Below are 124,464 nucleotides of genomic sequence, written 5' to 3'. Positions count from 1 at the left end.
GAAGGAATGTTAGTTTTAAAATGAAATAACCAATGAAAAACAGATACATTTTCAAGCAGATGTTAGATAACAAATTGGCAGCACAGTTAGGTGCATTACTTTAGTTTAACAGGCACAAGAAGTGAATCAGAGGTCAATTAACTCTGCGCTGACCTTCCTTCAGAGTTATTGACTGACCCATCCAAGTTCCAAATTGTTATTTCATGGCCACATCAATGCTGTTCTCTATCGTTTTCTGAGTTAATTATCTGATTTTCTCTTTATTGCCATGTTACATAGAGTCTGATGCTAGTGTTTAAGAGATCTGTCAATAAACCTTAATCAGAGAAGATGCCATATTTAATTTGACTATATATATATATATATATATATATAATAAAAATGAGGCTTTGAAGGCATTAAATCACATAAAATTTTCATAACCCGAACATTTTTGTCCACTAGAATGATGTAAATATGTATTTTCAAAGATTTCTAAGGTGAAAGCTAAATAACAAACACTACAACCACATCCTCACATCCTCACAGCGTCGTTTTATTTTGTATCAAATGGACCATTTTCACATTTCTAGGTTTCTCAGAAGCAGAAGTCGTTGCCACATTAGCAAGAGAGAGAAAAAAAACTGTGCACAGAAACACTTACACAGCCACGTTAACTCATTTTATAATGTAATTTAATGCCAAGGTACGAAAACATAAACGTACAATAAAATTATTATATATATTTGCTAGAATTGCTAGATTTACATAATCACCATCTGCAAAAAGATTGATCATGACTATGTTGCATTCTAAACTCATATATACATGATTTGTATAAATACCCTTCAAAGTTTTTACTAGAAAAGCTTTGTTGCTCTGTGAGCAACATGCCTCGTGAAGTGGATGTTCACTGTGAGAACAAAACTGTCATTGTACTCCAGCACAGTGTGTCTTGTTGCACTGCGCTTCGTGTGTGTGTGTCTATGTGTGTTATTGTTCATCCTCTTGCGCTGTGACTCTCCTCTCTGCTCCCAGGCCAAAGCAGAAGTTCTCACATGGCCAAAGCCCTTAGTCACATGGCCTGGGCATGTGCCACATAGCACTAGCAGTCAAAGCGCAGCAACACTAAAGCTTCTCCCCTTTAACACAGATAAAGGACAGTTTAAAAAAAGAACAGCAGAGAGACGGAGACCCAAGGCCAAGAGCTGGAAGATTTTAATTGAAACCGAGAACTTTTAAAAAGGAGTGCAGGCGAATCGATGTGACAAACTGAGGAAGGTCAAAGGAGGAGAGAGAGAGAGAGAGAGAGGCAGAGCTGCTGAATTGTATGGTCATCTTCCCAGCTGTCCCTGAACATACACTGACATCGGCTTAGCTGTGAGCCACACATCAGGCAAGTCAGAAACCGAGGGAGGTAGAGGGAACACTGTGTGTGTGTACGTGTGTGTTTTGACAGTGTAACAGTGCAGGGACAAGAGGGAGGGGTCCTTTCCCAGCTGTTGCAGTGTTTGCACATGGTTTATGACACTGCAGTAAGCATAGATCGATCCCTCTCCTAACACTGCTCACTGTTCACCCGTCATGGGCCTAAAATGTAGCAAAGATCTGCTGGGGTCACATGGGAACTTTAGAAATTGGGTTGAGAAAAGAGCTTCTAAATGCAGTCAGGCTTCTGATTTACCACAAAGTCTTACTTTCCTCTACAAAGCACAGCTCATTTTTGCTGTTCATAGAGTTGCATTGTAAGGAATTTAATAAACAATGTTGATTGCTGAAATCACGCCTTTCACATCTTTCACCTTGAGGGCTACTGCATAATACAACGTGCTGTTCTCTGCAGCCTACATTTCAAACAGCAGCGTCAGTCATTCTGTGGCCATGGAGAGATATTAATTGCTTTATTTCAAAAACATTCATGCCGGCAAGCATTGAGATGCACAGCATTACAGTAGCAGATGAAGGAAGTGTAAATTAGTCATTTTTGTGGCACCTTAAGTGGTCTTTGTCAAAGCTAAAATTAAGGTCACAAGCCTTTATTTTTCAATCCTTGAACAGCATGTGAAATAATGCAAGCAACTAGTGCAGATGTGTCTGACGGAACAACATTGTGAGCTACAAGTGAAGATAGCTATCTTTTAATCCTCTGAGAAGCACTTGTCCTTCTGCAAGATGACCTTGCGCGCGGTATCTTGTGACAGACCCACAGACAGACTGATGAAAGAAAAGACCACAAATGGTTATTCAGGTCCCCGCTCTGCCTGGTTTCTGGGAAACAGAAAGTGAGTGATGTCAATGATGGATGCATTTTAAACACAGCTGATTCATTTGTGGCTGTTTACGGCTGCTTTGATTTGCATCTTTAAAAACACGGCATGAAAGGCTTGCATGCAAAAGCAATTATTATATTGTCAGACTAACTGCAATGCTGTTGCTTAATTTGTGGGAAACATATGCGATTTAAAATTTTTTGTATATTAACATATATGCAGGTGGTTAAATTTGGACAAAGCATGGAAAGCTTAATTTTATCTATTCCCATTTAGGTAGACAGATCAGATATGTCAGATCTCCTTCAGATGAATCATTAGTCAGTGTACAACAAACACTAGAGGAAAATGAATTGCTTAAAACAGATTCATCCAGTGAATGTCACGCATGTTTTTAATCCAGTGCTGCAGAGAAACTGATTGATTTTGATCTGGTCCAGGCATGAATAGTCAAGTGCTAAAACTCGATTACAGGCTGAAAATAGTAGCAGCTTACTTTAATGGGATTGCAGGCTGCAGTGAGCACTAGAACTGGCCTACTGAAGGCATCCCTGAGACTCCAAACCCATCATTAAAAAGATATAGATGTGTCTGGCCATATGTAAAAGCAGCATGCATACAGAATGAATGTGAAGAAAAACCAGGCAGGAATATGTGGACAATCATCAGATATTTCTCTAGAAAACTTGATTTTTTTTCATAACCTCATGCTCAGAAGCATGCATTTTCCAGTCCAAGAAAAGGCTGTACATATAAACATCTCATATTTCATTATTTGTTTAATACACATTTAAACATTACAAAGTTTTCAATTGTAGAATACACATGTGGGTTCATTAGGCACTCGCTATATTAGTTCTAAATACTATTTATTATTATATATATTTATTGTTTAGAGGAATCTGATCTAAAAACGTAGTGTAGACAGCAAATATTTAAACATCTCAAAACCGGTCGTATAAGGTAGTATTGACATTCTGGGCAGGTACAGTCAGTCACCCTTCTCTGTGTGACAGAAAGTAACTGGTTGAGAAAGAGGTGTGGTTCCGATTCTCTTGTCCAATCAAATGCCGCGTAGACGCGAACCTGGGCGGAGATTCTGCTATACAAGGGCGGGGTTAAAGACGGAAGTCCAACCGGATTGGTCGAACTAGTGCAACGCTCACAAACCATGGTCATTTGCAGCCTGTCCTTGCAACTTGGAAACGTAAGAAAACCTGTGTCATTCTCAGTGTAGATTCTGAAAATCTTTAGCAAGAACATCCAAAACGTGTCGCGCGTAAATTGTTATCCGACGATGATGCGTGCTCGTTTTGACTCGCTGTCTAGATTATAACACCGACTGCGATGCACGCTGTCATTAAAGAACCAGAACACGAACGCTTTGGTTTGCAGAGTGAGATCTGAAATAATCCAGCGTTGCATATGAAACAAATGTATCAGAAATTTACCGAGTAGCGTTCGGCATCACAGACGTAGGATTTAAAGGACGCGTAAATGTAAATTTGAGGAGTTTTATGGTAAACACTACCCCTATCGCACATGAAACGTCATCAACATTTTCCTGTATTTAAATGGTTGAAATAGAGGAGGTCATTGCTGAAATAAGGAAGAACGCCGGTAGGTCAGTTGCATTTTCTTTAAACATTTGCGATAATAATGCTTTGAAAAAACGTGCTTGAAAAACCTCCATCATCACCCGTGATGAATTATTAGATAAGGTGGCCTGTGTCATGAAGCTTTGTCGTGATATGTTAAAATACGACCTCGTTTTGCTTCGAAAGAAACATATTGTCGATGAAATCAGCGGTGCACAGCGTTTCTCGTTGCACCATATTTTCCTTTCAATCCCATTAAGATTTAGAGCAAAGTGCATGAATCCACGGTAGAACCGTTTTACGTGTGACTGGTGTAAGTGTACAAATGAATAGAGAATGCTATAAGAATGCATTATGGTATAATGGTTGTATGATTTTGATTCATTAGCTGTTTGGTGTTTTGAATATTTTATTTCTCTCTCTTTCTCTCTCTCACACACACAAGGGTATTCAAAGAAACTGAGGGAATTACAAACAATTGGAAGATTTACTTGATTAGGCTACATAAATGGGGGATTACGGCTTTCTGGTTAAAAACAACGCCGCAAACAAATCAGTTTTTCCAGTAAGAATTCACCCACAACTGCAGCATCCGGTTCCCCACCAGACAACACCTCCAAGCCCTCCATCTTTCATCAGCAACAACACTACTACCAATGGTGGGAGTGTTGGGTCTGCTTGGCTTTTCCCAACTGTGAAGACCCACTCTAACATGCAAGATGATATTTTGGAGTCCAAGGCTCCGCAACAAGAGAGTTATGAAGGACAAGACAAGCAGACGCTCTCTCCGCCAGGTCACCAGGAAGCACCAGGAATCATATCAGAGTTGGACAACACCATGCCAGACGAGAACCAGCTGGAGAAAGGGACCATGGAGAACGCTAATGGTAAAGAGCCTCTGCGGCTCGAATCTCCAGTGTTATCAGGGTTTGACTATCAGGAGACGTCTGGTATTGGTACTCTAGCACAGTCTAGTAGCTCGTCTTCGTCGTCCCTTACTGGCTTCAGCAGCTGGTCCACTGCTATACCACCCAACCCTTCCACCTTGATCGAAGAGGTTGGCTTTTTCAATCAGGCTGCTACTACTAACAATGCTCCTCCTCCGCTGCTATTTCAAAGTTTCTCTCATCACGCCAGTTCAGGGTTCGGAGGGAACTTCTCCCACCAGATAGGGCCTCAGCACCATCCATCTCATCCACAGTTCCAACACCCTCATAATCAGCCCCGCAGGTCCACGGCAAGCCCCCATCCACCTCCCTTCTCCCACCGCAATGCTGCTTTCAACCAGTTGCCCCATTTGGGGAACAACCTAAGCAAGCCTCCTTCCCCATGGGGGAGCTATCAGAGCCCCTCGTCCACCCCATCTTCTACTTCATGGAGCCCAGGTGGAGGATACGGAGGCTGGGGAAGCTCTCAGGGACGGGAGTATCGCCGAGGGCTGAACGGAGGGGTCAATCCCCTCAACTCGATCTCTCCTTTAAAGAAGTCTTTCCCAAATAACCAAACCCCAACGCAGAAGTATCCCCGCAACAACTCTGGCTTCAACACTAAACCCTGGATCGAGGATACCATAAACCGCAACGATAGCATCTTTCCTTTTCAGGTAACTAAAACTCCTAATTATTAGCTATTTATGATTTTAATAGAGGAGTGTGTTTGTTTGTTTGTTTAGAGGTAATACGGTTGCAAAGGTGTGTGCCGGTTTATTGGGGATGAGATGAAAACAAATCTGTTGCTTTTTTTCTTTCTCCATTTGCTGCCTTTGGCCTAACCTAATCTGATAGCGCTCATGTGGTGTGTTTGTTAGATAAATGTGATAGATCAAAGCTCAGATGAGTAATGCGGTGCTGTCGCTCCACTTCTGCAAGCTGTGAATGCCACTGATATAAAAAGACATGGATGAGTGAGTCAAAATCAGGGGATGGCACGGCAACAGGAGGAGAACTGGAAAGTCTGATACTCTGATATAACCACTGATTATCATTTATTCCACATATTAGTATTCATTGAAACTAGGGACTTTTTCAAATTTAGTCTCACAGGCTATTCTTATTGCTTCTGTATATATCATGGATTCAATAACCGTGGGAGACTAACAGATGATTTGATAAAACACAATCAGTTGTCATATCTGGCAATATTTGTAGTATTGTAACTAATTATTTTGGTTTGATTCTGATTTGCCTATTACCAGCGAGTCTGAACTGTATTTTTATGTGCTTTGGTGCACAGTGAGATTATGTTCGTGTTTGAGCTGCAGTGGTAACCCACTGAAAACACTCACTGTTTCACATGCTCAGTGTGTCCTCCCTGTTCGGTTTGTAGCCTAATACCAAGAACAAACCTTGTATTGTTTGCAAGGCTTTTTCCTCTTGGTAAGCAGAGGCCTGTTGTGCTGCAACACCCAAGGGTAATGGATGAAGGCTACGAAGGCACTCAGGTGACTACAGGCTCCATATAAATTTTTGGATTGCGAAGCAAGGGGTCCCTTTGCAAGAAAACAGACATAGATAATGACATTTCTTAAGGTCTGTAGCCTTAATGTCTTCATTTATTGGTGTACATATCAAATGCCCAACTGTGTGAGCAAATTTGGAAGGGTAGGGTGGCCGATATCATCTGCTTTTTTACTGTTGCTGATATTCAAATTCAAAACAAAATTTTGTGCATGCGAACAGTTTCCAAAACTGTTGCTATCACCTATGCATGGATTGCTTGATGAAACACATTTAAGACCGAATGACCGGATCTAATCACATATCCCTTGTTGTTTTTGCAGGAGCGCAGTCGGTCCTTTGATGGTTTTAGCATGCACTCTCTAGAGAACTCTCTGATCGACATTATGAGAGCCGAGCAGGATTCCTTAAAAGGTACATTATTCACTGCCACCATTACAAATCCTACCTCACATCAGTATTAAATAATATATTAACTTTTTTTTTACTAATAAAAATAATCAAATCTGAGTATTAAACCTAATTTAAAAAGAGTTTATAGCTCCATGTTTTGCAAGCAAATGTTTAATATAGCATATTTAATTGTGTGGCTATGAATTTAAATGTATTATATTAAGAGAAAATATAAGGCTTTTTTAAACAAAATAACCTGAAATGCCAAAATAATAATATTGGTAGATTTTGCTTTGAAGCTTCTTATGTTTGTTGCACTACAAATAATCCATGCAATGTCTTTGTCATTGTTTTATGCCGCTTTGATATCTCAGTTTAAAATCTTTAATAAAAAATTATCATTAATTACTCACCTTCATGTCGTAATCTCAACATCATACAGAAGTTTCAGTGTATCATTTGCAGTATTTGTTGCCTCAGTGCCTATGTTGCATCAGATCTGCAATATGCAATTTTTATATTGTATTTGTTGAATTATAATGCGTCATCTGTCTTGCTCAGGAGGCAGAATTCTTTGTCAGTATTAGAAATTTTTTGAACAAAGCAACAAGCCGAAATTTCGACTCTCCGTCGCATTGGGAGCCAAAACGTTTGTAAGGGGTGGGGCCAATTTTACTAAAGTGGCACAAGTGTCTATTAGGACATTCACGTATCTCAAAACACATGGCCACCATTGGCCAAACAAGTTTAAGCACCTATTAGACAAGGTTAACGGAGGACAATCGAAATGAAACTCCTTGGGCATGTTCGTCTAATGGCATAAAGGTCGGTAAAAACTTTGGAAAAAATCAGTCACTGGGGGGTGAAACTGTGTTTTTCAAGTGCATAAATTGATGGCATAGTGCACAGTTTTTCAAACATGCATTTAATCTTCATATAATTTGATAGATCTCCTCATCCTGAGCAACTTTGCCTCAAAAACCACTACAGTTAATCAAATTGTTCATTAATTATTCTCAGCTATGTTAAAAACTTACTACTTTGAACAAGTCCTAGGTTTTAAACTCAATCTGGATTAAACCACTGCAGCACAATTCTCTGGACTCTCTAGATCAATAATTATAAAAAAAATTAGCTCTAATGGGGTCATTTTGAAAAGGGAAGTGGCCAAATATACCCAAAAGCCTATTAAACCTAAACGAAAACTCAAAACTTTATAAAACTAGGTGATAGAATGTGTTGGATGAGTCTTAACAAGCATGCTAGGTTTCATAAAGATCAGACCATAGGTGGCGTTATAACAGTTAAAAAGTTCAAATTCAATTGTAAATGACCTTAAATAGTAAAATGAAGGCCATACTGTATATTCACACATACACTAGATCTTCCTCAATAACCATTGCTGTCAATCAAATAATTGATTAAATATTCTCTATTATTTTAAAATTCTACTTTTGTGAACTAACTAGTCCTAGGTTTTTCGCTCCATCTCGATCAAACCACTGCAGCACAATTCTCTGGACTCTCCATGTAAATAATTATCAAAAAAATGGTTAGCTATAGCAGGGTGATTTTGAAAGGGATGTGGCCAAATATACCTAAAAGCCTATAAAACCTAAATGAAAACTCAAAACTTTATGAAACTTAACAATCATATTTTCACATAATGTTAGATCTCATTCTGAACAACTTTGCCTCAGTGTTGTCAAACCGGTTTTTAAGTATTTGAGGTTATTAAAAAAAAAAGCTATTCTGAATTAGTCCTAGGTTTCTAACTCAATCAGTGCAGTAGTATTCTCTATACTCTCTAGGTCCATAATTATCAAAAAAAATTTTAATAATAAATTCATGGTCATCAACATGGTCATTTTATAATGCTATTTACATAGTGTATATAATTTATAGTGACTATAAATCCTAAAAAAAGGTCTACAACTTCTCAATACTGTGTAAAATGATGCATTATTTCATTCTAAACAAGCATACAAAATTTGAGGAATTGGACAAAAAAAAACCTATAATAGTCATAAAGGTTAAAAACACAGTGGCTATGTTTACATGCAACCAAAAAATCCGTTTGTAATTGGATTGACAGCTCAAAGATATCAATCAAATGTATGACACGTGGAACAAGCGGTTCCTCTTTTTAACTAGTGTTGTATAAATGTGTGTCCTGTCACTGGGCAACTGTGAAGTGAAGCAGGATAACCTCCCACCAGTCCTTGTTTGGGATTCTCATCTACAGGCAACCTGTTTTGGGCGCGGGGAGGGGCATTTTTACTGCATGATAAATGAGCAGCACGGCACAGCGGTTTATGTGTGTATTTATCCATAAATAGATAAATATTAATTCTACAGTTAAAAAAAAAAAAATTAATTAAAAGATAAAGATTTAAAAGTAAAAGATTGGTTATTATGTGCAAACATTGAGAAACTATTTGTGCAGTGTGCGCATGTAAAAAAAAAACTCAATTCTGATTTAAAGCATGTGACACAAACAGAATTCCCGTTCACTTATTTAAAGTTTATGAAAACAGGGGTGCACATCATTTTTTCAGCCTGGTTCTCATAAGAGAACCTGGAGATTTGGTTTGGTCCTCACACTGCATATAGAGTGACCCATTAAATATAACTATAAAAAAAATAATTAATACTAGTTATAGTAGTATTGCACTTTTAAAAAAATAATTTCAAATAAAATAATAAATAAAATAATAGTTAATAAACTAAAAAATAATGTGTGATAATATTAAAAATAAAAGGCAGTCCTAGTATTAAATAAAAATAAATTTATTTTATAGTAAACTTAAAAATAACATGCAAATATTTACTACTACTTTCTTTGTTTGCCTCTTTAAGAAGGATCACTTTATGTATTCCCCCAATTTTAAGTCGCTTTGGATGAAAGCGTCTGAAAATAAATAAATAAAAGCATTTTCATCATATTCAAACTTAAAATCAGCAGGCTTTTTTTTTTGGCGGGTTGCCGCCAGTGTTGCCAGATTGGATGGACGATTTCCAGCCCAAAAGCTCACAAAAACCCGCCCACTCCAACAAAAAACCGCCCAAAACTTTAACTAACAAAATAATGTGATACAACATGTCAGTCAAAGGTGTTAAGAGCCATTTTAACTCCTTAAAACTAAATAATAAATAATAACGTTAGATAAATTTCCCATGGATCAAATGGTGGCAAATACATTAAAGACAATTACCGAATATGATTAAAATAGGTTATGCAAGCAGTCACCGTCAAAACATTTGATTGATTTACAATTGATTTACCGATACCCTCGAAAAAACATCTGCATCATTTTCAATGTCAACAGTCAGAATTTAAATGCATAAGTGTCCAATATAAGTGATAGGAAAAAGCAACGTAATTAGGTATTTCACACTTGTGAAAACAGTCAAAACTGTGTTGTCATTCATTGATAAATACTGTATGAAAATTAACAACAACAACAATAATAATCGCCATCTGAATCCATGAGTTTATCACTGAGGTGGTATGTAAATTTATTTTCACAGCGGTCCACATGAGAAACAATACCGCCCTAATAGGGGCTTTAGTCTTTTGTGAAGTTCATATTGTAGAACATTACATTTGCACAGTCAAAACTAAGAAGATATACCAATCTGTACTGTTTAAAAGATCGTTTAGATATAGATTAGATATAAATAGATTATTTTATAAATTAAATAATTTAACTGTGCTCTATTTTAGGAGTTGCAGTAATATTAGAGTCTTGGTGTCATCTTTCCCTTAACAGGTGTAATTCACGTTTTGAGTGTTAAAACACTCTTCCACTCTTTACCATGTAATATATATTTAGGCATTATGATCACTCATACAGTTCATACATTTAAAATTAGATCCGTTATTGCTCATGAATCATCACGTGTGTCTGTAGATCACTAGTGATTGGCTAAAATTATGGCCGCGACGTCCACATCAGCATCAGCACCTCTGCACTGCAGTTTATAACAACGTGATGACTGTTCGGATGCAGTATATGCACACTTGAGCTTGTTTGTTAGCCAATTAGCCTATACAATTTATATTTTAGAAAACCGCCAAACTGACCCCAAACCAGCCCAAATTTTGTCCACCCGCCCAAGACAATTTTTACCCGCACAATCAAATTCAAAATCGCCCAATTGGGCGGGAAGCCGCCCAATCTGGCAACACTGGTTGCCGCAAGTAAGTATACGCGCTTCCGGATTTAGCGCTGCAGATTAAAGAACGTCAGTGGATGAATGTCACAGTTTTGCATTGTGCTTTGAAAACGGCATGCTTTCAGGTTGAAAATAAAACTTATATAGTACAGTTTGTGATCTAAAATGGTAATTGTGTATTAACAGCTGTCAACCATGTAGGTACGCAAATGCACTGTCAAAACATTTATATAACGCATTTTTTTTTGTCGTGCATTCGTACCTGCGGACCACTTATGTGCACCCCTGTTTATAAATACCTTTGGATGAGAAATTGCATGAAATTGCAATTATAACCACTAGGTGGCAACCGAAGACCACTAATGGGCTCATTCAACTCACAAAAACATGATTTGTTCTTAGGTTAGCTTATGGATTCATGCTTAGACATCATAAAATCAAATGTTCTGACATTTTAAAATCACACGTAGGCGAAGTTTACCATTTTGTGCATACAGACCGAGCGCCAACCTCCCGCTCTCTCTCGTGAGGCCAATAAGGAAGTGACTAAAACTGCAATTCATCGACTGGCCGCTTGAGGCTGGCTGCAAAAGGGAGTCAGTTCCATAGACTCCCCATGTTAAAATGCCCAACTTTTCAGCAGGAAAAAAACATGTTTACAACCTGGTTCAAAAAATGATTTTGGTCTAAATAGCTAATTTTGCCCTTCATGACAACTGTGAGGGGGGTGATTTTTTTTTTTTTTATATAACTCATCCGTTTAAATTATATTAAGACTTAAAGTTCTGCATAATTAAGGGCGTAGCCACTTGAGTGACAGGCGGATTGCCGCTGCTGACACTGCCGTCGTGCTAGGTGGGTGTGGCTTCGGCAACTAGCTCCCGCCTTTTTGCCCATTTTTGATTGTCCGGCAGAGTTGCGCTGTGACGCGCTGCCAAGCTGGCGACGGCCCGCTCTACACACTTTAGGCTTCAAAAACACACTTCAGGAGACTACGGGTGACGTCACGGACACTACGTCCATGTTTTTATACAGTCTATGATACAGACTTAAGTTTTTACAATTATGCCAGATTATGATTACAGTTAAACTTAATGACATATAAACTCTTAAAAAGAAGACTTGCAATAAGTATTGTCACCTATCCTTTATTTCAAATATTTATATCTCCAAAAAAAATAATAATAGTGTGCGTGCATGTCTGTGTATGTGTGTAAGCATGCTTTTTGAGAATTAATATAATAGTTTAACCATTTAATTTCTGTGTGTGTGTGTGTGTGTGTGTGTGTGTGTGTTTGAGAGAGAGAGAGAGAGAGAGAGATAGTCTATTCTCTATTTTGGATGTTTTACTGTCAGTCATACATCCAGGTTGGCCGAGGCCCGAGACCCTAAAAGCATACCACCTTAAAGGCCTTTAAGTGCTTGAACCCCGGTAATCGCTGCTTGCAGCTATATTTAGCTAATTTGCATAGCACATTTAAAAACAACTAGAGTTGGCTTTCCATTAAAACGACATTCCATCAGCCTAAATAACAAAAATCCAATATTATAAAACACCCAATAAATATACAATTCAAATACAATCTACTGTAGTTCTTCCATCATGTTAACCTCATTAAATTGGTTATCTTGTTCTCTTTCTAAGGGTGGTTGACTGCCAACAAGCCTATATCAGAACATTTTAATTGAATCATAAAGTGATTATTCAGTGTGTTTGCCTTATTTTTATCCAGAGAGCATATTGAAGACCATGTGACCCAAAAAAAGCAACTTGGTGTCAGAGCAGATGCAAGTTCAGCTGAAGTGATACATATCACAAAAATCATGGTTTTATTCAGGCTATTCAAAACAACTTAATAGAACTATACCAACTTTCCCCCAAATTCAAAAATATGCCGAAAATATGTAACTGATGTTCTTTCCATTCATCATAACAGATGTGACAAATGCATACTGTGCTCCGTACTAATGTTTTCCTGCATTTGAGTAACACGTATACAGCCCTGCTTTATAAGTTTGGATTTGGAATCTGTTACAGCTCAGTGATTTAGATGGCACAGGATGAGTGTTTCAGAAAGCACAGCCATGGAATAAGTTGAAAGAAGGAGCATGGAAGTGCTTTCCCAATATATCACCTAAGCTCCCTTCAGGATTTGAAGGCTAATCTAGGACAAACACTGGAGAGTTGGACATGTAGTTTCTGCACGGACCTGGTTTGGTTATTTTCACATACTATAATTGCATAATGTACACTACTAAATTTTTTTTTAATTATTATTGCTTAATATAGGATTTAATAAATTATATGTTTGAAAAGCACAAACGTTGTAAACCAGATGATTTCATGGTTTGCTTGTTCTGTTTGAAGTGGGTCACGTTATGCTCTCCAATAGTTGTAGACTTGTATCTGTGTAATTGTGCATTTAATACAAACATCATCCATTTTGCCAGTAGTGTTTTAAACTGTTTAATCGTTTTTCTAACTCCTTGCTTAAGTTTATTCTGTCTTATTTCACATGCAGCGAGGAATTACGGGAGGCGACGAGGTAAAGATCTCAGAAGTGTCTTTCGGTTCATGTCATTTCAAGTTACAACATGCTTTTGTGTTCAGTCGTGTTGGTTGCTTGGCTAGGGATTTTGTACACTGTGTTTAGACACTTGGTGCACTCATTGTATTCAAATGAAGAAGGATGTTAATTAATACTCTACAAAATCTATAGCTACATTTCATTGCATATAAATGATTGTTTGGTGACTTCAGCATTAGTGGCACTAAATGGCCTTTGTGGCTATTGTGTGACAGGTCACTCATCATTATTTCCCTTGGATGATGAGCAGACTTACGCAGAGGATGACCGGTCTGATCAGAGTCTGAGTGGACTGGGCTCACCACACAGTTTCCCTCACCAAAATGGTGAACGCATTGAGCGCTATTCTCGCAAGGTCTTTGTTGGTGGTCTACCTCCGGACATAGATGAAGGTACTAAAGCATAAACGGGTGTTTCTTTCCAGGTTTTCTTTTATTTTTAAATGTGCACCAACCATAATACATTCATATAAAATTTCAGACGAGATCACCGCCAGTTTCCGACGCTTTGGACATTTGTTTGTGGACTGGCCTCACAAAGCAGAAAGCAAATCATATTTTCCACCGAAAGGTGAGTTTGAAAGTCATTTGCATGTATGTTTATTAAAAAATGAGTCATGCAGATATCAGCTTCTCTCATTTCAGCGGATGAATTTTGCATTCCTGCGTAGGTGCGTATACGGCACGCCCATAGTTTAAAGCTGAGCTCCAGATGAATATCCTCAATGTGGCCTGAGCTAAGGCTACAGGTCAGGGTTATTGAAAGTGACTGCTGGTTGCTTCTTACATGCATACCTTCAATGCACCCGTTGTCCTGCAGGTTATGCGTTCCTTCTGTTTCAAGACGAGAGCTCGGTTCAGGCACTGATAGACACCTGTATGGAAGAGGATGGGAAGCTGTATCTCTGTGTCTCTAGCCCTACAATCAAAGATAAGCCAGTAAGCTATTCAAAGGCTGTATGTCTGCTGTTTCTGTGACTTTGGAGAGTCGTTGTGAGAAAGCAGTAGAGCATTTTAAAGTTAAATATAAACCTGAAAGTGGAAACACAGTTTCTGTTAATTTCCACCTGTGCTTGCTGAATGGGACACGACAAGTGATTCTCTTCTGTTCACTGTGTGTCTTCAGGTCCAGATACGACCCTGGAATTTGAACGACAGTGACTTTGTGATGGATGGATCTCAGCCCCTTGACCCCAGAAAAACAATCTTTGTTGGGGGAGTTCCACGACCTCTACGAGCTGGTTTGTTTGGCTTTCAGATATAACCATGAGCAAAATTATTATTTTTTTGGACATTATTAACAGTGTGTAGTAACAATCATCCAGTACATTTCCTCTGAAATAAATGCTCATTGTAGTATGATTGTTGCATGATGCAATTAAAATGGCTTTCAGAAACATTAGAGTTATTCTTATATATATTTTGTTTATTGACGTGTTACCCCATGACAGTGGAGCTTGCAATGATTATGGACAGACTGTACGGCGGGGTGTGCTATGCTGGCATTGACACTGACCCTGAGCTGAAGTATCCTAAAGGGGCTGGGCGTGTGGCCTTCTCCAATCAGCAGAGCTACATTGCTGCTATCAGCGCTCGCTTTGTGCAACTGCAGCACGGAGAGATCGATAAACGGGTGAGAGTGGTGGTTGGATCTTTGAGCTGTTCAGTATATGCAAACGGATATAGTCAAGTCTATTTTTTTTCTGTGCTTTGCCAGACAAAGTTCTTTAGATTTCCATATATGCAATATTAGGAGCAGTAATTTTTATATGTCCCTCTGACTGAATTAATAATTTTATTGCTTGATTTGTTCTAGTAAAGTGTCAATTTTTTTTCCGCAGTTTAATAATTGAATTTTTTTTTTTTTAAATTATTATTATTATTATTATAAAAAAAGATTTAATAGCCATTTCCTTTTTGAAGGAGTCTGGGGTGTAAACTTAGTCTATTAGAACTATTATTATTTATTATTGTATTTTTTTTATAAATAAACACCGTTTGTGTTTCACGTGGTGTGTGGCATTTGTAGTCTTTTTTTTTTTTTTTTTTTTAAGGATTAGTTCACCCCAAATGAAAATTATTAATTACTCGCCTTCATGTCATTCCAAAACTGGAAGACATTTGTTCATCTTCATCTTTATTTATTGTATTTGTATTACTGTCCCGTGTATTGATTTATTTTTTTTTAAACGTGCATCGCTCATGTTCAAAAAAATGCTAACCTATGACTTTGTATTGCCTTTATAAATTGAAGACTCTAAGTCCTGTTGGAAACCTTGTTTCATGTTAATGTGTTGCTTCCAGTGAAACCAGATATTGAATGAATACTCAATATAATGTTTTTATAGTGATCAATGTCAGACTAAATTGTTTGTTTCTGGCCTTTGTTCTTCATAGTCAGCCTGCCTTAACGTACTGAACTAAAAGTGTCTACCTTTCCCAGGTGGAAGTGAAGCCATATGTACTGGATGACCAGCTGTGTGATGAGTGTCAGGGCACACGTTGTGGGGGAAAGTTCGCTCCGTTCTTCTGTGCTAACGTCACTTGTCTTCAGTACTACTGTGAATACTGCTGGGCAGCCATTCACTCGCGTGCCGGACGGGAGTTTCACAAGCCTCTAGTGAAGGAGGGAGGAGACCGGCCTCGCCACATCTCCTTCCGCTGGAACTGATCCGGGAGATCAAGGCTGTGCTATTCATTTACATGCACTTTTCATTTTGCAAAGTCCTTTTTATTTACAGTTCTTTTTTTAAGTCTGAAATTGTATTTATTCTTAAGTTTTTAATTTTAATTTTTTTTTTTTTTTTGCAGAAGAGAATGTTAAAAGAAAATGGTGTAATCCTGATTTTTGTTGAAAAGCTACATGGGTGCGCATGAAGACTTGAATGCATTGGATATAAAAAAAATATAGATGTTTAGCCTGACTTGACTCTTAATTACTGTTCTATCTTTATTATCTCGGAGCCTCATCTTTTTGTTTGTAATGGGTCACATTTTCACTTTAAACTGTTGGAGGCTACATACAAAAGAGGATGTAAACGTAAGGGTTGGAGCCTTGCTCATATGACTTCATAATATCAAGTTTACTATTTCACAGGCTAATCTTAAATGATTGCATGGCAAATATGGATTCACAGTTGCTCCTTCAACATAATGCACTGTAACCACTAACAAGAGACCACAAGCTATTGTATGAATGACTTAAAATGACATTTTAAAGGGTTCATTCTGGAATGGATTATATATGGACTGGTTTCTAACATCTTTCTGATTAAGTGGAAAAAAGATCTATAATATTAAAATCCTTTAGAGGTTCTCATCCTAACCATGCTCAGACACTGTAAGCTTACTATTAAACTGCTTCCAAGTTACTTCTAACTTAATCAAGCGTAAGATCTGAGACGAGGCTAACGGACAACTACTGAGAAGTTGAACAACAGTGATGCAGGATGTGATGCACAGTTTTTAGGTCAGGCAAACCAAAGTTGAGCCTTGGAGATGTCCTACTGTCTGTGATACAATGAAGATTATATAAATATGATGGAAAGCTTAAATTTAATTGGTTTGATGGGTTAGAAAATGATGAAATCTATTAACTTGAGTATTTATGATTCTTGTAATGGTTATGGCAGTAATTTTGGCTCATTTGTCAGGGATTTTGTGGTAAAAGCTAACTCAGTGTTGTAGTATTTGCTAATGAGAAATGACCATGTGTTGCATTGATAGTGTTTTTCTGCATGGGTTTTTGCGATGGTGTTCTAACAGAGCATTGCGGTAGCGGAGCACATTTCAAAGAATTTGAAAAACAAATATTATTTTTTACATGGTCTGCTGATTTTTGTACTGTGTTTTATAGCTAATTATTTTGTCATGGACGTAAAACCATTATGCACTACTTTTCTAAATATTGTTTTTCAAGTCACTTTTTTTCCACCAATGGAAAGTCCTTTTGTGATAACCTTTCTGTTTTTTTTTCACTTGTTGGATATATATTTTGTACCTTTTGTTACTGAGAGATCTGGTTATAACGCAAGCATACCTTTTAATGAAAAGAAAAAGAAATGTTAATATAATTTTGTTTAGGTTTTTATGTATTCACGTGCTGAAATCCCTAGATTGTCACACATATTTAAGTGACTGTATTGAAACTAATATTTGCAAAATGAGTGCAAAAACAGTGTTCTATTGTCTTGATGGACAAAGTAAATATTGAATCTAGCATGACACAAATTCGTTAAAATGTGTGGTACTTGTAGAAATATATACCTACCCACTATCAGTTACAAGATAGGGATACCTCCCTCATTATTGGCTGTAGAAAATAATTAACACTGTAAATTAATGTTAGGATGCATCTTGCATCACAATGATGAATGTTCCATATTAAAATATCAATGTTTACTGTTATGTATAATTCTGAGAGGTAACAAGGTTCATGTATTCATTAGGTATGCATGAGCTAAATTAATAAGTTAGGGTTTAGTTATTTTCTATTATTTTATTTCAACTCTTTTCCCACACTTTCAGTTGTACCTTTTCCATGCACTAAGTGTTCAAACCACACTTTACTGTGTTTACTAGTTGACAAAAAGAAGCATACGAGAGGGCGATTAATTGCATATTGATTCAGGGTTTACTTGAATACGCTTTCAAAATATTGACAGTGAGATCTGTGCAATACTTTTTCCCAGAGACCTTTACAGTTGACGTCTAATATAACCATTACTTGCAACGTGTCTCACCTTACAAACTCTCCTTCAGCCATTATAACATTTATCATTCTCTGATTTATACACACACATATATATATATATATATATATATATATATATATATATATATATATATATATATACATACCACTGAAATCATAGGTGTTTTCACTTTTATGTATTCACATATTTTTCTACTTGAGTTCATGCTACTGTGATTACAAACTATGTAAATATTAAGTGAATAATGTTTTAACAATTTACTGATATATTTTTAATTGGAATGTAATGACTGTCATTTCGATTATAGTTTTTGACCAGTACACTTATTAGATTTTCTAGTTTTAATAATCACTATATTGTGCTTCATGTCTAGAGAAGGATAAGAAAAAAAATCATAAATACAAGAAAATTCTCTATGTAACTGCTTATTTAAATTTACATAGTTTATAACTGTGTATGGGAAGGTGTATTTATCAATAGATTTTTATAAGAGGAATATTTTTTTTGCTATGTCATTTCTAAGTTTTCATTTTTATATTTTAAATCCATATGGAGTTGTGTAAAGAAAAATATCATTTTATAGTTGGGTTAGTCATACATGTGCTTTGGTAGTTGAGTCTTGATTATTTGCAGTTAAATATTTATAACAGAATGCTTAAAGTATTTGTAATGTGAAATGTTGAATGAATAAACTCGATTGCAGGAAATGCCGTGGGTTTCGTCTTTAACCGTGAATAGGAATCGAAGTTATCAATGAAATTTTGAAAAGGAAATTTAAAATCTTCATGTGTTTCATTTCAGTCTACCTTTATAAAAATCAAAGTGCAAGGCATCATCTTTTGATAGAGCACAATATAATGCAGGAAGCTTCTGGCATGCTGTCTGAGAATGGGGTCAAATCTCTATTTTTAGCTTTCCAAAAGAGTGTTATGATATTTTTTGATTATTCTGGAATTACCAAGATTAATTACTGTTGATTGATTGATTACTGTAAGGTTGAGCAGGCCTCAGAATACATGCACAGAAGTGCATCTTAACTCATACATGCAAATGCATTTCTTGAAGAACGTCATGCTTCAATGTTTATTATCTGTGAATCATTTACATGCATTGTATCATTTGTCCAGGTCTGAACAGTGCACACAACAACACCATCTGGCGGTAATGGTGTTTACATCTTAAGAAAATATATGTGTATTATAATAAAAATGAAGCGGTATTTCATGCATTCATTTATATCTCAGATCAAATCTGACATTTGAGGGAATTTCAGTGTGCAAATGATTATGAAAATATATGTTTGTGTATTTTTTTTGTTTTTGTTAGAATTGCATTAGTTTTCAGAGCCACAGTGTAAGTAATGAAACTTACAATGGAACTGCTGGGACAGTTCATCTGCAGCATGCTGAAGTATCTCATGGGCAACAGTGATGAGTTTAAAAGAAAATCTGAAATGAAAAGAGCATTTTGTTATAATTTATTTATCAGCATGTTATCCTGTTCAAACATGTGCCTTAGGCGCCATTTCTAAAAGCTAGAAAATAAAGATTTTGAATGAATGATTACTTTAATCATGTTCTTCATAAATCTTTTGGTTTTGAAAAAATAAAAAAAAATAAAATAAGAAAAAATATTCTGTTTTGTGTTCCAGAAATGACATAGAGACTGGTTTGAAACACGAAATATTAGAATTAAAAATAACAATAATAATTGCCTATTCATTTATTTGTTTGTTTATTCATTAACTATTCCTTTAAGAGCCTCGCTCCTCCTTTTGTGAGTGCCTTATGACGTAGCAGTTGATGAGCTCATCCTCTTCCGGTGACAATAGTTACATTTACAAAGTTACATTTTAGTTAAGTTTTACAGTACTGAAACAAAACTTTGTTTTAATAACCTAAGCAAGCTCTTAAATTTTGTTGACGCTGTTAATTATGGCAGCTTTCCGTAAATTACTCTACGTACCGCGCTTCGACACTCAGTCGCCTCAAACCGACAAGGAATCGCTATATAACGGCGAAAACAACAAACAGCACAAACTGAACGAGTTTACTCAAGAGGCGACTCCCTTACTCTTCCTCGACGTTACAAGTCCCGAAATAACACCATGTTTTTCGAAGACGGTGAAAACAAACCAGCTTTTGAGGTTGTACGCCAATTTGAGATCAACTGTTAATCTGAGGGGATCGAAAGGCGGGAAATTACGGCGCGCCAAACGCGTCACTTACGACGAAGGTGTAGGCGAACAGTCACAAGGTAAGTGATTCAAAACGCACGTGTGTGTGTGTGTGTGTGTGTGTGTGTGTGTGTGTGTGTGTATATATATATATATATATATATATACAGTACAGACCAAAAGTTTGGACACACCTTCTCATTCAAAGAGTTTTCTTTATTTTCATGACTATGAAAATTGTAGATTCACACTCAAGGCATCAAAACTATGAATTAACCCATGTGGAATTATATATGAAATTATATACATAACAAAAAAGTGTGAAAAAACTGAAAATATGTCATATTCTAGGTTCTTCAAAGTAGCCACCTTTTGCTTTGATTACTGCTTTGCACACTCTTGGCATTCTCTTGATGAGCTTCAAGAGGTAGTCACCTGAAATGGTCTTCCAACAGTCTTGAAGGAGTTCCCCGAGAGATGCTTAGCACTTGTTGGCCCTTTTGCCTTCTGTCTGCGGTCCAGCTCACCCCTAAACCATCTGGATTGGGTTCAGGTCCGGTGACTGTGGAGGCCAGGTCATCTGGCGCAGAACCCCATCACTCTCCTTCCTGGTCAAATAGCCCTTGATGCCTTCAGTGTGACTCTACAATTTTCATAGTCATGTAAATAAAGAAAACTCTTTGAATGAGAAGGTGTGTCCAAACTTTTGGTCTGTACACTATATATATATATATATATATATATATATATATATATATATATATATATATATATGTATGTACAGTAGTATAATGCATATTTTCTCTGCTTTGTCCTTTTTTTTTTTTTTTTTTTTAAAGGGGACTCATCTGATACTTTTGGATTCCCACCAAGAGATGTTAAGGCAGATGAAATGGTGAGTTCGGTACAGTTTTAGCATTTTATGGCATTTAATTTTCATTATCATGACCTATCTTATTCTTTATGGCTGTGTCAGTCCCGATCCCGAACGAAACAGGATGTATTGAGGACAATCAAGAGAATGGTGGAGGAGAACAGGGTCATCAGAGAGCGGTTACTCGCCTTGAGGCAGCAGAGCCGAAGACAATGAGGTTTGCACAGTTAAAAGGGTAAATAGTTCACCCCAAAATAGACAATTCTGTCATTACTTGTTCACCCCTTAATGAGACGCAGTAAGATGTCCAATCCTGCTTCTGGAGGGCCAGCATCCTGCAGAGTTTAGCATCACCCTGCTCCAACACATTTAAGTTTCTAGTGAGCCCTTGATTACTTTTGGTTCATTTAATTAAAGTTGGAGGTAGAATCTGCAGGATGACACCTCTGTTTTACACCAATATTATTCATTTTTTTCATGGAACACAAAAAGAGAATTTTTAAAGAATCCGAGAAAAAAAAAAACCTTTAAAATAGACTTAAAGTAGTCTATATGACTGTGCACATACTGTGACTAGTCTACAAGTCTTTTTTTATCCGCATTATTATGGTATTACGAACAGACTGAAATTATGTATGAGAAAGAGCTGTGTGAAGAACATTATAGGGAGAATAAATAAGGACATAGTTTTTACTGCTATGGGAAAACGTGTCTTAATAATACAAAATGTTGTAGGCTAATTCTTTTTCATTTCAGTTTCAGGTAGTACCACATTCAGCAAATTTTCAAGAGGAATGTTCAGATGTCACAATTCTGTTTATTATATACCTCCATTTATGTTACTATTAGAATCTAAAATCTAAATTCTTAGGGCTTTAAAATATTACGCATTTACGGACATGAGCATGACTTACAGATGACCACTAGATGGTGACATTACCAAAATTCAGAACCAATATATGAATAATAGGGCTCTTACTTCCACACTCTCCATTTAAATTATACTGTATGTACTAGTTGCTGTTTTTGTTATTAATTTTTTTAATTTATAAGGAGAATGACCTTCTAAATGTGTTCAGTTTATAGGACTTCTTCCATCTTTAAAACTGTTTCTCTTCCCATAGTTTTGTTCCATTGTCAGCTGTAGTTGTACTATTTAAGCTTTCTAGTGACAGATTGTATTTTTTTATTGCATGTCAGGTTGTTAGTAATGAAAAAAGAAACACTGAATAGACATTGCTGATTATATTTATTTATTTATTTAACTGATTTAAAAAAACAACAACAAAAGGTATTAGAGAAAGGTTTGTTATTGTAAGTCAAGTGACAGACATGTTTATTAAATCTTTCATCACTGATTACATGTATCTTATCTCTATTCTAATCTATTCTATTTTAAGTGCTACTAGATGTTTCAAAAAGCAGACTTAGAATTCACTGAAGACAGCTGACGGGAAATTTTTTGCCCACAACAAAACTGCATTACATTACCAGTGTCAAAGGAGCTCAACATCTTGCTTATGCAGGTTGTGGTTTCGTGGCAGAAATCATCAAATACAAAAGCTGTTGTTGAGAACATGACCTCAGACATTTAAATTGAGATAGATTAATCATGCTGTCAAGTCATGTCTTTATAATGAACCGATAAACCCAGGCCATGCTTATAGTTTCCTCTCCTGGGCGCCGGTGATGATTATGTGTTTTCCTCAAGCATCGGCTAAATGGCAGTGGGTGGGTCTCTAAGATTAAATCCAGGTTAAATGCAACTTCTGTAAATGTTTGTTGTAGATTAGAGTCAATTATAGAACTCGAGTAAGAAAAGGAATAGTTGCTTGGGGATGTTTAGATCTGACAGTAACCAGCTAAACATGTATTTCACAATAGATTATATATTGTTTGGTACTTGTAATTAAGTATCTCAAAAATGAATCAGCATATGAGCATGTAAAAACTGAATCAAACTGCCATAAACTGTTAAACAAACGTCTAACAAAGTGGAAAGCCCAGAACAGTGAGCTGCAGTTGTGCCTTGCACATTTAATACAGATTCCATCACTCAATTAAGCTGTAATTATTTTCACCACCAGGCTCATTTAGGTTCATGTGTTGAAACACGCTAAACAAGTGGAGCCACACCTTCTCTTTTGCACTTTTACGAGTCCTTAGCCACAAGCGGGGGTTGCCTAATGTCATTTTTTTATAATGATGTACAGGGAAAACACAAATTATCTCGAACAGGATAAGACAGCAATATTAGACCACAACACATCAATGTACACAATTTCCAGACACGTACAACTCTTTTTAATGCACACATGCAGTGGATATGTCCACTCTTAAGGAAAGTCTGTAAAAATAACATCACTCTTTAAATTAAAGGTGCTTCACGATGCCATAGAAGAACCTTTTTGTCTTAATGGTTCCATAAAGAACCTTTAACATCTGAAGAACCTTTCTGTTTGACAAAAGGTTCTTCGTGGCGAAAGAAGATTCTTCAGATTCTAAAAGGTAAGAAAGAGATGATTCTTTACAGAACCTTTGACAAAAATGGTTCTTCTATGGCATCGCTGTAAAGAACCTTTTAAGTACCTTTATTTTTAAGAGTTAATGTGGAGGAATTTTCTGTATTGTTTTTTCACAGGTGATTTTGAACCGTGTATCGTGTTTTAGGGTTAGATGAAACGTCCGTGAACTTAATAGATAATATCTTGGCAGAAAATCATCATCACTTTTTCTGTTTTCTCTTAGTGTCTGTTTTATTTAGTTCATTTTATTTATTTATTCGACCTACTCTGTCATAAATCAATGAATGTATTGCTTGGGCAGTAGATATATCTTTTGTGAACAGCCCTGCTTTATGTTTCCTTTGAATTTAGCTTCAAAGAGCTCATTGAACTTTAATACAACCCGAATTCCGGAAAAGTTGGGACGTTTTTTAAATTTTAATAAAATGAAAACTAAAAGACTTTCAAATCACATGAGCCAATATTTTATTCACAATAGAACATAGATAACATAGCAAATGTTTAAACTGAGAAAGTTTACAATTTTATGCACAAAATGAGCTCATTTCAATTTTGATTTCTGCTACAGGTCTCAAAAAAGTTGGGACGGGGCATGTTTACCATGGTGTAGCATCTCCTTTTCTTTTCAAAACAGTTTGAAGACGTCTGGGCATTGAGGCTATGAGTTGCTGGAGTTTTGCTGTTGGAATTTGGTCCCATTCTTGCCTTATATAGATTTCCAGCTGCTGAAGAGTTCGTGGTCGTCTTTGACGTATTTTTCGTTTAATGATGCGCCAAATGTTCTCTATAGGTGAAAGATCTGGACTGCAGGCAGGCCAGGTTAGCACCCGGACTCTTCTACGACGAAGCCATGCTGTTGTTATAGCTGCAGTATGTGGTTTTGCATTGTCCTGCTGAAATAAACAAGGCCTTCCCTGAAATAGACGTTGTTTGGAGGGAAGCATATGTTGCTCTAAAACCTTTATATACCTTTCAGCATTCACAGAGCCTTCCAAAACATGCAAGCTGCCCATACCGTATGCACTTATGCACCCCCATACCATCAGAGATGCTGGCTTTTGAACTGAACGCTGATAACATGCTGGAAGGTCTCCCTCCTCTTTAGCCCGGAGGACACGGCGTCCGTGATTTCCAACAAGAATGTCAAATTTGGACTCGTCTGACCATAAAACACTATTCCACTTTGAAATAGTCCATTTTAAATGAGCCTTGGCCCACAGGACACGACGGCGCTTCTGGACCATGTTCACATATGGCTTCCTTTTTGCATGATAGAGCTTTAGTTGGCATCTGCTGATGGCACGGCGGATTGTGTTTACCGACAGTGGTTTCTGAAAGTATTCCTGGGCCCATTTAGTAATGTCATTGACACAATCATGCCGATGAGTAATGCAGTGTCGTCTGAGAGCCCGAAGACCACGGGCATCCAATAAAGGTCTCCGGCCTTGTCCCTTACGCACAGAGATTTCTCCAGTTTCTCTGAATCTTTTGATGATGTTATGCACTGTAGATGATGAGATTTGCAAAGCCTTTGCAATTTGACGTTGAGGAACATTGTTTTTAAAGTTTTCCACAATTTTTTTACGCAGTCTTTCACAGATTGGAGAGCCTCTGCCCATCTTTACTTCTGAGAGACTCTGCTTCTCTAAGACAAAGCTTTTATAGCTAATCATGTTACAGACCTGATATCAATTAACTTAATTCTCCCAGCTGAATCTTTTCAAAACTGCTTGCTTTTTTAGCCATTTGTTGCCCCCGTGCCAACTTTTTTGAGACCTGTAGCAGGCATTAAATTTTAAATGAGCTAATTAAGTGGATAAAAGTGTAAAATTTCTCAGTTTAAACATTTGCTACGTTATCTATGTTCTATTGTGAATAACATATTGGCTCATGTGATTTGAAATTCCTTTAGTTTTCATTTTATTAAAATTTAAAAAACGTCCCAACTTTTCCGGAATTCGGGTTGTACAATACAGTTTTTCATATTAGTTGGTTGAATTTTATTTTCTCCTGTCATCACCGTCAAGCTATGCATCATTCTTTCCACTTCATCTTTGGCATTCAGTTTTAATATATTCTGTCACATGACACATTATATCATATTTAGCTCCAGTAAACAGATGTAATCTCCTCGGTTCTCTGTTTTCCGCTCTCAACTTTGCACTGGCTTGATGTGGTTTGATGCACACAAAGCAGCACAAAGACAATGACAGTGACTCAGTTTTATGCTTCCACACACACAAACACCTTATGCTACTGGTTACATTTGCACATCTTTTCCCTCACAGCTTATTTCCTTTTAACGACAGCATCCATAATTAATGAAATATCAGCCCTTGAACAGCTGGAATTAGTTCTGAGGCTAAAAAGCTCTCTGTTTGAGGCACATGGGAGAGGAGTTATTGTGAAAGCATAGGCACTTAGTAGTTGCTTCTGGAACACTGTTAATATAACCAATAACTGACTGCTGAAACTGTACAGACCTGTAAAAATATTGCACAAATTCAACACCACCTGAAAAACAGATTAGATAATCTAAACTAGATTACACAATCAGATTTCAAACATTAAGTACTATTCATTTTAAAAATGCTCATAATCAGATTAAATTATTTTATGGATTATGTGATTACATATTCACACAATGGAAGTACATTTTTCCTAATTGATTGATTCCACAGGGTTCAGCTGCTTGTGTGAAGAAAATACCTCAAACCTATAAAGAATTCCTCAAAATCTGATGCTTAGAAGCCACACCCGAAATTGATTCTCAGGAACCTTACTTTTCCCAGAAATGGTTTTGTCATCTTAACTGCCAGCGCAAAGGCATAATTGAGGAAATTGAACGGTGTCAGGAAGAAGCCTTTAAGCGCTTTACATTGTGCAAGTGCTGATGAGGGTGTAATAAGAAGCTGGATCCATATAGCCAAGAGGGACACAGACAGGCAGTCCAGAAACATTAGGCTCACTGCGCATGTTTCATTTAGTATTTGAGCTACTTCCAAGTTCAATCACAGTATTGGCTTCCTTATTTGACTGGCACTGCATATTTCATCGCATGGGGTCTATTGGAAAAAGATATCAAACAAACACTATCCGGGTGCAGTTGTGCTGAACGTCATTCTTCCTATCCATGTGAAGAACCTCATCTGGTGTATTTTTATGTAATCTGAAAAATGGGGTCAAGTTTGATATTGTGCTGCATTTATGAACTGAATGTTCCTGTAGTGCATGCAGTTCAGCCCTAAAAGTGCATCAAATACTTCGCCTCTAGGGACACGAATTGTGCATAATGGTCTGCTTACATTTCTTAATCAAGAGAAATGAACTGTTTAAAGGCAATGAACGACGGAATTGTCATGAGGTCCAAATTAAAATATTAAATTTTGTATATTTACAGAATTTCAAACTGAATAATGGAACTGTTTTTCTTGGCTTCTTGCTTTTTTAGGATTTATTTATATATTTATTTTAAGAAATTGCACTTTTTCTAAGAAATGGCTTGTGGTGGTTAAACAAACACAAATTTGCTGAACTGCAAATTATGTTCCCAAGCATTTTGAATTCAGCAGTCTAGTATAAAATTTGCCTTAAATGGTTAATCAGTACAACTAACAGGATTACTTTTGTGTTTATGCTCATTTATAAAATGTATAAAAGTCACACACTATTCAAGCTAGGGCAAAAATATATATATATATACATATACACCAAATATATTTTGTAAACAGTGAAGCTCAATGAATTGTATTTTTGAAATATTTTTTAAAACCCTCATATACCAACATATCTTTCAAAATGTATTTCAGAGCCAAGAAAATATATTTCCAATCTTACAGCAGCCTACATTTAGATTATTTTTGTTAAATATATATTTGCAAAAATATATAAAAAAAAACAGAAAATACATTGATAGAAAATATATTTACACAAATATATTTTGGCAAATATTTTTTTGCTGTGTACCTTAAGAGGTATGATATTTTCTAAATCCATCTGAAATGTGTAGTACTCAAAATGATGCAATTGCAGATCAAATGATGTTGTTCTCTGAGATCTTGGACCAGTTTCATATCCATGTTGAATTACGAGCCAAAGCAAGCAACAGAAATTAAGGCTAAAGTGGTTTTAGTACACTACATTATCCCATGAATTCTCTAAAATAATACAGAGCTTTGTTACTCTTCATTTCTCCTCATTTTCCCATCCTCAGACTGAAATAGCTGTTTGAGTTTGTTTATGGTTTTGCCTGCCCTCAAAAGCAATTTGGGTCAAACAATTAAAAAAGCAAATCCACTGTAAAGCATGCTGTTAGAAAGAACCGATCAGTAGACATTTAAACTTGATGTTTAACATTTATTTGGCATGCTAAATATATAGGTTGTGTCATGCTTTTTAGCTCATATCATGTTTTTACACACAAATAATTAAAACAAACTCTGTGAGTATTGCTTCCAAATTAAAAACACAGCAATGCCAATGTGTCAAATTTTATTGACTGCATTGATTTCTTTCTCTTTTACAGAAAATGTATCTTTACATAATTAGGTCTTCCACTTTAATCAAATTATAGTAATCTGATATCTGAACAGCTTGCCTTCCCATGCTCTCTGTAGCAATCATTCCTTGTCTAGAGTGCCTCAGGCCACAGCAGCCAAATCCTTGTCAAGGATTATCTGTTAAAACCTCCCTCCAGTGTTGACCCTGTTTGTATTGCATATTATGTGTCGGTATTGACTGAAGTGAACTTCCTGACGTTTTCTCTTTTGTGAGCACAATACGCTGCTCTCTCTGACATTTTTATCTTCAACTTGATGCTCTAGTTTAACAATCTAAATGATTTAAAGACATCACAAAGGAACACAAATTACCTTGATTTTTAACCTCAGGAGTGCACCCTAATCACTGCTATTACTGAGGGGAATATGTAAAGGTGAATGCTAAAATGATTTAAGCATAGAACGCAAGTGATGTGAGAACAGTTATTATTCGTAAAGCTTAATGAAGCCAATGCCTTTGCCACAGAATTAAACCTGTCACGATTACAGAGTATAACTCCTCTGGAGAGCTGTAATAATGGCGCAGGAACCCAGACTTGGTGGAGACACTTAAGTGTTAGTTTTGACAGGACTGACTTGTACTTCTGCATTCTCTAGAAATCAAATAATTACCACAGTGCAAATGCAAATCCTGCAGTGGGAAAAAGGGAGTTGCATGTTAAGTTTTCTCTGATAAATCTCACCAAGGAGCCTGAATTGTGCAAAGAGAGTTGCACATTTGTTTTTCTAACAAACCTTTTCCATCAGTTTTCATTTCAGTGCATTTCATGGTATATTACTCGTGAACTGTGACGAGTAGAGTTCACAGCCTTTAAATTGACAGACAAGGGCTATATAAGTGGGCGCCATGCACCTTTAGAAGGTAGCAATTTTCTGGTATTACGTTAAATCCTGGTAAAAAAGAACCGGATTCCAGGAGCCTAATTACAAGGTGTTAATAGCGACAACAATATAATTACTGTAATTCACACACTAGCCTGAAACCTTTATTCCCCTCCAAATGTATGACACAAATGTGATCATATTTCATTTTTTGCTATTTGCTGTATATGTATTTTTTTCTAAAACACTACTAGGCAACTTTGGATCGAGTCAATTGTGTTCTCAGCCTATAAGATTGTTTTTAAATCGTTCTTGTAAACACAAAATGTGAAGTGGCTATATTTTAGCTTGATTGTGCATCTTAAAATGAACAAATTACTGATGTGAGAGCAATTTGAAGGAAAACTAATTTTAGCATATATATTTCCCCACTAAACACCACATTGTGCTCTAAATATAACCTCTTAATCCGTGAAGTGTATCATTTAAGGGCTCAGGAGCTTCACTGCAGGTCTCCCTTCAGAAAGCTGTCTAGGTAGGCGTATCTCTAGGATTTGAGACGCAGCCTCTGAGTGAAAGATGATTGGTTCAAACTTTGGATAGTCTTGTAACGTTTGTCAAGATATTGTTAAGTTAGTTGTCATGTAAAAGTTAAGCAAGAGCAAGCGCGACTTCAGCTTCTTTCTCAAGGGTCCATGTGGAATGTCGTTGTAGTTAGTTATTTATTTATTTTCCCGGAATGATTTCAGCTAATTATAAAGGTAAAACTTCCTCCGATGAAGAAGATGATCAGGGTTCACGGTCATCTCCGGCGGAGCGTTCAGTCCAGGCGCAAAGTCTGTCTTTCAGCGTCGAAGCCCTCATGTCGAAAAAAGGACGGAGTGAATCATCTTCACACGAACCGATTCCGATGCCCTGCTTTATAAATCCAGACGATCGATCACTGATCTATCCAGAGTCGGTGGATTTCCCCAAACGCTGTCAATCTGTCAAAGAGGATTCTTCCTGGATCAATAAACCCAGATTATCACCACGTAAGATACTATTTGAATACTAAATTAATAAAGTTTCAATGTTTGCTACAGCATTAGTTATTAAATAACGTGGCATTTGTAAACAACAGCATGTAGGTGACTTCCTCAAAACGAACTTTTCTGAGACACTGTTGCAACCAATTGGTGTCAGTTTCATTTTTAGTGAGTGATTCCAACAGAATAACCAGGGGACTTTATTTTAAATTGTATATATAAAGACTTAAGGTACAAAAAGATTTTTCTTTTAAATTAGCATTTTATCAGGCTCCTATGAAGAAAAAAAAGGCATTCAGTAACTGACTAACCTTTTCTTTGCCATTAAAGTGAAATTACTGAACCTAAACATAGGAGCATGATTAAAAATGCTCATTTAAGAAAAAATGTGATATGAACTCTTTGCATATGAAGTCTTCAAATTAATTAAAAACAATAAAGACTTGTAAAATAATGATAGAATAGTAACACATAAGGAATATACATTGCCCTCCAAAATTGTGTGTATATATATATATATATATATATATATATATATATACATACATCTATATAGACATTTATGTATATAGATTTATATGTATATATACAGGTGCATCTCAAAAAATTAGAATATAATGGAAAAGGGCTTTATTTTTTGTAATTTAATAATTAAAAAAACTTGCTTATATTCTAGATTCATTGCACACAAACTCAAATATTTCAAGATTTTTTTTGTTGTAATTCTGATGGTTACAACTTACAGCTTAAGGAAAATTAAAAAAAACTTTTTTTTTCTCAAAGATCAATCAAAAAAGGTTTAATTATGCACTCAATACTTGGTTGGGGCTCCTTTTGCATGAATTACTGCTTCAGTGCAAAAAATAAAGACCTTTTCTATGATATTCTACATTTTTTAGATGCACCTGTATACAGTATATACACACACATTTTTAGAGGGCAATGTATTATGTGTTACTATTCTATTATATTAGTCATTACATAAAATCTTAAACCAAGTGATAAACACCGCTTAATCAAGACAAAAAGAGCAGATATGACCTGGTGTGTGTACTTTATGAGTTTGTCCAGTGTTAAAACAAATTAGTCATCAGCCCGAGCTGTTTATTACCTTGTAACTACTTTACGAGCTAATTTATGAACTAATTTTACAGGAGCGCAGAGTCCTGCGACATGCACTCTCCGAAAGCACAAGACGAACCGTAAACCCCGAACCCCTTTCACCACAGCTCAACTCTTGGCCCTGGAGAGGAAGTTTCGTCAGAAGCAATACCTGTCTATCGCCGAACGCGCCGAATTCTCCAGCTCTCTCAGCCTGACCGAGACCCAGGTGAAGATCTGGTTCCAGAACCGAAGAGCGAAGGCCAAGCGGCTGCAGGAGGCAGAGCTGGAGAGGCTCAAAATGACCAGCAAACTCATCTTACATCCCGGCCTCAGTCTGCCGTTTCCACTCTGTACGCAGACCCAGACAGCAGCTCTCTTGTGTGGACAGTCTTTCCACTTCAGCAGACATATGCTGCCCTTTGCACCTGCAGGAATATACTCCACACCGGTGGCTTACAGAGTGTGTCCTCTCTCCAAAGACGGCTTCTCTGTGGAGCCAGTCTAGAGGATCTATAGCATCAACTTTATCTATTCCTGGAAACACTTCTGGTTTATCTGCTGGACATACTGACATTTTAATGTTTGATTAGACATTATACAATTGTATGTATGCTTAGGATTTCTTTAATTATCATCGTTAAATGTTACTTTACACTCTTAAAAATTAAGGATCCTAAAAGAGGTTTTCTGATTAAATAGAAGCATTCTGGGTTCACCAAAGAACCTTCCAGTGAACAGTTTGTAAAAGAACCTGTTTTTTGTGTATAAATAAAACGGAAAGACACATTTATACCATGTTAAAGTTCCATGGATGTTAAAGGTTCTTCACAGAACCAAAGATTCCAATAAAGAATCTTAATTTGTAAGAGCGTAATCTACTTTGGAAGCCACAAAGAATAAATGAAATGTAGATTTGCAGTGTTTTTTTTTTTTTTTTTTTTTTTGGTGTCACAAAATGTAATTACATTCTTGTAAGTCTTCTCTAACTTCCAGGGCATTGTATGATATTATATCACCCAATATTTTGCATTAAAATATTGATCTTATGTGATTTTGAGTCACATTAAAGAAAATGTCAAAGTACATTAATTATTGTACCACATAAACAAAGTATATTTGTATGACAAATCCTAATTTCAAATGTGTTTATGTAAAGAAAAAGCAACCTAATATATGGTCACACTTGAAGGACCAATTCTCACTATTAACTGGTCTTTGCCTCAGTAAACTTAAATAGAAATGATTTTTGCACATTAATAGTAAGGTAGTTAAGTTTCGGAACCCAAAATATGGTCAAGCACTAGTAAACAACCCACATGCTGGTAATATGCACAGTTAAGAGTGAAAACTGGTCCTTAAAATAAAGTGTTATCCATTACCCATACTGTATATATATTACTGTTTTAGTGTTTTAGGGAAACTTTGGAGACGGAGATCAGCTCAGCCTTAAATCCGCAGGATTGCTAATGCTTTTTAAATTGAGCTGCTGAAAAGAGGCTTTTAAGCGTTCATGCTCATAATCAGTGGAAATGTCGGCTGACCTGTGCAGCTCTTTTCATGCCGGTGGTCCCAGGAAAGTTCATTAAACGGTGTCATTACATGACGCACTAAGTATTTCAGTTCGTAAATCGTGCAACAGAGGAATGTGTCGACCTGATGCTTTTCAGATGTGATTTATGACAGATTAATTGGCTTTGTTGTACAGCTGACTTTCCATTAAATAATCAGTAATATTTTGCTTGTGTAATTACACATTCATGGGGTATCTAGACAGTAAAAATAGCGTGATATATTAGCCCCCTTCAGTCACGGTCACTGAGCTGGAGTGAATTGAACACAACTGCTTATTTTCCATAGACACCAACCGTGTCTCAGCATGTCCCTTAATAGGTCTTCTCCGTCTGGTCTAAGAAGAAACCTTTGTATTGTGATCTGACTTTGAGCTTTAACTGATGGTGAATGCCGAGCTCTACATCAACCAGACCCTTTATTAATTGTCCTTACACTCCAAGTTTAACTCCACCGGTGTGAAATGGTGTATGCTAAGAGATCAGTGATAAAGAGCAGAAAGCATTACATGATTGGCTTCTTTTGCTCACTTAACTGTGGCGTATTCTGGCGCTGACTAAGTGTTTCTCGTTACTGAATGACCATGTTACAATTAGCAGTCATTTTACAGTCCATTTCTGGTTCTTTGTTTTTAAAACAAGCTGCAGCATTAGTTTGATAACAGATCTCTCTTGAGTTTTGGCCCGTGAGGGCAGTTTCACTCCTTCTTGGTTGAAGTTTGAAAGATCTTCGTGCCAAGTTTTTCTGTCTGTTCAGGCCATTGAGCGGAAAGCTTTGATCCTCAGTGACTACGACTAGGGAGGTCGAAAATTTATTTTTTTATTATTATTATAATTCATGCAAATGTTGAACTTCAGACTATTAAACACAGAGCCTGTGAGAAAATTAAACCGTTTACTACATAACAGCCTCCCGCTGAACCTAAAACTGAGCATTACTTTTACTTTGTAACATTTTATAATATGGTTTTAAGTTGGTAAATGCATTAACTAACAGTGAGCAATACGTTTAATTAATCAATCAATAAAACTATGTTAAGGTCTAGGCTAGCTCCGGTCTACTAAATAATATGAACAGATGCAACTTTTGATTTTAATAAAGTATTGTTTAATGGTAACATTAAAATAATGAGATTAATAAATGCTTTAGAAGTATTTTTCATTGTTAGTTCATGTTAACTAATTCTAAAAAATGAAACCTTATTTTAAAGTGCTAAAATTTGTATATATTTATTCTTTTATTGCATAATCTTGATGCTACAATATAATTAAATGCTTTCATTTATTATGATAGATAAAGTAACATGGCACATCTACAGAATTTCCTGAGTGCTCTCAAAAGAGTTGGAATTCCTTTTGTGGACTGCAAAAAACAACAGGGGCTTTTAAAACATGACTGGCTTCCTATATGCTGCTATACAGATTTTAACTTCACTTCTTTAAGAAAAAAAAAAAAAAAAAAAAAAATAAGAAGTAGGGGAAGTCGTGGCCTGGTGGTTAGAGAATCGGACTCCCAATCGAAGGGTTGTGGGTTCGAGTCCCGGGCCGGCAGGAATTGTGGGTGGGGGGAGTGCATGTACAGTTCTCTCACTGCCCTCAATACCACGACTGAGGTGCCCTTGAGCAAGGCACCGAACCCCCAACTGCTCCCCGGGCGCCGCAGCATAAATGGCTGCCCACTTCTCCGGGTGTGTGTTCACAGTGTGTGTGTGTTCACTGCTCTGTGTGTGTGCACTTCGGATGGGTTAAATGCAGAGCACAAATTCTGAGTATGGGTCACCATACTTGGCCGAATGTCACTTCACTTCTCTTAATTTTTATTTTTCCTGATATGCACCAGATGGCATAATTTTGATTGTTAACCAGCTGATTTGGCCACTAGGTGTAGCCATTTCTTTGATAAAATAAAGACATTTACAATGTCCATGAAATAAAAAAAGAAACAGATTTTATTGTAAACATATTTATTAAATATATATATATATATATATATATATATATATATATATATATATATATATATATATATATATATATATATTACAAGAGTAATAAAAAGATAAGATAAAAAGAAAACTAAATGGAGAGACATAGTACCACTAACATCTGATCCCGGGTATATTTTATGTGACAAGTATAATCTGTAAAAGGTTTTACCTGCTCAAGGTTGCATCTTTGAACAAACCAAGTCATTTTTTATAGTCGCACAATTCCAACTTCCATCTTCAGATGAAATAATTTCTGCACAGTGTTTACACAAAATATGTGAGGTGCGTCCAGGGTGGAATAAACTGGTAATTGCTCAAAGCAGCGCACAAGTGATTGACAAAAAGCACAATGGCTGTGATGGGGAGGAAAAGACGCCAGCCGATGCTGCTGTGCTGAGCTCCACACACCTGCCAACATAACATCTCTCTGCTCACCAGAGCATGCAGCAAAACCCGTCTGAGAGAAACAAACTTCAGACTTTGTGTTTCCCTGAAAGAATACGGAATGATTCAATGATGAAAAGTCTGCCTGTTTTAAAGGCAATGCAGCCAATGCACGTGCACACAGTTCATGTCATTTTTCTACTCTTTGTTTACATCAATGTGGCAAAAACACACAGTTCAGTTTGTCCCAGTGAGATTAAATGTCACATTTAGATGGAGGAAGATAGATTTGCACAATGGAAATCCATCTTTCAGCTACAGCAGATCATAAAAAGAGTCATATCTGAGCACACGGTGACTCCAGTACTCCAGAGTCTTTTTATTTTAGATGGTGTCATTATGGGAAATCCCTTTATCTCGCTTCAAAGCCCTTGAGCAGGTGTGTTTCATGAAACAATCACTTTATTCAGCCTCTTAACGCCAGGGGAATGAGGCTGTCTGAAAGGAAAACAGTCCTCCAGGAAGATCTCTCTCTCTCTCTCTCTCTCTCTCTCTCTCTCTCTCTCTCTCTCTCTCTAGATATTAAGATGCCGCCGATGCTTGGCTTCATTTTGAGCTCGTTACAACAATCATTAAACACTACAAACACAAACTCAGGTGGCTAAAGATGTTCATTTTAACATCCTTTAGGCCATTGTTCTTAGTCAGTGGGTTGGGAATCAAAAATGGGTCATAGGTGTGTTCTGATTGAATTGCAGGCCGAAGGGGAAAATGATGCTAATGCAATAGGGCAGTGTCTGTTTACACTCAGTGTGAATAATGATCCTTTCTGGTGAAGACTGTGTTCATTAACTCTGCCCACCATTGCTCAGATAGTTTACCTTTAGTACAAATAACATATTACTTCTGTTTATGAATTGTGCGAAGCATCTGTTTCTATATAGACCAAGCAAAATGCTATTGGTGTAAGTGTACTGATATTTAAATAGCATAAAAATCTGCTTTTCAAACATTTGCATATTTTTTGTAATGAAATTAATACTTTTATTCAGCAAGGATGCATTAAATTTATTAAAAGATTTCTATTGCACATAAATGCTGTTCTTTTGAACTTTCTTACAGCAAAGAATGCAAAAAAAAAAAAGGTATGAAGGAGCACATCTGTTTCAACATTGATATTTAGAAATGTTTCTGAAACAGTAAATCAGCATATTAGAATGATTTCTGAAGGATCACAGGATTGAATTACATTTCACAATTTTTGCTATTTATTCAAATGGAAAGCAGCTATTTTAAATTGTAATAATATTTTACATTATTTTTTTATCAAATAATAATAATCTCTTGGTGAGCATAAGAGATTTCTTTCAGAAATCTTTTCAACAGTAGTGTAGCTTTTTAGTAGTCAAGTCACTTTTATTTATATAGTGCTTTATACAATAGGCTACAGATTGCCTCAAAGCAGCTTCACATAAACAGGAAAATATCAGAATCGATGAAAACTTCTTCAAATATGAGACATATTGAAATTCTTTGACATACATAATTTCGCTCAAGGCAGTTCAGTGTCGGTTCATTCCAGTTCAATACTAGAGTTCATCGATTATTAAATTCAGCTATAAGCAGCTCTACAGAAGGCTACAGAATCGTCATTTAGCTTGAGTCAATTTAATGTAAATTCAAATCAGTGTTGATGCTGCAAAATTCATAATTCATGATTCAGCTGTAAAACAGCTCCACAGATGACAATTGTGTCATTATTCAGCTCATTTTAGTTTAAGTGTTAAGTGCAAATGCTGTTAAAATCATTAAATGAACATTTTATGTCTTTTGTTTAACTTTGTTCCAAATTAACAAACCTACAATGCAACACGGGCACCTCCCCTATCACGACTGGACACACCCCTTACTGGTGATTGGCTAGAAGTGCCTTTCAGCTGTTTTTCTTAGAAATCCCTTACTGCTCTTTTAAGAGAGAAAATATCAAGGGCAGTGTGTCCAGTCGTACGTTCCCAGTCTGGGGCTATTAGGAACGGGCGAACAAAGTTCAATTATTTGAGAGAAACAAGGAGGACATCCAATCTCCAGTTTCAGCCATCTAACCAAGGCACCAAAATAAACCAAGTAGATTTTTATTTTAAGTAAGAAACAAAGAGGTAACAGAAGTAGTTATAATACTATTAGTACTTATTACCTTCCCCAAACATAACACACAAACATTACGTCCTGGGACGTAACACCCCCACCATTAAAGTTTACAACCCACCAGATGTAAACAAACAAATTTGCATTGAAACCCTTAAGTCTAAAAATGTTGCACTGCCCAATAAATATAGTAAATGTTAATTATTGACACTTGCTAACTGATATGGGCCAGTGAAGAAGATTTAAATGGCAAAATGCAATGAGGAGCAGAGATGCCACAAAGGTCACAAAGATGATTCTCTCCAGGTTCACAATAGCAGAAAACGTCTACACAAACATTTACACATGCCATCTTAATGCCGTGCACCAACACATCAGTGCTAGAACAGGAGTTAGTGGAGAATGGCAGGATACTGCTCAATATAAATGATGGAGCAGATCCTGTATCTCTTAAAATCGAAACAGGTCTCAAGTTAGACTCAGTCGGGGATGCAAAACCAGAGAGAATAAAAGGTTGAAAAGCTGCCACTTCAACATCAGTCACTGTACATATGAAGGTGGTATTTGAGTAAGTGGCACTTTTAGTCAAGTGTGAAACCACAGCACTGGCAGCATGCAGGGTAGAGATAGGATCTCGAAGATCGAAACCAAAAGCATTTTGGCGAGTCAGGACAAACTCATCAATCGAAACTGCCGAGTCTGCCAGCGAAGTGACTTTTTGTTCATTCAGATGGACTACAAACTTTCTGGTATGCAATTTTTTGAAGTCTTCCAACAAGAGCAACTCTCGAAGTTGCTCAAAACATTCAATCTTGTTGGAAAGACACCACTTCTCAAAAAGTGTTCTTTGATCTCTTGCAAACTCCATGTGCGTCTGTTTGACTGTTTTTGAATGCAAACTTAATTTTTGTTGGTAAGCCTCAGGGACCACCTCGTACGCACGTAAGACTGTGGACTTCAACACGTCATAGTCAAGAGACTGTTCTAATGGTAAGGCAGAGCAAACAGTGCCTTAACAGTAAGACTGCACTGCAATAATAAAGCCCATGTCTTTAGGCCATTTTAACTTACCTGCTAAACGCTCCAAAGCTACAAAATAAGCATCAACTTCCACTGCTTTAAAAGGTGGCACAAGTTTGATAAGTTTACTGACATCAAAATCAGACCTAGAGGAGCTGTGATCAGAGTCATGGACATTGAGACCAAAAACAGCTGAAGGTGAAGAAATAAGTAACTCCTGTTTACTCCTGTAGAAATTGTTAATACTTGAGTGATTACTAGTGGTTTACCATGACATCCACTTAAGAATTAATTATACATCATTAAATTAAAATTTATGCATTTAGCAGATGCTTTGACTTACATTGCATTCAGGCTAACAATTTTCTCCTATCATGTGTTCCCCGGGATTCGAACACCCAATCTTGCACTTGTTAATCCAATGCTCTACCACTTGAGCTACAGGAACACATTATACATATTATTATGAATCTGTATACACAGTAGTTCTTGGGGAAGTATTTAAAAGTAGTTAATGATTACCTAATAGTGAACTACCACTAGTTCCAGCCAACTATTAAAGGTAACTTGTTTTTGTACAGCACTTCATTTTTTTTTTGTTAAACAGTTTTGTTACCGTGTTGGGTCACCATCACTCAATGTCCAATGTAAAACCATGGGCCTGAAGCCAAACCAGTTAAGAACCGTCGCCTTAGGCTGAAGTGTGTCAGATTTGAAGACAATCATACAGAGAGAGAGGAACATCCTCACATCCAACTCTTTGTGGATCACAGCTCTCTCCCCATGGCTATTACTGTCTGAGAATGTTATATCTACGTCCCTACGACTCTCCATCACAGGATGTACAACCCAGTTACAGTTCTCTGATGCCAATGGTGTGGACATTGTTTGGCTGAACGAGAGCTTGCACTTCGGTGACTTTGATATCCGGCTGGAAGTGGAGCTTTTTTTCTTTTCTTTTTTTTCTCATGTGCAAGGTTGTTGAGAGGTCTTAGCTTAGAGGTTGGGCCACTTATAAATATTTCACTTGCAATGCAAAAGTGCTAGAAGAAAAAAAAAAGCCAGTGAACTAAAAATACAGCAGCTTTAAATAACAAGCGCGACTGGTGAACTAAGTTTAGTGTACACCTCAGCACTGCGAGAACAAGTCATCTGTATAAATGACAAAGATTCAACAAAACACTATTTTTAGGGTGAGATTTAATGTATACAAACTATGTTCCCAAAGGCTGCGTGTTGTGTATGTTTTAAGGTCAGAATAACAAGTACAGTGTGTTTTGTCCTCTCTGTAAGGGAGTGTTTGTACAGCACGATGAATGTGATGATGGTGGGAATGCTGGAGGAGATTTTGCACGCTGCAGAATCTGCTTCTGTGTGTGTATTAGGATTGGAGAAGTGACAGTCAATGAATACTGATTCTCTTTGACTGATGGGATAAACTGGATTTATCAGACCAGTGAATAGTATTGAGGGAATGGTGTGGACTCATGAAAATGCATATAAATAGTACGCCAAATTAAAACAAAAACTTGTGGTATTGATATGCAAAAAGTGTTTTGTGTGCATATAATACGCAGTTTTCACGTGCATGATACGAAATTTATTAGAGTGCATGTGCATGTGCATGTTTTCACCTTCATATGATACCCATCAACCCTAATCATTGCGTAGCATAATACATGCCAAAGTCATTTTTTTGCATATCAGTACTATGAGTTATTGTTTTTATTATGGCGTACTATTTATACAAACTTTCATGAGATCAGGTTGGACCGTTTCTGCATCTTGATCGTTTACAGACTGTAAGAACAAATCGCATAGATGTCTGCTTTGTTCTTGCCTAAACTGAGGGAGGTTCACACAGCTGTTTTCAGTTTTATATAAAAAACAATTCTCCTGTGGAAGCTGTTGCTCTTGTTTTGAGTGAGTCATCAATTTCTCAGCCGGACTGTAGAGTGCATGTGACATGTGAAGATATATCATATTTTCTTGCTTTTATCAAAAAGGAAAGGCTTCTAAGCTTGTTGAACAAAAGCTAAAAAGTTGAGGATAAGGCTAGACTTTTAAAGCAGATCACTTAATCTGTGTTACAAGTTCAGAGACCCGATGGCTTTTAACACAAGGTTACGTAATAGCAGAAAACAGCACATTATAAGATTTAGGTTAGTGGTGATTTTGGAATAAAGGGGTTTTGGCAAGATTTTTGCTGTTTAAGTTTACATCTGTAAAAGAAAAAAAACCTTAACATTTTATCATGATTTTAAGGATGAAACGATTACCGTTTTGATGGTAAACCATGCTAAAACACATCTCTGATATATTACCTTTTTATATTTTATTTATCATTAAGTTTACTCTCTAATTTTCAGTATGTCAACAACCAAAGACACTTCCAGTGCTTTAAACATGGTTATTATCCACAACTAAAACTATTGAAAACATCTTCGTTAACTGGAATACAGCTGATATAAAATATAAATATTAGATGAATAGCTAAATGAGAAATGCTGCCATGGACACTAACTGAAAAAGTTTAATTTGAAGCACTTAATAACTAGATTAAAATAAAAAACTGAAATATAAATTAATTAAATCTCAATAGTAATGTTTAAAAAAGCAAACAATCAAAAAACAATATAAAAACTGACAAGAGCACATAGCAAAAGTACAAAAAGGTAATCTTTGATTTAAAATCAAAATAGGAAATATCAAAGTGAAGATTAAATCAAAATATTAATAAAAACATAATACAAAAATGACTCAATTTTAATTTTACAGTGTTTTTGTTACACGTACTTATTATACTGATAACAGTAAATTATTCAAAATTAGGTAAATAACATTAAATCAAAGCCTAGTCCTATGCTTAAAGTAAGTACATCCTGTTAATTAATATTACTCGGTAATTAACTGTACAGTATAATTGCACTGTATCAAGGATGCCCTAAAATAAAGTGCAACCTTTAGATTTTTAGACTTGCTTAAAATAACCATGAAAAAAAGTGTATCTAAAAGGGGAAAACTGAAGAAGATGAAAAGCCCTTGTTGTTCATGAAGTCATTTTCTGGATTACACTGTATATGAAATATTCAGGATGTAAAAACCCTACACATTTATTTTCAGCGGGGGTCGGCCGGCTCCCAGGAATTCATTTGACACGAGCATTTTTCTAGCAGGGCCATATTTAGCCTGCTATTTGCTATTTCCTTTGTGAATCTTGAATTTCTACTTCAACGTGGGAACCAGTGCAATATTATTTAAATCTGTTTTGTTGAATGCCAGACTCAAATCTCAGCTTTAGTCTTCTGGATGGAAGTGGAAAGACTCAACGCAGGGGGGGGGGGGGGGGGATTGTTTAACTCTGTAAGCATATGATATCTTTCTTGATCTGCCATATTTTTCAGATCTGTGTTGTTGCTTTGTTACTTGCATCAGTGTTTTGTTGTGCATGACTCATGCAGCTGTGGGTTTCAGGTGCTCCCTATGTTGAGTAAGACGTGCCGCAGCATCGTTTGAGAGCTGGATGCCCTTGTTGGAGGTCTAATTGTTGGCAGCGAGTGGAAATTTCAGTCATGCTTAATTGTGCCCTGCTCTTTTGAATGGCATCCAAACCGCTCCAGAGGTAACGTCGTCTTTCACGATCTGGAAATTAGCACCGTTCACCACTGCATTGCTTCACTTCAGATCTGCCTGTACTGTATGTTGACAGTTTGTGTTTTTCTGAAGGGAATGCAAAGAAAACTAATTTTCTCACTCACTTTTATCAACTAAAGTCCTTCAGTCTCTCATCCTGTCAGCGCGACACGGGAGTCTTGTTCTGTTGATAGAGGGCATCTGTCCACGGATGGCAGTGATGTGATGAGATAAGTCAGATTGGACAGGCCGCACTTCAAAAACAGGCCTAAAGGGTTGTGCATTAGCATTGCATCCATTCAAACATGACACAGCTTCCCCTGACTCCGTCCTTCAATGGGCAATCCTATTTTGGAAAGGCCAAACCATCAACCTCTAATCCACATTACGTTCATTATGCCTGGCTTCATTCTGCATTTCTCACACTTAACATGTTGCTGGGCACAAGCCGTATCAAGTAGGTCACAGTTCAACAAGGGATAATTAAAAAATACCATTTAAGTTTTTGGGTTTAACTCACAAAATCACAGCAGATAATGGGGTTAGAGCAAAAGTTCACCCAAAAATGAAATTAGCTGAAAATGCACCCCCAGGCCATCTAAGATGAGTTTGTGTCGTCATTGGATTTGGAGAAATTTAGCATCACTTGGTCATCGATGGATGCTCTGCAGTGAATGGGTGCCGTCAGAATGAGAGTCCAAACAGCTGATAAAGAAATCACAATAATCCACACCACTCCAGTCCATCAGTTAACGTCTTGTGAAGTGAAAAACTGTGTTTGTAACAAATTCATCATTAAGATGGTTTTAACTGAAACTGCTGGTTACAGTTCAAATATGAGATCTCTATTTTGCAAAGAAGAAACAAACTCATCTACATCTTGGATGGCCTGAGGTTAAGTTATTTTTCAGCAATTTTCTTCTATTTTTGAGTGAACTATTGCGTTAAAGGAACGCTGCGATAAAATTTGCATTTATTTAGTTTTTATTTTGTTCTCTAAACCTCTACACAGCACAAAAACTCACTGCAGCATTTTACTAAACATCAGAAATTTACTATTCAGGTAAAAAATTAAGTAAAAAAAACAACAAAAAAAACAACTTAAAGCTAGTCTTTTTCGAACTCTTTAAGTCGATTTTTTAAAAAATATAGATTTATGCAACGATGGAAAAATAAAATATATTTTCAAACGAGAGAGCGTTAGAGGGTCAAGTTATTGTTTGTTATAATAAAGAAAAAGAAAACAAGAAGATAGAATATAAATAGAATAGAGAGTGCAAGTGTTAAAGGGTCAAATGTAGATGAAGGAGATCTGTCTTTAGCTGTTTAATGAAGATTATAAAATTAAGTCTTCACCTTAAGAGATAATCCCAATGTATATAATTAAAAATGATATGTACTACAACCCGAATTCCGGAAAAGTTGGGACGTTTTTTAAATTTTAATAAAATGAAAACTAAAAGACTTTCAAATCACATGAGCCAATATTTTATTCACAATAGAACATAGATAACATAGCAAATGTTTAAACTGAGAAAGTTTACAATTTTATGCACAAAATGAGCTCATTTCAATTTTGATTTCTGCTACAGGTCTCAAAATAGTTGGGACGGGGCATGTTTACCATGGTGTAGCATCTCCTTTTCTTTTCAAAACAGTTTGAAGACGTCTGGGCATTGAGGCTATGAGTTGCTGGAGTTTTGCTGTTGGAATTTGGTCCCATTCTTGCCTTATATAGATTTCCATCTGCTGAAGAGTTCGTGGTCGTCTTTGACGTATTTTTCGTTTAATGATGCGCCAAATGTTCTCTATAGGTGAAAGATCTGGACTGCAGGCAGGCCAGGTTAGCACCCGGACTCTTCTACGACGAAGCCATGCTGTTGTTATAGCTGCAGTATGTGGTTTTGCATTGTCCTGCTGAAATAAACAAGGCCTTCCCTGAAATAGACGTTGTTTGGAGGGAAGCATATGTTGCTCTAAAACCTTTATATACCTTTCAGCATTCACAGAGCCTTCCAAAACATGCAAGCTGCCCATACCGTATGCACTTATGCACCCCCATACCATCAGAGATGCTGGCTTTTGAACTGAATGCTGATAACATGCTGGAAGGTCTCCCTCCTCTTTAGCACGGAGGACACGGCGTCCGTGATTTCCAACAAGAATGTCAAATTTGGACTCGTCTGACCATAAAACACTATTCCACTTTGAAATAGTCCATTTTAAATGAGCCTTGGCCCACAGGACACGACGGCGCTTCTGGACCATGTTCACATATGGCTTCCTTTTTGCATGATAGAGCTTTAGTTGGCATCTGCTGATGGCACGGCGGATTGTGTTTACCGACAGTGGTTTCTGAAAGTATTCCTGGGCCCATTTAGTAATGTCATTGACACAATCATGCCGATGAGTGATGCAGTGTCGTCTGAGAGCCCGAAGACCACGGGCATCCAATAAAGGTCTCCGGCCTTGTCCCTTACGCACAGAGATTTCTCCAGTTTCTCTGAATCTTTTGATGATGTTATGCACTGTAGATGATGAGATTTGAACATGAGGAATGAGGAACATTGTTTTTAAAGTTTTCCACAATTTTTTTACGCAGTCTTTCACAGATTGGAGAGCCTCTGCCCATCTTTACTTCTGAGAGACTCTGCTTCTCTAAGACAAAGCTTTTATAGCTAATAATGTTACAGACCTGATATCAATTAACTTAATTAATCACTAGATGTTCTCCCAGCTGAATCTTTTCAAAACTGCTTGCTTTTTTAGCCATTTGTTGCCCCCGTGCCAACTTTTTTGAGGCATTAAATTTTAAATGAGCTAATTAAGTGGATAAAAGTGTAAAATTTCTCAGTTTAAACATTTGCTACGTTATCTATGTTCTATTGTGAATGAAATATTGGCTCATGTGATTTGAAATTCCTTTAGTTTTCATTTTATTAAAATTTAAAAAACGTCCCAACTTTTCCGGAATTCGGGTTGTAATCTTGTAATGTACAATATCATATTTATTGTTATTGTAGCAAAATTTCCTCACCGTGTTACTTTAGCCTTGTTGAACATTATATATTGTATTCATTTTTGTTGTTTGAACTCTGGAGTTCATGTAAACAAACAAAAATAATCATGTAAATCTTAAAAAACCATTATTTAATTCATGAAAAAAAAAAAACTCCCCAAAAAACTAAGTACTACTACCAGGCACTGTAATATGTAGTGGAGTTTCATCTGTTTTCAACACACTTTATACAGCTATTGTCCTCTGTCAATAGATTTTGCATAATGTCTCTAACACAACTTAAGCATGTTTTCATGTTTGAAGAGGAATTTACACACTCTTAGGTCCCAGTCAGGGGCTTCTTTTGCAAAATGGGTGCACCATTTGGGTATGACATGTGAATGAACTGCTAGGATTAGGATGGATTAAAACAGAGTTTGCCAGATGGCTGCTGAGATTTAATTTAGCGATACAAAATAAATTGGCCACACCCACCCATCTTTACCTTGTGATAAGGTTGGATAAGCACTTGGCTGCTGCTTCTTACTAACAAATCCAGTGCTCCTCATTTAACAAGGTGGAGATTGAGTGACAAGTTAAACGGCTGTGCGAAAACAAAAACATCACTCACTCGTGGCGTGTGCTAGCATTAAGACATCAGCATGAACAGCAGTCACCATCGCCTCTGACATCACATGCAGATCTGTCGTTCGGCATGAGGATCTGTTAACGTATTGCCGTACGGTTGCGACCCTTTACTTATTAATCTGTCACAGCAATTGTATGCAAGCTATTAGAAATGCATTAGTTCTGGTAATCCATACAGTAGCAGCTGTGATTCAGCCTATACATTTTAAATGAGAGAGGATAGAATTAATCGAATGTACTGATTGCACTTCCATCATTCAGATGAGAATGTGAACATAGGCAGCATGTGCACGGCAATTTTATCCACCAGTTTTTACATGTCCGTTGTGGGACATTCTTCAGTGACATGGAGAAACAGTTAAGATTCTGCCCTTTTTTCCCCAAAATTTGACACTGTTGGAAAGTTGTGGTAATAAATTGCTTATGCAAGTCTCTTTCTTTCTCTCGGTCTCAGTCTCTGAGGTCATTGGTAACCAGTTACTTCTGAAGGCTACTACAGTGACCACAGCAGAATTTGGACACTTGGGTTACAGTTAAAAATGTATGAATGTTGTGGCATTAGATGACAAAAGCAAGTGGAATTTTTCTTAAAGAAAGAAATAAAGCACAAACACACTTTAGATAAGTATTTAAACTTTTTAAATACCAATAGTTACATTTGAAACAATGAATGTAGTGTCGTAATGTCGTGATTATAGTTAACATGATTCTCTACATCTCTGTTAGGCAACCTGTGTGAACTTGAGGAGAAATGACATCACACACCCTTTACAAACAACCTTGACACCTGTTGATTTCAGTCAAAATAAGTCAGTCTGAGAAAATGTCTAGTCTAATTTTTTTGCATTATTTCCAGACACTGTATCTTTGATGATGTATTTCTAATGTAGTGACATTCATACATTTTTCAGTGTGGCCTAAGTGTCCAGATGGCTGCACTTCTTAAGATTACAAACAATGTTAAGCTGACCGATAGATTTAGTATGGTCCGGTGTAACCTAATATATTCATGATAATGTAATGAGTACCTGACTTTTTACAACAGCTATATAATTTTTCATAAATACTTTTGAGAATTTTACTCTTGATTTTATGCAACATAGAAATACTATATGTAGATTGAAGCAGTATCACCTTTATGCAACAGATCGATGCACAAGTATGTAAATAAACAAGAAACAACCACGGAGTGTCTGAAAAACCATTTTGTTTGCGGAAATTCTTCATTCAGCCACCAATTCAAATCTCAAGTTAACAGATGAGCACAAACCTCTGTTACTAATCTGAAAACATTGTGAATGCTTAGTTACTTCATTGTGATTACTGTGTTATGTAGAGCAGAGTATTATGAGGGAGATGGAGTGAGTGAGTTTGATTACCTGCATCTGATACAGCATTCAGTCTCATATTCACAATAAAACAGTATGAATGTCTGCTGAGGAAAGCGATATCTTTGTCGTACTATCCTTTCAAGTTTCCGATGACAGTGCTGCTTAGTGTGTTTGTTATCTGTGTCTTACAAGGCGTGGTTGAATGTAAAATAACGTCCTAGTTTACAACCTAGTTTCAGAGTCTTTCAATATAAAAGTCTAACTCACTCTTGTCACCACCTAAAGGCGAAACAATGTAACTAAAATCACTGTCACTAGCACACACTCCGTTTCTCAATACTGTATACTAAAAGATTTGCTCTAGAACAAATAATAGATTCATGAGACCAAACACTGCCCGTTAAATTTACCCAAACTAATTACACCTCATGTTTAATCGCTATAGACACATCGGAGACAGCGACAAATTTCAGAACTAGAGGTGAGGTGCTCTGTTTATGAGTGCTGAATGGATGCTGATGTCCTGGAGCTCACATCTCCTAATGCGTCAAAGCAATTGTTTTTTAAATATGCGCTATTTATATTAATAATCTGCATATTTGAAGTCTAAACAACTACATTCTTGCCTACTAAACTCTCTTAAAACCTACATTCTAAAACCATTTTCTGTAAATATCCTTTGAAATGATGCATGTTGTCTATTGAATTAGGCTCGACTTAAGAATTAGTATTTTTTTCTATAATATTTTGACTAATTAAATCAAATAAGGAAATGTGACCACCTGCAGTATTTTTATACAGTCTAAAAAAAGATTCATGTGGTAACATCTCAATGAACTGATTTTAAGTCAAAAATATTATTTTACTATATTTATTATTGTTTCCTCTTGGTAGCATCTAAATTAAATTTATCCAAGTCACAATTATTATTAATAAATTAAGTTATAATCAATGAGTTACACCTTAATTTAAGGGTTAGATTAAAGAATAGTTCTATAAGGGTTCCGGTCACCAGTTTTAATAGTTGTACAAGAGAGAGAAAAAACCCATGTGTGGATTTATTTCTGAGGTTGTTAAACTGAATATATGCACACACCTATGGTATCTGTTAATTAAGTATGCATAAGTATGCTATACAATACTAATGCTCTTCATTACACTAATTTCACAGTGACCCCTCTGTTTCCTGTCGGCTGACATAGACCAAACACAACTGAAACAAATGACAGTGATTACTCATGCACTGCTGTTTCTGGATCTTAAGCACAGCGTCTACAGTTTAATAACTCATCCAATATGCTTCCCTTTGTATCTGATTTGAGAGTGTTGTATTGGAGGCAGAGTGGGAATGTCAGTTTTGAGAGCCCTGCTGTGAGAGCTTGACTCTTACACATTCACAGAGGCTGGCAAACAAAAACAATTTGACTCCCCAGTTCCTCTGAGCTTATTATCTCTATTTAATGCCAGCTTTGCACAGTGTCAAGACAGCTTGACGGTAACAAATGAAAGTTTAAGAGGTTGAGAGTCAAGGTTCCTGCCGTCTGTTATTGTTTCCTATTCAAGTTTCATCAAGTGAAGAATAAGAGCTGGAGTGCTGGGGAGTTATTAATCCAGAGATGTATTTTCTAGAGCGGGTTTTGCATATAACAAACACAATGTTCACAAAGAAAGAACAAGCACATTTTAATTTGTGTTAAGACCTTTAACACCATAATGTTTGCTTAACATATGTACTTTGTCATCAGTTGGCAAATAAGTTAAACATCACTTCATTCTACTTCAACATTGTAATGCTATATCGCTGAATCAGTGTCTCTCTCTAAACACTACAATTAATGCAGTACTTTGAAATACAAGTAACAGCACCAAATAATGTGTTGCGAAAGCACATAAAACTGACCAAAAAATTAGACTGATCACAATTAATTACATTCAGCTGCCGCAGAGGTTCTCAATGTTACATTTTCCACATTATCACATGACACATTGCATCACATCCAGTGTTATTTTGTACCAGGACCGAGTATCCCATACGCTTTCAGAACATAATTACAATCTCAACAATAACGTATCTATTACTTGATGACCGTAAATGAGTGCTCTGCCACATCTGCATTTTTATTTCACAGCCATCTGTTCTGCTAGTCGTGGTGTTTAGCTTTCACAGTTTAATAATGAATCAGAGGATTTGATGAGAACAAGTACCACAGAACAATATACATGTTCATTATGCCAATAATGGGACAGCCATCTCATGATTGACCATCTGCCCTCTTGTTTTGGAAAAAAAAAACGTGAAGTCTCATGAATAAGGAAAGACGTAAAGAAAATGTAATGAGAGTGGAGAGGGTGAGCTAGATATTTATCAAGCAGCGATGTATTAGATTCAGATTACAATGAATTTTATTGGAATTTAATTATTCAGTGATATTTATGGAATGAGGAAAATATTCACCATTCATTTACGGTGACTAAATACGCAACGTTTGTTCCACTGTATTGCAGTTGTGCCCAGCACTTTAACATTATTAAAGTACAGCTTCATTAGAATAAACAATCTATAAACATCTATATTTCCTCTGATAAAACACTGCAAGTCACTTGTGGATTCAATAATGTGTTCATTGTCTGTTAAAGACACTGGGAACGCACAGACCACCCTTGTGTCATTCTTTGGGGAAGTATAGCTTTTTATAGCGATTAGCTTTGCTTAAGGGACATCGCAGCTGCTTCCCCTGCTCTCTAGCACAGCAGGAAGGCTCTCTTCCCAAAGTCTTAATCCCAAACCCTTTTCCCTCCAGCCTTCCTCTGCAAAGGATTGGTGTTACATTGCTTTTTAGTTCTTATTCAAGCTAGGTGTCTCCATGCTAATGCTTCCCGGACAGAATCTCTGGCATCCCAAAAGGATGGCAAAAGCTCGGCGAAAGTCGGCATTGAAGGCGTATATGATGGGGTTGAGAGACGAATTGGCCCATCCGAACCAGACAAAAACATCAAACGTTGTTGGACTGATGCAGGGGAGACTGTTCGACGTGTGCTTACAAAACGGCACCATGCAGTTCAGAACGAAGAAGGGCAACCAGCAGCACACGAAAACCCCCATTATAACAGACAGCGTTTTTAAGACTTTTGTCTCTCTTTTGAAGGACAGTTTGAAGGAGCTCTCCGAGTCCATGTTGGAGCTGCTGCCCATGCTGTCATGGCGGATCTTGGCACTCTCCGCAGCCCTTTCCAGAGCTGAGATCCGTCGGATCTGCTTCTGGGCGATCCGGTAAATCTGAGTGTATGTTACAATCATGATGGCGACGGGAATGTAGAAGCTGATGAGTGAGGACGAAATGGCGTACGTTCGGTTGAGGCTGGAGTCACAGTTGTCCGTCGGCAGAGCCCTGCGAGATGCATTGACCTCCAGAAAGCCTATCGGCTGAGCCTTGTGCCATTTGAGCTGCACCGGGATGAAGGAGATGAGAACGGATAGAGTCCAAGCCACGCTGATCATCACAAAGGCCACTCTAGGAGTCATCTTCCTCTCATAGCGGAACGGGCTGGAAATGGCCCAGTATCGGTCCATGCTAATAACACACAGGTTCAGGATAGACGCTGTGGAGCACATGATATCGAAAGCCACCCAAATGTCACAAAATGCACCAAAGGGCCAGAAGCCTGCAACCTCTGTCACAGCCTTCCAGGGCATGACCAGAATCGCCACCAGCAGGTCTGACACGGCCAGCGAGATGACAAAAAAGTTGGTGACTTTAGAGCGCAGGTGGCGAAACTTTATGACAGCTGCACAAACCAGTGTGTTCCCGAGTAAAGTGGAGAGGATTAGAACGGACAGAAAGCAACCGGTCAGAACCCGCGTGGAGCGGTCAGTTTCCACCAAGCCGCTGTCAATGACCGTCGTCAAGTTCAAAGCCATCCCTGCCATCTAATATCTCACTGCATCATGAGAACTAGACAAGTTTGAGTCACACCACAAGTAAGGGCATTTTTCACACCAAAATACATATTTCCAGTTCATATTCCATTGCATTCCGCTGCCACTGAAGTCATTCAGGTTCAGTTCAGTAATACTGACAGAATTATATCGTGGTAGTATATCACTGATCCTGCATCCATCGATACAAAGTCTTTACTCATCCATCCAGAGTTCCCTTGTATATTGATATCATGAAATCATGTGAGACACTTTTCAGAGTGCAATGTGGAATAACCTGTTCCTGCATTTCTGTGTGTCAACAAAGAGACAAAACTTATATTAAGAGAACAAATACCTGCTTATAATAACAACCAGATCGATTTAAACTCACCTGTTAGATGATACTGAAGCGCTTCTTTTTGCAGTTATACGAATATTCTTATATGAACCGTCTTCTCCGTAAAAATCAAGAAAGGAAACTTGTTTCGAGAGCGTCCTCGGTGAATGACTCTCGCGCACCTCCGAAATGTTGAAATGACGGTGTTATTCCTTCGGGATGCGCTTAACGCGACGAACGCGCGTCGAGATCGGTGAGACCCGACGCCGAGAGACATGACCAACACACTTCACACCGACATGCGTCGAGCCCCCGAGGGGCTTGAGAAATTACTCAGTCGGTCCGGTTTTAAAGTTTGTGTTGAAAAGAAAAAAAAAAGGAAACAAACACTGAGTCCCAGTGGAGCTCGGCGCACGTGCGCGATGCGCGCTCTACTATCACACTTGGACGATTCATGATCCATGCTTTTAATTAAATCTTTATTTCATACTCAGTCTATGAATTGCATGACTGCGTTTGATCATCGCTGTTGTACTTTTTTTCTCTCTTCTGCAGGCTACTGCTTGAATGAATTTCTAAATCAATTATTCATTCACGTGAGTGCTGCAGATCTACTGATGTTAACCTATAGCTGAAATACCTGAAATAAGGAAATATGTCTTAACACAGGTATTACAACCTAAATCAAGTCAACGAGGCCACCTAATGGGGAGTGCCATACTAACCAAATGCGTTTCTCCATGCTTTAACATATTTAAAATACAGTAGTGTCACTTGTTAGGGGTCCTCCTCAAAGACTGTTTATTAAAATGCTAATTTCTGCATATTAGGATACTAAATGTTTGGGAAAATATTTCAGCAAGAGTAAAAGCCAGCACAGCATATTTCCTATATATTACGATGCGTGCAATATATTGAACTAATGAGCTTATCTGATAATATTCAGATTTTATCACCTAATTAGTCATTTGTTACAGTGAAACGACTTTGAATGATTAACTAGTGAGTCATACTGAAGACCTGAATGTATTCAGTGTTTATTATTTTCTGGATCAGTTTGCGCTGTTATTGTCCCTAATGTATTTATAATTGTATTGATTTATTATGATCATTGTTCATTGATCATTGCACGCTATAGTGTGAAATGCGGTTCAAATGTCCTGTAAGCATCAGTTACCAGAATAAAACATACATTGCCTTTACCAATAAATATATTTTTTCTTAAAAGTGATTTTTTTTATTGTGACAATGCATTTTTGATGCCACATTCTACAATAAATTGTAAAAGGTTTAACATTTTTAAAAGCATACATGCATAATTTTAAATATTGATCCTTGTGCATATCAAATTCATTGGTAGTCTCATGATGTGCACCATCACTGAATGCTTAAATTGATTATTATATTACTATAATCACATCTTTCGCTGAAACCTGGAAAGGATCTATTTCCTAAGAACCAAATGTACTTGATTTGAAGAGTTTTGGCTTTCTGAATGCTAATTATTAGACTCGGTAAGAAAACATGAGGAATATATATAAGAAAATATGTTTCTTAATAGAAATACTGATATATAAATTGTTAACAAATGTGATTGGTAATGCATCAGTATAAGCTGACCATATGTGACCCTGGACCACAAAACAAACAAAACAATTCAAAATTGAGATTTATGCATAATCTGAAAGCAGAATAAATAATATTTCCATTGATGCATGGTGTGTTAAGATCAGACAATATTTGTCTGAGGTACAACTATTTGAAAATCTGGAATCTGATTGTGCAAAAAAATCTAAATATTGAGAAAATCACCTTTAAATTGTCCAAATGAATTCAAAGCAATGCATGTTACTGATCAAACATTAAGTTTTGATATATTTATGGAATGAAATTTACAAAATATCATCATGAAACATGATCTTTACTTAATATCCTAATGATTTTTGGCATAAAAGAAAAATCTATCATTTTGATACTTATAATGTTTTTTTGGCTACTGCTAATATACTAGAGCGACTTAAGACTGCTTTTGTGCTCCAGGGACACAAAAAAGGTGTGCTGGCACATATCTCTTTCCTGATTAAGGTCAGTCTGTTTCAAGATCAGATCCAGATCAATGCAGACATTTCTACTGGTTTCTCAGGTTGGATTGCTGAAGCTGGACACTTGAAGAATCCTCAAAGACACAATGATCTGTGAGTTTAGATTTGGCCACCAGCAGCTCATTAATCACAGCTTCAGAGCAGACGATCTGTCTGGAGTCGCCGAGGCCTGAGTTGAGAGCTTTTACACAAGCTCCAGCTGCTTTTGCTCCTGCAGTCTCAAAATCATCATCTAACATGTATGAATTCTTTCAGTCATCACTGTCTGACTCTGTTTATCTCAAACATCAGATATGAAAGTATTGGTTGAGGACACATTTTTGGCGGGCAGGAAACCAGCAGAACTTATTTCTTCTCCACACTCCTCCTTACAAGAGTGACTTGACTGTCAAGATAGCATCTTATCAAATCGTTTGGTAGTTTTATATGGTACTTCTGTCTGTTTTAAAAATGTGTTTTCTGAGATGATAACCTAAAATCACATCTGTGACTTACCAAGTCTGAATGAGACACACACACACCCAAAAACAACAGAGGGAAGTGACCAGCTAAATTGTGAAATTCATGGATTTTACAGTTATGTGTCTATGTTGTAATAACCTGAGTGCATGTAGTGAATTGTGTGACTGCAGCATGTCTTGTCCATGTCTCTGTCTAGTCCGGTTTATAAATAAAGTAATTGCAGTGCAGCTGATGGCTCTTTCTGTGGTAGTGAACAGAGTCCAGATAAGGTGCCTGTATGTTTAAGTCTAAATAATGTTAGAGTTCAGATAAAGCCGTGAAGGCACTTACCACAGACAGGGTGCAGAATATAGTGTGAAACTCAGTTTATTTTTTAGCAAATGTAAAGAATGTCAGTGTAAGGAGGTGCACAGCCTACAGAAAATGTTAATAATCAAGCTCAAGAAGGACAAAATACAAAGTTATTCACTCGTTCATTCATTCATTTGTATTTATTTATTTAGTTTTAGATTTTTTATTTTTGTCTTCAGAAATGGTTCAAATTATGTCAATTCTAGTAATAAGTAGTTTGTTCAATAAACTGAACATGCATACATACACTCATTTAATATTTACATTTTAGATTACTTTTTTAAGTCTTCAGAAATGGTGAAATTCTGTTTTTTTTTATGGTTGCATGATTTTAAATGTTTGAAACAGTCAGCAAGTTCAAGATTAGGGTCAGGGTATGAAATGGGATAAAATCATTATTTAAGGCGGATTTGTGCAGTTAATATTTAAAACTAGCTAATTTGGTAACACTTTAGAATAATGTTCCATTAGTTAATGTTAGTTAATCATTAATTTACATGAAAAAACAATGAACAATACATTTATTACTGTATTTATTAATTTTTGTTAATGCTAGTAAATGAAAATACAGTTATTCAGTTAGTTCATGCTAATTCACAGTGCATTAACTAATGTTAACAAGCACACATTTTGATTTGAATAATGCATTAGTAATTGTTGAAATTAACATTAACTAAGATTAATAAATGCTGTAGGATTGTTCTTGCTTAGATCATGTTAACTAAAGTAGCTAACTAACATTAACTAATGGACCATTATTCTAAAGTGTTACCGCTAATCTTATGCAACATTCATTTTATGTTTCGATATGAGTTTAACATGTCTAATAGTTCTAGTCTCTAGAAAGGATTTGTGCCTCTAATTTTGAATAAAAACAACCAATAGGACACAAAAGTGCAGCTTGTTCACCGGAAAACCCATGAGCTAATCGATCTTGAAGTCTTCATATACAGGAAGTCCAATGTCTGGCATAACAGTCTTGCAGCGCTCTCGGGAAGCTGGATGTTTTTCGCCATCGGTCTTCTAAATATTCCATTCCTGTGATGTTAGGGATGCTCCTTCTCGTCAGGACGCTGCCAGCAGCTGCAGGACTGTCTGTTTCTATCCATCAGGCTTAATATTGTATACACAGCCTCCTTCAAGATGCACCACATCCCATCAGTACAGCCAAGAGAAGATGAACAGGACACAGATGTGTCAGTTTAATTGACTACATCACTACCGCAGCAATACAGACTTGCTAAGTGTATATGTTACATTTGCAACTTAATGTGAGTATGGTCCGGTGTACTTTTTACATGAAGGACATTTTCCATATTGATTTGTCATAGGTGATTGTTTTTGACTCATGCATTTTGACGTACAGTAGGTTTAAAGGAAATGCCCGTAAATGTGATGGAAGGTAAAAAAACCAAACAAACAAAAAAAACACACAACTGTAAATTACCTTTTCCAGTTTATCGATTTTGTTTCTGACAGTCGGCAGAGTTAATAAAAAAAAAAGTTAATGGTTGCAGGATTTTAAATGTTGGAAACAAGTTCAAGCAAGTTCAAGATTAGGGTCAGGGTATGAAATGGGATAAAATCATTATTTAAGGCGGATTTGTGCAGTTAATGTTTAAAACTAGTTAATTTTATGCAACATTCATTTTATGTTTTGATATGAGTTTAAAATGTCTAATATTTCTTGCTTTAAAAAAAAAGGATTTGTGCCACTAATTTTGAATAAAAACAACTAATAGCTTATTCCCTGGAAAACCCACGAACTGATCGATCTTGAAGTCTTATACATTTTCCCTTTTGTTTTTTCATAGGTGATTGAAAAATGCATGCTTTTGACTCATGCATTGTGATGTACAGTAGGTTTAAAGGAAATGTCCGTAAATGTAATGGAAGGTAAAAAAAAAAAAAACACAACTGTAAATTATCTTTTCCATTTTTCTATCGATTTTGTTTCTGACAGTCGGCATGGAAATCAAGACTGAGGCAACAGAAAAACGTTGATCTACACAATATCCCCTTTATTTAGAATTCAATATCATATAAAATCTGTGGATCAAAATGTAACATGATGTTCGTATTGTTACAATACAAGTCGAAACTTTAAAAATATAAAGTATACTGATCGTTTTTCTCCCTATGTTGAAGGCAGTCACAAACTTTTTTGAATTAGATACGTTCCACTTTCTAAACAAATTTGAGGATAGAGAACAACCAACACAGACTGGTCAAAATAAATAAATAAATATAATAAATACATAGATATTGAGTATGTCAATTTCCATCCCAAAAGGATTTCCAGTCCGTTCTGCTTTTGTGACTTGCGTTATTGATGATTTTTTTTGCAGTGTGAATTCCAGTTTTGGATGAAAGCAATGTTATCCTGAATCAGCTTCTTCAAATCGTCTGATGTCAGTGTTTTTGGTTTATGCACTGCGAATTTACAGTGGTCTTTCGCCTGGAAAAACCAAAAGATAAAACATAAGCATTGCATTATTTAAACTTAAAAACTAGCTCATCTTTTTATGCTGCACAACTGCATTGTCTTTCAGACACAGAATACTTTCTACGATTGAACAGAGATGTTAAATGATGAAAACGTTTATTTAACAAGAATTCATGGTGAGGTCAGAGGTTATAGTCTAATGGACAGTGCAAATAATTCAAAACAAACATCTTACGTTGACTCCAGGATGAGAGAAATGCTGCAGGTTCTCCAAAATGTTGGAATAGTTGCCTTTGGGTACAACGGTTTTAACTGTCTTCAGAAAGTGCTCTAGGCGTTCTGCAAAAAAGTCCTTGCACTTACACTGTGGTTGAAAAACAAACAAACAAAACAATCCCCATAAGAATACATTCATGCAATCTATTATTATATTTGTTTTTGCAATTGTTTCATTGTTCTGTAGGCCTTATACAAAAATACTCACTGCATCCTTTACATCTCGAGGTGTTTGGATACTTTCTGTTATACGGAGCTCCTAGAAATCCAAACACAAGTCAGATGATATCAGAGAACGTATGCAACATATTAACCCTTATTAGTCCATAGTCCATTAGTCCATTAGTTTCAATATGGCATGCAACCACTACCAAGACAGTGGTACCAAGTCTTTCTCTCTCATGCTTTAAAAGCAAAATATTTCACTTACATTGAACTGATGCTTCTCAAGATGTTCAAGCCTGTGCAGAAGTTCAGAGAAGGTTTTAACAGTCATGTCTGAGTTTGCATAGCTAAGAGCAAACAGTGCGACCAGAAGACGTAGCAGTTTCATGTTCATGTTCGCAGGGATGCTTTCTAGAGATAATGATCGCATTCTGCACCCTAACCCTTTATATACACCATAACGCAGGAAACTAATACCACATACGCTTACACCTTAAATATATCCATGATGTAAACCAAGTTTCTAAATTGGTTAAAGGGGGAAAATACTTAAGACTGTTACTGCCCACAGAGGAAAACTGTGTTGGAATGTACAGTACACAATCTATGATAAGGTTAATTGTATTATAGTAAGAGTTATAAACGTTAATAATCAACCTCAGAAGGACAAACTACAAAGTTATTAATTCATTCTTTTATTAATTTGTATTTATTTATTTAGTTTAAAAAAAATTTAGTATTCAGAAATGGTGAAATTGTGATTAAAAAAAAAAATTAATGGTTGCATGATTTTAAATGTTGGAAACAGTTAGCAAGTTCAAGATTAAGGGTACAAAATGGGATAAAATCATTATTTAATCATTATTTAAAGAGTAACTAAACCCTAAACCAACTTTTTTTAGTTACTGATCTATAAGAATGGGGCTTTATAAGTGCTGTTCATTGATTCGAGTAACTTTTTTTCCATTTGAGTATAAAGTGTTTTAATTCTACAATATATGGTGTAAAAACGTGTGAGTGCTGCCCTCTTCAGGTTGAACGGTGGCTACTGCAGTTGATTTTTCCTATTGGATGTTGCGGTGGCAAGTGACGTAGGCGGTGGCAGGTGACGCAAGCAGTTTCCAGCTCACCACGCCCCTTGGTACGAGCTACCACGCCCTTGGCAGTATAAAACCATCAAAATCACTGTAGTGAGTCAGGAGCTGAATTGCGAATATTAGTAACGACCAGAATAGACTATTATAGCATCTTTCAGCATATCAATTATATAGTTATTTAGATCTTCAAGTTAGCGTAGATTTATCTTTATTTAAAAAAAAAAAACGACTTATGCGTTCTGTACTAGACTAACTGAGACTTGTCATGGCACTTGTATACTGTTGTTGTTCTCTTGTTGACCTGACTGCTTCTATTGTTCTCATTTGTAAGTCGCTTTGGATAAAAGCGTCTGCTAAATGATTAAATGTAAATCGTTTTGCTGGTTGCGACAGCACTGCTGGACTGCATAGTTTACCAGCAGACTTTAAAATTAAGCGCCAGTGGTTGCATGCACTTGGCCTGGAAGACCGCAAGTTCCCGCCTAGAGCTCGAGTGTGCAAACTGCGTTTTACACGGGATTGCTTCTCCAACGCAATGGAGGTGGAAATGGGCTTCTCCACACAGCTTGCGCTGAAAAGCGACGCGGTGAGGGAGTTAAGACCGCAGTTTGAGCCAGCGGCTCAAATTGATATGAACAGACACCTCGACATCCTCCACTTCAGGTGAAAGTGGGGGAGAAAAGTCCTCTACTTCAAATGATCGCTCTGTTGCAAAGCTACTTGCGTCACTACAGTCACTCTCCATTTTAGCGTCTCTGACAGCAGCTGTCAATCAATCCGTCACTGCGGGTCTCAGGATCACGCCGCACTCGCTCAGCCCCGCCCTCGGTTCATCCCCTCTATCTCCGCTTGTGATCTGCCCACTTTTCAGCATTTTTCAAATATTGTCAGTGGGTGGAGTCAGGCTCTGAGCAGGGGTTTAGTTACACTTTAAGGTGGATTAGTGCAGTTAATGTTTAAAACTAGCTAATTTTAAGCAACATTAATTTTATGTTTCACAAGAAAGGATTTGTGCCTCTAATTTTGAATAAATTGGTTAAAGGGGTGAAATATTTAAGCAAAAGTATTTTTCTTGTTATATAATTATACTGTGCACATGAAGATGTACAGAAGAGGATTATAAAATTGTGAGAAAATAAGTCGAAATCAAATGTTGAGAATAAACTAAATAAATTACAAGAAAAAAAAACTTGTTAAATGTTTGAGAAAAAAGCCGAAATAAAATGTTGAGAATAAACTGATTAAATTACGAGAATCTTTATTTAAATTTTAAGAAAAAAAGTCGAAATAAAATGTTGAGATAAACTTGTTAAATTACGATAAAAAGTTACATTTTGAGATTTGTTTTTTAATTTGGATCAGGTAAATAAACACTCGTGTCAGGTTAGTTTCATCACATTGGACCTCACTTACAGTGTCTGCAGTGGTTAAAGCATATGATGCGATTCACTAAGATTCGAAAATCCATTGTACAAATGCATTTGTGCACTGAAAAGTATTCTAACTGATTGTTGTTGCACAGTGTTTCTCCTATGTGGCCATGGCTTTCATATTTTATGTTTTTGTGAGTACAGTAAATAATGACATTTCTTGTGTGTAAACTAGTCCTTGGGTATGAACAATATCTCTTGACTTGTGGGTGTCAGAGGTTTCTGTAGACTTTTTTGTGGTACTGACACAGTTTACATTAGTGTGCGAAAGGTCATAGTAGAGATATTAATACACTGTATCATACGATCAGCTAGTTCAGTTGAGTGCTTTCACACTGCATTTCAAATCTAATCAGGAAGAGGTGAGATGCACTGAGGGAAATCCATTGATGATGAAATAATAATTAATATAAAATAGGGCCCAACTTCACAAGCTGTAAATAATAGCAGCTTACACTGGTGCAAATGAATGACTCATCACCATGTCATCAGTGATATCTGAACTCTTAACCTTCTTTCTGAACACTCATGTACAAAACATTCAACGTTCAATTAATGAATAGAAAAATTCATTGTGCTTAATGTTTCATCAATATTAAGGAAAGATGTGTAGAATTTTGAAGACATTCTATTAAAAGATCAATGTAATTGACCCTTTGTAGGGAGTTTGATTGACATGCGATCAATAGATAAACATCTGTGGACTTCAATTTGAAAATGATGTGTATTGATGTATTTGGAACAAAATACCTTCTGATGTTCATTCATGTTTATTTCGTGTTACAAATAGTAAAGAGGAATAGATAATCGGTTCATGTGCTTCTTGGACTGAAGCGCTACAGTGATCTGTCACATTAAAGAGCTGCAGAACGGTATTTATGGTTTGAATTTCTTAAAAATGTTTTAAAGCTGAGACTTTGTTTCATACCAAAAGTAACCTAATCTCCGGAGTGAAGGGCCAATAAACATGCAACAGTTTATTGGCTTCATTTACTTTTATGTGCACGTCATGTTGATACATAAAAAGGAAATTTCAATTTTCAGACAACAGTATTGCCAAAACAATCAAACGGATCAGCGTTTAATACGCTATATTATCCATGCCAAGCCAGTAGTTGGCGATGAAAAAAACCACATGCCTGCACACATACGCATTTTTCTGCAGAGCGATGAAAACAAACACCCAAGATGGTGAAAGTAAGTTTGCGTAAGTCGTCACCATTTTCACAAATTCGTGTTTTTTTGTAGTTTACATGTAGACTGTAATGATATTGTTTTCAACAGCTTGCACTTTGAAACCCATCTTCAATAGTCTCATAAAGTTTTTTTTTATTTTTTAAAAACTCTTTTAAACCAAAAGTGGGCTATCCCATTCCATCTCGCTCAAAAGTGTTTGTCAATGTGTTATTGTTGAAGTTTCTGCTATTTTGTAGTTGTTGTTCCTTCTCTTTAGTTTAATTTTCTACTGTGAAACAGCTGCCCAAGGCAGCATTTCCCAAAAGCTTTGTGAGTCCAAAAAGTTCGTAAAACGTGCAGGTAACCAGCCAACTATTGGACCCGGAGATAACGTCTCTATATAGATATTATATACACCATAATTAGTGCTGTCAAACGATTAATCGCAATGAATGGCATCCAAAATAAAAGTTTTTGTTTACATAATAAGTGTGTGTACTGTGTATATTTATTATGTATATATAAATACACACATACAGTATATATTTTGAAAATATTTACATGTACAACCCCAAATCAGAAAAAGTTGGGACAGTATGGAAAAGGCAAAAAAAAAAAAAAAAGATTTCTAAATTAACTTTGACTTGTATTTCATTGCAGACAATATGAACACAAAATATTTCATGTTTTGTCTGGTCAACTTCATGTCATTTGTAAATATGCATCCTTTCCTGTCATTCAGACCTGCAACACATTTCAAAAAAAGTTGGGACAGTAAAGCATTTAACACTTTGTAATGTTGCCATTCCTTTTCACTTAAAAGACGTTTAGGGACTGAAGACACCAAGTGATGAAGTGTTTCAGGTGTCATTTTGTCCCATTCTTCCTGCAAACAAGTCTTAAGGTGGGCAACAGTACGGGGTCTTCGTTGTCGCATTTTGCGCTTCAAAATGCACCACACATTCTCTATTGGAGACAGGTCGGGACTGCAGGCAGGCCAGTCAAGTACCCGTACCCTTTTCCTCTGCAGCCAGGACTTTGTAATGTGTGCAGAATGCGGTTTTGCATTGTCTTGTTGAAATATGCATGGACGTCCCTGGAAAAGATGTCTTCTTAAAGGCAGCATATTGTGCTCCAAAATCTCTATGTACTTTTCAGCATTAATGGTGCCTTCACAGAAGTGCAATTTACCTTTGCCAAGGGCACTGACACAACCCCATACCATGACAGACCCTGGCTTTTGGACTTGTTGCTGGTAACAGTCTGGATGATCCTTTTCTTCTTTGGTCCGGAGCACACGGTGTCCATTCCTCCCCAAAAATACCTGAAATACTGATTCATCTGACCACAGTACACGTTTCCACTGTGTGATGGTCCATCCCAGATGCCTCCGAGCCCAGAGAAGTCAACGGCGCTTCTGGACACTGTTAACATAGGGCTTCCTTTTGGCACAGTACAGTTTTAACTGGCATTTGTGGATGTAACTACGTATTGTGGTACTTGACAAAGGTTTGCCAAAGTAGTCCTGAGCCCATGTGGTGATATCGCTTATAGATGAATGACGATTCTTGATGCAGTGCCGCCTGAGGGATCGGAGATCACGGTTGTTCAGCTTAGGCTTGCGCCCTTGTCCTTTACGCACTGAAATTCCTCCAGATTCCTTGAATCTTTTAATTATGTAATGCACTGTTGAATGTCAAAATATCCAAATCTCTTCCTATCTTTCTTTGAGGAACATTGTTTTTAAACAATTTTATCACGTATTTGTTGGCAAACTGGCGATCCTCGGCCCATCTTTGCTCCTAAAGGATTAGACCTTTCTTGGATGCTGCTTTTGTACCAAATCATAATTACAATCACCTGTTGACATCACCTGTTTCAAATCACATCATTATTTAACCATTTTACCTCATTACTAGCCCTAAATTGCTCCTGTCCCAACTTTTTTTGAAATGTGTTGCAGGTCTGAATGACAGGAAAAGATGCATATTTACAAATGACATGAAGTTGACCAGACAATACATGAAATATTTTGTGTTCATATTGTCTGCAATGAAATACAAGTCAAAGTAAATTTAGAAATCACTACTTTCTTTTTTTATTTGCGTTTTCCATACTGTCCCAACTTTTTCTGATTTGGGGTTGGTATATAAATATATTCATATAATTGATATTATATATAAATATATTTTATATATAAATATAGAATATTTTTCTTAAATATATGCATGTGTGTGTGTGTATTTATATATACATAATAAATATACAGAGTACACACACATATTATGTGAACAAAAACTTTTATTTTGGATATGATTAATCGCGATTAATCGTTTGACAGCACTAACTATAATATATATATAAAATATATTACATATTATTAAGTATTATAATATAATCTATTATAGCTATTATAGCAAGTTCACTGGAACGCAGCGTTAGGTAAACATATTTTAATAAACGATCATGTACTACAATTATGAGTCAAGTGTGCACTTAACCCTTTCACGCATAGTGGTCACTACAGCGGACAGCTATTAAAAAAGCATTTTCTTGAATTTGCACGGGTTTTTATGGCAAAGTTGCACATCAATCTCTTCATTGGACCCTGGTGCATCATCCTATAAATTGCAACCAAGTGGCAAGCCTTTGTGTTTCGATTTCTTACCCCTCCAAACCAAGATGGCCAAGGGTCAGTCAGACATGCCAAGTTGCTCCAGAATATCCACCCATTCCTTCTATCCTAGGAGACTCTTGTAGGTAAAAAAAATATTGCAGCATAAAGCAATATCTAATGAGTCATATCACAGTAAAATTTTCCAAGTTTTGATTTTAGATTGAGAGAAAACTCTGATTAATAGTGGACGTCATGCATGCAATGGCTATATTTCAGCTACAATTCATAATTATAATGTGAATATTATTTTTGAAATTTAAAACTTAAAAACTTAATATGCATTGACTTTTTCTACTGTAAATAAATATATTTGAATTATTAGAATGTAATTTTCATTGACATCGAAAAAAGTCATGTGATTACATAATGTATGACACTTGTAATAAATTACTTTACTTGTTAGATCAAAAAGTAATCTGATTATGTAATGTGCATTATTGTAATGCGTTTTTTTACTCATAACATCAAAAAGTAATCTGATTACGTAATGCATGTTACTTGTAATGCGTTTCTTTACTCGTTACATCAAAAAGTAATCTGATTAGGTAATGCACATTACTTGTAGTTAATTACTTGTTAGATCAAAAAGTAATCTGATTAGGTAATGCATGTTACTTGTAACACATTACTTTACTTGTAACATCAAAAAAGTAATCTGAATGGGTTATGCATGTTACTTGTAATGCGTTACGCCCAACACTGATCATTTCAGATGAGATTGAAAAAAACGTATCGCTAGGTTTTCTCAGAGGAGGGCTATGATAGAAATGTGCATGTCCATCTTGAACATAATCATAATTATCAGCTAATAAGGGTAAATCTCCATACTCTGGTGCACTGGAGGGAGCATCTGAGTGGTTTCCACAGTTGTACCTTGACAGGCTGTAGATAATTCTGATGGAATCACGTCCTCATGTTCTGATATCATAGATACCCGAAGTGCAACTTGTATGAAGTTGTATGAAGCCATTGCAATATTTTGCATTTATATTTTTTGCATATATTTTATAGTTTTCACATTATTTTCTATAATTGCATTGATTAGTTAAATTCACATACTTTATCTGTTTGATTATTGTCTTATATTTAATACAGTATATCTTCAGTTTAAACCAACCGCATGCTGTCCACTCAAGTGGACATCTGAAGATCTCTTTGAAAAATTTGTAAAAAAATAAAATAAAAATCAATTCTTGTTTTTCATGCCCTAAGAGCAATAAAAACACATAGGAAAAAAATCCTGACTGAGGTTATCATAATTCATGCGTGAAAGGGTTAAAGCACAGCTACATGTGATTACGTTAAGTGCATTTTTGGGAAACTCTTGTGAAACAACAACAAACAATTGTAAATTGAGGCTTTTGTAAACACTTTTAAGTGCCAGGATCTATCGTTATCAAAAAACGCAGCCCAGGAAAATGTTGCCACCTTGTGGAAAAACTGATTACTGCAAAACAAATTCAATGTGCATGTGTGTGCAATGTACTATTCTGATGATGAAATTCGCATCTTGCGCACTGTACGCTCACCCTCGAAAACTTGTAATAAGTGAAATATCATTTGGGCTTAAGATGAAAAACCGACTTCCACTGTAAGTGCAAATCTCAAGACTTTTGTTTTGTTTTCAGAAACTGGAACAAGTGACGAAAATCTAAATTAATTTCTATGGTAATCAAACAGAATTTTCAATCAGTTATTCTCACTTTTATTAAAATTATTACACACTCATTATGAATAATGAGCACTAATCTGTTTAGCTGGCCTATTTTCCAAAGAACTGTTTTCCATCACCTCTACATTTAGAAGAAAAGGCACAAATTTGTCAGTGGACTGGTATCCTAATGGACTAAGGTACTAATCTCTATCATTTAAGGGTAAATAAGGTACAAATATGGACCTTTTAGCTTAGGATACTGCCCCGGTGACACCTTTGTACCTTTTAGTCTGAGAATGTAGTTTCATGACATATTACTCTTCAGTCTCTTTGTTTTAAAACAAATTCAGCTCAAATAAATATTTCAGGTGCTTTTCTATATTATTTATTAAGTAGCTATTTAATATTCAGGATCATGTATTGTCAAATTAGCTTATAATATAGTCTTTCGGGACATGATATTTTTGTGCATGCGACAACACAATCAGCAGTGTTAAATGCATTTGCGTTTGCTCCTATTTACCACTCTGCATTTTTAAGTTTTTTGCATTTTTTTTCTTTGCCTTATTCAAAATAATACATTTACATTTCTGTTACTTTTTTCACTTCAGCAATAATCTGCCAAGCGTCGTCTTCTTCTTCAAAAAATAAAATAGAATAAAGTCTGTGCTCCAAAGCATTCAAGATTTACGACAGTTTAAGTTAGAAATTTCATTTTCAGGTTTATGCTCAAAAAGTGGTTAACAGGTAATAAATAGGTCATATCTATTTCAAAAATGTCATTTAGAACCAAAATCTAAAAAAAATAAAAATACAAAAAAAATTAAAAAAAACATCATCAAACTAAAATATAAATTTTCTTGAAGTAAAAAACAGCCAAGTGTCATCACATTTTTGTTATTTTGCAAAGTTGCATTTTTATGGGCTTCACATGAATCTGAGAAAAAAAGAGTGACTCATTTCAGGTGATCAGCATGATGACTCTACAGTTCACTACTTGTCTTGTCTCTTAACACCATCAGGTGCTTAAAAAAAAAAGAAGAAAATATTTAAATGTAGTCTGCCCACAGTCTATAATTCGTGGAATTCACCTTGTGTGGTTTTGCTCTTGTAACGTGACTTAGAACTGCTTATGGTTACTAACCAATTGATATTTTATATACATATCTATATATAGACGTTATATTTTTATAAAGACTTTTCTCAGAGTTCCATTGTTAGGCATTATCGTCTTATGATTTGTCACTACCATTTCATAATTTTTCATTAAAAATGTGATGTTAAGTCAGTGGGCATTATAACTCATGAGTTGTGATGTAGTGGTCACTGTGGATGTGGTCTGTGAAGCCTATAGATCATTCAATTAAAAAAAGGAAGAATCCGACTCTTCCGTACCAGCCAAACTTCCCCAGCTTAACTTGCTCTAGTCCCAGGACACTTTGTGGGTACATAAGTGTGCATGTCACTGATGGCAGCGGTTGACACTGTGTTTGTGAATTCTGAGGAAGGGCATGCATTTCTGCATGTATAAGAGAGATGGTGAGTGATACGAGAAGCGTGTTAATTTCAACCCCAGGTTGTACCATTGCGATTCTTCTCCGTGAGGGAGAAAAAAAGCTTACCAGAGAACAAACCCCTAATGTGAACGATAAAATATGACTCACATTTCAGACGTTCAGAAGTTCAACGACATCGTGGACATTCCAATGTACTTTTATTCCATTCTATTTACTACATCTATTGTCTATATTTCTGCATAAATATAACCCAAAAAAATCACCAGATTTTCCTGAAAGTTGTATCATAGCACAAAAAATTTAGCTCTCTGAGGACCTCAGAAAAAGAGTTGGTATTGTTCATCAGGCTAGAAAAGGTTTCAAAGGCATCTCTAAAAAAAGAGTTTGGAATTCACCAATCCACAGTCAGACAGATTGTGTACAAATGGAGGAAATTCAAGACCATTGTTACCCTCCCCAGGAGGAGTCCACCAACAAAGATCACTAAAAGCAAGACGTGTAAAAGTCCAATAGGTTTCAAAGGACTGCAGGCTAGCTTCTTAGCAGCTAACGGCCTTTCTCACACTGGCTAATGTTAATGTTTATGAGTCCATCATCAGGAGAACACTGAACATCCATTGTGTCCATGGCAGAGTTGCAAGGAGATAAGATAAGCCTAAGAAGCCATCTGTGAAACATGGTGGTGCTAATATCATGGTTTCAGTCTGTTTTGCTGCATGTTGTCTTGAATGGCTTGACATCACTGATGGAACAAAGAATTCTGAATTATACCAGACAATTCTGAAGGAAAATGTCAGGTCATCAGTCTGAGAACTGAATCTCAAGAAAATGTGTGTCATGCAGCAAGGCAACGACCTCAAGCACACAAGACGTTCTATCAAAGAATGGTTAAAGAAGAACAAAGTTAATGTTTTGTAATCACTGAGTCAAATTCCAGACCTTTATCCAATTGAAATGTTGTAGAAGGGCCTGAAGCAAGCAGTTCATAGGAGGTACTGAGGAATGGGCTAAAATTCCAACAAGTCGTTGTGCAGGGCTGATCAGCAGTTACAAGAAACTTTACCTGCAATTATTGCTGCAAAGGGGGTCAAACCAGATACTGAAAGCAACAGAGGCACTTTAAAGAGAAGACTTTTGGCACTCACAAATATTTAACACTGGATAATTTGTCTCAATAAATAAATGACGAAGAATTTATATTTGTCTCCTTTGTTTGTTTGGATTCTCTTTGTCTACTTTCAGGATTTATGTGAAAATCTAATTATGTTTTGGGTCATATTTATGCAGAAATATAGAAAATTCTAAAGGGTTCACAAACTTCAAGCAGCACTGTATATACATGTGTGGGTGTGTGTGTGTGTGTGTGTGTGTGTGTGTGTGTGTATACACACACACACACACACACACACACACACAGTGGGGCTCGAAAGTTTGGGTACCCCTTGCAGAATCTGTGAAAATGTGAATAATTTTCATGAATTAAGAGAGATCATCCTAAATGCATGTTATTTTTTATTTAGTGCTGTCCTGAGTAAGATATTGTACATAAAATATGTTAACATTTAGACCACAAGACAAAAAATGCTGAAACTATTCAATTAACCCCATTCAAAAGTTTGGGAACCCTTATATCTTAATACTGTGTGTTGTTACCTGGATGATCCATGACTGTCTTTCTGTTTTCTGATGGTTGTGCATGAGTCCCTTGTTTGTTCTGAACAGTTAAACTGAGAATTGTTCTTCAGAAAATCTTTAAGGTCGTGCAGATTCTTCAGTTTTCCTGCATTTCTGTATATTTGAACCCTTTCCAGCAGTGACTTTATGATTTTGAGATACATCTTTTCACACTGAGGACAATTGAGGCACTCAAACACAACTATTTAAAAAAGGTTCAAACATTCTATGATGCTCCAGAAGGAAACAAGATGCATTAAGAGCCGGGGGGTGAAAACTACGTAAAATTTAAATGAAGGTAAATTGTACTTAATTTGTGCTCCGGGAAACATACAAGTATCTTCTGTTGCTCACGGAGGGCAGAACTAAATGGAAAAAATTATATTTTAACAAAGTAAGTAAAATGTGGCCATCTTCATCGTGTTCAAAAGTTTTCACCCCCAGCGCTTAATGCCTCTTGTTTCCTTCTGGAGCATCAGTGAATGTCTGAACCTTTTTTAATAGTTGTGTTTTTAGTGCCTCAATTGTCCTCAGTGTGAAAAGATGTATCTCAAAATCATATGTATGTGTGTGTGTGTGTGTGTATTAGGGCTGTCAGTCTGTATTTTTTATGGTAGGTTTATTTTAACAGATAGAGACAGAACAACAACCAAAAAATCCAGAAAAAACACTATATAAAGGTTAGAAATTATTTAGCATTTCAGTGAGTGAAATAAGTATTTGATCCCCTACCAACCAGGGCTCCAAGTTCCAGGCAGGTCTTTACCTCATTACCTGTCCATATCACTTCTCCAAATGATTTGAGTTATTTCAAAGGTCCGTACAGCCTAAAAAAGCAAAAGAACCAAAACCCACGATGACACTGGTCAAATAAATAAATATAGAACAGCTGCATCGCAATAAATTAGAACGTAGAGCAAAAGTTAATTTATTTCAGTAATTCAACTCAAATTGTGAAACTCGTGTATTAAATAAATTAAATACACACAGACTGAAGTAGTTTAAGTCTTTGGTTCTTTTAACTGTGATGATTTTGGCTCACATTTAACCAAAAATTATGGTGACATGTGAATCAGCTAATCAACTCAAAACACCTGCAAAGGTTTCCTGAGCCTTCAAAGGTGTTTCTCAGTTTGGTTCACTAGGCTACACAATCATGGGAAATACTGCTGATCTGACAGTTGTCCAGAAGACAATCATTGACACCCTTCACAAGGAGGGGAAGACACAAACATTCATTGCTAAAGAACCTGGCTGTTCACAGAGTGCTGTATCCAAGCATGTTAACAGAAAGTTGAGTGGAAGGAAAAAGTGTGGAAGAAAAACCGAGAGAACCGCAGCCGTTTGAGGATTGTCACGCAAAATCGATTCAAGAATTTGAGTGAACTTCACAAGGCATGGATTGAGGCTGGGGTCAAGGCATTAAGAGCCACCACACACAGAAGAGTCAAGAGATTTACTGAACCACAGACAACATCAGAGGCGTCTCACCTGGGCTGAGGAGAAGAAGAACTGGACTGTTGCCCAGTGGTGCAAAGTCCTCTTTTCAGATGAGAGCAAGTTTTGTATTTCATTTGGAAACCAAGCTCCTAGAGTCTGGAGGAAGGGTGGAGAAGCTCATAGCCAAAGTTGCTTGAAGTCCAGAGTTAAGTTTCCACAGTCTGAGATGGTGCAATGTAATCTGCTGGTGTTGGTCCATTGTGTTTTTTGAAAACCAAAGTCACTGAACCCGTTTACCAAGAAATTTTGGAGCACTTCATGCTTCCTTCTGCATACCAGCTTTTTGAAGATGCTGATTTCTTTTTTTCAGCAGGATTTGGCACCTGCCCACACCGCCAAAAGCACCAAAAGTTGGTTAAATGACCATGGTGTTGGTGTGCTTGACTGGCCAGCAAACTCACCAGACCTGAACCCCAGAGAGAATCTATGGGCTATTGTCAAGAGGAAGATGAGAAACAACAGACCAAACAATACAGATGAGCTGAAGGCTACTGTCAAATAAACCTGGGCTTCCAGACCTCCTCAGCAGTGCCACAAACTGATCACCTCCATGACACGCCGAATTCAGGCAGTAACTAAAGCAAATTGAGTCCCTACCAAGTATTGAGTTCATGTACAGTAAATGAACATACTTTCCAGAAGGATAGCAATTTACTAAAAATGTTTTTTTTTTTTAAATTGGTCTTATGATGTATTCTAATTTTTTGAGATTGTGAATTGTTGGGATTTTTTTTAATTGTGAGCCAAAATCATCACAATTAAAAGAACCAAAGACTTAAACTACTTCAGTCTGTGTTCACTGAATTTATTTAATACACAAGTTTCACAATTTGACCTGCACCACCCAGACCATGATGAAAGTGAAAAAGTGAAAGTGAAGTGACATTCAGCCAAGTATGGTGACCCATACTCAGAATTTGTGCTCTGCATTTAACCCATCCGAAGTGCACACACACAGAGCAGTGAACACACACACACACACACTGTGAGCACACACCCGGAGCAGTGGGCAGCCATTTATGCTGCGGCGCCCGGGAAGCAGTTGGGGGTTCAATGCCTTGCTCAAGGGATTGATGTGCCATTCAGAGTCGAAACTGATGCCTCCAACATCAGGATAGGGCCCGTACTGTCTCAACGTCAGGGCTCTCCAGCTAAAATGTACCCCTGCGCCTTCTACTCTTGTAAATTGAACTATGCAGAGAGGAATTATGACACTGGAGATGGAGAGCTCTTGGCCATGAAAGTGACATATATGGAACAGCGTCACTTGTTGGAGGTAGCTAAACACCCATTCACCATCTTAACAGATCACCAAAATCCAGGGTATCTGAAGACAGCCAAGCGACTTAACACAAGGCAGGCGAGGTGGTCCCTGTTCTTCTCCGGGTTTGTCTTTACTGTCACATATAGGCCAGGTTCTAAGAACGTCAAGGAAGATGCACTGTCATGGCAGTTTGAGGAGGATCCTGATCAAAAGGTATCAGAATCTATTATTTCCCCATCTCTCATTCTGTCACAGATTCAATGGGACATTATCACTTAAGATGAAATGGCCAACAAGGAGCTGGAGGTGCTGCACAGAATTGTCCTCAGGACAAGTTATTCATTCCTGGTAGTCTTTGAGAGAGAACAATATCACAAGTACACACTTCACTCAGTTCAGTCCATCCAGAAATCAACGCCACCGATCAGCTTTTCCAGAATCAATTCAGGTGGCCATCTCTTAGGAGAGACACCACTAACCACTAAGTCAGCAACCAGCAGGGCTGCTTCAACCTCTGCTCATACCTCAACACCCCTGTTCACACATCGCCGTGGACTTCATCACCGACCTGCCCCGCTCCAGTGCCCATACTACCGTCCTCACGGTCATAGATCATTTCTCCAAGGCCTGTTGGCTCATTTCTTTAGCTAAGCTTCCCACTGCACAAGAAACAGCTGAGAATCTGTGTGAACTAGTCTTCCCCTTCTATGGTTTAGCCAAGGGCTCACCATAGCTTTATTGCTCATTCAGCTTTTTAAAACTCACAAATGCTTGCTCTCCAACTTTGCATACTCATGGATGAGGCATGAAGATAGTGATAAAAATGTGAAAAAGGCCAGAAGTAAAAAGTAGACATAAATGGCAGAATATAAAATTAGGTATTAATGCATTTAAATGGTTTCCTTTTCTCATATTTTTTAGTATAAGTGCACTGTGCTCACATTTTTATTTTTTTTGGAATTTAATGGAAAAATAATAGGTTACATATATGCTTGTGCCTTATATTGTGATCTCGAATTGCAGAATATATTTTAGTGCAAGCATTTGAGAGACGTTCTTGTGTGCTGCGTATACATGCACAGTTTGCAACTTTAATCGCCTTTTTTGGTAACTTCATGACTTAGCTGATGATAAAGCTAGGTATGTATGCTCATAGTTTCATGTGCGGGTTATGATGAAGTGTTATAGAGCATGCACCGCATAGTTGCGTGCCATTGAAGAGTATTCCCCGTAAAATGGCTGGTTAGACAGGAAAATGTGTTTTACTGACATAGTTTGAACAACATCTTATCAGACCGCAGTTCACAGTTGTTCAACTGAAACTTATTTGGCTGCTGGAGCTTTTCCTCTCTCATCTGACTCGTGCCTGACGCTGAGGTGAAGCTGAAGTGGAAGTGAAGCTCCTGTTTGATGTGGTCATTAAGAGATAAGGTGGTTGCACATCTTAAATGCATTTCTTGTCAAGAAAAAAAAAACTGCAGTTTTGAGTGTGGTGGCCAAAGGAGTGGCCGCTGGCTCCGCCCCTGCATTCATATTTACAATTTTGAGCATACCAGGGTGATTATAAACATGAAATTATCCAGCCTTGGCTTCCTGCTCCACAGAAATATAAATGGGAGGGAAAACAAAGGCCAAATTCCCTTAATCATCCATCACAATAAATAATAATAATTTATTTCTGATGTGCAGCAAACGATAATTGAGATTCACAAATTAGAAAGTGACTTTCAGAAAAGAGCTAGAGCAGTGAAAATTCATGCATCGTGTGGAGGAGAGGTTGAGAGGCTAAAGACTCTCCGAGGACCACAGCAGGAGAATTGCAGAAAATAGTTGAGTCTCAGAGGTCAGAATACGTTGTTTGGGAGGGTTTCAAGAAGAAAAAAACAAACAAAAAAAAAACAAAAGAGAATGTTCTCATGCAAAAACAATCCCCAACATATTCAGTTGTCAGACACGATTGAAACAATGGCACTGGCTTATATGTACCCCATGTGTACGATGAAATATACTGCTGTATTTGTTATGTTGTGGGCCTATATTTCTCTTGGATGTCTTGTTTAGACACATGGCACCTTTGATTATATCAAATACCAACAGATAAAAAAAAATCAAAAAGTGACTGTCTGTTAGAAATCTTATAATGGGCCATGTTTGGATCTTCCAACCGGACAATAATCCAAAAACAAACCTTAAAAACAACACAAAAATGATTCACTGAGCACAAAACCAAGCTTCTGCTATGGCCATTCCAGTTCCCTACAGAAAATGAGTGTGGTGAAGCACCACCATCATGAATCTGGGAATCTGAAGGGTCTAGAGAGATTCTGGATGAAGGAATTGTCTCTGCTCTTTTCGAACCTCATCAGGAATTATAGGAGAAAACTCAGCTGTTATTATGCCAAATGGAGGTTCCATAAAACATTGAATAAGAGGGTAACGTTAATTGTGTCCAATGTGTATTAGAGAAAAACATGTCATAATGATATTTCCCCTGATTTTAAATTCTTATCCTCCAGTGAAAGGCTGGATTTATGTGAATATTCTAAATATATGATCAAAAAGATTAACAATGCAGATTTATTTTCACAGCCTTCTTTTGATCATATTTACCAAGGGTGCCAGTAATTCTGACCATGTCTGTACATATACTCACACACAACATGTCGAAACATTGTTTAAACATGCAGCTCACCTGAGTATTGTCGCTGACTATTATGACCACTGAGTTCCCATCTTGTGATGGCTATCATGTCATGTCACAAAACTCGATCTCAAACTGTTTTTTTTTAAGATCCCTATACTCAAATGGCCTCCATAAGCACCAGGGGGCATATAACAGAAAGTCTTAGGTCTTAACTTAAGATATGATTTGAATTGGGAATTCTTATCTTATCTTATCTCTAGTTAGGAAATCTTAAATTGCATAATCACGCTGGACATTCCACTCTCAGGTCTTTTAACCAAGCAACCAACAATGCATGAGCTGCTATTAAGGTAAAAAAAATAAAATAAAAGGTACTTAACTTTGAAAATCACCTTTTGCAAAAAAAAAAAAAAAAAAAAGTGCATTAGTCACTTGCACAATAACGGGTAATTCTCCATGACGCTTTTGTTGGTCTCTGTAATGCTGGTTGCAGTTTCTGTGCTAACTATAATATTTTCTTGTGTAGCAGTCTGTAATTACATAAGTGTTTTTTCATCAAAATGTAACACATCTTCAGAGTCTTTCTGCTATTAAACATCTCCGTTTTTCATTTTCATTTATTGTAATGTAATCCCATTGTTGGACAGCGCAATTGTAAGTGTTTTTTCTGTTAGCTTCTGTTAATTTCTAAGTTAGGACAGCTGTGGGGTTGTCCTAAAGTTAAGAAGTTTTTAGAATTATTTATCTCAAGTTAGGAGTTTTCTGTAATACAACCAAGATCCCTCATGTCAATATGGACCAAAATCTCTGAGAAGTGTTTCCAGCACCAAGTTGAATCTATGCCACAAAGAATTAAAAGGATAGTTAACCTAACCTTAAATTGTATTACCCTCAAGCCATCTTATGTGAATATGACTTACTTCTTTAAGACGAATACAATTGGAGTTATATTAAAAATCTCCTGGCTCTTCCAAGATTGATAATGGCAGTGAATAGGTGCTGAGATTTTGAAGCCCAAAAAAGTGCATCCACCCATCATAAAAAGTGCCTTACACAGCTCAAGGAGGTTTGGCCTTCTGAAGTGATGTATTTGTGTAAGAAAAATCTATATTTAAACCTTTTTTTTTTAAACCATAATCTCAAACTTCTGCTAACTGTCGTACACTGTCGAAATGCAGACAGAAAACCAAACATGAATGAGAAGTACAAAACAAGGATTTGTAAAGAAAAATGTCAGAGGAATTTGGATTTCCTTTGCTGTAACCAAAAATTGGTTTTCGCGATACTAGTATATTCTCACCAGAGCTTATGCTACACCTTGGTTCTACATTATGAAAGCAAAAGGGGGTCCAACCCGGTACTACCTAGGTGTATCTAAGAGTGGTAAAATTTTACAATAAAATTACATTTGTTACTTCTAGCTAACTAGACAAACTAACAACGAAAAACACTTCTTAAGCTTTTATTAATATAAGTTCATGTTAATTTTCAACATTTCATCATACATTATGAAAATCGGAAGTTGTATTAAAGGTCCCGTTTTTCATGCTTTTTTGAAGCTTTGTGTTTACAGTGTGCAATATAACGTGTTCATGTTTCGCGTGTAAAAAAAAGTTTTTTTTACTAGTTTTGGACTAGTTTGGACTAGAGATGCGCATGAAAATCGCATTTGATTTTTATTTGCACAGCCCTAACATCTAGTTAACAAAGCTAAACAGCCTTGCCCTTTGTGTAATAAGTTACAGAAACTGTTAAACGCACCAACTTAAATAATAAAATACACTTACTGGTTGTGGTCCATAAACAACGCCTTCTCCAGACAAAGAGGGAACTGCTCCATCTTTTTTTAAGAATAATCTTTGTGCGAATCCGGCATTAAACTGATTGAGATTGAGGAAGTTGTCCTCAGCTAAATGTGCTGCACATAGTTTTACATGTGGATTATAATTTTCGGGAACCAAGTTAAACATTATTTGTAATCATTGATCTCCAAGTACAGCGTCCCTGGGAAGGCCAAACAAAGATGATTGGACTCCGAGATGAAAATAACAGCGTTTCGACGACAAACACTAACGCAACTCTTCCTCTTCTCCGTCGGAGCGCAACGAAACCACGCCCCCTTTTTGTGTATTCATGTGGGCGGAGGTTAGTCAAAAAACTGTTTTAGTGACATCATTACTGCAGGAACCAGAGGGATGTAGTCCAAACGGGTCGTTCGTTGAAGGCGAATTCTGTTAAATAAAATATCTAGCTTGGCATTGAACTTTGAGCTTTATAATTTTACAGATATTATTTATACTCGAACAACAACATTACACACTAACTAAAGTTTAAAACATGGGATCACAAAGAATGGGACCTTTAATGTTATTTAATGGACTAACAAAACATAAATAATTAATTGTGAATAATTAACTAGCAAATTTCTGCAACGCAAGCAATTTAATCAAATGTAGACATCGCTAAAAGTTCTGAAAAACAACATTTCGAACTATCTTGGTTTCAAGATACAACAGAGAATCTATAAAAAAAAAAAAAAAAAAAACACTGACAGGAGCGATCTTGAGTTTCCGGAATGAATGTGTGTTTCAGTGCAGATGGTTTTGATTCAGATGCTTGATGAAAAGTTGTGAAGAGAAAACTAGAGTGTGATTTAGAAGAAACGTCTAGAAGATAATTACTCTACTACTGAGGAACAGTGAAAGTCAAAGGCTGGAGGGTGATTTTAGGCCTGACTAGGCAGTCCCAGACCAGTCATGAAGGAAAATTGACTTGCGTCATGGAGTTTCGGTGAAATGATGTTCTGGATTCTATGCATCATTTTAAACTATTAATGTGGGCAGTAATCATACACTCATAATGCATTTGCGGCCAGTGTGTTATAATCAACAATAATCAAAAATGGAGAATGGAACACACTAAGGAAAACATTGTGGTTCACAACCTATTAGTATAACACACAACCGATGACAGATTTGCATGAATGTCAGCTGCAGGTAACAGGCTTGATCAAGCTACTTAGATGTGCCTGTCAGGTTTTAAAGAAGTGTTTTATATGCTCAGACCATTTTAGCACATACAGAGCTTTTCTTTTCTGTCCTTCGTGGAGCAGTGTACCTCTCCATGAGCGCCACTAGAGAGCACTGTATAACCATGAAAACCAATGCCCAGTTCATCCACACATCTCTATGGTAGGATGATGCTGAAAGTGCACTTACAAACACGTTAAAATGCCTGTTCGTCACTACATAGAAACATCAAACCAAGTTGCATCTGTTGATAAATTAACTGGAGCTTTTCTTTGAAAAATCATTAATTTTCCTTTTGCACTTACCTTATTAACCAAGTGGTCCTGAGATCATTGTGTAGGAAGGTGTTTCCCTTAAAGAGCCCACGGTTGTAGTAGTAGTAGAGTAACCACGTGTCTAGTTTCCACATGAACTACGACCCACTAATGTCTGAGAACCATAAGGTGTCTAAATACTGTTGTAAAATGTGCGTGAGCTATATTTATATAAAATAAATTCCTCTTGGTTCGATATCAAACAATGACAGCTGGCAACTCTCAAGCATTCAGCACAAGACTGACGCACTTGATGCTGTTTTCGCGCCAAAAGTCCATTTTCACACACACAATCAACCAAAACATATAGGCGACATTTTTGTGTGTTTCTAAATTAGTACTAAAGCATATATAAATGTAAAATTATCATTTAAATTGACTAAAGTGTTTTGACTGAAACTCAGATAGACCAATAGCGTGCAGGAACAGCACGTAATCAACTAATCCAATCGTGGCATGCAAAAAGGTGGGATCTACGGATAACAGTCAATGCAATGCAAATACTCATCGTAAATTTAATGAATGAAGAGTGTAGAAAAAAGGTCAATGAGGTAAACAAGGACAAAATCCGGACATTTGTAGAAATACAGGCCAGGACATGGATTTCGTGTCCGAGTATGGTCAACCTAATTTCTATCATTCACATTTGTGAGGTACAAAAAAACCAAAAACAAGACAAGACAGATCTTCAGTCAGCACTCTCTTGAAATGTTTATACATTATAGGTTTTTATTGTTTGGGAAATTAAGATTTATATCTGGAAAACGGTTTCATTTAATTCTAATTACCTTTGAATGTAATTAGAAATGCTTTGGATAACTGAGAAGGTGTTTCACATGAAATAAATAAACATGAACTGTTATGTTATGAGCTATTAGGCCATGAGCAAAAGTCAGCAGCAGAGCACTGATCACACAGGAAACTGCACGGAGCATTTCTTGAAACAGAGATAGGAATCACAATGCACAGCCACATCTGAGCAAGAGCTATACTACGCTGTTCACTAAAAATGCTGAAGCATGATTACGTGATAAATAGAGACAGTTATTTTTTTTTCACTCAAATGTTAGAATTTTTTTTTTTTTTTAGAAAATGCAAGTATTTCTTATCACTCCATCGCCTGTATTAAAAACACAGTCATGTCGTGTGCAGTTTTTCTTTCTGTGCTTGCTTTAACAGATAAGATCTACAGCTTTCTCCTGCGAAAGTCCTGAAGCTGTGAGATGCAGGTTTCATCAAATTTACTTTTACAACAGTTTAACTTTCAGACATACTCTTTCAGGTCAATTGTATACATATGACTAGTCAGTTTAGAGTAAAACTAGATCCCAAACTTAGTTTGTAACTTATCACAACAGCTCAGTTTATTTAAGTTTAGATCTCGTTGTTATAAACCAAAGTGTGTGTGTGCATATATATATTTTTTTGTCAACTTGTCAACTATCAGTCATTGAAGTGTTAGTAGACTGCTAACACTTTATTTTTTCTCTAATGGTCCATCAACAGATATTCTACTAACTATAAGTAACTGCAAGTGCATGTCAACTTATTCTTCTAACCCTAACCTAAAAGTCTACTAATACAATAATGGGAGTTAGTTGACATGCATTTGCAAAGTCACTTAGGGTTAGAATGTTTAAAGTGGACTATTAAAATAAAGTGCTGTAATACAAATGTATTTTTCCTCAAGGTTTAAGCGTTAAAATAAAACCATGAAAATGTGTGTCATCACACATTTACAAAACAAAGTTTGAATTACTTAATGCAAGCCTTTGTTAATTGAGTTACACTTTTCTTTAGTTTGCCTAAGTGAATGAATGCAATAATGCTATGTGACAACTCTTATTTCTCATTTTCACAAGTAATGTCATGTGTCATGAAGCTGAGGATGTGACAGCAGGTGTAAAACTGAATATGTAGAGTGACAATGGAGCGACAGCACCCTCTGCAGATATATCATCTACAGCACTGGATTATAACCAAATGTTTTTGTAACTCGTGTGTGTTTTTAATGTTAAACTTGTGTGTGAATGAGTACTCACATGTTGTGACAGCCGCTTTCTGTCCGTGTTCTTCGCATGTGTGCTCTCAGAAAACCGTATATCAGAAGTTTAAACTAATATGGTTTAAAAACGCATGATTTCAGCATGAAGAACATGATAATCAGAACCAAAAACTCTATTTTGTAAAAGGGGGCGGGGAGCAGCGGCAGCAGCTCATTTGCATTTAAAGAAACAGGCATAAAAAAAACAGCATATTTCTACTTCCACTCAAAATAAGCATTTTCAAAATTATATAATAAGTTATCTGTGGGGCGTTTTGAGCTGTAACTTAACACCCATTATGGGGACACCAGAGACGTATATATAACAATGTAAAAAGGGGCATGTCTCTTTTAACATTGAGTTTTTCATTTCTATTTTTTTTTTTAATGTTTTTTTAAATTAGTTTATACATTGATTCAAGAGATATCTTTTTTTTACGGCAATGCAACTAATATATTTCAGTTTTAACTGAAATAACTTTTAAGTTTAGAGTAGTTTAGAATACTAGAATTAGTATTCTAAACTACTCTAAACTTAAACATTATTTCAGTTAGTTGCACAGGCTACATTTATCACTGATATTTTTGTCTTTTTTTTTTTCAAATCTATTAAATTGGCTTTATTTTTAATTTAGCCTTATTTCAATTTAAAAATAATTAAGTAAGCAATAACAGTATTTCGATGAACTAGTTCTCTCATGACTTAAACACATTTAAATCATAAAATAGGGGAAACTAAAGCCCTCAACCAAATTTCCAATATAGAAAGATAATGTATAAAAATGACAATAAAAAAAATAAAACCTTGAAGATCAGACTGTAACCGCTATGGTCAATATACGGCATATGATGGAAAAATTCAGATGATTTTGATGGTGTTTGGCTTGTTTTAAAGGGAGAAGAGTTTCTCAAAGTTTCCTTTTTCATGACATGGTAACAGTCTCATAATAATAAACAACAGCAACAACAACACCACATTCCTACTGTTCTTGATATTGTTCTTTTGTTCATATTTATCCAGGGTTAATAGAGACATTTTTTGCAAAGTCATCTCAATTTGCAAAAAAAAAAAATTTCAAAGCACAATAACGGTCATCAACGTCATCTAAATAAAATGCAAAATGTTACCTAGATAAAGTTGCTATTGCAATAGACTTTTGTTGTTGTGTGGCGTCTTCAGAGGATGTGAGAAAAGCGCTTCATTGGTTCATGTGCATGACTGTACAGTATGTGTATACTGTCGGTCCATCCTCTGAAAAACGAAAAAAGGTCAAAAGGATGTGGCAGTTATTTCAGAAATCAACTTATGATGAAGCTGTATGACAACAATCTGCCATCGTGGGGGAATGAATGGAATCTGTTGTTACAACAGTGGACAGAATTAGTGTCTAAAACCGACAAATGACTAATAAATAGTGACTGCATCAGTCAGGGTGATTCCCTTCATAGGCAACACACCCAAGCATTATTATTATTATTATTATTATTATTATTTTTTATAAGTAATGCCTGATGGTCCCAGCAGACTTTTAAGTTTAAGGACAATGTGAAAAATGCAAAAAAGTGTTGTTCTCCTTTATTTTAAGGGGATTCTCAACATTATTGCGATTATCTGAAATCTCTAAGTGATTATGGGGGTGTGCAAGCATTTCGGGATTTTTTTTTTCTTTGACGTGTAATCAAAAGAATCAATTTAGCGGATGTCATTTCCTCTGTCAGTGCTATAAGAAGACTGATCAGTGCTGAAACTATGAAGACCATCTCAGTAACTGCAGACCTCAGTAGGAATTAATACAGCCAACATGAGGACTTTAATGCTCTTGGTGCTGACAATTGTAGCTGTTACTGGATCGAAACATCCTAGTGTAACCGATACTAAACTGAAACTTAAAACGAGAATAAATCTACTAATGGAAATTAAGGAGAGTGTGGATATGGTCCTAAAAGATAGTTCAACCGTAAGAACTTTAATTATTTCATCTGGTTCTCAAGATCCAAACAGTGGTTGTTCTTCTTACTCAAACAACCTTCAAACTTTCTTTCACAGAATCTCGAACAATTTGTAAAAGATGTGTTTCCGTCAGCGGGCTGCTCGGTAAGTTGATTCTTACATCACATAACATGCTTTTCTAACACTTGATTTCATTATCTAATTAACTGAATATGGTTACACAGGAGATACACCTTTGCCAAGCAGCAAAGGTTATGAAAACCACACATCTAAAGTTACCCAAATCTAAAGTTATCTCCAAGCTACATAGGAGATTGTATGCCTATTCAGGGGTAAGTCATCTCACAATATTCATTTGTTGAATTAGATGATAAACATCACGATTACTATGCTGTGTCTATATTATTAGAGTATCATTCTGTGCGAAAACCCAATGCTATGCACTGATATTATCGGCATGATTCTTACAATTTATAAATTATCAAATGTCATTTCCTTTTTCCACTACTATCGGTTATTTCTGCCCAGTATCACCAAATTGAACAGCACTGCTTGTCTGAAAAACTGACTTAAGCTTAACTTAACAAACGATTGACTTAACGAAGCTTATAATATCTAATGACTGACTTAAATAAGCTTGACTTAACTAAGCCAAACTTAACTAAGCTTGACCTAAAGCTTATCTAATGAATGACTTTACTAAGATTGACTTAACTAAGCCCAACTTAACTAAGCTTGCTTTAACCAACAAGGACCAGTTGCATAAAAGGTTTAGACAAGGCTTAAAAGTTAGTTATCTATTTTTTTTTTTTTTTTAAGATGGGTCAAAAAAAGTAAAGATTTGTCTAAGTGTAATCCAAAATATATGACTAATTACCACTTGGCTAACTGTCAATTGGTCAAACTAGTTTCACAAGACATTGACTTAACATAGAGGCTAAGTTTATGCAAGGATCCCCCAGCTTAACAAACTAATTCAGACTTAACTAAGATTAACTTAACTAACCACTGATTCATTTAAGATTTTCAAAGGATTCCGGAGTCCTAACAGTGGCACATGCAGAGGAAACACACAATATAGTTTTCAATAATCTATTTAAATAACAACATTTTTTACTCTTTAGAGAATTAGTTATGCCTACAAGTCTAAATTTATAGACTGACTCTAGACTGCTTAATGAAAGAGGTTTGATGTAATCTAATAGAGCTATATGTGTGTGTTTTTCTCCACAGCAATGTAACTTCAGCGTTCAAGCTTCAGAGGAACACCAAATGAAAGATTTTCTGACAAAAATCAAATACTGCTGCAATAATCTACTCTCAAGCATGAAAGACCAGAGGAAATGACTCAAGACTTCTTAGGAACACAATATTATATTTTTGTATTTGGTCATATTTATATATTTATTTTATTTATGAATAAAAGTATTCTGAAAAGATTTTTTCAGATGATTATGAACTAAAAAAAACCTTTCTTTTACTTTGTAAAATAATTTAATTTAAAGAGGAGTACAGGAAAAAAAAACAGAAAAATGTAAACATTTTTAAATATTTCATAAGACTAATGGTTTACTACAGTGCACAATGGAAATACATTACAGTTAAGACTAAACTGAGCTAATGGCACCACAGCCAGGGGAACATGGCATGCACTACATATAAAAGAACAACAAAATACAATTAAGTAACATAGCTTGTGTACACTGAGCTAAAGCAATTGCACTCTGCCAATTGTATAAAACATTAAGATTAGATTTGTTTCTCAATAGCATATTCCCTGACGGCAAGCTCATCTCTTGTGTCAGATCAATAACCTGCTCATCCCAGCCATCAGTGTAAAGCAGAATATACAGTAACAGTGTTTGTGTTAAAGGTGAAATGTGCCTTTTGGAGTGCTATAATTAAGACATGTTACAGCAAACTATCCTTAACTAAACCCAGCTTTGGAGCAGCTCTGGAGTTCCTGCATATTAACACATGATTAATTTTCTTATACACATGTCAAAGTGCCTTAATGTCACAAGACTCAGTATTCCCTAAGACATATACTGGACTGGCCTTGAAAATGCACAAAATATGGTGGTCTTCATCAGACACAAGGCTCACTGTAGCAGGGATTCAATCACAGCCTCTGGTTTGGAGGAACGTTTCCTAAAAACAATGAGATTTTTAGACAGACATTTAGACAAAAATATATGCACATGACAAAAATGATGTAATTTAGATGATATAAAGAGTTTTGCATTCACATATGTAATTCATAATTGCTAAAATTGTTCAAAAGTGACAGACATTTATGTTACAGAAGATTTCCATTTTTAATAAATACTGCTCTTTCTTATGAACTTTCAATTCATCAAAGAATCCTGAAAAATATATATATACTGCATCTTATTTTTTCACAAATATATTAAGTAGCTTAAGTATTTTCAACATTGATAATTATAGTAAATATATTTTTTGAGCAGCAAATATAATCAGCATATTAGAATGATTTCTGAAGGATAATTTGATACATGAGTAATGGTGCTAAAAATGTAGCTTTGATCACAGGAATAAATTAATTTTTACAATATATTTAAATAGAAAACAGATATTTAAAATACTTCCATTTATTTAAAATGTACAATAATAATAATGTATTATTATTTAACAAATTTTTTATCAAATATATGCAATCTTTGTGAGCATAAGAGACAAAAAAAAATATATATATATATATATAAAATACACAACATATAGACGCCAAATTGGTTAACAGCAGTGTACAAAATGTGAAACAGTGCAAAGAAATGCAATAATGTTTTACTCAGGATCACTCATGTTCAACTCTGAAGAGACATGCTTTATTATTATTACATTAAATAAGTCAATACATGATACATAATGCACCTGTGTATATATATATATATATATACATATATACATATACATATATATATATATATACTGGTGCATCTCAATAAATTTGAATGCCATGGAAAAGTTAATTTATTTCAGTAATTCAACTCAAATTGTAAAACTCATGTATTAAATAAATTCAATACACACAGACTGAAGTAGTTGGTTCTTTTAATTGTGATGATTTTGGCTCACATTTAACAAAAACCCAACAATTCACTTTCTCAACAAATTAGAATATTTTGACTTGCCAATCAGCTAATCAACTCAAAACACCTGCAAAGGTTTCCTGAGCCTTCAAAGTGGTCTCTCAGTTTGGTTCACTAGGCTACACAATCATGGGGAAGACTGCTATTCTGACAGTTTTCCAGAAGACAATCATTGACACCCTTCACATGGAGGGGAAGACGCAAACATTCATTGCCAAAGAAGTTGGCTGTTCACAGAGTGCTGTATCCAAGCATGTTAACAGAAAGTTGAGTGGAAGGAAAAAGTGTGGAAGAAAAAGATGTACAACCAACCGAGAGAACCGCAGCCGTTTGAGGATTGTCACGCAAAATCGATTCAAGAATTTGAGTGAACTTCACAAGGCATGGATTGAGGCTGGGGTCTAGGCATCAAGAGCCACCACACACAGAAGAGTCAAGAGATTTACTGAACCACAGACAACATCAGAGGCGTCTTACCTGGGCTGAGGAGAAGAAGAACTGGACTGTTACCCAGTGGTCCAAAGTCCTCTTTTCAGATGAGAGCAAGTTTTGTATTTCATTTGGAAACCAAGCTCCTAGAGTCTGGAGGAAAGGTTGAGAAGCTCATAGCCAAAGTTGCTTAAAGTCCAGTGTTAAGTTTCCATAGTCTGTGATGATTTTGGTTACAATATAATCTGCTGGTGTTGGTCCATTGTGTTTTTTGAAAACCAAAGTCACTGAACCCGTTTACCAAGAAATCTTGAATTTTGGTTCATGCTTCCTTCTGCTGACCAGCTTTTTGAAGATGCTGATTTCTTTTTTTCAGCAGGATTTGGCACCTGTCCACACTGCCAAAAGCACCAAAAGTTGGTTAAATGACCATGGTGTTGGTGTGCTTGACTGGCCAGCAAACTCACCAGACCTGAACCCCAGAGAGAATCTATGGGCTATTGTCAAGAGGAAGATGAGAAACAACAGACCAAACAATACAGATGAGCTGAAGGCCACTCTCAAAGAAACCTGGGCTTCCAGACCACCTCAGCAGTGCCACAAACTGATCACCTCCATGACACGCCGAATTCAGGCAGTAATTAAAGCAAAAGGAGCCTCTACCAAGTATTGAGTTCATGTACAGTAAATGAACATACTTTCCAGAAGGCCAACGATTCACAAAAAATTATTTTTCTTTTTTCTTAGTCTGGATCTTTCTTTTTTTTTGGTCTTAAGTATTCTGATTTGTTGAGGTTCTGAATTGGTGGGTTTTTGTTAAATGTGAGCCAAAATCATCACAAACTACTTCAGTCTGTGTGCATTGAATCAATTTGAGTTGAATTACTGAAATAAATGAACTTTTCCACAACAATCTAATTTATTGAGAAGCACCTGTATATTTATCTAGATTTATGGACAATTTTTATATACTCTATACTTATAGTGCCAATTTCAGCAATTACATATACCTATATACAACATCTAAAATCATAATTATTAATGCATCACATATGAAACTAAGATGAAGGATTATTTAACAGCAACTAGTTGCAACAGTCAGATGCATTTGTGTGTGCAAAGGCGTGAACCAGAAAGTCCAAAAATAAAACAAAGCATCACACCTCACCTACGAGCAGTTTTAGGCCTGGACTTTCCACTCTTTGATGTCCGGGGCCTTTCTAGTTTCATTAGGGACTGTCTCATGCTCTCCTCAGTGTAGGCCAGATAAACATGGGACAGGTCCACTTCAAACGGCTGAATCACAAAAGAGTGACAGAGGACAAAAATGAAACATGAAAAGGGAGCAGCGTGCATCACGTGTGCCTAAGTAGATCTGAACGGATGCTTACATCTTTTTCTTTTTTGTCTGACACAGGTGTCTGTTTTCTCATGTTGTTGCCTGTGTAGGCCACACATTTCTAAAAAATAGCAAATATATCAGCTGTATTATGTATTTCCATTGCACCCAAACATCATGAAATGTGTTAAAGACGCTCACCAGCTGCCATTCTCCAATGTCCTCATTCCAGTGCACATAGTTCTCAATCATCTCCTGCACACAACAGAACAAAAAAGACATTGTTTGCATGTTTTAATAGTAGTGCAGCTGAAATTCGGAGATAAATATCAGATATTGTGAATATTCTTTTGGGCACTTTAGAAATTCATGTTAAACTCAGAGTAAATAAGCAAATCTAGTAAATACAGATTATTATTTTATTGAACTGCATTTGAAATATTCGATTCTTAAAGTGAAAGTTCACTATAATAATATATTTTAACTTTGGTTACCACTGATTTCCATTGTGCGGCCCAAAAAAACAAAACAACGCTTCTAGCATTTCTTCTCTGTTTCACAGAACAAAATAATATGGGTTTGGAACGGCATCAAGAGTAAATGATGATGAGGATCATTTATGGGGTGAACTATCTATCTCGAAGACGTTCTGTACAGTTAATTTGCTAGCTGTTTTGACATTTTCGCCTTTATTGTGCAAGTGCAGCATTTTACAGTGTATATTATCAGCAAAAACTATCTGATTAATCAAATCCTGACAAGGGAAAAAACAAAAAATGATTTGCATGCTTATTTATGCAACTGCTGCATCCTGAAGCGCTGTGTTAGTGCAGGAGAAACAAGAAACGGAGAGAAACGCAATACTTCAGTTATTAAAACAGGGTTTCTGCTGGTTAAACGAATGAAAATTTAAGTCCTTTTTAAGACCGAGTAAAGACAATTTAAGGAATGAATTGAATACACACCAAACATCATGTACTTGGAGCAAAACAAAAAAAAAAAGTCTTGTTTACTGTAAAATTAATCAAAATGAAGTGAATTCATGAATTAAAAAAACTACGCAAATATCTACTAGAAAAAATCAACTTAATTTATAGGATACATTTTCATACCTCGCTGACTGATGTTTGTTCTTGTTTAGTTAGTTTTGTACACTTTCTCAAGACTTAATTTACATTTGCAGCTCAAGTAAATGAATCTTGTTTTAAGGATGTTTACATGTTTGTATATATATATAAAAAAGATAGTGATTTTTGTAATACACAAACATGAACTTCATGAATTCAAGATGCTTTGCTGTGATTTTGCGAATTTAAACTGGACCATTTAACCTAAAAAGCCTTAAACTAAATTTAGAATGACTTTATAAAACAATTGCACAATTCAAGGTTATATGTAAATGTCAGACTAAGACATTTGACATGCACATTTGGCAGGGTTTTCCCATGATCTTGAAAAGCGTGGTTTAATGAAGCTGAACTATGAGATCTTTATCAACATGTTTTGAACACAAAGCAATTCCTGTATTCCGGTAGCTATTATTTGATCACTGGTATTTTAAAACATGCCAAAAATACAGGATGAGGAGGTTTGTCTAAAAGTGCACATGCATGAGCACAAATACAGACCTGATATTCCTGAGGAATGAAGTTATCAATGATGAGCATCTGTAGCCGCAGCTCTCTGCTCAGCTGCCGGATGTTTTCCAGCAGACCTTCGATCTCTCTGTGATGCTCTTGCTGCAGATCCGCCATCTGAAACAGCAGACATTCTTACCAGAGGACAAGTGTTTTGTAAACTACTATTGTCCTAAGTTAATGGCAGGGCCCTAAACTGTGATTGGATCTTAGTGAAGGAACATAAACTGAGGTTCGGATATTTAATGTCTGCATGATGCTGACTGATTGGCTGTTGTTATGTTTGTTGTTTTTATAAACATTTATAGTTAAAAATTCTTAATCTCCCTGTTTTATGCTTTTAGTCATTCTGAATTTTAATAACCTTCACTTTTAAGACTTGACTTTTTTTGTAGCATTATGTCTGAACATATGTTTTAAGGCAAGTTTATGTGCCTTCATATTTCATGCATCTTTTCTGCAAAGTGATTGGTTTTACATTTACACCATGTGGAACTTCATGTGTGCTGCACTTTCTTCAAATAGACGGTTAATTAACTTTTTCCCCGTCAGCATTTTTGAAAAAATGTTTCCAGCCACCGCAAGTGATTTTAATGATTTACACTAAACTTTGATGGCCTACAGTATATTGTGCTGTATGAGTATCTGCATATGCAATACACCAAAATAAAAATCAGAGCCTCTACTTAAAACAAATAATAAAATTCAGTTTTATTCTAGCTTAAAGCATTCTTTTTTATCAACACTTGAATACAAGTAGGTTTCATAAAAATGTATAGTTTTAAGCATAAAGGTGAGAAAATCTAATTTTTTATCAAAAACTAGATCTGGGTAATATTCAGTATGATTATCAGAGCATAAATCCAGTAAATCACTTCCATCAACACTTGCTCAGAAATACACCACTTCCTGGATCAACATTTTACTCCGTAACATTATACAGTTTTCATTTACATGCGGTCCATTTCTGATGATCATTATGTTTAATATGCATCTGTTAACATAAGAGATCGCGCGTTTCTCCATCCTGTTCACGTGTGTTTTTGTTCGTGAGGTTTTGTACTCGTTCAGAAGATGTGTAATAGCGCCCCCGAGTGTATAACAGTGAAAACACGAAAAGTTGTAAAAACGTATCCTTGCCGGGGAAGCGTTGTCTTCTAAAAGATGAAATACCTACTAAAATGCTACTTGAATCATGTAGCTGTTACATTTTAATGTTGACTAGGTCAAGGTACTGCAGAAAGGCTAGGATTGTTAAGTTTTTAAAACTGCACTTGTACTTTTGATAACACAATTGTGAACGGTGCTATTTGAAAGCTACATGACATTTATTGCACCTCAGATTTCGCCGCCATCAACATGGTCCACACTTTCTTCAGTTTCTTGGTCTTGCCTTGAGCCTCTTCCTGTAAACTGGTGTATTTCTCCTCGATATCCAAGCGCTCTTGCTGTTTAGAGACATTTGCAAGTATGAATCTCTATGTAATAAAACTCTACAAGATTATCGGTCAAGCATGAACCCGCTCAGCTCTACCTCCTTTTCTTCCAGTTCTCTCCGGAGCTGCTCGGCCCTCTTCCTCCTCTCCTCGAGTTCATTGTTGGATTCTTCCAGAAGCTTCTCCTGCTCCTCAGCTTTAGCCAGTAAATCAACTCCTCCAACAATAACCCTCTTCTCCAGAGTAGACAGCTTCTCGAGCAATAAGTGATGCTCCTGTCTGAGATGCAGGAAACAACACAAGACGTGACATTAGTATACTCCAACACTTATACTATATTGGCTCTATATAGAGATGGACAACGGATCTGTTGGACAGATTCAATGGCTCACTGGGCTTTGAGAAGGTCTTTCTCTCTCTTCTCAAGCTCTGCACGCGCTTTGTTCCTCTCTTCCTCCTCCATGTCCAGTTTGGCCTCCAATGCTTTCCGCTCCTCTTCGATCTTAGCTTGCATCTCCACCATCTTGTCAGGAGACACCTTCTTCCTCCCTTAACATGAAACAGATATAAAAACAGATAAACCCCTGAGAAGAAACATATAGAAACACTTGTGCATTATGCAAGTGCACGGTAGCAAAAGATGCAAGATAGTACATTTAACTGCGATCTCTTACCAAACTGAAATACATCCCAGTTTCTTTGTGAGCTGGTAACTGACGCTTCTTCCAATGCACCATTAATATTACATTAAGTATTTCCACATATTTCAATGCTGGGTGGATTACTAAAAAAACTTTAGTCTGTTATAAATAAAAATTTATACGATAATACACATGCAGTCTGATTATTTTTGAGCCAACTCGATCAACACATAGACTTGAATGTGATTACTGCATACCATACTAATGAAAAAAAAAAATGCATTAAATGGCAGGGGTTCATGAAAAAGCTGTAGGGTATTCAAGAAAAGCTAATAATTAATGAAATGTCAAAAGCACGGGAATCCCTACATTACATGAACAAACATTAATAAGCATGAAAACATTACATGGCCAAAGAAAAAAAACTTTCCAGGTTTGAAATATTTGTATTGATAATTCATAAAGGTCATTGCATTTGCTGAAGACATATTTAACAACTATGTGTTGGCAGTGTTAAGTAACGTGCATAATGTTAAGTCTCATTTATAATGTGGGAGATTCACTTAGAAAGGAAAATCATTTTTCATGTAAGATGACCAAAGGTCGATGACAATGTGATTTCTTGCTGTCATTTATGGGTGAATGAAATGCTTGGGTCTTAGATCCACCCAAAAATCAAAAGACAAATTATATTGTGCATTAAAGAAATGGATATTATGTGGCATTCACTGGTGGATGCAAAAGATGTCAACAGCTTTTACTCATCCTCAGTGTTACCTAATCACTGAGGCACTCAGCTGAATCCCTTCTACCTAAAATATTTACTTGAAGTTAATATTTCAATAATTTAACAACACATTTGCATGTTCAAAATTCTCTGATGTAGGTTACTGGTGACATGTTGTGCATGTAAACACTGTATTAAGTGTTTTATCTTGAGATTTGGTTTTATTTTACAAGGATTTATTAGTTTAAATTTAGACATTTTAATGATTTAATTTATTCTTAGCTTTCATAGCTCATCTCACAAACCCTCTGCATTTTCCTCACAAAAATGCAAACATCCAAGTTTAAGAAAACCTATGAAAATACAGGGCTCAGCATTTCTTTCTTTCTCCAGCTTGACTTATGTGAACAATCTCACCTTCACCTCGCTTTTCAGAATCTTCTGATTTTAAATTATTTTAAATTGAAACCCATTTCAAAATTAAAAGGCAGATTTTATACATTTTTGATGGTTGGCAAGAAGCTTTAATGATCTCAGAGCAGTTGAAGAAGGAAAATAAGATGCCAAACTGAGCTATAATTAGCTTGGAGATCAGTTAGACACATTAGAGATCTGACAATGTCCACTGAAAGTGATTGAATTAAAGGTGCTGTATGTAATTGCTAATGGCTGACAGCTACTGAAGTCCAAATTCAAAATACTGAATCTCCCTTCCCCTCCGTCTCAGACGGGTTGCCAGATTGAGAGCGAGAAACAGGAATGGAAGACGATGAGCCTTACACTGTAAGTTAATGAGTTGATTTATTGTGTTTTAATAGTCCTCTGGTCACAGAGCTTTTTAGATAGATGCCGAGGCTTTTTTTAGGTAGGGTAGAATCTGGCAACATGGAGATTGAAATCCTATTGGTTGAACTGGCAGTGGGCGGAGTCACACAGACCAAAACAAAAACAGACATTCCGACACAGAACACACATTTTAAAGTAGATTAACCAGCTGTAGCATGATTTTCAGAGAAACAAGCATATGAACTTAGCATGTTTCCTAAATATCTGCAAACAAATTAGTAATTTTATGCTTTAGTACTGTCCAAAAAATACATAAAGCACCTTTAAATTTCACACACCTAATTATAAAACAAAGTTTTTGTGGGATGGTAAAACTCAGGATAAAAACAAGCAGATTTCTATAGTCTGGTTGGTATGCGAGGTTGAGCTGATGAGGAGATTGTAACACCAACCTCTTGTGTCTTGAATTTAGAGCAGAGAAGTCACATGGCCAGCACATTGCACAAGAAGAGAGAAAACAGAAGCACATATCATCTCATCTAAATGTCTTTTAAAGGGGAATCAGGTTTTCAGTTTGGGTCTGTGTGAAATAAGAACGCAGTCACTGATCATTAGGCTGATGCAGAGAGAAACTGTGATATGCACCAGATAGGAAGATGATAAACATGAAGTAATCAGATTCCAGTTTCACTGAAAGAGGTGACGCCTGAACCATATATAGAGTTCCTGTCGGAAGAAGTGACGGTGTCCTATATTCAGCTTCTGCTGTTTCAATGAATCTGCTACCCACTGATTCAAGTTATTACACATAAAAATAAAGGCTAGACTGCTGAATAATTTAATTTGTGTCGTTTATTAAACGTTATTAGAAGATGGTTAGATTGTCAGATTATCAGCATGTGTTGCGTTGAAGCTTGAGCATTCAAGATCATTTCAGGTTTTTTTATTTTATTTAATTAATCTAATATGCATCAGATGATGTGGGCTGAGACTACTATTCAAAAGTTTGAGCTCCATATGTTTTTTTGTTTTTTTTTAAAGAATTTAATATTTCTGTTCATCAAGGGCACTTTCAACTGATCAAAATTGATAGTAAAGAGATTTATTAATATTAAATTTAATATAGTATATAAATGCTGTTTTTCTGAATCATTTATTTATCAAAGAATCCTGAACTACTGAAAGTTTCTACAAAAAAATTTTTTTTCAAAATAAAATACTGTTTTTAACTGATAATAGTAAGAAATGTTTCTTGAGCAACACATCATCATATTAAAATGATTTCTGAGGAGCATGTGACACTTTTTAGCAACCTTGAACATAGAAATAAATTACATTTTAACATATATTCATAATATTACAGTGTTGTGATCAATCAGATGCCACATTAGTTATTTCAAAAACATTTCCTTTTTTTTTTTATGATATCGATCCCAAACTTTGGAATGATATAGTGTACATTTACATGATCACTGGACTGTGCTGATGTCAGAGTGCAATAGGGATTGTGTATTTGGGAAAGAAGGTGATTGAGGGAGCACAGAGGTAGGAATGATTCACATTATCCGTGTGCTGCATCCACTCACTAGTCTGGGCTCTCTCCTCAAAGTGCATTGCACTGTCTGCAAGAAAGAGAGACTGAAAGACCAGCAACCAACAACACCACATCGATCAGAGGCAGAGATATAGAGAAAAACCAAGATACCGAGAAAGAGACAAAAATACATCTCAAACGGATCTCCTTTTTTCACGTGTTTTTCACAGAAATTGTCAATCAATTGTGTATTTTTCTATATTTTATTACTATATTGTATTTAGGGCTGCAACTAACGATTATTTTGATAATCAATAAATTATTTCTCTGATTAATTGGATTAAACCCCTTATTTTCATTATTTTAATTTTACAGACAAAAACACACTATTCTACATTCTGTCCGATGTTCTTCAAACAAATGTGCCAACTGAATGCTATGAAAACATACAGTGCTTAGCAATTTATTAGAGCACCTGTCATAAGACAAAACACAAATATTTTAGGAATCTGTCAAAAAAAAAAAAGAATTCTCACAATGTTTTTGGACAAATAAACTAAAACAACTAAATGGTATTAATTCACATAATAACACTTTCATACTAGCTCACATGCTTGCTGGCATTGTTTATATACTTTTTGACTATTTGGGTATTTGAATAAAAAAAAACACTAAAGCACTTGACAATTTTCTTCTGCCTCTCTTTCACAGATAAGAGAAATAATTATATTACAGCATTAAAAATAGCTTACTACGGTTTCTAAAAAGCTTACGCATATTGGAGGTCTAATCAATACAGGAAGCTAAAAAATTATTTTGATAATTACCAATACTATTAGTTAAGAGCAGCAGTGGCACAAACATTACAAAATTGGTTAAAAACCTTACATAAATTTGTTTTAATAAATGTGTTAATCACTGTAGGCTATATAGTGAATATAGCTTAAATCTCTAGAACAAAAATTAAAACAATAAAGATAATAAAGGCGAATAAAATCATGGTAATGCTCTGCAGGAAAACTTCTTTATCCTGTAAAAGCGTCTGATATTTATATTCAGACAATTTCACGCTGCTGTCCCTTCACCGTTCCTACTCTTCTAAATTACTCGCACTGCATGTTGACTTTTGAACCTAAATATAAATGTTCAACAACAGATATTTCAGCACAATGAATGTTTTTGCGCTGAATATTGTCTCCCTCTCCTCTCTGTGTTTCATCTGTTTAACACTGGCACACTTTCAGTAAAGATTTTCAACTTAACACAGACTGTCAGGACGGGCCTTTATGTAATAATGGAAAAGCTTGTGTGAATTTGTGACATTTACAGACAAGGATATGACCGTTAACTGAGTTTTTTGCACTGAGGATGCACACGCCTGACAGGCAAGCCATTACGCTAATGCATCAGCTTGAATCTTAAAATAAAGATTTCTCATGTTTTGGGCAGCTTGGATCAGGTACTTTTCCTGCAGGAGCACATTATGTTTCTTCCGATATTTGTAGATGCATTTTGTCAATAGAAATGTGTTATTCAGTGCTGTAATTTGATACGACCGGCTGCAGTTGTTCGTGCACTGTGGGCAGACCTGACTAATCGAAAATGAGAATCGTTGTTGATGATTTTCATTATCGATAATAATCGATTTAATTGATTAGTTGTTGCAGCCCTACTTGTATTATATTTATTGTGTTATATTTCATTTAATTGCCTTAATACCAATGCATGCATTCTTTCAGCATTTGTCACTAAGACAAATCCCTTGTGTGTGTAAACATACTTGCCAAAAAACCTCTTTCTGATTCTGAAATCTTGAAAAGTGAAGCGCAACGAGATTTCCTGATTCACACACGCTTGTGAAACTTATGAAGCTTAAACTGCAGTCAAAAAAACTGCATTAACTTGCATTTTTCCACTAGTGGTCCGACAGATGTGGGCACAGACACACACTTCAGAGAGTCATTGCCAGGCATTAACTGTTTTGAGTTCATGACGCACAATGAAACTACATTTGTTTGATCTGATGGTCTAGACAAGCAAACCAAAGCCACACTATCTGATATCCGGCAATTAAAACCTAGATGACATCAGTGTACCTGCAGTACTGTCCACCAGATGCATATATAGCTTTTAATCCAAAAGTTTTAATACATAATCCTGAATGAAAGTTTAACGTCTTGATGCTTTGCTGTAAACAGCATTAATAAGATCAAAGACAAAAACAAACAAAAAAAGCTCCTGATTACAAAGACGATTATTTGAAGCAGCTCTTGTGGCTAAAAGCCAAAACCACAGTCTGCATCATCTTTCTAAGAGACCTCTCTGACTAAAGTTGCAAAGTCATGAAACGGGAATGATAAGTGGAGGTTCTTACCTCTTCGTTTCCTGCGTCTCTCGCCTCCATCTCCGACTTCATCTTCACCCTCATCCATGTCATCTGATCCACTGCCATCAGAGCCGGAGATCTCCTCACCTGAGCAGTAAAAAAACCATAATACAGGATTGTGTACTGATATTAATGCTCTGTACTAGGGCTGCACGATGTGTCGTTTAAGCATCGATATCACAATGTACGAATCCACAATAGTCACATCGCAGGATGTCGTAGTTGATCCGTTATTCATTAACCGTATGGGCAAGCTGCTCATTGCTGCTCATCAAGCTGCCCTTGACGAATGTGATTCGCGGATTAATTGCACAGTTTAACCATCATAGAGTGAAAGTTTATCATTTGCATGTGTTTTTAAGTCCTGTCAGTTTAACAGGGCAGAGAGAGAGAGAGAGCGCGAGAGAGAGAGAGCGCGAGAGAAAGCGAAAGAGAGAGTGCGAAAGAGAGAGAGAGCGCGAGAGAAAGCTAGAGAGAGAGAGAGAGAGCGCGAGAGAAAGCTAGAGAGAGAGCGAGAGAGAGAGAGAGAGCACGAAAGTGAGAGCGCAAAAGAGAGAGAGAGCTCGAGAAAAAGCTAAAGAGAGAGTGCGAGAGAGAGCGCGAGCGCGAGAGAGCTCGAAAGAGAGAGAGAGCGCGAGAGAAAGATAGAGAGAGAGAGAGAGCGCGCGAGAGAGAGACACAGAGGCTCACCATCTTCAAACAACATGAGCGCTGTCTTGCTCTCTCTCCCTCGCGCATATTAATCAATTGACACGATGGTGTCGATGTTTAAATCATTTAAAATGAGAATGTAAGTGTGCTCACCCCATTTTTGTTTGTAAGAAAAAATTAGATTAGATTTCATATCGTAATATATATCGCAGAAAAATAAAATATCGCAATGTCATTTTTTCCCAATACCGGGCAGCCCTACTCTGTACCTATACTCTAGAGGACAACCACTGATGCATTTACCCCCAAAAAATTAAGTCATTGGTAACCAAAACAGCTTTGTTACTAATGATCTTCAAAATACCTTCTTTTATGTTCCACAAAAAAAAATAAAGTCATTGGGTTTGCGTAAATGATGGCATAATTGATGTATTTTTGGGTGAACTATTCCTTAAAAGTTTTTTTTACCTTATTTTTTCCCTTTTTAATGAAATAATATTCTAAATAAGAAACTAAAACTATCAGAGTGTGGTGGTAAATGTCTTTATGAATCTTTCATACGATTTGTTCAAACGGCTGATTCATTCAGGAATCAAGTAGATGGCTCTCTCTCTTCATGATTGTTACTTTGAATCATTGAAACAAAAACACGCTGTGTTTCTCGGAGATGCACAATAGTTCTGCTGTGGTTTTTATAAGCAATTTTTCTGTTGGCAAAACGGAGCAAAGACTGACAATTTTGTGTTTTAAACAGAATATTCACTTATTATTTAATGAACCATTGTGTAAAATCATATTTGCACTCGTGTGACATTGCTCTCGCTGCTCGTGTGATATCCCTTATCATCAGTAAGTAATTAGTTACTGTAATAAGTCTGTAATAAGTCTTATTTTTTCAGTAATTTAATTACAGTACTTCTTATGTATTTGAACTTAATACGGTGTAGTGTAGAACATTTACACGCAATACAATAATGGATTTAATATCAAAAGGTAAAGTCTAACCTTAAAATGCATGTTTTTTTATGTACCCTTCTCACTTTAAATACTCTGGTGAGTTAATAATAATATTGGTAACACTTTAGTTGCCAATTCTCACTATTAACGAGTTAGTTATTAGCATGAATATTACTGAGATATTGGCTGTTTATTATTACTTAAAAAGCACATATTAAATGTCTTATTGTGCAAGACCTTATTCTAAATCTTCATTCCTACCCAATTCCTTATTAAACTTAACAACTACTTACTAAGTATTAATAATAAGCACTTAATAGTTAATAATTAGTTATTAGGGAGAATTGGACCCTAATCTAAAGTGTGACCAAAATAATTTATGTAGATATCTGTTATTTATTTAAAATAATTAAAAAGAACCGTTTCATGTCTATCCTTGTATCATTAACTCGTCAAGATTGATAAAAGATTTAGAAATTAATTAGTAATAAGTCATTAAATACTTTTTATGGAAAGAGTGATTTGTACAGTAATCTAATTACAAAGTTGAAGATGTAATTAGTAACTAGTAATTAATTACTTTTTTTTAGAGTAATTTACCCAACACTGCTTATCAGGATATAAATACAAGACAAAACTCATACAGGAGCATTTTTGCCCCAATATCAATATTATAGGCCATAATTGCATTTATGAAGTTGTTTCACTGCATCATATTTATCAACAGTCAACTGTATGAAATCTACAGGAGGGGCCAGTGCATTAACTGCGTTTTAATAGTGTTATTTTTTCATAACTACTTAAGGTAAACTTAGCAACACGGTAACATCAAACTCTATTCGAATCCACTGTGAGCGTTGAGTCTTATGCACTGACCATCAGAGGGAAGATCCCCATGTAGTAGGGAAGCACGATATATCGGCCACCATATCGGTATCGGCCGATAAATGTTCATTTTTCTGAGAATTTGGCTGGTATCTTAGATATCTGATATATTGCTCGAATTATCATTGGAAATGCTTCGAAAAGGAAAATACAGTCTATTATATTATAATGAGATTATTAGCTACCGTAAAATAATGTAACAAAATCTTTGTTTGCCACGTTTTAGGCATTGTTAAGAAAAGATCGCATCCACAACGGATCCACACATCTAGCAAAGTTAAGCTTGTGCATTTACAGTTTTCTGTGGAATTGTACAAACAGGCCTACATTAAATGGAAATGCCAAATGCTCTTAATAATGAAAATATTTAATGATTTTGACAATACCCAAGCCACTACACCCGTCCATGGCACAATTTTTTTTTTATTGAATTTTTTTTACACGTAAGTAATGTTGTCCAGTAGTTTGTTTCTATTATTTAAACATTATTTTATTTACTTGTAAGGATGCTTTATGTTTGATTTAAGTTGAAGTGTTTAATGGCTTTTAATGGAGAGACTTTTTTGGTAATCAGGTTCTCAAAAATTATGTAAAAATGTGGATTTAGATTTATCGGACAACATATCGGTTATCGGCTTTCATATTTAAGGAATTATCTTCCAAAATTTTCATATTGGTGCATCCCTACTATGTAGTCAATGCAGCTCTCTATACATTACAGAGCCAATGAGTCACATCCTGAAGATCAACCCTGACAAATACATGACACAGCTGAAACTGATGCAGTGTACCTTCTTCAAGTTTTTTCTTGAGGTCTTCAATTTCTTTCTGAAATTGACGCAGCAGTGCATCCTTGGGGTCCTCATTAATCCTGGCCTTATTCTTGATGTTTTTGGCACGGTTGGCATAACGGAGAGTACTGATGGTTTCATCATAGTTGTAATCTGCCGGGCCGATGTTTGCACACTGCAAAATAAGAGAGAGATAAAATAGAATTATACTGTGCGCACTACTTTCACAGAAATCTGACTGATTTATGCTGAATTTTAACCATTTTACGAGCAATTTAATCAACGATTGGGAGACTATATAACCCAAGGCTTGTATGAGTTAACACACTGACTATCGTACCATCATGGTCTTGGAGTTTCCTCCTAGAGAGTCCTGTAAGAGTCGGGTGAGTTTTGAGTTCCTGTAGGGCACGTGGGTGCTTTTTCCATCCACTAGTGCAGAGATAACATTTCCCAAGGTGGACAGAGACAGGTTGATTTTTGTAGCCTCTTTAAGACGTTGACCTGTGGCTCCTGTTTTTCCCTGTCTTTCAGAGCCCTGAGCAACAAAACATTCTTGTAAGTAATGGAAAGAAAACCAAGACGATGTAAAGTTCATCTACATGACATGGACTGCTTACCGCAAGATCCACCAAGTGTAGCTTTCCCATGCGCACATGCTGATCTCCATCTACACCTTTCTCACTGCACTCAATAGTTATGGTGAAGATAGCATGAGAACGAGAGCTGTGCTCGTTCATATTAGTCGCACCCACAGAACCTGGGCAAGGACAAATAAACACAAGCACAATTGTGACCCTGGACCACAAAACCAGTCTTAAGTTTCATATTCTTGAAATGTAGATATATATATCTACATATATATGTAGATAGCATATATATGTATGTATGTAGATATATATGTAGATAGCATCTGAAAGCTGAATAAATAATATTTCCATTGATGTATGGTTTGTTAGGAGGAAAATATTTGGCCGAGATACAATTTGAACATCTGGAATCTGAGGGTGCCAAAAAATCTAAATATTGAGAAAAGTGCATTTAAAAATGTCCAAATGAATTCTTAGAAATACACATTACTAATCAAAAATTAAGTTTTGATAAATTTACCATATATCTTCATGGAACATGATCTTTACTTAAAATCCTAATGATTTTTGGCATGAAAGAAAAAAAAATTCTGACCCATTCAATATTTTTTTGGTTATTGCTAAAAAATACCCCAGTGACTTAAGACTGGTTTTGTCCTCAAGGGTCACATACGCCGAGCTTCCTCTCTAGAGAGCACCAAACCCACTGCTTAAGTAATACTCTTGCTCTGATCAACACATTTTTCTGTATTATTATTAGAGTTATTAATTGAAATATTAGATTAGAAATAAAGCAGTCATCCATGTCCATAACAAAAAAAAAACAGAAAATAGTTTTTAATAAATAAAATAATTCAAAGAGACTCACGGTTTTTGTGTCCAAGGGTCATAATCCGGTCCATATCGTCAGCATTGTTTACCACATATCCAGAAAGATCTTTGATGTAAACTCCTACATCAGGTCTCTCCTTGACCTGTATTTTGAGTTTAGTATTCATCAAATCGCAGAAATTTATTAAGATGCACAACAAAATTTTAAATATTCAAAGTCAGACTTTGAATAACAATGAAACTAAAATGACGTCTAAAAGGTCATACGTTCAAAAGATTGGGGTTAATAAGATTTCTTTCATTTTTTAATTTGAAAGAAATTAATCCTTTACTTCAAGAAGGACAGATTAAATGTATCATTAGTGATGCTACAGTGTCATTTATAGTGCAACAAAAGATTTTTGTTTTAAATAAATGCTGTTTTTTTCTAATGATCAAAGAACCTTGAAAAAAAAATCCACAAAAATAGTAATTATGCTGAAAATTCAGCTTAGATCACAGAAATAAATAACATTTCAAAACTAGAGAAATCGAGAGCGGTTTTCTTTTTCAATTGGAATAATATTTCACAATATTACTATTTTTATTCATATAAATGCAACCTTAGTAAACATCATATTTAAAAAACATTAGAAAAGAAAGAGAAAAGACTCCAAACTTTCGAATGGAAGTGTAAGTTGTTTAGCTATTTAAGTGTTCACCAAAACAAAAATCTAAAACTAGACTGTATTGAATAAGATAAGTGTGATATGTGAAATGTGACATTCCAATTTGTAGCTGAAAGCATTATTAAATATTAAATAAATAAATTTTTTTTTAAAAGCAATCCCACAAAGAATTCTCTGAATGATCAAATTCTGATTTGATGCGTTTAAATTCTACAGAAAATGATGCCACTTTCTGTAGAATTCTGTGGGTGCAGAAACCATGCGGATGTACGCATGCATTAGTCATGACCTATATTAGAGTGTCCGCTTAACAACAAACCTAATGCAGCGATGGGGGATATGTTGAAATATGTTGGTATCTCACCTCCAGCCTCTGCATCTGGTCCTTTCCCAACAGGTCTCTCACATCCTCATTGTATATTTCCAAATAAGAAACTCTTACTAGAAACCTGTCAGATAACACATCTTAACACTCTGCACATCTCTGATAACGTTGAAAAGATGTGTAATGAAAAAGCACGAAAGCAGTCTTAAGTCTTAAGGGGTATATTTGTAGCAATAGACAAAAAACATTGAATGGGTCCAAATTATACATTTTTCTTTCATGCCAAAAATCATTAGAATATTAAGTATAGATCATTTTCCATGAAGATACTTAATTTTCTACCGTAAATATATCAAAAATTAATATTTGATTAGTAATATGCATTGTTAAGAATTAATTTGGACAACTTTTAAAGATGATTTTTTTTTTAATATGTAGATTTTTTTGCACCCTCAGATTGCAGATTTTCAAATAGTTATATCTCAGCCAAATATTGTCCGATCCTAACAATACCATGCATCAATGGAAAGCATATTTATTCAGCTTTCAGCTGATTTATAAATCTCAATTTTGAAAAATTTACACTTATGACTTGTTTTTGGTTTTGAGATCCAGGATCAAAATGATTAATCATGCATTGACACAAAGATTTTTGAACAGCACAGCAATCATCATTCTCACCTGGTGTCGCCTTCTGCTTTTGCAATATGACCAAATATATGAGCAAATGAATTTGGGATGATTCCTCTGAGCTCAGGCACTGCTCTGACGCCCTCCATAGTGAACGTCTTCCCCGTGCCTGTCTGGCCGTATGCAAATATGGTTCCTCAAAAACAAACAATACAATTATAATCTTCAACATTTCAAACTTGCAAATCAAACAAACAGATATAAAGATTAAAACACATGCAATTAATATATCTATTGTTTTTGACTTACCATTGTAGCCCTCTAATACGGAGTCAACAATCGGTCGAGCTGTTAAATTATACACATCCAGCTGTTTGCTGTCTGGACTGAACACTGTGTCGAAGGTGAACGTCTTTGGCGGCTCACTGCTCATATCAAGTTTGTTAACAGTAATCGTTCCCCGGTTCTCGTCCACAGAGACAGCCTGCTTGTGTCCCATCATCTTCTCCTTCTCGTTCAGGGGTCGACATCTCACCACCACCTTCACGTTATCACTCACCTCCACCTTCTCTGGTTTATCCATCTTATTACTCTGGACAAGCGGAAACCGGTTAAAAAAATGTTAGTGCACAACCATCAGTTTAAAGTCTAAACTATGAATTTAACGCGGGACCATCTGTTTTGTAGCACAATGGAAGTCCACCATTGGAAATCCATCATGAAACTATGAAAATGCATTATAGATATAAGTGATTATTGATTTTGTAAAATGTAAACTATTTGTTTGCATTAGGATTGCTATCAATTGTCCTTAAATATGTTTACAAACACAATGTCAGTTAAGAGCAGAGTTGGGAAATAATTAGTAACAAGTAACTAAATTACGTAATTTGATTACAAAATAAATGTAATCAGTTACGTTTACTGAGAAATAATGTGTAACTCAATTACAGTTACTTATGAAAATGTTTTTCACACACATCCACATGCCAATACAATTGATTTCTTTTTCATAAATTGCATTGTCTGATCTAAAATATTAGACAGCAATGTTTCATGAGTTAAGGACAAAGAATAGGACACATGCTTATTTAATAACTGTTTTATTTCATATCTGGCTTTATGTATATGCTTTATTTTTAAGATCAACTGTTTGTTTGTTTTCCAAGCCATTGTTGGATGCCAGTGTTTCCTTTCATCATAACTACGCAAAGATTTGATTTCATATTTCTTGTAACATCTTAAATCTGTATAAGGCGAGACACTGCAGGTGAATAGGGTAAAAAAAATAACTAATAGTTATCACCTTACTTACCAAGTTGATTGATTACACTGATAAATGCAAACATTTTTTGTATTACAAGTTTTCTGAAATGTTATGTTTAAATATGCAAATGAGGTATTATTTAATAAAATATGCGCTAATTTGCATACATTTCTAGTACAAAAATCTGAAGTCCATCTCAATTCTTGTTTAATTATTTGGGCATATTAGACTCAAATGTTTTTACATTGGGTATCTCTTTTTGTCACTGAATAATTCAGAAAAAACAGCTGGAAAACAATATATTTTCTCACTATTGAGGGGGAATAAAATGATGTGTATAATCAAGAAAATTATATATGAACAAATCCCTCTGTAAAAAAAACCTTCAGAATATACTGTAAACAGGAATAAAAATGTAAAGTTTGGTGTGTGTAAGTGCTCCTGAAGTAGAGATTTATGATTCAGTGTTGGAGAAAATACTCATTTTAAGAAAACGGCCTTTAAAAATATGTATTGTAATTGAAATCTACTGACACAAATAGATAATCTGCTATAAAAGAAACACTTAACAGTGTCTTTTCGATGTTTTCTTTCCATGTGTGAAAAAAAAACACTTTATGAAAAGCCAAAAAGCCCAAAATCTAAAAACTGACAGGTGCATGACATTTGTTTTAGTTTTTGCCTGCAGTGTCTACCAGAATGATCTCAAAGTAAGTCTGATTTTGAGGTGGTTGTGTTTTAATTAAATGAATTATAATCATCATTCAAGTGATGAAGGAAGATGCTCATAGGTAAACAAACACCAAATAACATTGTTGTTGTTGTTTTTATGCGTGAACTAAGTTTTTTTAAATTCTTAATTTAACTTTTACTGTAAAGGTCACTGGATGTTGAATGTATCTGAAAGGTGGGGTTGATGTTGCTAAGCAGCGGATATGACCGCTAACAGCTAAATTAGCAAACAACAACAAAAGACGATTTATTATTTTAAACGCAGAACATTGTTATTTATATGTTGTAAGCGGGTTTAACGTAATTCCTCATTAATTTAAATAAATCTGACTCGTTGAGAGATTATAATATCGTTAACCTGAGCTTGCGATGAAGCTAATAAATACGTTAGCAGGAGGCTAGCTTGATGTGCACAAAACAGTTCTGCTCACAGAAAGGACAAAAACAATTAATCATCGTATAATAATAAAATGCATCGTACAATTGAACAATAAGGGTAAACGCTGTCAAACAACAGTCTGTGGATATCTGCAGGAGATTCCGGTTGCAAAGGAATGATGGGAAGGTGGGGCATAACAACACACACATCACACTGCGATAGATAGAAGATTACAATCTTACCGGCATTATTAGAATTGGATATATGGGTCTTTATTAAAATCTAAATGAATGAGTTTTCGTCAGGAATGAACATCGATGAGCTCTTTCGGTGGATGGTGTATTTTTCCAGCTCAAGCGCCCATCCCAATCAGCGCGAAATGCGCATGCGCATGCGTGTTTACATATTGATGGACATTAGCGTTTATACACATTATAGTTATTGATTCCAAATGACATGACAAAAATTGTTGTTCTAACGTAAATTTTTTTTTTACGTAATCCGTTACACCCATTTTATATATATATTTCTTTTGATTCATTTTGACCTAACTTATTATCACATTGATTTAAAAAGTACCATATTAAAATAAAAAATACAAATATCCTGAAAATATATGGGTTTGTGAGTTTACTTAAGAGCAAAGTCATAAACATTTAAAATTAAGATAAATTTTAAATGACAATCAAAATAAAACTCTTACTAAAACGTTTATTGTTATTATTATTATTTTATCTGCTTGTCACGTGGCTATTAAACAACTGTTACTGAATTATGAACTTAAAATCTCTGGGTAATTTAAGTAAATATATTTGGTGAAAGAGGTTACTCTGACAAATAAATAAATAAATAAAATAAAAATGTGAAAATCCCTGCATATAAATAAGAAATATTTTAACGTGAATTTGTTCATTTAATGTATGAAAGACAAGCCTTACAAAAACAAACACTTGTGTGAATAATATGTAATCAACAAAAAAAAACTGTAAAATGTAATTTAATCTAATTAGAAATACAGAATTTTTGGAATCTGATTACATAATCCAGATTACATGTAATCAGTTCATAGCCATTACATTTCCCTCGAAATTCATTTAATATTCTTTTCATCCTTTTCTCAATATGAAATGTTTATTATTACCAGAGTTAATACCATTGTGACTGAATTATTTGTATTTTTTTTTATCCTGCTTTGGTCTGTATTCTCTGATATGACAAATAATTAATGTGAAGTGGCTGCTGATGTACATTACTGTTTATTTTTAATGTGCAAAAGGATCAAATGTTGCTGTTTTTTTAATGTAAACAATAAATTCAGTCCTAAATCCAGTTCAATAAAAAGCACAAAAAAAGTCCAATCTGTAGAAAATTATAAACTCTTTATGTTTATTATTATTATTAGTTTACCTATTTTCCCAAAATTCACCTTCTAAAAGGAACTGAGAACAGGAACGCTGAAGAACTCCATTTTCAGGATATAGATGCTATGATGTTTTATACAACAAAACAAATCCACCATTACTTTTTTGAGATGACAGGGTTTTTTGTGCATGAAAAAGACAATCTTAAGCAAGTCATCTTTAGGCCTCGCTTTATCCAACAGTCAAAGATACTTACTAGTTTCCTAGAATTAACAAACTTCCCCACCTCTCACCACTTCTAAAAGTGCAAACAGTGAATCAGCATACAAAAAGGCACGCTTATCTGTCAGAACTGACTAATGATGAAGAAAAACCTAGTTTTTGTACCAAGTGGGTGTGCATGAAAGACGGCTTAAGTACACAGGATATTGCATTTAATTTAGGTTTATGACACAACAGGCTAAAACGGTGTGACTGTAAACACAGCACTGGATGAGGAACATGTGCAGAAGAAACAGTGGCACTCAAAGGACTTTGTCTAGGATTTCTAAAACGCTGCTGTGGAAAAGTCCCGTTTTTCCACTGATCTCCTGCGTCACGAGAATCCTTCCGTCTGCTCGAGGCCTCTGAACGATGACTATTTCTCCTTCCGTCAGCGTGAGCTCTGCATCCATTTTAGCGTTGTAACCTTTCATTACTCTATATCTGAAGAAATCAGGAGAGAATGCATCGGTCAGAATGCACCGAACGCCAGGATGTACCATACTAGATATCTCAATGCTTCTTCTTACTCTGACAGGAAATGTTTTTCTGTAAAAACAGTTTCTATGAATTATATCAATAAATCTGGTAAAAAATACTGTTTCTGCTAACTGACAATTTTCCGATGAAAGAAAAAAAATCTGCCACTCATTGCAAGCTCGTTTGCAACACAAGAGCCATTTGATCAGATGAGATAACGCAATACTTTGTTTAAAAACACACTCGAGAAAACCCACCTGTTAGAGCCAGGCTGGTTGTTGATCAGGACTGGCTTCATATTTAGCGAGAGAGAAGCGTGATCCGGGCCTGCGGTCCTTCTGGATGTTTTAGTGTCTTTAAAAACGAATGTACTTCCATCCCGACCCAAGATAGCTGAAGGGTTCCAGAGGTCTAGAGCTGAAAGACCAGGCTGGGAACTTGTGATTTGTCCTGCAGGTGAAGTGGATGTCACTTCTGATGCATCATGAGTCAGAAACCGCACTGACTTTACTGGCTAAACAACAAAACAAAATGCTGATGTAATTCTCATTTAATCCTAAAAAAGAACATCAAAACTTGTGATCCTTAAACGTTTGCAGGAGATGTTTTACCTTCTCTGTGCTGTGCTTATGAGCGTCTGGTTTGACCAGAATGGATTGAGGCGCTGCGGTGGCCTCTTTCTGGACAGGGTCCCTGCTGACCGCTTGATATGCTCCAGCAGAGGGAGCTGTGATTTCATACGCCCAATGCTCTGCCTTGATGGGGTTTGAGAACAAACCGCTTCTCTTTTTGGGAAGAACGGGCGAGCGACCGAACGTATAGATCTGCCCCAAATCCTGAGGTGGAGGCTGAAGGCTTACGATGGAATCTGAATTGTAGTTTCCGTGATGAGGCAAGACTAAACAAAAGGCAGAGCAGAAATGTATCAGACTCAATAAAACACATGCTGCAGAAACTAATTTCTGTATGTCAACGAAAAATATTAATATATGAAGAGAGAAAATTATCATGCATAGGCTAATTGTTCAATCTAAATGAACTGAAAATTAACGTATTCAATAATTGTTTAGATACTGATCTAAAATGTGCTCTTACAGATCCACTAATTTGGAATAAGTCTTGTTAATGTTTTTAAAAGAAGTGCTCACCAAGGCTGCATTTATTTGAAAGGATTAAAAATACAGTAAAGGTCTATTATTAAACTATTTTCTAAAGTTAAAAACATAAATGTTTCTCCCTGTGATGCAAATAGTGCAAACTCCACCAAACTACTGTTATAAGCATGAGCTCCGTCAGACTGGTCGTGGGGGAGGTGTTGCAACAATATATAGTGATATTCTCAATGTTACCCAGAAAACGGCATACAGGTTTAACTCATTCAAAATACTTCTGCTTAATGTTACACTGTCAGACATGCAAAAGAAATCTAATGTATCTCTTGCTCTGGCTACTGTGTATAGACCACCAGGGCCGTATACAGAATTCCTAAAAGAATTTGCAGATTTCCTCTAAGACCTTCTGGTTACAGTTGATAAGGCGCTAATCATGGGAGATTTTAATATTCACCTTGATAATACAAATGATGCATTAGGACTTGCGTTTACTGACCTAATAAACTCTTTTGGAGTCAAGCAAAATGTCACCGGGCCCACTCATCATTTTAATCATACACTAGATGTAATTATATCGCATGGAATCGATCTTACTGCTATAGATATCGTACCTCAATGTGATGATATTACAGACCATTTCCTTGTATCATGCATGCTGCGTATAACTGATATTAACTATATGTCTCAGCGTTATCGTCTGGGCAGAACTATTGTTCCAGTCACCAAAGATAGATTCGCAAATAACCTGCCTGATCTATGTCAACTGCTATTTGTACCCAAAAATACACATGAACTAGACGAAATGACTGACAACATGGGCACTATTTTCTCTAATACATTAGAAGCTGTTGCCCCCATCAAATTGAAAAAGGTTAGAGAAAAACGTACTGTGCCATGGTATAACAATAATACTCACTCTCTCAAGAAAGTAACTCATAGTCTTGAACGCAAATGGAGAAAAACTAACTTGGAAGTTTTTTTTGCATTGAAATACAGCATGTCCAGCTATAGACAGGCTCTAAAAACTGCTAGGGCAGAGCATATCCACAAACTCATTTAAAATAACCACAACAATCCAAGGTTTTTATTTAGCACAGTGGCTACATTAACAAATTACCAGACGCCACCTGATTCAAATATTCCACCAACGTTTAATAGTAATGACTTTATGAATTTCTTCACTGATAAAATAGATAACATTAGAAATACAATAGCGAATGTAGATTCTACAGCGTCTAACACTTCAGTTTCATCCATCGCACCCAAAGATAAACTGCAGTGCTTTACAAATATAGGACAGGAAGAGCTTAATAAACTTATCACTGTATCTAAACCAACAACATGTTTATTAGATCCTGTACCCACTAAATTAGTGAAAGAGTTGTTACCTGTAACCGAAGAACCGCTTCTCTATATTATTAACTCGTCGTTACCTTTAGGTCACGTCCCAAAACCATTCAAGCTGGCGGTTATTAAGCCTCTTATTAAGAAACCAAAATTAGATCCTAGTGAACTGGCAAATTATAGGCCTATTTCAAATCTTCCATTTATGTCTAAAATTTTAGAAAAAGTTGTGTCTGCTCAATTGAGCACCTTCCTGCATAAAAATGATCTGTATGAAGAATTTCAGTCAGGTTTCAGGCCCCACCATAGCACAGAAACTGCACTTGTTAAAATTACAAATGACCTGCTTCTTGCGTCAGATCAAGGCTGCATCTCATTTCTAGTCTTACTTGATGTTAGTGCTGCGTTCGACACCATAGATTATGACATACTCATAGATCGATTACAAAACTATACAGGTATTCAAGGGCAGGCTCTAAGATGGTTTAGATCCTACCTGTCCGATCGCTACCATTTTGTTTACTTAAATGGGGTGTCATCTCATTTATCATCAGTAAAATATGGAGTGCCACAAGGATCCGTCCTAGGTCCCCTTGTATTTTCAATATACATGTTGCCCCTTGGTAATATTATTAGAAAAAACGGAATTAGCTTCCACTGTTATGCTGATGATACTCAGCTATATATCTCAACGAGACCAGATAAAATCTCTAAATGATCTAAGCTAACAGAGTGTGTTAAAAATGTAAAAGATTGGATGACCAATAATTTTCTCCAATTCAATTCGGATAAGACAGAGATATTAATTATTGGACCAAAAAACACTACACAGAATCTTGTATATTACAATCTGCAACTAGACAGATGTATTGTTACTTCCTCTACAGTCAGAAATCTGGGTGTTATATTAGACAGCAATTTGTCTTTTGAAAATCATATTTCCCATGTTACAAAAAACTGCATTCTTCCATCTTAGAAACATTGCCAAGCTACGAAACATGTTATCTGTTTCTGATGCAGAAAAGCTAGTTCATGCATTCATGACCTCTAGACTGGACTGTTGTAATGCACTTCTAGGTGGTTGTCCTGCTTCTTCAATAAACAAGCTACAGGTAGTCCAAAATGCAGCAGCTAGAGTCCTTACCAGGTCAAGAAAATATGATCATATTACCCCAATTTTACAGTCTCTGCACTGGCTACCTATTAAGTTCCGTATCAGTTACAAATTATCATTACTTACCTATAAGGCCCTAAATGGTTTAGCTCCTGCGTACCTAACTAGCCTTCTACCACGCTACAACCCATCACGCACCCTAAGGTCACAAAACGCTGGACTTTTGGTAGTTCCTAGGATAGCAAAGTCCACTAAAGGAGGTAGAGCTTTCTCACATTTGGCTCCCAAACTCTGGAATAGCCTTCCTGATAATGTTCGGGGTTCAGACACACTCTCTCTGTTTAAATCTGGATTAAAAACGCATCTCTTTCGCCAAGCATTCGAATAATGTATCTTAAATTGTGAGTGTAGTTGTATCTGATCAAATGTGCATTTTTATTCATTAGCTTGGGTTAAACTAATTAATTTTACTTTGTTGGAACAGCAGCTATGCTAATGATGTCTTTATTTGTTTCTATGTTTTGCCACGGGATGTAACTAGGATTTACACAAGCTCCATTCTGGATCCAGAACACCTGAGAAGAGATGATGCTGACCCTCAGATGACCCCAGATGATGCTAACCCTGAATCAACAACAGAACTAACAAATATTGCTACAAGTGTGACTGCATCATATTATATTTATTAATAATAATAATAATGTTCATCATCTGGCTGACTACGACTTGTATACATTTTTCTACAAATCTTGTCATACGTGCACAAACTGACAGTCACCACTTACAAGCTATTACTAAATAGTGTAGAAACATAATTTTCTGTAAAGTTGCTTGTAACGATTTGTATTGTAAAAAGCGCTATACAAATAAACTTGAATTGAATTGAAAAAAAAAAATAGTGTATTTTCAGACCGATTACTCCAGTCCTCAGTGTCACATGATCCTTCAGAAATCATTCTAATATGCTGATGTGCAAAAAATTTATAAATAATCATGTGACTGAAGACTGAAGTAGTAATGATGAAAATGCAGTTTTGCATCACAGGAATAAATTCCATTTTAAACTATATTCAAATATGAAAATAAATTCTAAATTGTAAAAACATTTTATAGCATTTTTGGATGAAGTAAATGCAACCTTCACTCTTAAAAATAAAGGTTATAAAATATTGTTTTGGAGTGATGCCATTGAACAACCATTTTTGGTTCCACAAAGAACCTTTCAGTAAACAGTTTCTAAAAGAACCATTTTGAAGAATGTTTTAAATATTTAAAGAATATATAAAGAACCTCTTCTGCATTCGGAAGATTCCATGGATGGTTAAGGTTCTTCATAGAATTGATGCAAATAAATGACCTTTATTTTTTTAAAGTGTTGGTGAGCAGAATAGATATATTTAAAAAAAAAAACATACCAAATGTATATTGTCTTAAAATGACAAAATGTATAAATAAAACACAGTTTTGACTAATTTTTCCAAATAGAACAGTTGCAAGTACAACAGCTAAAAGCAGATGTATTTTGTCCTGGCGTGTCTTTGGCTCTCACCCCTGTGTGTGGCGTGGAGGGCGCGTCTCACTGTGCTCCATCCCTGCTTTCCACCCATCTGCGGCGCTCGCCCAGGACTGACAGATGACATCCCAGCCATCACAGTCGGCGGCTTGTGTTGAGTGTGGCATTTTAGTGAGACTGTGCTTGTATTAGGAACGGCAGGTTTGGTTTGTTCCAGAAACCTTGCAGAGGTTCTGTGGGAAAGTCAGTATATTACTGTAACCTTGATTATCAAGATAATACATTCGTGCTGGTAAAACTAAAATGGTTCTAATTAAAAGGCCGGGTCTATAAAAACATTGCATTTCTAACATGTACTGTGACTTTAAAGAAACTATGCACCAATAAACTGACCTGAAGAGCTTATATGAATTTTTATTGTCAAATTGTCAAATTGTCAAATTGTTCAGATTGTCAAATAGTTGTATCTCAGCCAAATATTGTCAGATCCTAAAAAACCATACATCAATGGAAAGCTTATTTATTCAGCTTTCAGATGATGTATACATCTCAATTGTAAGAAATTTATCCTTATGACTGGTTTTGTGCTGCAAGGTCACAAATAATAAGGACTGTAGGGGTGTGCGATATTTATTGTCTGTGATAATATAGTAATTGTTGTTTTAACGATATGTGAGCAGACATAATCAGGAATGTCACACACACACAAAAACAGGCAAAAACACATCTTGAGAGTCCAAAAGCATTGACTGTGCTAGTTAGAATGAAATAAAATCCATGTTATTAAACAAAAGATATCCATGTTTGGGTTTTGGTTTTTATATCATATCACACAGACAACAGCTGTTTTCCTAAATATCAGCACATGGGCAGTTCAACAAACAAGAGGTTAAAATTGAGTGCGTTACATTTTAGCAAACAAACCAGAGAAAAACATTTGTGCATCTTAGAGCAACTGCAGTGTTTTGTTCCTGAACGAATCTGTTTTTGAGTTAATCATTTGAGTCCGTAATGATTCAATGATCCATTCATAAAGACATTCACTTGCTTCATTTCTAAATGAATCAGCCGTTTTGAACGAATCATTTGAATGAATGAGTCAATGAATCACTCTGGCAGTAGAACCACTTACTGGCATTTTTAGTATATTTATTTATCCTTAAACCAGCCAAAGTCCCAGCACAAAAACACACTCAGCAATATATTATTTAATTATAGTTATCGAAAAACTCCCAATAGATATCAAGATATACAGTAATTGTTTTGCCAATATTGCACACCCCTAGTAAGGCGATGAAAAGGAGAAGAAAAGTAGTGGTATGTTTGCAGAGTTGTTGTTGTTACTATATGTCCCAAGTGTACTATGAACTGTTCTCCTGCTCACCTGAGCACAGGTGTAACATAGTTAGCTGGCATGATCCCTACTTTGCCTGTTCTGAGAGAAAGTCCACGCAGCCAGCCCTCTTTGAATTTCCCATAAACCCCCACCATTTCACCTTTCCTCAGTTCCAGCTCTTCAGAGCGATGAGGTGTGTAGGAATATAGCGCAGCACACCTGAACATACCACCAAGTTAAAGAAATAAGTCAAAAATGAAAATACTCTCACTTATTTAAACCCAAACTTTGATATGTGAGGGAAAGAAATAGACTTAATATATGATACACAAAATGAAACCCTTTTTTTATGCAAAAAAATCTTTCAGATAATCGTCAAAGATATATATGATCTCAGAAACACTTACACACTGATGGAGAGCTGCTGGGTTGAAGACATCTTGCTCTCTGAAGGCATAGGGGATGCTTGAGGGTTAATCAGTGCCATGGAGATGGTTGGTGGACTGTCACCATTCATTGTTCTTTCTCTCTGTAATAGTCAGAAAGTAACTGTTCATTTTCTTATCTTGCGCAGACACTGACAGCAATGTAATCTCTTCAATACAAGTGTAGCACAACATTTGTTGAACTTCAAGCATTCATGCTTATGTAGCATTCTGATAATATATAGTTTGCAATATATAGGTTTTTAATAACTAATTAACAAAACAAACAAAAAAATATTAACTAAAAAAAATGGTATTTCGCTTCATTTAATCCTTTCCTTTGTAGGTTGTAGCCTACTTATTTGAACAAATATCTGAAACTTGGTATTACAAGCACTTCCTGTGTCTGTTTGTCACTTTAAGAAGAATCGCTTTATGTATCCCCCAATTGTAAGTCGCTTTTTTGATAAAAGCATCAGAAAAATGAATAAATGTAAATGTAAGAGACAAAAGTAAGACAATATGAAAAAACAAGACAAAAACAAAACAAAAAGACAAGAATACACAAAAGGCAAAAGCAAAACAAAGAAAATAAAAACAAAAAAACATGCAAAAACTAGATAAACAAAAACAGGTCATGGGGTCATGGAAGAGTCCGTCTGCACTGCGGAGTCATGAGTCTTCCTCTTAAACTGAGATCCAGTCTAATATTAGTTCATTACAAAAGATGATGAAACAAGAGACCGATCTGTGAATTCTGTACTTTTGACAATTTCCATGCCTCTCTTACTTACAGTATGTCTCATAATTATCTCAAAGAGAGCAGATGATTACAACATCAGCACTGACAGAGAAGAACTAGAGTTATACTTTAACACATTTTATTCAGTGCGACTTACAAATGAGAAATACAGCATAGGTGATTCATCTTTGTGAGGCATAACTAAAGTAGTGCTGTGATCCAATTGTATCTTTAAAAGTACCAGAGAAGTACAATAGAGCATGTTTTTTAATAAAGTCAGTTTTTTTTTTACACATTATAATCACACTGAAACTCTGGTGTGGATTACTTTGAAACTATTTTCACTAATTGCTAGTAAATTTCATTAATAATTGCAATTGTTAGTTAAAATGACCATATGATTCAATTTATGAAAGCAAAAAATATATCTGTTTTTATATATATAATCTGTTTTTGAACAAATTATTTGAGTCAGTGATCCATTTGAAAAATCAAATCACTTGCTTAATTTCTAATTTCTATATCTAAACCAGCCAAGGACCTAGTATTTATACACAGAAATATACTCACTAATAGACTCAATTCACTTTAATTGCATGGAGCAGCCAGCAGATACTACAATATCTTCTTTTGCGTTACATGCTTCTCATAATGGATTTGCACCGGCGATGAGTAAGCAATGACATAATTTTTATTTTTAGGTGAACTATTGCTTTAAATATTTTCCTCTGCATCAAAAAGTTGCTGCTGAGTCAGAAACAGTGGGCATGTTTCCTCTGACTTCAGAGTGTTGCACAATCTCAAGAAAAAACACATATAATGCAAGAAATCCGGTGTTAACTGGCCCTGGGCAGGACGTAATGCGAGTGACTCGTCTCTCCTTGAGGTGATGTTCTCCTCACCTTCTATTAATGACACTGATAGCAAGAGGAGAGAGAGAGTCACCGCTCGGTGGAGAGGAATGAGTCTTTCAACCAGATAAGAGGAGAGTGTTATGTAACCCAATATGAGTCATGAGCTTGTAAAGCAGCAGCAGAGAATGGGGCATTTTTAGCTCTCAAACACACTGGCTTCCTCTCACACAGGAAAACATCTCATATTAAGAAGAAAAGAATTACTTGTACCCGTTTTTGAGGGGAAAGTCAAGAAAATGCAAGAACTATCTGCTCATTTTAAGTAATTTCAATGCATTGTTTCCAGTGATGGGCAACGATTACTCGCAGAATAAAAGTTTTTGTTTTTATTTAATATGTGTGTACATTTATTATGTACTGTACATATAAAGACACACACATACAGTATATATTTTGAAAATATTTACATATATACAAATATATTTGATATATATATATAAATATATATATATAAACTATGAACATAAAACATTTATTAAATGTATACATGTATACAATGTATACAATACACAGTACACACACATATATTATGTAAACAAAAACACAATCCGAGACATTTGCATCATGCACACACTGTTGCTTGTCTATGCAAGAAGGACCACAGACAACAAAACCAAACACATCTCCGACTCACCACTGCCCTCCTATATCCGAATAGGATGTTAAACTCATTCTTATCATTTAGTGTAGCATGCATGGCTAACTAAACGCATGCCTAAACAGCCAATCATCATTCCCACACACACAAACACATGCTGCATACTCACCTCAGGGAAGCTTCTGCGAGTGCTCCTCAGACGTGGCTTGTTAAATGCTGCAAGTTGTTAGCTGGAGTTGATTTGAGGATAGTTCTGGCTGTTCAGGAGACTGACATTTGGAGGCCTGGCCGACTTGGTGATCCATCTGGGGACGCAAGCATCGGCGTTGACCCTGATTCCACAGAGTCCCTCCTTCTGCGTTTCTCCAGAAGCTCGTATGCCTCCAGATTTGGCTGCAGCGGGAAACACGAAGTGGTTTAAAAAGAAGCAGTGATGCACAATAAAGTCATGCTGGGTTGCATATGCCGCTCTACCTGCAGCGTCCGAGTTTGTCAGACAGAAAAGTGCTGTAAGTGCCACCTGCTCGCACTAAACTTCCTGTGTAAGTGGCAGCTAGAGCTGCAGATCTGAGCAGCACATGTGGGCAGGAGGAGTGACACGTCCCCTCTCAGTTCCCATGATGTGCTGCTCTGCCACCGAAGTAAAAGAAAGCATTACTGTGCCTTCACGCCTGGCTGCTCAGATACCAGAGTGGCGTTGAGAGCGAGGCTTGCTGTTTTATCTGAATACCCTCAGATATAATCCAGTGCATGGATAACGAAAAGCATTTCCTTAATTATCTGGTGGCACATGAAGTTCACTGGAGCGGCAGCGGAGGAAAAGTGCACATGACAGTCACAGATAGCATGCTTAACTAATTCTGTTATCATCACACAGTGATAAACCAGCGCTGAGAGATGAGGGTCTCTTATTCTGACATTAATCGTGACATTAAACAGAGAAGTGATTAGGGGACACTGAAAAGATTGATGAGTAATGACGAAGATTTCACTTCATTTTCACTGTAATCTATGAGTGATTTTAAATTATTGTATAATAATACTTTTTTCAATTATTATTAAGGGTTATAAAGTGCAAAATAGTAAAAAAAAAAAATAACTGGTTTATATTTCATTCCAAAATCAAAAGAATGATATTTTCCACAAGCCTATTTTTAGGATCATTAGATTTTTGCTGTGATATTATAATCATAAGCAAATTATCCTCAATTCTCTGTGGTCTAATACTATTCTCATTACTGCTCTGTAGGGGTCTGTCAATTACTTTTTAAACTGAATGTATTTTCATATAAGAAAATGCGAAAATATGCAATTAGCAAAAATACAATATTAACTTATCTTGTCAAGCTCAAGTTCAAAAGCAAAAGTTCAGGAGTCCATGCGCACATTTGATCAAAGACTGAGTTCTTTTCTGGGATATTTTGGGTTTTTACTTTTTATTAATGTGTTTTTTTTCTTAATGGTTGTTTAAAATTAAAAATAAGATTACGTTTAGCAACATGCCTCATTATCACTCCAAAATTAAAATGTAAATTTTAACTTACAATGAGACCATGGAGCACAAAAGCAGTCTGAAGTCTCTGGGGGATATTAGTAGCAATAGACAACAAATATGAGTCAAACTTATAGATTTTTCTTTTATGCCAAAAATCATTTGGAAATAAAGTAAAGTTCATGATCCAAGATATTTTGTAAATTTCCTAACATAAATACATAAAAACTTAATTTTTTATTAGTAATATGCATTGCTAAGAATTCATTTAGACAATTTTGAAGGTGATTTTCTCAGTATTTTAACTTTCTTGCACCCTCAGATTCCAGATTTTCAAATAGTTGTATCTCGGCCAAATATTATCCTCCTAACAAACCCATACATATGTGAAAAGATTATTTATTCAGCTTTCAGATGATTTATAAAACTTAATTTTAAAAAAATGAACCCTTATGTCTTGTGGTCAATGTAATGTACAACTAAATCCTTAAATTATTGTTTTAGAGGTTTTTAATGTAATGTAAGCACCTCAACAAAATATTTAGAGTTATTATAGTTAACTAAAACCATAAAAACATTTCCATTACTTGAAATACATTAAATGTTAAATGAAATAAAATATAAAACAACTTTAAAGCAACATTGCTCACTCATATTCAGTTCACTTGATAACTAAAACTGAAATAAAATTATTAAAAACTGTATAGACATTTAAAAAAAATGAAATATTCAGTATTAAATAGTATCCCAGTAATAACATAATAAATAAATGTGAATACAGTAAGATTGTATATTTTATAGTATAGTTACTATAGGCTGGATTTAAAGTGCAATGCTTCAAGGAAATATGACTTTAAAAAAAATTAAACACCACTGGTTTAAATTGTTAAAAAGGTTTGAATGTACAATTTAAAGCATGCATTATGATTGTAAAATGGATGCTCATTTTAAAATAGTAATTAAAAAAAATAAACATAATTTTTTCAAGTATTTTGCATTGCAGTGAAAATGCAACTATTTATGCAAAATATTATGTCTTGTTTACTTATTTTATTATTATTGGGGTTAAATATGATCTGAGCATATATGATTTCTTTGGGAGAATCAACATGTTTTGAAATGGAGAATAAAAGCCTGTTGTCTTACCTCTGTGAGCTTCAAAGGAAGAATCCCAACTTTGTCTCCAAGTTTACCTTCATCCCAATTTTCATGCACTTGTTTGATAAGAGTAATGCTGTTTCCCTGCGGGGGGAGAGAGATAGGCATGTGTTAGGCAGATGTGGGTGCAGGACGTCCCTGAAGATGTTTCCTCGGCTGGAATCACTCAAAGCCTCAGGCCCATTACACCCTTAACTCGGCTCCAGACCCATTTGGACCATCTGCTCTCAGATATAAAAACAACATTCCAGGAAAATGTCTTTTAATGGATGCTGTGCCTGAGTCCAAACTGTTATATAATTCAAGTCCTGCGGTGTGACTAACAATACTGCTACATTACAGAGCCCAAAGAAGAGAGCTTTATTTGCTTCCCAGGTTCCTCGTTATGAATCACACTAATGAGGCAAGTAATACTAAACATGCAATAGCCTCAAAAAGTATTTAGACACTTCACTCACACATAAAAATATAAGAATATAAAAATCATAAAATTATAAGTTTTTAGTGTGTATGTGTGTGTGTATATATATATATATATATATATATATATATATATATATATATATATATATATATATATATATATATATATATAAAAGTACTAAAAAAAAGATTGGTTCATGAAAAAATTTACAGTATGTGTGTGTGTATAAACGTATACATTTCATCAGCCTTTACTCCAATTTATGTAATTTATTATAAAACCCTGTCTGTTTAATTAAGTAACAGATATAGGTGTCATGCCATAACATATTTTTAATACGGCTGACTTTATATTAAATGTGAACTTAACATTGAAAGTTAATGTGATATAAATATTGCTACTAATCTTTCATTGTTCAGAAAGAGAGCAAATAACATTTACATTATTAAAGATAATTTTCACTGACAGGCTAGATTTCAATCACTCTCAGAAACTCCCATTAAAATCACTGAAACTGTTAACACTGTGAAATCAATATCTTAATTACAGATTCGTACACACATCTGCACTTTGTTGTTTCTGATGAGAGAATTCGCCAGAAAGAGGTATTCAGTCAGGAGCGAGTGAAGGAAGCACCGGCATTTTAGCGATGACTCATCTGAACGCCTCTGATTGGCCATTGCTTTAATAAGCTCAACAGAATCTTGTGTGATTGGTTAAAATGAGCAGTGCTGTAAAAACGCATCTATCTCTGGCTCAGCGCCAGCAAGAGATCACAGATCTGAATTTAGCAGCTGATAATATGACTCGCTGAACGTACTCGCACCGGTGTGATTGTATCAAAATTAATAAAATCTTAATCGGCTATTTTTTGTCTTTTGGAAGCTGCATTCAACTTGACTCCCCTCTGTTATAAGCCACACACGTACAACAAACTAATGACACAGTGGTATCGTGTTCTGAAGCATTTATAACATTTATTGCATTAAGATAAAGTAACGAGAGGAGCGTCGCCCACAGCTATGAAGTAAAAGTACAGATTTACTCAAGTAAAAGTACCCATCTGTGGAGTCAATTTAACGCCGTATATATATATATATACGCAAAATATTTACGTTTTGCAAAAGAAAATATAGTTTTGCAAATGAAAATTTAAGTATTGAGGAAAATACATTTGCTTTTTGCAAACAAAAATTAAGAATTGCAAAGCATAAATGAAACAGAGCGAAAGCAATGATTTTGCAATAAATATTTTCCATGGTCATATCTATTAATTTATTTGCAACGCTGCTTTTATTTTGCGTGTAAGTGTAGTTTGAGCTTGCGATACCATTTTCCTTGCGCTTAACTTTTCTGCACCTCACTCTTTGTGGCACTGTTTGACGTGGGGGCGGAGTCAAGGGACGGGGGCGTGTAAAACATGACTCCCTGGAAGTGACGTCATCGGCCCGAGACGCAGCTCAGCTCACTGATCCAGGTCCTGTCATTTGAATCAGTTTGGGGTTCGCGAATCATAGTTGTATATGGCATTTTTAACTAATTTAGTGGCTAGTTCTAATTATGTTTTCCAAGCGTGTTTAGGTGTGATATGTGAACTCATATTTTTTGTTTTAATGATGTGCCTTTTAACAGTATCAAGTATAATCAAAAACTAAACAAATCGTGCCTAAAATCGTGTCAGTTCGGGAGTTCAAAGCGGGTTCGCGAATCATTTGTCAGTGATCTGCTCACCTGGTTATGTTCGTGGATGTTTCGACGTGGAAAGCAGTTCAGAATGGAAATATTGATATTTTATTTGTTAACAACATAATTTTCGTACCTTAAAATCAGTAAATGTTATGAAATTAGAGAACTAAGCCAATAGTTGAGCCAGTGGTGTCATTTGATTTGGATGGGAACTTCGGATTGTGAATCATCTGAGTCAGTTCGGGAGTTCAGAGCGTGATCCATTTGAGTCAGTTTGGGAGTTCTTAGCGGGATCGCGAATCATTTGAGTCAGTTTGGGGATCGCGAATCATTTGAGTCAGTTTGGGAGTTCAAGGCGGGTTCGCGAATCATTTGAGTCAGTATGGGAGTTCGGAGTGGGTTTGCGAATCATTTGAGTCAGTTCGGGAGTTCGTAGCAGGTTCGCGAATCATTTGAGTCAGTTCGGGAGTTCAAAGCGGGTTCGCGAATCATTTGAGTCAGTTTGGGGATCGCGAATCATTTGAGTCAGTTCGGGAGTTCGTAGTGGGTTCGCGAATCATTTGAGTCAGTTCGGGAGTTCTTAGCGGGTTAGCGAATCATTTGAGTCAGTTCGGGAGTTCAAAGCGGGTTCGCGAATCATTTGAGTCTGTTTGGGGATCGCGAATCATTTGAGTCAGTTCGGGAGTTCGTAGTGGGTTCGCGAATCATTTGAGTCAGTTCGGGAGTTCGTAGCGGGTTAGCGAATCATTTGAGTCAGTTCAGGAGTTCAAAGCGGGTTCGCGAATCATTTGAGTCAGTTTGGGGATCGCAAATCATTTGAATCAGTTTGGGAGTTCGTAGCGGGTTCGCGAATCATTTGAGTCAGTTCGGGAGTTCAAAGCGGGTTCGCGAATCATTTGAGTCAGTTTGGGGATCGCAAATCATTTGAATCAGTTTGGGAGTTCGTAGCGGGTTCGCGAATCTTTTGAGTCAGTTCGGGAGTTTAAAGCGGTATCGCGAATCATTTGAATCAGTTTGGGGTTCGCGAATCATAGTTGTATATGGATAAGCATTTTTAACTAATTTAGTAGCTAGTTCTAATTATGTTTAGGTGTGATATGTGAACTCGTATTTTTTGTTTTAATGATGTGCCTTTTAACAGTATCAAGTATATTCAAAAACTAAACAAATCGTGCCTAAAAAGTGCATGCATCCAGGCTAATGTAAATTTACATGATGAAGTCATACTAGTGCGCATGTGCATTTTGAGTGCGTTCTTTCACTGCATTATTCGGTGTATTCAAATGTATTTATGAATGCATGTGAATGATCACAAAATTCAAGATATGGGTATCTAAGATATATCATTTTATGTAGTAAATCAATATCACACGAAGAGTGCCATTTCAGTTTTTCTCCAAAAATCAGCATGATTAAAATGTGATATTAAGTTACTACAAACAATAATTTAATTACAAATACAAAATGTTGCAGAATAATGTAATATATGAATGAATAATAGCCTAAAGAACCTTTGTTCCAAAAGGGTTCTTTCTTATCATTATAGAACCTTTTTAGCATAAAAGGTTCTTTGGAGTTGAGTAAAGAACCCTATGGTTCTATATAGAACCCCAATGAACCCTTTTTTTCTAAGAGTGTACATTTGTTAATAAAGTAAATAAAACGAAAACATGAATGTTCTAATGCTACTAAATTAAAAAAAAACGATCTACTCGAAAGTCCCTGCTCTTCATGACAGGACCTGGATCAGTGGAGTGCGTCTCGGGCCGATGACGTCACTTCCAGGGAGTCGTGTTGTACACGCCCCCGTCCCTTGACTCCGCCCCCACGTCAAAACAGTGCCACAAAGAGAGACGTGCAGAAAAGTGAAGCGCAAAGGAAAAATGGTATCGCAAGCTCAAACTACACTGACAGGCAAAATAACAACAGCGTTGCAAAATAAATTAATAGACATGACCATGGAAAATATTTATTGCAAAATCATTGATTTCGCGTTGTTTCATTTATGTTTTGGAATTCCTAATTTTTGTTTGCAAAAAGCAAATTTATTTTCCACTATACTTTAATTTTCGTTTGCAAAACTTTATTTTCTTTTGCAAAACTTAAATTTTTTCGTATATATACGGCGTTAAATTGACTCCATACCCATCTTTAAATATACTCCAAAAAGTATTAGTTACCCCAAAAAATTACTCAAGTAAATGTAACGAAGTAAATGTAACTCGTTACTACCCACCTCTGGCTTTTTCTTAACTCAGTCTGTCAGAAGCATACATTATCATATATTATATCATATGTAAAATAACCTTTTTCAATAAGTAAAAATTTGTTTAGATAAATTTCTTTTTTCTTTAAAAGATAAAAGCTTTTAAAAGCAAACAAGCCTAATCTTGACACACAGGCAAGCCTTAAGTGCAAGTCACAAAACTCACCAAAAAAAAAAAAAAGACTAAGGGTGCTTTTTAAGTCTCAAATCATTACTCACGCTCTAATGCAACAAAAGCACATGTCGTATTCTTACCCCCTGTTTTGGGCAGATCTTTAAAGGTTCTCCTGGACTGCAGAGCTGATATATCTGATGGATATGTCCCTCCAAGACCTTAGCAGACTCCTCCAAAACACACTCCAACAGGTTCAAAACAGCCAGATCCTCCGTCATACAGGAGCATGCACACATCAGAGACACAGCTTTATTACGTATTCAGAGCTACTTTAGTCACAGTACATATTAGATTCCCAATTCTAGAATGATTTCTCACTGTGAACCTGTTTACCTGTTCATTACACTGTTGTAACATGCATGCATTTGTAAATACAGACATGACACACGTTTGTGTTTAGGTTATTGAGCTTACATTTCAAAACCAGTTGTGCTCTTAGTCCTGTAGTTTGCATTCAAATCAAGAACATCAGGTGAGATTGCGCCAGGATTAAATGATAATTAATCAGTGGATATTTTGGAATGTCGGAGGTTTAAACAAATGCATTTATTTTCCAACAGGTGGTTGGTGCATAAACTTTAGAAAATGTTACAATATTATTTGAGCTGTTTTCTGTACTCTTTCTTTAAATTCTGCTTTTTTTTTTTATTTAAATCATCTTAGTAAAAAAAATGGCTAAATATCCTACAGTTTTGAATGCTTTTGAAATATACTAATTTAGTTAATAGTTTAGGCTATATAAAGATTAAATAAGCTTTGAAATTAAATGGACAACTTGTGAAATATTTGTTTAATATAATGATAATATAACAACAACTATTTGAGAATGAGGAACAAAGCTGTACATTTTGTCATTCAGTTGCCAAAATGTTTTGTAGTTACTGATAATAAACTTACATTATTTATTTATTCTTGTTGTTGTTGTTGTTGTTGAATGGAATGATTTAAATGAAAATAATTAGTGTGTATAATTAGAAGTGAATATATATCTGTATCACAGATCAAACCAAACATCAAGATCATGACATTTAGACAATTATGACCAGATTTCTATTTATTTTTATCTATTGTCAGTAGGTCTTTAAGGTAAGGCAGACCAAAAATCGACATTTTAGGATGAGTTTTAGTTATTAGTTTAATATTTAATGCAATGGATTAAAAAGACATTGCATTCTTGCTTGTAAGGGTTTAAAGCCAAAGTTTACTGTACTTAAGGAATGTGCTATAAACAAGACATACAATACAGAGATCAACTGCTCTATTAGTTCATTCCTCAGGTTTATTAAAAGAATACTGGCGCCCTCTAGTGGTGAACAAGTGCAATTAAATTCTGTTTTAAAAATAGCATTTCCTTACGATTTCATTAGTCATCCAAGTTTTTCATAAAAACCACCCCATCGGGAACTTCTAATCTCGTTTATAAATTCTAGTCATAAGATTCGTCCTACATGGACAGGCATATGCTTCAGATTAATGAGCAGTGGATCTATTGACAGATAAGAGGAGACAAGCCTAATGATGATGAGAGATCTGGTGGTATATCATCTCCTGCTTTACCCTGCAATGATACAACTCAGACATCTGTTTTGAATCGATGGGATTTCAGCTTCACACATCCCTTAAACCCCAAAGTCCCGTTAACATCTCACGGCTAAATTATTCATTAATATTGGCTCTGCGTTCCGCACAAGTTCAGGACATTCACTTGAATTTTTTAAGGGGTGCATGCATTTTTAATCTGTTTTGTAAGTCTGCAGAATATGGGAGGTTTCTTAGACATTCTTTAAAAGAAGGATTCATTTTCTTTATGTTTGTGATCCCCTGTCATTGCTTCACTGAAGTACTCATGCATGCATTTCTTGTACTCAGCTTGTTTAACTTGACAAAACTCAGCATGGCTTTGGCTGCTGTAAGATTGAGTGCTTGTGAGGGATGGAGAATAATTGCAAAGGCTCTAAATAGGCCCTTGCTGGGTGTAATTCTTCAGCCTCTTATCTAAAAGAAACACAGATGAGATCTGACCAGCAGAGGGCGCAGTTTATAACGCAACAGCATTTCTCCTCAAATTTGAAGTGTTTCCTCTTTACACAAAAGTTTGTGACTGGCTCATAATAACAGCAGTCCATTACTTTTCTAATTTCATTTGTCATTCGAACGGTTCTTTGTTTGTTTTCGATCATTCGATCAGATTTGTGCTTTCTCTGCAGCTCGATGTAATCAAGTCAAATCTGAGTTCTGTGGGAATGAGTCTGTGTGTGTTTCCATTACAGAGCATCAATTATTCATGCACTGATTATATGGCTATTGTTTCCTGCCATTATTT

General features: G+C 36.0%; 5 protein-coding genes, 1 long non-coding RNA gene and 1 pseudogene across 14 annotated transcripts; 4 read left to right on the top strand and 3 right to left on the bottom strand.

Annotated features, from left to right (window-relative positions):
- The first annotated feature begins 3,300 nt into the window (after positions 1 to 3,300).
- Positions 3,301 to 17,268, top strand: LOC132109408 (cytoplasmic polyadenylation element-binding protein 4-like). Of its 4 annotated transcripts, none has more exons than XM_059515447.1 (10): positions 3,301 to 3,456; positions 4,293 to 5,450; positions 6,627 to 6,717; positions 13,398 to 13,421; positions 13,679 to 13,855; positions 13,944 to 14,033; positions 14,283 to 14,401; positions 14,589 to 14,703; positions 14,914 to 15,095; positions 15,906 to 17,268. In XM_059515447.1, the coding sequence occupies exons 2-10, from the start codon at positions 4,356 to 4,358 to the stop codon at positions 16,131 to 16,133; spliced, it is 2,121 nt and encodes a 706-aa protein (XP_059371430.1). In that variant the 5' UTR covers positions 3,301 to 3,456; positions 4,293 to 4,355; the 3' UTR covers positions 16,134 to 17,268. The 4 variants fall into 4 exon arrangements, with proteins under 4 accessions (XP_059371430.1, XP_059371434.1, XP_059371431.1 ...); XM_059515448.1 differs by lacking the exon at positions 3,301 to 3,456 and adding an exon at positions 3,475 to 3,869; XM_059515450.1 differs by lacking the exon at positions 3,301 to 3,456 and adding an exon at positions 3,475 to 3,873.
- Positions 17,269 to 19,963: 2,695 nt separating this feature from the next.
- si:ch211-277c7.7 (uncharacterized protein LOC100538111 homolog) lies at positions 19,964 to 31,453 on the top strand. Of its 5 annotated transcripts, none has more exons than XM_059515444.1 (4): positions 19,964 to 20,433; positions 21,193 to 21,248; positions 21,330 to 21,462; positions 31,316 to 31,453. In XM_059515444.1, the coding sequence occupies exons 1-3, from the start codon at positions 20,112 to 20,114 to the stop codon at positions 21,441 to 21,443; spliced, it is 492 nt and encodes a 163-aa protein (XP_059371427.1). In that variant the 5' UTR covers positions 19,964 to 20,111; the 3' UTR covers positions 21,444 to 21,462; positions 31,316 to 31,453. The 5 variants fall into 5 exon arrangements, with proteins under 5 accessions (XP_059371427.1, XP_059371428.1, XP_059371429.1 ...); XM_059515445.1 differs by having other exon boundaries at positions 21,330 to 21,444; positions 31,316 to 31,450; XM_059515446.1 differs by lacking the exon at positions 31,316 to 31,453 and adding an exon at positions 29,883 to 29,906 and having other exon boundaries at positions 21,330 to 21,444.
- LOC132109405 (homeobox protein MSH-A-like) lies at positions 21,361 to 32,183 on the top strand. Its single transcript, XM_059515441.1, has 3 exons — positions 21,361 to 21,444; positions 29,883 to 30,167; positions 31,316 to 32,183. The coding sequence occupies exons 2-3, from the start codon at positions 29,996 to 29,998 to the stop codon at positions 31,768 to 31,770; spliced, it is 627 nt and encodes a 208-aa protein (XP_059371424.1). The 5' UTR covers positions 21,361 to 21,444; positions 29,883 to 29,995; the 3' UTR covers positions 31,771 to 32,183.
- A 16,503-nt stretch (positions 32,184 to 48,686) lies between these two features.
- Positions 48,687 to 51,771, bottom strand: LOC132110057 (D(1) dopamine receptor-like). The gene is made up of 2 exons (XM_059516642.1): positions 51,291 to 51,771; positions 48,687 to 51,208 (listed from the first exon to the last, which is right to left on the bottom strand). The coding sequence occupies exon 2, from the start codon at positions 50,906 to 50,908 to the stop codon at positions 49,817 to 49,819; it is 1,092 nt and encodes a 363-aa protein (XP_059372625.1). The 5' UTR covers positions 50,909 to 51,208; positions 51,291 to 51,771; the 3' UTR covers positions 48,687 to 49,816.
- Positions 51,772 to 81,042: 29,271 nt separating this feature from the next.
- Positions 81,043 to 82,360, top strand: LOC132110056 (uncharacterized). Its single transcript, XR_009424577.1, has 3 exons — positions 81,043 to 81,153; positions 81,234 to 81,341; positions 82,243 to 82,360. It is a non-coding gene; the product is annotated as an uncharacterized LOC132110056 (long non-coding RNA).
- A 120-nt stretch (positions 82,361 to 82,480) lies between these two features.
- kif3a (kinesin family member 3A) lies at positions 82,481 to 104,136 on the bottom strand. 2 transcript variants are annotated; one of them, XM_059515440.1, is made up of 17 exons: positions 103,983 to 104,136; positions 101,672 to 101,954; positions 101,414 to 101,558; positions 100,772 to 100,856; positions 99,777 to 99,882; positions 98,939 to 99,078; positions 98,659 to 98,856; positions 98,319 to 98,493; positions 95,023 to 95,121; positions 89,353 to 89,509; positions 89,059 to 89,239; positions 88,862 to 88,972; positions 87,516 to 87,641; positions 86,089 to 86,142; positions 85,940 to 86,008; positions 85,712 to 85,844; positions 82,481 to 83,160 (listed from the first exon to the last, which is right to left on the bottom strand). In XM_059515440.1, the coding sequence occupies exons 1-16, from the start codon at positions 103,986 to 103,988 to the stop codon at positions 85,713 to 85,715; spliced, it is 2,067 nt and encodes a 688-aa protein (XP_059371423.1). In that variant the 5' UTR covers positions 103,989 to 104,136; the 3' UTR covers positions 82,481 to 83,160; position 85,712. The 2 variants fall into 2 exon arrangements, with proteins under 2 accessions (XP_059371423.1, XP_059371422.1); XM_059515439.1 differs by having other exon boundaries at positions 85,717 to 85,844.
- A 973-nt stretch (positions 104,137 to 105,109) lies between these two features.
- LOC132109403 (E3 ubiquitin-protein ligase SH3RF2-like) lies at positions 105,110 to 117,785 on the bottom strand (annotated as a pseudogene).
- Between the last annotated feature and the right edge of the window lie 6,679 nt (positions 117,786 to 124,464).

This window comes from Carassius carassius, chromosome 29, assembly GCF_963082965.1.
Source record: "Carassius carassius chromosome 29, fCarCar2.1, whole genome shotgun sequence".
In the NCBI taxonomy this organism is placed as follows: domain Eukaryota; kingdom Metazoa; phylum Chordata; class Actinopteri; order Cypriniformes; family Cyprinidae; genus Carassius; species Carassius carassius.
Note: the sequence above shows the minus strand (reverse complement) of the source record. Positions and strands in the feature narration are given on the sequence as shown.

Excerpts from the sequence above, each read along its gene's own strand:
- kif3a (XM_059515439.1), bottom strand. Across the intron at positions 98,857-98,938 it reads TACACTTGGTGGATCTTGCG|GGCTCTGAAAGACAGGGAAA; the intron begins GTAAGCAGTCCA and ends TTTGTTGCTCAG. Across the intron at positions 89,240-89,352 it reads AAAGACCTTCTCAAAGCCCA|ACAGGAGCATCACTTATTGC; the intron begins GTGAGCCATTGA and ends CCTGCATCTCAG.
- LOC132110057 (XM_059516642.1), bottom strand. The coding sequence starts at position 50,908 with ATGGCAGGGATGGCTTTGAACTTGACGACGGTCATTGACAGCGGCTTG.
- si:ch211-277c7.7 (XM_059515444.1), top strand. The coding sequence starts at position 20,112 with ATGGCAGCTTTCCGTAAATTACTCTACGTACCGCGCTTCGACACTCAG. Across the intron at positions 20,434-21,192 it reads TGTAGGCGAACAGTCACAAG|GGGACTCATCTGATACTTTT; the intron begins GTAAGTGATTCA and ends TTTTTTTTAAAG. Across the intron at positions 21,249-21,329 it reads ATGTTAAGGCAGATGAAATG|TCCCGATCCCGAACGAAACA; the intron begins GTGAGTTCGGTA and ends TGGCTGTGTCAG.
- LOC132109405 (XM_059515441.1), top strand. The coding sequence starts at position 29,996 with ATGTCGAAAAAAGGACGGAGTGAATCATCTTCACACGAACCGATTCCG. Across the intron at positions 30,168-31,315 it reads TAAACCCAGATTATCACCAC|GAGCGCAGAGTCCTGCGACA; the intron begins GTAAGATACTAT and ends CTAATTTTACAG.
- LOC132109408 (XM_059515447.1), top strand. The coding sequence starts at position 4,356 with ATGGGGGATTACGGCTTTCTGGTTAAAAACAACGCCGCAAACAAATCA. Across the intron at positions 5,451-6,626 it reads ATAGCATCTTTCCTTTTCAG|GAGCGCAGTCGGTCCTTTGA; the intron begins GTAACTAAAACT and ends TTGTTTTTGCAG. Across the intron at positions 6,718-13,397 it reads CGAGCAGGATTCCTTAAAAG|CGAGGAATTACGGGAGGCGA; the intron begins GTACATTATTCA and ends TTTCACATGCAG.